The 121896-nt window shown below is 37.8% G+C and overlaps 3 protein-coding genes and 3 long non-coding RNA genes across 9 annotated transcripts; 2 read left to right on the top strand and 4 right to left on the bottom strand.

Annotated features, from left to right (window-relative positions):
• The first annotated feature begins 2285 nt into the window (after positions 1-2285).
• Positions 2286-10523, top strand: LOC309476206 (uncharacterized protein). The gene is made up of 6 exons (XM_082139455.1): positions 2286-2471; positions 2814-3143; positions 3432-3767; positions 5029-5141; positions 5267-5293; positions 9115-10523. The coding sequence occupies exons 1-4, from the start codon at positions 2420-2422 to the stop codon at positions 5100-5102; spliced, it is 792 nt and encodes a 263-aa protein (XP_081995581.1). The 5' UTR covers positions 2286-2419; the 3' UTR covers positions 5103-5141; positions 5267-5293; positions 9115-10523.
• A 3987-nt stretch (positions 10524-14510) lies between these two features.
• Positions 14511-17156, bottom strand: LOC309476362. The gene is made up of 2 exons (XR_014198058.1): positions 17039-17156; positions 14511-15453 (listed from the first exon to the last, which is right to left on the bottom strand). It is a non-coding gene; the product is annotated as an uncharacterized lncRNA (long non-coding RNA).
• A 587-nt stretch (positions 17157-17743) lies between these two features.
• Positions 17744-74115, bottom strand: LOC309476154 (uncharacterized protein). Of its 4 annotated transcripts, XM_082139376.1 has the most exons (6): positions 27381-28657; positions 26617-26952; positions 25645-25938; positions 25423-25536; positions 25263-25324; positions 22880-23193 (listed from the first exon to the last, which is right to left on the bottom strand). In XM_082139376.1, exons 1-6 carry the CDS (start codon positions 27430-27432, stop codon positions 23146-23148), a joined length of 906 nt encoding a protein of 301 aa, XP_081995502.1. In that variant the 5' UTR covers positions 27433-28657; the 3' UTR covers positions 22880-23145. The 4 variants fall into 4 exon arrangements, 2 of the variants coding, with proteins under 2 accessions (XP_081995502.1, XP_081995503.1); XM_082139377.1 differs by lacking the exons at positions 26617-26952; positions 27381-28657 and adding an exon at positions 73818-74115; XR_014197939.1 differs by lacking the exons at positions 25263-25324; positions 25423-25536; positions 25645-25938; positions 26617-26952; positions 27381-28657 and adding exons at positions 17744-18059; positions 18249-18581; positions 23846-25252 and having other exon boundaries at positions 22059-23193.
• LOC309476180 (uncharacterized protein) lies at positions 34740-43475 on the top strand. Its single transcript, XM_082139428.1, has 5 exons — positions 34740-35537; positions 36416-36751; positions 41752-42111; positions 42359-42415; positions 42852-43475. Exons 1-5 carry the CDS (start codon positions 35495-35497, stop codon positions 42890-42892), a joined length of 837 nt encoding a protein of 278 aa, XP_081995554.1. The 5' UTR covers positions 34740-35494; the 3' UTR covers positions 42893-43475.
• On the bottom strand, positions 45077-49279 carry LOC309476359. Its single transcript, XR_014198054.1, has 2 exons — positions 48645-49279; positions 45077-46188 (listed from the first exon to the last, which is right to left on the bottom strand). It is a non-coding gene; the product is annotated as an uncharacterized lncRNA (long non-coding RNA).
• LOC309476463 lies at positions 71707-73210 on the bottom strand. The gene is made up of 3 exons (XR_014198175.1): positions 73088-73210; positions 72441-72508; positions 71707-71913 (listed from the first exon to the last, which is right to left on the bottom strand). It is a non-coding gene; the product is annotated as an uncharacterized lncRNA (long non-coding RNA).
• Positions 74116-121896: the final 47781 nt, after the last annotated feature.

The raw sequence follows: 121896 nt of genomic DNA, 5'->3' as shown, positions 1-121896 counted from the left end.
ATTCCTTGTTCATCATTTTTTTCCTCTGTACATTTTTCTTTCTCAGTCACATTATAGAAGTAAAATCAGTTGTAATCGGGTATCATTCACATTGACTTCATCCAGCATAATTCTTTTAGTTAACTTGTCATGCTTTTTATCGTGCAATAAATATATTTTAAAAAATTGGATAAATGATACTAATAATATTGTAGCTAATAACCTTTTTGTTATATATCTATCACTGTTTTGCTTGTTTGCTTTATAATCCCACAGTATCTATACTGTATGATTAAAAATGTAAAAAATGTATATTTACTTTTTTACTATTTAAAAAAAACCTTTGCTTATCACCAGGGAATTGATTTCAAATCCCAGACCATCCAGTGCTATGACTCCATGGGTCAGAGACATGATGAGATCTGCCACATATTGTTGTGAGTTATGTCCAATTGCAACTTTGGTTTTAACCTCAAACTGCTTTGAAGGCATGTATGCATGTCTCATGTGTGATTTCTTAACAGGAAATACCTCATGGAGGAGAACAAAATCAAAAAAGCCTGCTGCTTTGAGGCTTCCAGGTGGACCATCGGCCGAATGAGAACCAACGTATGCATACCACCATATAGTAAGTTATACAAATATTCTTTAAACTGTGTCCTTTTGTTAACCGTTATACTTACTTGGAATTTTGTTTCTAGGCAATTCCCAAACAGACAAATGGAAATGACTGTGGTGTTTTTATCTGCAAATGTGCAGACTTCCTTTCTCAAGGAAAGCCACTTACTTTCAGACAGGTACATGTCCAAGCTACAATATTTATATTTCTCACAACCCTGATTCTTAACACTTGTTTGACTTTATCAATAACCATATCTATCCACTAACACACTAGTATCTACCTCCCTCCCTCTAAACTTAGGAGTAACACTTAGTATAGTAACAACATGGAACACCTTAGCAACTGTATCACTCTCACTGATAAATCTTCAATAGCTTTTATGTTTTTGTCAAAATCCATCATCAAAGTTTGTCTGTACATGATTGTTCTCTCTTTCTATAGTGTGACATTCCAGTCATATGAAAAGTGATGGTGTGGGAGATAGTACATCAGAAAATCCTGTGAAGATTTTTAATAAAGTTGAGTATGAACAGCGCTGTCTTGTCAGTATGTTGTTTTAAAATAGCAGTGAAAAAAAAGTTTTAAAGGGGCTATATGCATCTTTTCCCCCAAAATAAACGTAACAATAGCCTTTTTATTTTACCATTTATGACTCAAACATCTCCTGATGAGCATACTGACACCTTGTCCGCTCACAGTGGGTGCACCGCCTGTATCCTATTTTTCCTATTTTCTGTCGGGTCGGATTTTTCCCGCGCTGTCTGCGGATGTGACGTCAAGCGCGTTCATGTTAAACGTTTCAGATCACTAATTTCAGATAAATAATTCTTACCTCAGTAAACATAATGTTGACCTCCTTGCAGCAGATGACTTGTGAAGTGTGCACGTACGAGCGCGCGCTGCGAGAGCGAGCAGAAAGGAAGAGCAGTTCTGTTTTTTGACCACAGGTGTCAGTCGCGAGTTTAAATTTCAGAAAAAAAGCATATAGCCCCTTTAAGGTTTAACAGCGTATTTGTAAGTGTATTAGAATATAAAAATAGATTTACACACAAAACACACACACATGAATCTGATGCGCATGTAATTCAGTTAGGACAGGTATCTCTCGTGAAACCCCTGGAAAACACACACAGGTGTCTGATGCACATGTAATTCAGTTAGGACAGGTATCTCTCGTGAAACCCCTGTAAAACACACAGGTGTCTGATGCACATGTAATATACCATTTTAATAAATGACAGCACATTAAACAAATTACCTGTCTTTGTATTATAGGTTTATAAGAATCATGCAATTATCAGTGAAAACAGTGCAGCACTTTTATATTGTATTACATTAATCTGGGGTGACAAATATTTCTGGTCAGTAGAGAAAGGTTAAGTTCATCCACTCTTACCTGTACTATACACAACACAGGTTATTTTATTTTCGTTTCTTATTTTTCATTTGATATTTTTGTTAAAAGTGTGACCGTGGATCCTGGTGTATTCCAATATTTCAGATTGTTTTAATGGTGCGATTGTGTAATATATTAGCGTGTGACTTTGAAATAATTTACTTTGACATGACATAAATAATTAATTTTAACCTTGTTTCTATTAGCGGCAAAAAAGAAAACGCATGACCGATGACCTATGCAAATTCGGAATTAGGAGAACGCCTACTCTACAACGTCATTTTACGCTGTACTGAAACTCCTGAAGGAGAAGGAAAAGGAAAGAATGGTGGTTGGGGGTAACGTAGGGCTTCGCGGTAAACATACAGAATGCAGTATGTAAAGTGTAAAGTGATTTATTTTAATTACATTTTTGTGTGAAAATGGCGGATCGATTAAATGTGTTCTTGGTGTTATTGTTTTTATCCGACCATGGTAAGACATTTATGTTACTCTTTGTCTGCTAATGATTTAAAACGAAAGTGCCTAGTTACATCCCACGTGTTTTCAAACTAGTAGGCTACTAAAAATAAAAACAATGTTTAGTGATTAAAAGCACGATTATCTTAGTTTTTTTTCTGGCTTATATGATAATCAAGTTAAAGTTCATGAGACTCATGTTTGTCTGATGAGTGAATGTGTAAATCAATGATGTTACATTATGAATCCAGACGAATTTCTCTACTCAACCTTTATGATCATTAGATAAACATTTTCTCAGCACTTACCTGTTGTTTATTTTTGTTTGGCGCATAAATAACTTAATTTCTTTTTCAGTTCTTTTCAATGCTGATATTGTCGGATTGTCAGTGATGGAGGGAAATTCAGTCACTCTACACACTTATGTTGAAACAAAGCAACAAGAAGATATTAAATGGTATTTTAATGACATTCGAATAGCTGAAATCAGTGGAGATCTCAGTGATATCTGTACAGATGTTCAGTGTGAAGATGGAGATGAGAGATTCAGAGACAGACTGATGCTGGATCATCAGACTGGATCTCTGACCATCACAAACACCAGAACCACAGACTCTGGAGTTTATGAACTGAAGCTCATCAGCAGCAGCAGCATCAGTGAAAAGATCTTCAATGTAATTGTTTATGGTGAGTCAATTAATGATTGTTAGCAGGCTAAATAGGCTTCAATCACATCGCAAATCAACATTCAGAGGTGTTCTTTTCTCTTGTATTTTAATGCCGTTAATACGGTTTAAAACTTAAAACACTTTCAAAACATTTACTGTTAAAGGATTTCATGTAAAATAATATTTTAAAATGTGTGTGCAGAGCAAATAAATGTTTATTTTCAAAGAACATGAGAAATTGTACTCATATCCACAGTGCTTTACCATTGATGTTTAGTTTTCAATTATCTGTTGGTTTGTGTTTCAGGTGTTCCTGCTACAGAAACGGATCAAACCTCAGTGAAGGAGGGAGAATCTGTTACTTTAGATTCTGGAGTAGTAAGAAACCCAAATGATGTGATGACGTGGTATTTTAATGATATTCTCATCGCTGAAATTTATAGACATCAGACTAAGTTCTGTGAAGATGAACAGTGTAAAGAGAGATTCAGAGACAGAGTTGAGGTGAATTATCAGACTGGATCTCTGACCATCACAAACACCAGAAACACTGACTCTGGAGAATATAAACTGAAGATCAGCAGCGCTGATCTTCGTCGCATCAGCAGCGCTGTCAGTGTGAAGCGCTTCGGTGTTACTGTTAGTGAGTATAATTTAGTTCCCATTAGCAATTTTAAACTATTGTTATTTTTATTTATTTATCTATAGTAAATGCTTTTATTGTGGGCAATTAGAAAAAAAAAGATGACATGAAAAATGCATAGAATTAGTTTTTCTGTGAACATGTTGTTTCCTTTTGAGCACACAGTGTTGTGATGCTGTTTTAGCTGCTGGTATTTATTTATTATCATGCTGTCATTTAATAGTTAAAGGAACACGCCGACTCTTTGGGACTTTAGCTTATTCACGTATCCCCCAGAGTTAGATAAGTCCATACATACCCTTCTCATCTCCGTGCGTGCCTTAACTCTGTCTGACGCACCCACTGCTAGCCTAGCTTAGCACGAAGACTGGAGATAAACAGCTCCAGCTAGCATACATCTCCCAATAAGTGACAAAATAACACCAACATTTTCCTGTTTACATGTTGCAGTTTGTATAGTGACAGTGTGTACAAATAACAAGGTCACATGAGACACAACCATCTTTTAACCGTATACATATACTGGGAACTATATTCTCAGAAGGCGAAACACTGCTACTTGGGCGGAGTGATTTGCTCGCAGCACCTGAGAAGCCTCGTGAGGAGCAGAGAGTTTGCTAAGAGTTGCAGTGCTTCGCCTTCTGAGAATATAGTTCCCAGTATGTATATGGTTAGAAGATGTCTGTGTCTCATGTGACCTTCTTATTTGTACATGCAATGACTATACACATCACAACATGTAAATTGGAAAATGTTGGCGTTATTCTATCACTTATTGGGAGCAGTGTGCTAGCTGGAGCCGTTTACCTCCAGTCTTTGTGCTAAGCTAGGCTAGTGGTGGGTGCGTCAGACAGAGTTACGGCACGCACTGAGATGAGAAGGGTATGTCAAGTCAAGTCAAGTTTATTTGTATAGCGCTTTTCACAATACAGATTGTATCAAAGCAGCTCCACAGTATTAAATTAAAATAATACAACAAAGTTTGTTTCAAGAGGAATTTATTGATTGATAAAATTAAATTAAATATCCCCAAAATATCCCCAACTGAGCAAGCCAAAGGCAAGTATGTATGGACTTATCTAACTCTGGGGGATACGTGAATAAGCTAAAGTCCCAAAAAGTTGGCGTGTTCCTTTAAATAAATGTCATACAAATGATGACCTAAGTACAATGGTGTAAATATCAGACAAAGATTTTGTTAATGTTGGTTATTATCAGTCACTCTCTAGTAATAATGTCTGTCTGTCTTTAACTGTTCCAGATTCAGGTTTATCATCAGGAGCTGTAGCAGAAATAGTTGTTGTTGTCTTCTGCTTGTTGTTGCTGCTGCTGTAACTGCTGATATGATTTACTATCGCAAGTGTGGACAAAATGGTGAGTATTGCATAGCTGATTTACCAAGTTGGAAATTGTGTTTAAATAATAATTGCAAGATGCGAAAATATGTATTTTATTCTGATTAACAAAGTGATCTGTGTTTTGTTATTATTATTAAACAGTTTGCGGATCGACCCCCCAATAATCAGGTAAGATCATACTATTGCCTCTTTCAGATTGTCAGTTCAAATCCGATCAGATTGTGAAGTGTGAACGGCAAAAAAAATCACATGCAATGCGATTTTTACAAATCCGTTTTGAGCTTCATTCAAATGTGGTTTGAAATTCTATTCCAATCGCAGTTCTGGAAATCCGTTTCAGTCTGATCGCTCTGATCAAATTTCACGTGGTTTATCCCACTTTCTCACGCCACATAAAATATGCAGAGAGTTGCTGCAGAAACAAGGTCGTGTTGTTGAAAAGTGCCTGTCGAACAGAATGGAATTGAACTTTGAGACTGGCAATTATGGAATGATATTCCGGACATTATTCAAAAGGAATTGCAAATTGTATTTGCAATTGCGTTTTCTATTTGTGGACGCATAAAATGTGACATAATCCAAACGCAAATGCAAATCGCGCATTACTGTTTGCATTTTCGTTTAAGCGAACGCACAGTGACTGCCAAATTTAAAATGTAAATGCAAAGTCTGTTTGCAACTGTGTTTCCCATATCTTACGAGTCTTGACCCTGTCATATTTAAATAGCAATTTCAATGACCACGTCTGCTTTTTCACTTTCTCAGCGTCGCGTATGTAGCCAGCCAAAACTCAAATGGAATCGCAATTCCCTTAGTATTTCCATTTCCGATGCCTTACACGGAAACCTGTCAATCAGTGTCAAGAGTGGGATTATGCTATGGGGCGTGTTCGTGTTGGGACGTGACGTCACTCACAGTCGACCGTCAAGAGGTGATGCCCTGAACAGACGCCGATTTATTGTAAACAATGGAGGTAGTTAGTTGGTGAAATTGTGGAGGACCTTATGATGCTCGTGCAGCAAGTTGACGACAGTACATCCTCTACAGATGTCCTCTTACTCAGAAGCCATTTTTAATCGGGGGAAAATATCAAATGAGGTCCAAACAGAACCCAAAGACAACATGAGGGTTTAAGAAATATTCATTTTAAACTAAACCAAAACCAAAGGTGTTGCTGGACACAGCTGCATTTAGATCAGCGCTGAATTATTCATAATGACTGCACTTAAAATCCCACTGCATTACAATCATTGTCTTTGGGTTCTGTTTGGACCTCATTTGATATTTTCCCCCCATTAAAAAAACATTGCTCCCTTTATCTCAGTATCATGGAATTTTGTGACTTTTGTTACATTATTTGTCTAAACACACAAAAAAAAACCTGGGTTTGATTTAATTGTTCTGAAAGTAGCCTATGTATAATTTTGTTTTTGTCCATTTCACAGCTCAGATTCATTTTTCAATAAAATGATTAAATCCCACATAAATCTAAACAAATTGACAAATGAAAGCCTGATACTACCACAAATGTAAAGTGGAACAAACATTCTCACACACACATCCACAGGTTTAACTGCAACAGAAAGAATTTTTATTGAATTTCGCAAATTGAGAACACTTATTTGAAGGGGTGAGACCTAGCACCGACACTCATCTCTTGTGGTATGTCCAGTAAAGGACGTCCAGGTCCTTTAGTTGTCCTGTCCTTCACAAAAAGCCTGTTAGCTACTTCACTGAGGTTGGCGAAGACAGCGTTACTGATGTTGCTGTTGGTCAAGGCCACGAACTCATTTAACTTATCTAAAACTAAACGGCTTCTGAGTAAGAGGACATCTGTAGAGGATGTACTGTCATCAACTTGCTGCACAAGCATCATAAGGTCCTCCACAATTTCACCAACTAACTACCTCCATTGTTTACAATAAATCGGCGTCTGTCTGTTCAGGGCATCACCTCTTGACGGTCGACTGTGAGTGACGTCACGTCCCAACACGAACACGCCCCATAGCATAATCCCACCCTTGACACTGATTGACAGGTTTCCGTGTAAGGCATCGGAAATGGAAATACTAAGGGAATTGCGATTCCATTTGAGTTTTGGCTGGCTACATACGCGACGCTGAGAAAGTGAAAAAGCAGACGTGGTCATTGAAATTGCTATTTAAATATGACAGGGTCAAGACTCGTAAGATATGGGAAACACAGTTGCAAACAGACTTTGCATTTCCATTTTAAATTTGGCAGTCACTGTGCGTTCGCTTAAACGAAAATGCAAACGGTAATGCGCGATTTGCATTTGCGTTTGGATTATGTCACATTTTATGTGTCCACAAATAGAAAACGCAATTGCAAATACAATTTGCAATTCCTTTTGAATAATGTCCGGAATATCATTCCATAGGCAATCAATTAAAGACTATATCTGTATTGCAAGCCCCTTTATGTTGCTGTTGTTGTCTTTGGCGTATGCCTAACAATGCAACGTCATTTCCGCAGAAAGCAATGCAGAGATTCTGGAAAACGAAACAGCGCCACGGGACTCACAAATCGGATCTGAATAGTGTTAAAATGTGGACGGTCAATAAGGCCATGTTTACAACTGGTATTAAGATGCGTTTCGGTCGATCGGATGCCAAATACAGGTGTAAACGGGGTCTAAAACGTTTTGAGCTTCCACTTTGACCACTACCAGAGGCAGTAGAAAACACAATCGACCGGATTGCTTTAGTAGTGTAAACGCTCATGTGGTCGAATGTCGAACAGCCACAAAAGACCAACTACTCTCCGCCTACTGACCTAATGCGTAAACATTATGGGAAGAGCTCTAGCCAGACAGGATTTAAACTTTGTCGGCTGGAGACCCAAGTTTGGTAGTAGACCCTCCTCTTAAAGAAATCAGGACAGAAGTGGTTGAAAGTGGACACAAGATGGATTAAAACATCTTGTAAAGTCGACATTACAAGATGAAACACATTCATCTTGTAATGTGGATTCATTACAAGATGAAACACGTTCCTGTTTACGATTGTAAACATGCAGGAACGTGTCTCCCTCGTCTACTTATGATCTGATCGGACAAAGCGCATCTTAATACCAGGTGTAAACAGGGCCTAATTGTAAATCAGATTCCAATCGGATACACAAATACCCTACAAGCAGCTGCATTTACATGGACCCTAAACATCCATTTCAACAGGATTAGCAGCACAGTCGGAATAAAAAAAGTCACATCATGTTGTTTTATTTTATAATGAAGAACAGTGGCATAAATATCATATATTTTTTTTCCATAGGCTGTTATGACCCTGGTCTATGGTCAGGGTGTAACATAAATATAGGCAATAAACAGCAGATCATCACATGTGAGGCAGTGCCAGTATAATAAATCATAAATTAACTCTCAAATAATCTTAATAATATAAAAATGTCTTATTAATGCTCACTAATACACTAGTTCAAGCATATTAGATGTGCAGGGCTGTTTAGGAAAGATAAATGTTGCAATGTTAAATCTCACTGCTTCAGACAATTGCGTGGAAACATTTTATATTATTGTGATTCAGTTTATCAGACTGAAGATTCATTAAGAGAGCTATCTTGTCATTAGAGGTGTTGTTGGATTGTTTCTGACGTGTGAAATCCAAAAGACACACTTCCAGTGCAGTGCTGCGTTTATCAACTTTATTTATCACAATGCTTGTAGATTTCATATTAAACTCACAGTTCCGATGCACAAACACACAGTAAATCCCACAAGTTTGCTTCCACCCTCACATGTCCTGACACGCTCAAAAATGTGCTTCCTATGACTCACCTACACTCCACCCTGTGTCCAACAGTGGAATTATAACAAACATCCAATGGCTCTTACACAATGTGTTTAATATGTGGGAAAATAAAACTATTATATATTCTGCAAACACTGAAAGAAATGCTAAATGAATTCTCTCTCTCTCTCTCTCTCTCTCTCTCTGTGTTCCTTTAATCAGAATGAAGCTGAAGAGGAGACTCCTGCCCATAAGATTAGTACGTACTGTTAAACACTACTGATGGGACGTCCTATAATCAGCATGAGGCTGACAGTGAGACACCAATATAACCATTTATTACACTGGTACTTTCATTGAAAAGGAATGTGAAGAGGCAATGGAAAATGAGAGAAAAGCATCAGCTGAAACTCACGTTTTTTTGAGCAGTGTATTTGCATATATGTAAATCTAAATATGTCACATTACCTGCTCACTGGAAACCCCCACAAAGGTTCACAAATATGATTTATTTATGATTTTTTTCTTCAAGACCGCTGTGAGTCAAACAGCAGGGATTCAGGGATTGAGTTGAGTCTGCACTACTGCTACTGTAGGTGTTACTGGTATCATTGTTGAGTTTACTGGAAAAAAGCTGATATTGTTATGTTGCAAATTCAGGTGTTTTACTATTTTAACCAGCAAGGTGCCTTTGGTAAACCATTAGAAAAAAAAAAAAGAAAAAAAAAACTGGTTTGCAGTCTTGAACTATGAACAGTGTGTTTTTTATAGATCCACAATCTACAGCATCACCACACAAGTATTAACTACTATCTTACTGATTTATTTTATAGTCAGTGAAACACTTTACTGAGATTATTTAATGCTCCATGTCTTTACCTTAATGATACGGCTGTTGTTGAATGAATGAAATACTTCATGTGATAGATGTTACGGCACGTTCGCCACACAAACATTTGGAACATTCGCCAAACATAACATTTCGTCAAACGTGTCTAAACGAAACATTTGTAGTATTTAAGTTTTGATCAGTTTATTTCGCTGATGGGTTCTTTAATTTATGACGTCATGTGAGGAGGAGACTTTATTTTATTATTGTCATGCTGAGTTTATTGATTTTGTCACATATTAGTTGGTCTTAAACGTTTTTCAACACAAAGGGTGAAATTGTATTATTTTCTACTTTGTATTGTTTACATGTCTATTTGGTGCTTTTAATGCATAAAGACAAACCATGTGAGAATTCATCAGTAAACATTGTTGAGGATTTTCTCCTTAAAACTGTAGTAAACCAAAGACAGTCTAAAAAATGTGTTTTAAAACTGCCTTCTTTTCTCCTTCTCTGAGTGTGATGAGTTTTAACGTTTTCAATTTAAAATAAAGTGTAATTCCCTTTTATTAAAACTGTAAACAGCTGGCTGTGTAAGATTATTTTGATGGACGTAGTGCTTGGGGTTCAACAAGGTTTATTACAGTATTGCTATGCTTTAGTACAGTCAAAACTTTACATACGTTTTAGGTATCTATAAGTTCTACTGAATTGGGACATTTTGAGAAAATGGCCTTTAAAGATTTGTATTATAATTTAAATCTACAGACGCAAATGAAGTGCAATAAAATAAACACTTGTATTTTGGATGTTTTCTTTACACTTTACAAAAATACTACTAAAAAATATTACACGGAAATTTCAATTCAAAAGTACTTAATCCTTCATTTTGAGCAAATTTTCATTGTAAGGAAAACAGTATAATGTTATATTGAATGAGTAAACGACTCAAAAAAAGTGTAGGCTAATAATACACAAATTATTACAATAGAATTTTGACATTTCTGAATATCAAGATCAAAGTGAATATCCATGCCTGCAGGTTTTATCTCCCATGCACAGATTAAAACAATTTACATTTAACTTTACATATTAGTGATTTGTAGATGTTTTGTCTTTGTTTTTAAGTTGTACAGTATCATAAATACTCACTGAACTCTAAAGGTCTTTACTCGTTTACACACAGCAGCTGATCATGTATTTTGAAATGACAGTTATAAATGAAGTAGCATACATGTTTTCTCTAAAGGGTTCGTTTCAGGATAGTTGCTTTTTCTGTAGAGGATTTTGTATAATATGATGAATAACTGCCATGAATGTGTACCTGTTCAACTTTCTACCGATTCAACCTTGAGTAAATATGAAAGGTCAGTGGTGTCATTGATTCGATGAGCCAAAACATTATGAGCATCTGCCTAATATGCTGTTGGTCCTCCACATCTGTTGCCAAAACTACACAGACTCACTGAGGCCTACACGAGCCCTGAAGGAGTCCTGTTGATTTCTGGCACCAAGACGTCAGCACCAAGTCCTGTATGTTGCGAGGTGGAACCATCATGGATCAAACTTGTTGGTCTGGCCAATCCCACAGATGCTAATTTGGATTGAGATCTGGGGAATTTAGAGGGCAGGGAAACACCTTGAACTCTTCATCATGACCGAACCATTCCTGAAAAGTGTGTGCAGTGTGGTAATGTCATTATCCAGCCGAGTGGCCACTTCCACCAGGGAACAGTATAGTCATGAAGGGGTGTGCCTTCTCTGTAACAATGTTTAGGTAGGTGGCACGTGTCAAATTTACGTCCACGTGAATGGCTGGACCAATGGTTTCCCCACAGAACATTTCCCAGAGCATCACACTCCCTCCAGAGGCTCGTCATCGTCCCAAAATGCATCCTAGTGCCATCACTTGCCCAGGTAAATGGAGCACACATACACGGCCGTCCACGTGATTTAAAAGAAAACGGGAGTCGTCAGACAAGGCGACTGAGCTATTAAAGGGTAACTAAACCCCTGGTCAGAGCCTGACTCCACCCACTGGCAATATTTGAAAAATGCTGGAAAAGTAGGCAGAGCCCAGTGGAGAGGGGGCGTGCATCTGTGACATATCTCTCTGCAGGCAAGGGCGTGGTTAGCTGGTAACCTCTGACGTCAGAGGGTACCACAACTTCCAATAGGAAAATTCAACTGCAGTAGCCACTGTTCATCCTGAAGAGGGCAGCACTCAGATGTTTTTACACCATATTTTGTCAAATTAAAACACTTTAAACACAAATGTCAAAAAAACTACTTGAATCAATGAACAGCACTAATAAAGCCCCATTCTTACAGATCATTAACTAAAAAAAGTTGGTTTAGGGTTTAGTTACCCTTTAAAAAATGTACACCCCTCTCCTCAATAAGCCTCACAATGGGCTTTATGCACAGCTGCACTACTTCCTGAACTTCAGCCAGCTCTTTGTTTCCTGTCTGTCATTATTGGACAAACTGATTAATCCAGGTGTGCCTGACCTCAGTAACAATAATCAGACACACCTGGATTAATCAGTTTGTCCAATAATGACAGACAGGAAACAAAGAGCTGGCTGAAGTTCAGGAAGTAGTGCAGCTGTGCATAAAGCCTTACATACAAAGTATGTTTGGATGAAGAAGCATGCAAGATGATAATAATGGAGATGCTTTGCTTCACAAGTACAACTAATAAAAAAGTAAATGAATGAATATTAGCTTGGCAGCCAGCATAATTTTGTGGACTAAAGGGTCTCATTTAATTAGATCATGTATATTTAACAGTAAAAATATGAAAATCTGTTAAAAGCAGATGTATCTGGTAGTTTTACATTCATTTACCGGGTTTAATGTGTGAAAGAGTAAAGTTTTGTCTTGTTAAATGGCCAGTTAACCCTTTTTTTGTTAGTTACACCATTATGTGGGCAAAAGGCATCTTTCAATGACAGCCATTAAAGGAGAAGTTCACTTTTAAAAAAACTTTTGCTGATTATTTACTCACCCCCATGTCATCCAAGATGTCCATGTCTTTCTTTCTTCAGTCGAAAAGAAATTAAGGTTTTTGATGAAAACATTCCAGGATTTTTTCACATATTATGGATTCCATTGGGACCCAAACGGTTCAAGGTCCAAATGACAGTTTCATTGCCGCTTCAAAGGGCTTTAAACGATACCAGACGATGAATAAGGGTCTTATCTAGCGAAACGATCGGTCATTTCAAAAATAAAATAAAAAGTTGACGTTTTATAAGCACAAATGTTCGGCTTGCTCTGTTCTGTGATGCGCGTTCGTGACGTCACGTAATACGCAATTACGTTGAAAAGGTCACGCTTGAAAAATTGAAGAAAATGTTCTTTTTGGCTTTTTAATATTAAAACACTCAGGATGCGCACACGAAATGGGCATTTTAAACGATAAACTGACACAAATACATTTGAAAATGTTTATATGGTCCTCCTTCCGCACATTTGTAAACACATCAAACTTGACCTTTTCAACGTAATTGCGTATTACGTGACGTCACGAACGCGCATCACAGAACAGAGCAAGGCGAACATTTGTGCTTATAAAACGTCAACTTTTTATTTTATTTTTGAAATGACCGATCGTTTCGCTAGATAAGACCCTTATTCATCGTCTGGTATCGTTTAAAGCCCTTTGAAGCGGCAATGAAACTGTCATTTGGACCTTGAACCGTTTGGGTCCCAATGGAATCCATAATATGTGGAAAAATCCTGGAATGTTTTCATCAAAAACCTTAATTTCTTTTCGACTGAAGAAAGAAAGACATGGACATCTTGGATGACATGGGGGTGAGTAAATTATCAGCAAAAGTTTTTTCAAAAGTGAACTTCTCCTTTAATGTATTCATTCAAGTATAGAAGATGTTTCTTAAACCAGACTTGCTTTCCCCTATTGCTGAAGGAAGTTTCAATATTGAGTCATCAGTCACATGGCATTTACAGCTCAGTATCAGTTTACACACCCACAAAGACCAAACAATGTTGTGTTGTATATGAATATGATCTTTATAAAACAGGTACAGGATGTGGAGACTAAAGGTGTGAGATCAAGAATAGTTGAGGCTTTCTAGAAATAACTTTTTCTTCTCTAGCTGGATTGAACTATAGAAACTATAGCAGCTACAGGACCACAGCATATACGGTGATTGAGACATATAGAGATGTATACGCCCTTGAACATCAATCTTAATATTTCACATTAGTATGATATTTTCTTATTTCACATTCACACTGTAAGATCTCAAAATAATGTCACGGTCTAATTTGATAGAATCTTTTATCTGTCAGAATCAGTTTCATTGTAAAGCTGTGCTGAGCGGAAGTCAAATGTGAGCTTCATATGTGCAGAAATGGAAACATCTTCAACCGCACGGCGCACGCTATCTCACCTCAAACATAAACATCCTACAGTGGTCGCACGCTCATGAAGCTGTTTGTCCACCCAAAAGATCAAAACATTTCTGTACAGAATGAAGCAGGCTTGACTTGTCTTGATGAATATTTTGCATCTGTTTTCTAGATGTAGCTACACATATGTCTCATTTAGTTGAGTTAGCTAGAAGCTTCAATCTGCATGCTTGATGCACCAGAACCAAGGAGGTTTGTTCTTCTTGCTTGTCAAATCTTTTTTAAGCTTGAAAATAGACTTTCAGTGTGTAACCGGTGGCTAGCGACGCCAAGCGTGATGTGCGGCCAGCGACACCAGTTATAAAACACTTGATTCTGCGATGTGTAGTTAGACACGGGACAGCAGGCGAACGTTTCGCTATAGATCTTTTATTCCCCTGATACAAGACAAAAATAAGCAACCTCTATGAGAGGCAATCGCCCTTGTTTTCTCTCCCATTCAGTTACAATACAAAAAGGGAAGAAGAGGAGCCATACATAATGTAAAGAAAAATCACATTACACAAAAAAAAATGTATAAAACAGAAAACATACCCGATACAAAACACAAACACAGTGAGTGAATTTCACTTAATGTTCTCTATAAATTAATCTAATTTAAGATTTAAATAATCACACAGGTAAGTAAAAAAAACATTATATACATTAAATGGAGTGCAAATATAGACATAAAATTACATAATCATTACATAATGAGTATCAAAAGTCAAAAGAAACCTACCGCGAACTTTCAGTTACAGTAGATATTCCTTTAAAAAGATAGTTCACCCAAAAATGAAAATTATCCCATAATTTACTTACCCTCAAGCCATCCTAAGTGTGTTTGACTTTCTTCTTTCAGTCGAACACAATCCGATTTATATTAAACAATATCCTAGCTCTTCCTGCATTACAATTGTCCAAGTTTTAGAAGCTCCAAAAACTGCATCTATCCATCATGAAAGTAAATCATATGACTCCAGTGGGTAAATAAATGCCTTCTGAAGCGAAGCAATGGGTTTTAGGAGGAAAAATATCCATAATTAAAACTTTATACACTAAAATCACTGGCTTCCGGCAACGGCTGTACACGCATACATGATTGTTCGAATGAAATAAGAAAGGCATAGACATCTAGGATGGCTTTAGAGCAAGTAAATTATGTCATAATTATTATTTTGGGGTGAACTATTCCTTAAGAGTCAAACATAAAATTTTTCCAATGTGTCAAACGAGGCTGATTCTTCTGTGGATTTGGGATTCTTTCTCGTAGCGACTTGTGCATACACCACATGATCCCACTCTTTAACTTTCTGTAAAAAACATCACACAAGATATAATATCAATAAAATTATTATATTTAAAATGTGGCATCTTGAAGATTGATTAAGATTCAATGTGAAATCATGTTTTTTTGTTTTTTTTATAACAGTGATGCAATGTAATTTGATAAAACATTTAACTTTTTCTTACTGCTAAGCTAACATGAAGCAGATTTAGACTGAGTTCTCAGTCGTTTGCTTCAGGACCCAAATTTTAAATTGGGCATTAAGTGGTGACACAAAAGTGTTAATCTTTCAGAAGTAAAATTTTTTAAATCAATTAAGTAATATTACACTGTCGATCCTGCTCGGAACAAATTTTCGTATTAAGAACAATTATTGAGCAAACTGTTGAACTACAGCAGAAACAGACGGTCAATTTCATCGATTTTACAAAAGCATTCGACATCGTGGCACACTTTGTAAAATTGTTCTCTCATCCTGGTTCGTTTCATTGACCTCTTGCAACATATACACATGTACACGTTGACCAACAGCCTCTGGACAAAGTTGATTCATTTACTTATTTAGACAGGGGTGTGTGACAGAGGATGGCGAGACATCGCAAGTCGACTTGGGAAGGCCACGACGGTTAAACGGCGACTATGGCTGATCTGGACGTCTAATTCAATGACCTTAGGAACAAAAATCCGACTTCTAAATTCGATCGTCATCCCTACAGCCATCTACTCGAGTGAGACCTGGAAATCGTCAGCAAGCATCACCAAACATCCAAACATCTTTTCAACAATGATGTCTTCAGCAAATACTCTGCGTCTCATACCGTGACCGTGTCAGCAACGTGGAAATATACTGAAGAACTGTTACCTGCCCCGTGGCCACATCTGTACCTTCTCAACCCCTAAAGGGTGCATAGTAGTACTGGTACCTCAGAGTAGTCATATGTACTCTGAGAGTGTAATATTAAAAAACAAATTTAACATGTAAGGTGAAAAATTGGCGATTTTGTAAATACATAAAATAAACACTGTTCACTGCTCGAAACAAACACATTGTTAACTTAATTCACTTAATCAAATGGAAGGTAACTTAATAATTTTAGGTTGGGACTACTACATTAATAATTCTTCACGCTTTGCATGGGACTGCAAATGTAGAAAGTGAGCATTATTGTATGTGTTTTATGTCAGTAAAGGGATAGACTTGTTAGTGTGTAATGTTCAGTTATAATTTCTGTTATGTTTTTTCTGGTTGTAATTGTGCTAAAGAGTCTCTTCCCGATCATTCAATGAAATTATGTTTAGTATGCTAATATGCGATAGGGCTAGCAGCTGACAACACAAACTTGGTCTTGTTCTAGTCTTGTTAAAATAAGTGTGTGAAAATTTCTTTTGTTTATTTATTTTTTATTTTGTAAGAGATTTTACAGTTATTTAAAGGTATCGATAGTGAAGTTTTGACATTGAATGAACATGTTATGGCTTTTATAATATCTGATATAATGCTGTTGTGTGTAATGTGTGTGAGATCATTATACAGACAAAAACACAAGCACACATCAAAATCTCAGTCTCAGCTAAAATACAGTCTAAATGCAGAGATTAAAATATCTTACCGGTTTAGGTGCATTTCCTCTGTAGCTCACTGTCTCAGCATACGTTATTTCTACATCACAAGCTGTATCTGTTTAAATAATAATAATAATAAAAGATTAATTAGCATTCATGAATTTGACATTATAGCAGAGTATTAAGTAATTATATTTAGAACAATATTCTTAACACGTTATTTTCAATGAGCACATTGTCATTCATAGCGATGTTAATTTGATGACAAGCAGAAAGCTGAATCTTTACACATGCAAGATTATGTTCATGAACTGGATAAAGTTGTGTTATTATAGAAATAATGTACATAAGCATTTCCGTGTTTGCATTTACAGTGTAATTTGATGCAGTTTGTGAGAGAGACGAGTAAAGAATGTGGCCCAGTGACATTATATGCAAACATATACCGAAACCCAGTAACTGCCCACGTAATTTCAGTTTCTTAGAAACTAAAAGGCATTAACAACTAAAATGATAAGATTTAGAGTATATTTTTTATAATACTTGTTTAAAAAGCTGTAGGTAACACTTGCCTTCCGGTTCTTTTTTTCTTTGTTTTTTGCTGATGCAGAAGATCCCGACGGCAACAACAATCATCAGAGATCCAACAGAGCTCAACACTATCAGAGACACTGACACGTCCCGTTCTGAAATGATAAAGAAGTGAACGCATCAGTCTGATCTCCAACAGAAGACAGAGATCAGGTCAGTAAACACACACATATATCATCAGTGCTGTGGTACCTGCACATGTGTGACAGAGTGTGTTGATGTCCAGATGTGTGGTCTGGTTGCTGATGGGATTGTTCAGCACACAGCTGTAGGTGTTTTTATCCTGATATTCCACCTCCAGAGGTAGAGAGAGACTGATGCTGAGATCACACACACTGATGCTGGACAATACACTGATTCCTTTGTACCAGGAGAGAGTCGCATCACACACTTTTAACACTGATGAACACACCAATGAACATGATGATGATGACGATGATGAACAGTTTCTACTGATGACAGGAACAGGCAGAGGAGCTGGAAAACATGAGAATCTGGATAAATCTAATCAACAATCACATTTTTGGATCAGTGTGCCGAGTGAGTGTTTAGTTTGTTGACAGTTAGTGATTGTGTCCGTGATCTCAAAATATAAATGATTAAATATTTCAATATATAAATAGTTCATAAAGAATGTAGAAGGCAGGATTGGTGATCTCGACTCACCATAGACAGAAACATTGAACGTTTTAAATAACAGTTTAGCTGCAAATATCTGTAGTTTATAAACTCCAGTATGTTCAGTTCTGGTGTTTGTGATGATCAGAGATCCAGTTTGATCGTCCAGCTTCAGTCTGTCTCTGAATCTCCCATCAGGACCATCAAATGTGGTGAAGTTTTGTTTCTTTTTTTTTATTTTAGCTATGAGAGAGTTTTCAGCTCCAAACTGCCATGTTATGCCGTCATTACGTATTTCAGTAAGATCACTGTTTAGCGTGACAGAATCTCCCTCCATCACTGACACTGACTGTATTTCATTTGTTTCGGCCCCAAACACCCCTGAAGAACATGAAGAGAGAGACAGATTAAGACTCCTGTTGGTTTACAAAGCCTGAAATCAGATGTGAATTGAATTGTTTAAATATGAACTGAAGAACATCCAGAGCAACAGCAAAGACACAAAAGAAAATTGAAAGGTAAAGATGGTAAAAAAGTAAAGATTTTTTCTTTATTATTTTTTAAACCTATCTACTATAGAGTAAAATAATATATTTAAAAAAATAAATACATGATAATTACAGTTTGAAAGTACAAGTTTAATTCTGCTGGATATATTTAATATACTTTTTGAGAAAATGCTGGGAAGTGTGCATTTGTAATCTTTGAAAATTACGATACTGAAAATCACAAAAAACATTTGAGATTTGAAAGCGGTTCAATTGAGGTTTAGGATTTCTGAGCGAGAGAAATTTATAGTCACAAAAGAAGACCTGGAAATTTCCACTTAAAATTCCAATTAAACACAAAGACCCGGAATTCAAAGTAAGTAAATCTCATGATATCGGTCCAGTATATATTTAAAGTACAAAATGTAATGTAATCTGAACTGTAGCAACATAAAATGTTTTTTTTTTTATTTTTTTTTTATTTACTTACCCATCAGACTGCAGCAGCACAAACAGAACAAAAAAAACATCTGAGAAATATTGTTCAGTTCTTCAGCGAAACTTCTGATCGATAAGGCTGTCTGATAAGACTGTCTTGTTCCTGTTATTTGGTGCATGTGTGAATCTTTTGACCCTCCTACTTTACACACACATACTCTGAATTTGTTTTGAACATAGGTGTATATCTAATGTACGATAATGAACACAGAATCATAACACACTGTGTGTGTGTGTGAGTGTGTGTATATATACATAAACTGTCTGCCATCTCACATTACCAGTTTGACTAAAGTTCAGCTTCTGAGTCATACCTGAAACCTCTGTGGTCGGTTGTCTTACGAAATGTTGTTTGATCTGTTGGTGGACAAACTTGTTTGTATGAGAGAGAATGGGTATTTAGAGCATGTGTGTTTAGTTTGGTGAGGGGCCTTTTCCTGCTTCTATGTATGCACAGCTCAGACTCTTTAATCTACAGATGCATTGAATCAAGATAAGAAACTACCGTTGAAAAAAAGATAAGTAGGCATCCCTTCTGCTCGGAAATCTCTCAGTGGGAGGGGCTTGTGCTCCAAGTGGGAGCAAGTTGGCGAAAACATCTAAATGGTTAACTACGTCGATGCGGTTATATAAAGCCACAACAAAATGATGGCAGAAAGTAGCGATTCTGAAGGGAAAAAAACGATTAAATCTTCAGGTCAAGACTTTTTTTTAATGTAGTTAAGTTGTTTAGATTCCACACGTGTGTCATGTTCTTTACTAGTCCAAATGGAAACAAAGCTGCTGTGATGCCAGACCCCCTTATGGAAGAAGAAAGCCGTCACAATTTTGACAATGAGTGCTTATCCAGATCAAAGAAATTCTGTATTTTCAAAAGTATGTGGAGTTCACGGCATAGAGTCTTTCAAAGACGTCCAAGAGTTTTGAGGCAGTGTGGCGTGGTGGCGCGACTGCTAATGAGCATCACCTGCATGCCACAATGTCGCATTGCTCACCCGCCCTCACAGGCGCTCGGGGGGTGCGAGACGACCACCATTCAACCCGAAAAAAGTCATATAACTATTCCAATGACTCCGAAGCTGTTCGGTTAAGGTGAAAAAGTTACTTAGTTCACCTTTAAACATTCATAGGTTCCCGCCTCCTCCTTCTTCCCTGAACTATTATACCTTGCTACATTGGTGACAAAAACACGGGAGGAAGGAATTATCAACAAATGTGCAGTTATCACATTTACTTAATTTGCCAATAAAGTCGAGTGTGGTCCGCCTTGCTCTGATGTCATGCTGACATATGTCAAAAAACCCTCGTGATGGCGAGGCGGCCGTGTCGGATTCTGCAGTTTCTCTCCACCGACTGCGCTGATCAAAACAAGATGGGAAACGACAGGCTGACAACACAGCTTAATTGGTTTAAACAACTGTGATGTATTGTTCGCTTTAAAAATGTTTGATTTAAAGGGGAAATTGGCAACTATTTCATCTTAATAAAACTGTTTAGAAATCATTTGGATGGTTAAATAACCTGTTCTGGTGAGAATGGTGACTTTCCCCCCTCCCCCCAGCGTTCCCAGGCGTAAAACCAACCTTGCAACATGGGGACTAGCGTCCCGGTAAGTCTTGTGAGAAGCGAGAACGAGCGAGAAACACAAACTGCTTTACGGCAATTTGACATAAACACAATGTTTTATGATACTGTGTATGATGTATTACCCAACTCGGTAGACAAAGCTCCGTCCACACGATAAAATTGGCCGGCTCCGATAATAAAAACATAACATGAGCAGCGGTAGAAAGGGTGAGGGTGAGGGTGCCGCAAGTGATTTTTTTTTACAACAGTGTTGTGTGGGCAGCTCGTTGAGAAAACATGCGACAACAAAAGTGAAAATCAGCAAAGAAATGACTAGAGTTGCCGTGTTCCCCTTTAAAAACTCTAATATCATGTTTTATGTGTGTAAATTAGCCTATGTGTGAATATTCCCAAACTCTCTGACAGTGTGATCTCTCTATGGGTTATGCGATTACCGTTTTTATATATATATATATATATATATATATATATATATATATATATATATATATATATATATATATATATATATTTATAAATATATGTCTGTAATTAAAGTATAAATGCCTGATAAACACGTCTTTCGAATGGAAATAAATAAGTATTTGGGTGCCTTGTTTATTAAAATTACTTTCATATGAAAGCAACAGAACTTATATTACATCAAGTTTATCATCAACACAGTAGGCTACGTGTGAATCCCGCGATATCCGTCTTTGATCTCGCAGGTGTCTGATCCACTCATAGACAGTATAAGAAGGATCCACTACATTACAAGAAGAGAAAAATGTCCGTCTTCTGCACTTTTCCACTCCTCCTCTCACTGCAGCGCCACTATTTCAGACGAGCCTAATGCCATCAATGAAACATTCCAATAAAGTAATTTGTGTCAACGCATATTCGAATAAAAAGTTTTTTGCATACCATAGCTAATTATTGACTTTAATTAAATTAATTAATGGCGTCTGTGCGTCCACAGTTTCATTTGCAGATCTTTTATGTCGGAAACGACTGACTAATATTGAGTAACATCTTGGATAGTATTCCTAAAAGCTTCGCACCTACCGCACGCATTACAGACATTGATGCTCAAACGCGGATATGTTACATGTAAACTAAGCCTATAGAAAGAATGAACCAATCTCAAGAACAGCTTGGTCTCGCTTAACAACTAAAAAAATCTGCACATTATTGTACAATAAACCATACTAAAAATCAGGTTTTCCCCTGTTTTAAATTAAATGTAGGGATTTTTAATTAAAGTCATAAGCATAGGCTATTATACCAATAGGTGTACGTAGCCTACCTCAGGCTTGCATCGTCAACTCCGAGTCCTCGGTAATCCTCGGCAAACTTCGACAGTTAAACCAGCTCATTGGGCTCATTCGGTTCTTTTTACAGTCGGACGTCCAACTTCGTCTTTGCGTCTTACGTCATCAACCCGGAACTAAAGTCTGAATCAGTTCGATCGATTAGTGAGGGATGACGTTTGAAGCCTCGTTTGAGTGCAGTCACAGTGCTTCGAGAAGGGGTTCACCTCTTGCGGAACGACGTGTTTTCCCCTCTCAAGTTACACAAGCACTTCCACTTCTTTGTCAGTCCACCTTAATCACTTTCACCTTCTTTTATCCAGTATAAAGAACCTCCGGAGGTTCAACAAAAGCACTGCCCAGTTACAAAATTCTGAAACATTCTGAAACAACACTGAGCATAAATACTTCACAGACCATTTATTTATTTATTTATTTATTTATGCATACATACATACACATACATTATACATACGTACATGCATGAAGTACATAGCCTACATACATAACACATACGTTTGTGTATATCATGAACCATGTAAAATTGTGGCGCTGTAACCATATTTCCATTGACCAGCAGGTGTCCCTCGTGCATTCGAAGCCTCGAGAAATGAACCACTGCTATTATTATTCTCTGCTTTGAACGCTAGAGAGCGATTAATTGCTTGTTATATTAGCCAAAATATCCAATAGTTTCCAGCAGACCTTATCGTGTGTGATACTTTAACCAATGCAATGCACTTAATATTCGATTATATTTTGTAAAAAAAATTAATAAAACAAGAACAGTACATGACAGACAAATGAGCACAGTGAAGGGTGTGATTAATATTTATTAATGAACTTTAGGTAAATTTCCAAATCACAATCTAAAATAGAATATTTCAGTTGCATTTCTCATGCTATTATACTGGTTAACCACTAAATGAAAACAATTTCAGACATTACAATAACACCAAAAGATAATGATACAAAAAGTGAAGACAAAACAGAAACATCCTGAGAATTAATAAAACCAAAAGTGAGATGTACTGTCCCGTATGAGCTTTGACATCAATTCCAGTAGATAAATACAGTATTTGATCATCGTTTTTTAGGGACATTTTCATACACACCCTCCTCCTTTGATTTCTGTAAGGAAACACAAATTCAATCAGGAACTTGGTGATAAGACAGAACTATAGGTTTCTCTCTGAATAACCTTGTTATTCTCTAAATAACAAGACCTTATGTAAATCTTAATCTAGGGCCTACTGACAAAACAGTATAGAACAGATGCTAACATGGAGCAGCAAGAGGATATGACACCAATCATGACTTTTTCAACCGTTAAATCATCAAACAGTCGAAGTTCTGCAGGTTTGCAGTCTCTGCTCTGAGAATGACTGTCTTTCCCACTAAAGCAACAGCAGAGACACTTGTTGCAGAACGTCTACAAAGAAACCAATGTCTGCTAAAGCTGCATCTCAGCTCAGATAATGATGAACCGCAGAGACGCTGCAGATCGAGGACACACTTCAGCACAACATGAGTAACAACTCTGTGTCCTACTTTCTCTCCGATGAAAATCGAATGGTATAAAACAGACCTTGTTTGGGTTATTTAAAAATAAGAAACCAATGTATTTAGTTACAACTGTTTACATATGATTTCAAACAAAAGTATAGCACATTTAAATTAGTATAGCACAGACCATGGGCTGGCTGTTGTAAGTGTAACAGGCTATAGGTTATAAGTAATACAATCCATAACACCTCATTCATGATACATGTAAATAAATTACCTTTCAGGCAGACAGCAGCACATGAAAAATAGAAATGGGCTGTCCGTAATCTAAAGACGCGCCACGATGCAACAACAGCAACTCACTGATTATAATGATCTAGTTCAGTCAACCCAGACAGCAACATAGTGTCGGCCCAGATCCGGCACACATCTGGTACACACGGATTCCACACGCACCAGATGTGGGCTGGATCTGGGTCGACACTATGTTGCTGTCTGGGAAATGATACACACCACACACACCCAGTGTAGACATGAGATCGACGGAGCAAGACTGTTTTAAGACTAAGCTATAACATTTTTAATATAATTGTATTGTTTAATGATCGCTGCCGTATGTTTATTTTCACTGTAGGTGTCTCTACTTTATCTGTATCTGGCCTGTCGACGGATCACTGTATGCATCCTCATGGGGAGTCGTCACTTCTTGTCGACCTCATTTGTAAAAAATGTATTGCCGGTTGCTGTACCTTCAGTGGGGGAATCCGGCCCTCATTCAAATTAGTGCGAAAGCCCCTTAAAAAGTAGCCTTTGGCTAACAAAATCTAGTTTATTCGCATGTATTGGTTTTCATTGGAGTTTTTTTCTCCATGCATAGTTCTGTGTGTTAAAATAGAGTCTAGATTGTTTACAGATAAATCCACAATTCGCTCAAAAAGTGCCCGGTCATATGCCGTTGTTTCGGCGCCCAAATTCTAAGCATGCTGTATTTACAAGTTCAAGTTGTGAAAGCTGTTTTATGTGGGTTTTGTTTTAATCGTGATTAGAGGAGTGCGATTGACCTCCTTTCATTGCACCAGGGCAAACACGAACGTCTGCCTTTGTTTCTCAATTAGTACAATTTCACTTGGCTAGTGTAGCCTATGTCTAAAGTAAAAAAGAAAAGAAAAGTAAGAATATTAGCGACAGAAAGTCACCATTCACTTTTATCGAATGGGGAAAAATGCAATGAATGGTGACTGAAGCTTTCAGATAACATTCAGCCTAAAAAATGTTTTATGTATACACTTTAATGTACAGCTAATATTCTAATCGCTTAATAACATTGAGTTTGAACCACTGGAGTCACATGGACTACTTTAACAATGTCTTTACTACCTTTCTGGGCCTTGGAAGTGGTAATTAAGTTGCAGTCCATGAAGGGGGTCAGAAACCTCTCAGATTACATCAGAAATATCATAATTTGTGTTCTTACGGGTGTGACAGGAGAGTGTGTAATTAGTGACCGAATTTTCATTTTTGGGTGAACTGTCCCTTTAAACTATTGCTTTTTTTCATCTCCCTACTAAAGGTAATAATAATGACAGTTGAGTCGATAAACCACCCACTGTTCACTGACCGTCTGATGCTGCAAACTTCAATCAGCAAACTTCAATCACTTTAACTGACTGCAACTACTTCTTGCGGCATCTTACCTTTTTTCGTGTTTTTGGTTTACACAATGCTGAATCAGTTCTGTCTTCTTGCCGGGTCTGAACTGCATTAACAATAATACAGATGCGTTCAAATGAGTTTTCAATATTTTTGTCTTAAAAAAGATAAACATTTATACAGATAATTGCTTGCTCTTCTGACCTGTTTTTCTACATTTATTGCAGATGCAGAAGATCACGACTATAGCAACAATCATCAGAGATCCAGCAGCAGCGGCAGAGATCAACACTATCAGAGAGACTGAGACTGAAGGAACTGAAGGAGAGGAAAAGAGAGACATTAATGTAAGTGAATGTGTCATTGTGATCTATAACAAAATCAGAGATCAGGTCAGGAAATAAACATATATTAGTGCTGCTGTACCTTCACATGTGTGACAGAGTTTATTGATCTCCAGATGTTGAGTCCGATTGACGAATGAATAAGCCACCACACAGCTGTAGGTGTTGTTATCCTGATATTCCACCTCCAGAGTTAGAGAGAGACTGATGCTGAGATCAGACGCGCTGATGTTGGACAATACACTGAATCCTTTGTACCAGGAGAGAGTCACATCACACACATTCAACACTGAACACAACAGTGAACAATTTGATGATAAAGATGATGAAGAACATTGTGAAGAGTTACTGATGATGACAGGAACAGGCAGACGAGCTGAAAAACATGAGGGAATAAAGAGAAATCTAAACATCAATCTGATGTAGTGTGTTATCGGTCAGTGTTTCCATCATCTCAAAATATAATGAGGAAACATTTCATTATGTAAATAATTAAAGGAATATTCAGAGTTCAGTACAAATTAAGCTCAGTCAACTGCATTTGTGATGCATGAAGTTGATAACCACAAAAGTAATTATGACTCGCCCTTTGTTTTAATTATTATATTTTTTTTAAGAAGAAATGTAGGTTACAGTGCGAGGCGCTTATAATGGACATCAATGGGGTCAATCTGTAAAATACTGCTTTAGGTCCTGTGTAAAGTTACATTCTTAACTTTGTCTTAACAACGCGAACCCTAAAACGCCTGGAAAAATGATGATTTAAACAGCTTTACAGCTCAAATAATACACTAGTGTTGACAGAAGAATTAATTTATGTGTTTTTATGAAATTATAAGCTTCACATTTCTACTTTTAGATCTTTTTTTTTTTACCTCATTATCTTCCATTGTAAGCGCCTCGACGTAACCTTGATTTTTTTCTTTTCAATTCCTGACGAGTCAAATAATTTGTGTGGTAATCAACATTATACAGATGTGCTGTGGATTCTGCTTGATTTGTACTGAACCAAAAAAATAATATGTGAATGTTTGAGCAAATGATCTCTACTCACCATAGACAGAAACATTGAATGATTTTAATGTCAATTTAGTTCCACTTATCAGTAGTTGATAAACCCCATTATGTTCAGTTGTGGTGTTTGTGATGGTCAGAGATCCAGTTTGATTGTCCAGCTTCAGTCTGTCTCTGAATCTCTCATCAGAACCATCATATGTGTAGATGATTCCATAATTTCTACTGATTTCAGCTATAGCATAGTTTTTAGCTCCATATCTCCACAGCATGTTGTTGTTTTCTTCATGTATTTCAGTAACAGTGTTTAGAGTGACAGAATCTCCCTCCATCACTGACACTGAATGTATTTCATTTGTTTCATCACCAAATACACCTGAAGAACAGATTTTACATGATTAATTAATGCAGTTGTTGGTTTATAAAAGCCTGATTTCAGTTTATAAACTTTAACAGCAGCAAAGACACCAAACAAAATGAAAGGTGTATAAAGAAGACACAATAAGTATGAATCAATAATTTGATCTCTAATATGTTTTATCTGCTTGTAGAGCAAAGTATATGTCAAGTTTCATACAAGTTAATTGCAGCCAAGTTAAACTAAGTTGAATTCTGCTGGAGACTTTCAGTATCTTCATATTTGGCATAACAGACTCACTGAGAAGAGGTCCGAATCCACAGTAGATCTCACAGTAATCTCTGTGAATTTGCAAATAAATCCTCAAAATATTTTGAACAGTTGCAGAATCTTTTTTTTCTGTAATGGAAAATGAATGAAACCATAAAAATTCATTTATAACTTACCAATCAGAGAGCACAAACAGAACAAAACAAGCGTGCGAAACATTTTCTTCATAGTTCAGCGTAAACTCTGATCTAAGACTATCCGCTGAAACACTGAACCTGGCGTGTGAATCCTCCCACCAAAGAGTTTGACCACCCTACTAGTTAACGCGCACACTCTTTACACATGTTATGATTTTATATATATTGTATATATATTATATATGTTCTTCTGGCGCTCAAGGGCCAAAAACAATCCGTAAAACTTTTTTTTTCTTCAATTTTTTAACATTGATGGATGGGTACTGAGAGGTAGTTTTCGACTGTCAAATATGAAAATAGTAGAAGAGTGGATAACTGGATTAGTCGAACTAAATTTAATGATAAACTAAATCTTATGGATTTCAGAATTGTTTTATAATCATTTAATTGTTGCAAATGGCAAAGGATATCCGCCATCTCACATTATTGCCCGTGTTAATTTGACACGAGCTGTTCAGTCAAACTGAAACCCGCTGTGGTAATTTTTCTGGGTTGAACTCTTGACAGAAAATTAGCTCATGAATGTGATTGGCCATTTGTTTGATGTGTGTTAGTTTGCAGGTGAAGAGCATCTTCCTGTCCTGATGTTATGAACCTCATAGTCTGATTTCCATTACACAGAATGCTTTAGTCAAATAAAATGAATCCATAACAAAAATATGTTTGAAAAACTGTCAAATAAGAAATACTTGTTTGGCAAGGTAGCATTCATTGATTTAATAAGAATTTTTCATTTAAATTAATTTATTAATTTAGATTTTTAACAGTCATTTCTTTAGCTTACAATAAAACCACAGTGTTACCTTATCATTTAGTAATCATTCTAAATGCACAGTGTTATAATTTGGTAGAGATGTCTAATATAATGGTTGGTTCCACTATCAATTCTGAAGGCCACAAGGCAGATTTATTTTATCCTGGCAACACATGATGGCTGAAATATGATTGGATAAAAGCTCTAACATCAACATCAACATTCACCACTGGAAGCAGCGTAACCAAGAGAAAGCTATGAAATTAAGAGAATAGACTATTGGGACTCATTTAATGCTCTTTCTTGGAAAAATATATAGGTCTATTAAAGCGCAAGTCAGTGATTCTGATAGTGTTTAGGCAAGCAGAGAAGGCCTTGCTGACCCTGATGGCCCACCACTGCATTCGGATGATCCACGTTGAAAATAATGTTGAGATCTCACTTATGACTTTTAGTGCTACTGAAGAACGCACTTTATATAGGCTCCGCCCACTGTTTACATAGAGACAGAGCGTATTTAGGCCACGCCCACACCCAGGGGGAAAACAATCCAACCGTCTCCATTGACTTTGCATTGCGAGAGGCTGCCTCCTTGTCATTTCTTGCTTCTAACAAAAGACAGACAAATGCCTAAAAGCTGCTGTGTGACAAGGTGTACAGCAAACAAGCTAAAAAAAAACAGAAATACGTTTTTATTAGCTCTCGACCTCAAAAAACGAGTGTTTAGTACAGGGAACGACAACTGGCGGGCCAAAACTGGCCCGCCAGCAATATTTTCTGGCCCGCCGGATTATTTTGGAAGTCCTGAATGCTGCACAAAACTCTTCCACTACTTGAGAAAAGCCGTAGTCGCGCGGCGATTTCACCGCCGCATACTGTGTGAAACACCCATAGGGAATCATGCGGCGCGGGATTACATTTTAAAGTATAACTGTGCGTTCACACCGGACGCGAATAGCGCGTCAAATTCGCGCCTGCCGCGTCTAGTTATACGCTTGACCACTTTGTGTCCATTCGCGCGTCAAAAGACGGTAGCGGTCAGAACTCTGGTGTACTTTGGACGGAGCGGGCGGTCTGACTGACAATAGCCCACTCCCGACATCTTTTGACAGCGTATCCGCACTTAATTCTGACCACCTGTACATCTAGCTCTGAGGAGCTGTTTGGTACTGAAACCATTGTCAGTCAACAACATTCTTTTTTTGCAAGGATGTTTGAAATAGTTCGGCAGAAAATAGCCTACTTCATTTGTCAGTAGGGCAATATGATTTTCGTTTATGTTGCTTAGAAATTTGAGTGATAGGCTTTGTCCTATTTCATTTATGTTAGGCTATTTATATTTCATGATTTTATTCTGTGGCATTTTTTTTCTCTGCTGACAGTAGGCTACAATGTTAAAATAGCCTAATATTTATATTGACACGAACACAATTTTTGTATAGCATTTATTATAGGTTACTTAATCTCATTCTTGCCGTTAGAGACATTTGAATGTGAGATTATGGAAACGAGATCTAAATTTTGCGGAACCGTCAGGTCGGGAAATAAAGCGGGTGAACACCGAGGATATTTTAAGCAGTTGCTGAATAGAACCTTGTGGGAGCGGGACAGAAAAAAAACAGTCCCGCGCAGAACTCCTTAAACCTTAGGTGTGTATGTGTGTGTCCCGAATAAATAATAATAATAAAAAAAAAGGAATAAAGTTCAAAAGTCGGACTGTAAGCGAATGAGTATGATTGCTATTCACACCTTTATTAAAATGGCTGTAATCTGTTACCACAATAGTACTTGATCTGTTTAAAATTATTTCCTTGATATATGCCTAAGGTGTTAAATTAAAAATCTAAATTAAAATTTAATTGTCTAATCCAGTAATTAATTTTTTTCTATTTATGATCTGAGCACAATCAGAAAATCAGAAAAAATCCGTGTATCATTCGTTCAGTCGTTTTTTGAATTAATATTGAAAGTAGAAAAATTTGAAAACGGTTCCTTTTTCGTTTTTTCATTTTTTCCAAAAAACGAAAAACAAGAATCCAGCTGGATTTTTTGTTTTTCGTTCTCAGTTAGAAAAAGGAATAAACAGCTTGAATATTCGATTTCTACACGTGGGCGGGAATTAAACGCCCATTTCCTCTGATTTGTCAGCCGAAGATCAAACTGTTCCGTCATCAGTTCTGCACAGCAGAATAAGAGTCCTCCGTTGTGCGGATTCCTAACGTATTTATTGCAACTACATGTAATCTTTTTCTCATCAAACAACCAGACGTCTCGACACAACCCGTACCGGGGAATAGACTAGATAGGGCTTTCTTCTGTGTAGACCAGGAGTTCTCAAGTGCCAGGGGGTCCGTGAAATAATTAGCTATTTTCCGGATTGTAAAGTCAAGTCAAGTCACGGGGGGGGGGGGGGGGGGGGGGGGGGGTTAACATGAAGCACGCTGTGATTAATCTTAATGTTGACCTTCAAAAATATATAGGCGCGCCAAGAAGGCTATTGGCTGTGCTGTAGGCTATTTTGGTTGATTTTTGGTGTGCGCCAGAAAGAATATAATAATCATTTATAATAATAATTATTCTTATATAATAATTTCAAAGGCATGATATGTTGTAGTCATTTTGAAAGAACACATAGACATATAAATGTTACTGTTTCGAATGAGAGTATTAAACGACAGTAGCTATTAAATCCCCTGTTGAGCAACACATCCAAGTGATGTCGGGTGTCGCAGCCTGTTCGTTATTAAAATAAAACACAGTCATTAACATATAAAACGTTATTCTGCTTAATTGGTCTGTTGACATTCCAAACTAATTTCCCTTGCTGTGGAGATGCTGATTTACGTGAAGGCCTATATAGGGACTCGAATGAAGTACGAAGCCTTCTTTACATTATTAATTAGCATCCAAATGTTACATTGCAAATAGGCTACTGGACGAATGAGAGATGCCCGAAACCAACGTCTGGTCTGTACAGTTTCAGTTTCTCGTTAAAATACGCATATTATGTTAATGTATATTAATATACATTAATATATTAATATACGCATATTAATTAATAGTGTTTATAATGTTAATGTTGTATTTTATTTACCGGTCTTTTACACTATTTATGAATATGATTTTTTTACAACGATGTGATGCGCGCGTTTCCCTCTCAACATGACCCGGCGCACCACGCACAAGCGCGCATCCTAGAGATATAAATTATGATACATTTTAATAAAACACAAGGCCTACATCATAAAACTTCTCCAGTTGTTAGATAGGCTAGTCAGTCTGAATGACAGTTTATACGTTAACGTTAATATAGGCCAATTATATAGTCAATGCATTATTCTTTTCTTTTTGTATTAGTGTTAAAAATATTTAATTTACAACTAATTATATTGATTTATATCTTAATTTATAATAAATTATTTTTTTAATTACTGGGCGAGGGCGACAATGATAGGCTAACAGCCGTAATTTATCCTGCCCATATAGCCAGCTGATGCAAAGCGTAGGTGAATTTATATATACACAGAAGAAAGCCCTATCTAGTCTATTCCCCGGTACGGGTTGTGTTGAGACGTTAGTCTGGTGGTTTGATGAGAAAAAGATTAAATGTAGTTGCAATAAATACGTTAAGAATCCGCACAACGGAGGACTCTTATTCTGCTGTGCAGAACTGATGACGGAACAGTTTGATCTTCGGCTGACAAATCAGAGGAAAGGGGCGTTTAATTTCCGCCCACGTGTAGAAATCGAATATTCAAGCTGTTTATTCATTTTTCTAACTAAGAAAGAAAAACGAGAAATCCAGCTGAATTCTTGTTTTTCGTTTTTTTTGTAAAAAATGAAAAAACGAAAAAGGAACCGTTTTCTCATTTTTCTATATTCAATATTAATTCAAAAAACGACTGAACGAATGATACACGGATTAGAAAACCCATTGTTATTCGTTTTTTCATTTTAGTTCAGGAAATAAATAATGGAAAAACAAGTCGTTTTTCATCTTTTTATTTTTGGTTTTAATTTGAAAAAACGATTGAACGAATGATCCACGGACGGTGACGGACCCATCATATTCCGCGATTATAGGCCTATATAAAAGTATTTAATTTGTATCCATAGGCCTACTCTGTGTAGCTGGCCCGCCATCTACTGGCAAAAAAAAATATTGGCCCGCGGCCAAAGTTACTTGCCGACCCCTGGGCCCGTATCCCTAAAGAATTTTTGTGCAAAAAGTGGCTCCTAGCGGCCAAATTCTAAGAAAATTCTCAGAGTCATGACGTTTTCTTAGAATTTCCCCTAAAAGTGACACGAAAATCCCAGTTAATATAAAAGCTATTCCTCAAGATTCCTAGTGCTTAAAAGGGCTCCTAAGGCGAGATCTGCTAAGAGCAGGGAAGAGGACTTTTAGTGGCTTAGGAGTTCCCCTAAGCAGCTGCACAAAACCTTTTTTTCTCCATTTTCTGTGTTTGTAGGATATTTGTTAACAAGCCTTCATAAATAGACCAGCCAGCAATCACAGACATTGATAAAAGCTGAGCCGTGTTACCCTCGTTAAGACCACACTGAGTTGTAACGTTGCAATTTCTACTTCATTAAGGACAGCCCCTTGAGATAGGCCATCTTGTTTTCAATGGGGTCCATATGGGAGTGAAAGTACAAAATATGCCAGCTAGGATATTAATATGACCAAATAAGACATGAATCATTATTTGAACAGGGTGTAATGAGCTTAAGTTTTCACATATTTTAGATTCTAATGTTAGGCTATAACCCCTACAGCTTACTATTCATTTTCCAGATATTTTCTTGAATGTGAAATATTATTTACAATTACAGTCTGCATAAGATTAGAGTGTATAATTATGTTTATTGATTTGAGGGTACATCCTTTGCTCATTATCACCAAAAGTTCATTTTCATCAAACTTGTAGGATCAACCAATCACGGCTTTTGAAATGATGACTCATACCTAGCAACGGGGTCAACCACACCCAGTGGCGGTTCTAGACCACAGTAACTGGGGGGGCCAGGCAGGGGCCACTTGTGCTTTTAGGGGGCACACCTTTAACATTCATCTTAACCTATTTTCAGTATTATTTCAAGTCATTTTTCACCATGTCATGTATGACTGCAATCTCTAGAAAAAGCTAATAAATTATATTAGCTAAGCTAATAAAACAATTTCAATTCAAATTAATGTTTCATTATGTTTAATTGTAGTGTGATATAATGATCAATAATAACAAATTTTTAGCATCTAAGCACATCTATGCACTTTTTTACACCTGGGGTGGGCGATATGGCAATAATATCATATCACGATTTTTTTTTTTCAGGAAAATCACGATTTTATCACGATTCTTTTTTCATGTTGGTTTTACTATTTTGCAAGTGACTGAGCATTACAGCCAAACTAATGTCCCTATTTTAAAAGCAAAGCCTTATAGGTAACAAAATATAAAATAAAAAAAGAATGGCAGACATTTAGGCCAAAGGCGAAGATAAAAATCTTTGTCATTATTTTCTTTGTTATTAAAAATTAAGAACAGAGATACATATTACACATACACAACTTAATATACAAATGAAATAAACTGCTTTATTTTTTCAGCTATAGGTGTATTTAACAGTATGAGAAAGTAATTAAATGAACAAATATGAAAATAAAACACAACAGACTTAAAGTTCTCAGTCAAGAGCAGTGAATGATTTCCTCTGTGTGTTTTGTTGTTTTATTAACATTAAAGGGACAGTTATCCCCCAACAAAGTCATATTTTCTCTCTTAAGTTGTTTTAAACCTGAATAAGTTTCTTTCTTCTGTTGAAAATAAACGTTATTTGAAAGAATGTGAGTAACCAAACAGTTGATGTACCCCTGTGACTTCCATAGTATATTTTTTTCCTACTATGTATGGAAGTCAATGGGGACCAGCAACTGTTTGGTTTTGGGTGAACTATCTCTTTAAGGACAAGCGGCAGCATGTTTATTATTAGGGCTACTGTCTCTTATGTTTATTATGGCAGCATGCTCTTATGGCAGCATGTTTATTATTAGGGCTAAGGACTGCACGCGACGCGTCTAATATACACGCATATGACAAGCAGATTTTAATTAATTTTCTCTGTTTGCTTTCACTTTAGACATAACCAACTTTGTTTATGTAAACATTGTCTGTATTTGACAGTATTAGCGCAATATAAGACTCAAAAGATAACTTAGTCCAGTAACAGGCTTTTAGTGCATGTGCGCGTCGAGTGTACGCGCTCAGTAAAGCGCATATTTGAACAGCGCATCAGCAGCGAATGACATGTTTAACCGGCAAGGCTTTAAAGCACATGCAAATAATGAACTTTTGTGAACTGCAGTGTCCCGTTCCTCTGCGTTAACATTTGATGTGAATATACGTCGTGCTGCAGTGTAACCTATAGATGAAGGCGCCGCAACTGATAAAATGCGCAGTTGTTTGGTGGGATTTTACGATTCCAAATGTAGGGGGGCCAGAGGGGGGGCCAAGCTTGGTGACACGGGGGCACTGGCCCCCCCGGCCCCCCCGGCCCCCCCCCCTAGAACCGCCACTGACCACACCTCCTCACTAAGATAGGATTTTCCATCCATTCCTTGCTCAGAGTTCACTGAAAATGTTCTGGAATCACTTCTAAGCTAAAACTCCTGGCAAGGAATTTTTAGGTTAAGTTAGGAGCTCTCTGAGAGGATTCTCAGAATCTTTAGGGATACGGGCCCTGGTTTAGTACATAAAAGTGGATACAGGCAGTTGAGACAGAGCGTCACGTGTCTCATTACTCTGAGAACTAACTTACGCCCGCCGGAGGAGACCGTAATCGGCAACACATGATAGTTTATCTTACAGAAATATAATATATAAAACTGACATTTGGATATTTGACTCACCAGTGACCAAATGTTTAAGTTACTGCACACGTAGTGTATTTATAGTGCATACTGAGTGTCAGGATCCCACAATTTACCCATTCGTTCCAGCCTGTATCCACTTTTATGTCCTCAAACGCTCGTTTTTTGGGGTCGACAGCTTATGAAAAATTATTTCTGGGTTTCTTAGCTTGTTTGCTGTACACCTTGTCACATAGCAGCTTTTAGGCATTATTCTGTATTTTGTTAGAAGCAAGAAATGACAAGGAGGCAGCCTCTCGCAATGCAAAGTCAATGGAGACAGTTGGTTTGTTATTGTTTTCCCCCTTGGTGGGCGTGGTATTCAGATTATGACGCATTGCGCTCTGTCTCTATCGATTTTGAAATGGCGTCAACATAAACACAGAACAGTTTCAGTTTCTAAATCTGCATTCCTTTTTCATAGAAACGGTGATGAACTTCTTCATTTTCGTCCCAGTGTGGGGTTTCCAGCTTGGTAAGTTACATGGGCTATTTTTTTCTAAATCGATTTCCATTTTGTTCCCTTTCAGCGATGCTCTTCCGCCCTTAAAAGCACAAACTTGAGATTCAAATCGGGTAACGTTATTTTCAGACGTAAAACAAAGATTAATAGTGTATTGAAACGCAAAGGAGATCACTCGCTGTCATCATGCAGGATGCGCGCACTTTGAGACGGAGAGAAACAGTCGCAAGCGCGAGCTTTTAGGGCGCGCATCACAGTCACACACAATAACATGTCAAAATGTCGGGCGTGGTCTAGCATTCACGGAAACAAAGTCTGAAAAAGTGAGCCTAAGCATTTTAAGTAATGTTTCTGTGTTACAACACTTAATTCTATCTACCCCAGCTTGTTTTGCAGACAAGGCATTCATTTGCTTCATTTGCTCGACAACTGTAAACAAACGTTCTCTTGCTCAACATTCTCACCTGTTGCTTTCAAGATATTTGCCCACTTCCGCTTTGAGAGGAATAGAGAAAAGTCCAATTTTGTTAACTGTTTTATGTTTTTATTTACTCAGTAGGCTAGTTCATTTGATAGATTTCTGACGTCGTTCTGATATGTACGGTATTTCTATTTCCCCCCTGGATCTTCCTCAGCACTGGCAGCGCCCTCTGGACATAATGAAGTAGTAACTAGTGTCTGTTGTATTTTATTCAGCCAATGCTTTGTTTAATTTGAAAGTGTAACATTGTTACACGATTAGTCAAATGTACTGTAGTATGTAATATCTCATAATCGAACATAAATTGATTTAAAAAAATACTGTATAAACTATACTTTTCCCTGTGCTTGTTTTATATTTCCCACTTTCTTGGAAGTGATTTATAATGAATTGTCACTTTCTTCTTCAGGTGCATCGGGTGTTTATACAGACAGAGTGTCAGTGTTTGTGATGGAGGGAGATTCAGTCTCTCTGAACACGGATGTTAAAACAGACCAACAGGAAAAGATTAAATGGTATTTTAATAACATTCGCATCGCTCAAATCAATGGAGATCTCAGTAAGATCTGTACAGATGTTCAGTGTAATGAAGGCACTGAGAGATTCAGAGACAGACTGAAGCTGGATCATCAGACTGGATCTCTGACCATCACAAACACCAGAAACACAGACTCTGGACTGTATAAACTACAGATCATCGGCAGCAACACCATCAGTGAAACGATCTTTAGCATGACTGTGCATGGTGAGTCATAATAAATGTTTAAAGACTACGGTTATATCGCTTAATCACAGTGTTTATTATTACAGTAGTTTGGTTTCAGTTTCTATTTCCGTTCCAAGAACATTTAGCTTGTGTTTCCTTGTTTCAGTGTTTAATTTCTGTTTCCTTTGTTAGTTGCCAGTTTGTTGTCATAGTTGTCTTCACCTGTGTCTTGTTTAGCTCCTCATTTTCTTGTGTATAATTGCCCTTAGTTTGATGTCCAGCATTGTCTTTGTAAGTTGTGCAAAGCTGTTATTCTCTTCCTATGTTCCAGTTATCTTTTTTTTTTTTTTTTTTTGTAAATAAACTATTGCTGCAAATAGATTGATATCTTTTTCTTGTCTGCCTCGCCTTAACATTCAGAGCTGTTTATTCTTTCTTTAGTTACACACCACCCCATCTCCCTTCCTCCCTCCATATGACCTTATCTTATCATCTTTTTGAATGCATTTCATATATAATTGTTTAATTCACCAGTAACCTAAAGTGCAGACGATTTGACGTATTAAAAATATGTGTAAAATTTGTTTTATAAGTAGAAAATGTGGAAATATTTTGCTTTACAGAATAAAAGTCAAGAAACATAATGTGTGTTTTTGGACACCGTAATACATTTACATTTTCAGGGTATGGACCATTGAGGTAATATATGCCTGCCTTGTTGTTGCTGATGTTTTTGTTGGTTTATAAAAACATATAAAGCCAAGGCACTCAAGAATTAAAGTGACTATATATAAAAATTAAAAACAGTTTACAAATAACCGCACACCTATGTGTTGCGGCAGTAATCAGTTAAGCAGTAATTAGTTGGTCATGTGACAATCACCTGGTTATAGAATAGTCACAATAGGTTTGTTGGTTTATTTAATATTTGTAATATATATATAATTTTATAATTTATATTTTTTTAATATATTTACATGAACTAAATTAAATTGAAGGCTAACGTTTTTAGCATCCATTAATTTAAAATAATACAATTAAGCAGAATCATTCAATCTGAACTCTTACTTTATTGTAATGATTTTTTAGAATTAGCTTACACCCTGGACCACAAAACCAGTCATATGGATACATTTTTTTTTGAAACAGAGATTTATACACCATCTGAAAGCAGAATAAATAAGCTTTCCATTGATGTGTGGTTTGTTAGGATAGGACAATATTTGGTCGAGATACAACTATTGAAAATCTGGAATCTGAGGGTGCAAAAAACATCAAACATTGAGAAAATCTCCTTTAAAGTTGTCCATTTATGTTGGCGATTGTGCTGCATTCACTCACAAAAATAAATGTTTTATAAATTTACGGTAGGAAATTTCAAAAATATCTTCATGGAACAGGATCTTTACTTAATATCCTAATGATTTTTGGCATAAAAGAAAAATCGATAATTTTGACCCATACAATGCATTGTTGGCTATTGCCACAAATATACCCGTGCGACTTGTGACTGGTTTTGTGATCCAGGGTCCCATATAGTGTAATCTCTTTGATGGATTCTGTCATTTGATTTTTCTGACATTCAGTTATTATAATAAAAAATACAAACTAAATTATCAATGAATAGGCTTTTCACTGTATTCTCTATTTTGTAGGCCTGCTATAACACCTACACACTTAATGCAAATGGTGCAATGTGACAAAAGACAATAATCCACTATAATCAGTGATACTGTTCACACTGGACGCACACAAACCCATTCCCAACATTAAACTGATGTCACATTCTCCGCCTTTCCACTGCAAACGACAAACGACAGCCGTCGGACCGGAAGTCATTCATTTTCTATGGAGAGTCGTACGGGAGCTGCGGGGAGTTCCGATCATATGCGTATGCGGAAATTTCGGATCCGATTTGAGCTTCGGATGCGTTGAAATATCTGAACTTCTGCGGCTAGACCGTATGCGACCGGTCGACCGGATGTGATGTATTCTAATCAAAACTATGAGCGCGAAGCTAGAATTACCAATATTTTAATACTTTAATGTAAACGCTATTCCTGCAAAATGACGGTTATTAATAATTATGGCTGAAAAAAATATTTGTATCATATTAAATCAATATTTATATTGATTAGCTCTATAAAATCGACAGTTTTTTTATATATAAGATGTATTGAGGGTCATTTGTTTTGTGTGGATATATGCATGCATGCATTACATTCATTAAAATCATTAATTTTACCATTGTGAATAGCCGAGGGTAACGGTTGCATCACGACCAATTTCAAAGTTCCGTGCGACTGACACCAGGGGGCGAAATGCGACAATCGAATGCGAATGTCGTGCGCAGTGGAAAGGCGGCTTAACGTAGAACTCCAAGCGCTCGCACTACTTTAAAGGGTTCGCCCAAAAATGAAAATTGTCATAATTTACTCACCCATGTTGTTCCAGACCTGTATGAGTTTCTTTCTTCTGCTGAACACAAATGAAGATATTTTGAAGAATGTTGGTGACCAGACAGATGATGGACCCCATTGACTTCCATGGTATTTCCCCCGCACTATGGAAGTCAGTGGTATCAAAATTTCATCTTTTGTGTTCAGCAGAAGAAAGAAATTCATACAGGTTTGGAACAACTTGAGGGAAAGGAAATGACGACAGAATATTATTATATATATATAAAAAAAATACTAATTTTCAGTAGCTGAAACTAGTAGGCTAGTAGCCTAAGTAGGGTTGCCAACTTCAGAAAAGGAAAATGCGGGACAATCGGTCTTTATAGGAAAATGAGGGACACTCAAAATATTTCTACTGTATCACACAGTGTACGTCAGTTCAGTGTCTGTAATTAAGTATGTGTTCAAAAGGTTATCAGACATAAACACATTGTATTACTTAACCTATTTATGTAAAATTTTATTCTAAAAATAATTTTAATGTCATACATAAAAAAGTCACATTACAAACAAACCATATTGTTTAAAATAACAGCATTTATCTAAAATAGAAAGCTTTTTTTAACATTATACATAGGCCTACAGTTCAAAAGTTTGGGGTTAAAGAAAGTAATTGCCTAATTATTCAGCAAGGATGCATTACACTAATCAAAAGTGACAGTAAAGACATTTATAATGTTACAAAAGCTTTCTATTTCAGATAAATATCTTTTTAACTTTTTATTCATCAAAGAATCCTGGAAAAAATCCTGGTTTTAAACATTAATAATAATCAGAAATGTTTTTTGAACATATATCATTCCCTCAGGTAGATTACATGTTTTCTTGCGTGGCTGGATGTTGGACTCATGAACAATAATCATTGATTTGCCGAAATCAAAACGTGGACAGTGAAAGGGAATTACCGTTAGCGCGAGCCTACGGAAATTTCGGATTCGATTTAAATTTAGAATGCGTTTAAATATTTGACAATATTTGTGGCTAGACCTAATGCTACCGCTCGACTACGACTAGGTGAGAATTAGCCTCCCAGTATTTTTCCAACTAAAATAGTACTCCTGTAAAATGGTGGTTGTGAATAATTATAGAATAAGTAATTGTATTATTATTTTATCATTATTTATGGTGATTTATGGTGTTAAGCCATAGTTCTGCGCGACTGCCACTAGGGGGCGAAATGTGACAGTCATAGTTATGAATGATGAATATATCTTCTATCTATAAATTACAGAAACGTCTGTCTGTCTGTGTGCGTATGTCTGTTAACCACATATCTCTCGAACCGTTAGTCCGATGGATTTCAAACTTGACAGGTGTCTCGCTACGGTCACGAGTAAGTGCAGCGCCAAGTTTGACGTTGTTTGGATGAGAAATGCTAAAGATATTGTTAAATATATCATTTTTTAAAGGTTGTGGTTTAAAAATAAACATTCTAACATTAGAGGGTTGTATCGGTCAAAGAAGCCCCAAGAAGGTTGTGGTTTAAAAATAAATATGCTGGCATTTTGATTAATTTGAGTAAAAATGTGTTTTCTTTACCAAGAAAGTGGCAAGATGAAAAACACTATTTTCTGTTTAAAACTTTCACATAGTATCTTTAGGTTATAATATCATAAAAAATTCAAATCGAGATTTGGATTTTCAAAGATCTATTATAAAAACGGATTATTTTCCCCCAAAAATGCAATAAATTCATGACACTTTTTTTTTCAAAATGCTATCATATTGAAACTATTGAAATCAGCCATCACTAAGAAATATCTCCTGAACTTTTTTGACGGCGATCAGCTCACAAAAACTGATTTTGCACGGGCACTTTGCACTGCTCCCTGAATCGACGCGCTTATTCATTTGTGGATGTTAACAGAATCTGTAAGTCAGCTATGCTGTTTACTTCTGAATATTATATTTCATTCTGGTGCGCTTAAAGTTATCGCTACTGTGTAACGATAGCCTATGCTATTCACCAACTAAACATATCCTATTCAATGTGGTCACAGTCTCTTTCACGGGCGTCATTTGTAGTAGCCTATTCACAATCTTCCTCAAGCATAGCATTTTCTCGGAGTTCACTGTGTGCTTTCTACCATGCACAAATATGTGTGTAATTGTAACAATGAGCACTCAAACACACCAAACCAACAATTACTAAAAACACACTCAAAAACTGATTTTGCACGGGCATTTTGCACTAGCACTTAGAAGGTTGTGGTATTCATAAACACTCAGTCAGCTACACTGTTTACTTCTGAATATTATAGTTTATTCACAGCCATCATTTGTAGTAACCTAGCCTGCTCCCTGAATTCAATGCGTTCACAGTCTCTTTCACGGGCACCAAACCAACAATTACTAAAAACACACACAAAAACTGATTTTGCACGGGCATTTTGCACTAGTCAGAGTTAATGGAAAGGTGAGTTACAAAAATTTCCATTCAGTTCCCCTGATAATATTATCTTATAGGCTACATGCTAAACAAATGCATGTTTTCAGTTCTCTCTTTTTTCATGTTGTTGCTGTTTTTTATACACTTGACACTTTAACACTTAAAAAAAAGCATGTTAATTTGTGTTTCAGATGTTCCTGGTACAGAGACGGATAAAACAAAGATCAAGTCCGTGAAGGAGGGAGAATCTTTTACTTTTGATCCTGGTGTAATAAAAAACCCAAATGATGGAATGACGTGGTATTTTAATGAAGCTCGCATAGCTGAAATCACTGGAAATCAGAGTAAGATCTGTACAGATCTTCAGTGTAAAGAGAGATTCAAAGACAGACTGAAGCTGGATCATCAGACTGGATCTCTGACCATCACAAACACCAGAACCACAGACTCTGGAGTTTATCATCTTGAGATCTTCAGCAACAGCAGCATCATCCACCGTCAGCACAGCATCAGCATTATCAGTGAAAACAGCTTCAATGTTCCTGTCACTAGTGAGTAAATGTTAGAATATATTTCAGTGTTTTCATTGTGGCCTGTCTGTAAATGAACATAATGTATAAGATCGTTTAGTTTTCCCATGAGCTCTCTAGTTTTTAGGTGATAAAAACACCAGATGGCGCCATTATCAGTTCACTCAGTGTCATAAAGATGATGAAGGGGGAAATATCAGTTGAAAATAGCCTTCCCGAAAAATCAGTTGTCGAGCTCTAGTAATAAGGGCTCTCTTTTTCATTACAGGTTTGATTGTGGCTATAACTGCTGTTGGTGTTCTGCTGGTGTTGGCATGTGTAATTGGTAAGCATTTCTGGTTGTGTGTTTTCTGTGTGTGTATGCGTGATGATGTTTCATTCAGTCATCATTACATAAACACCTATATAACTGACTAGCACTGTCCTTTGAAATGTGCAAGTTGTTTAAGGAAGTGGACTGGATTTTTAACTGCAAAATTCGATGTTTTGTGATTCAAATCACCCACAAAGTCACAAGATAACTTTTTATTATTGTTTTTTAGCCATTTTATAGAAACATCCAAATTCTTCCTAAATTTGATTGTTTTAATCACAAAGCATCAGAAACTGCATTCAAACATGTTGCATCACTGTAGGACAGAAATGACAATGTGACTCAGTTTATCAGATTCATTACTGTAGAGTCTTTGTGTGTCTGTGTGTGTGTAATATCAATCATACTCATTTCTTTTTACTTCTGTGAATCTGTTTTCTTCTTATAGGAAAGAGGTGTAGAAAACAAACAAAGGGTGGCGTTACCTAAACTATCAAACAACTGGCCTTTAATTGCAGAGAGGAACATACAGTATCATTTACAGTAAACTCAAAATAACTGTTGTGACAATAATTGTGACAGTAAATGTAGCCTGTGCATGTGGTTTCATGGTACTAATATGGTACGAACTGTACAAATTTGAATAGCATTATATTATCATGTGTTATGACGTATATTTTTATATGCACTGTATGCACTTTCTTTATATGTGTCATGTTTTTTTTGCTTGCCAAGAAAGACATGACACAACATGGCTTTGCTAATATATATATATAGATGATTTTGTTTCTTTTACAGTTTTTACAGTTACTTTTCCTGTGTTTTAATAAGCTTTTGAAATATTTTAAATGATCTGTGCATATAAAGAGGTTTTATTTTATGATAAATTAATAATAAATAAATAACTCCCGTGCCTTTCCATGAGCAGAATACTTTTAGACATGTATTTTTTCTTTAACTTTGCATCAGCCCATATAAACACTATTTTCTCTCTGAAACAAGCAACAATAACTAGTAAGACATTTATATGTTCATGTGATAAATGACAATAAAAACACCTGATTCAATATAACTGGATTCTTTGAATGTTGAATTCCTAGTTAGAACACTAGATGGCGCTCTAATACAGAATGCATGTTTGTAGTTTAAACACTGTGTATTAATGAAATATCAGGAACATTATAACAAGGGCACACTGTGTGGGATGATGTTCTTAAAAAAAAAAAACAATCACACTAATAAACAGTAAGTTTTAAGTCAAATTAATGCAGTTTCAGTTTAAATGACTTAACAAAACAAATTGACTGTAGGCTACTTAAACATTTTAGGCAACACATTTTTTTTTATTATTATTATTGTAAGGAATAGGCAGGAATAGGATGGGAAGAGATAATAATTTTGAGGCTTACGAAACAAACTGTTCAAAATAGGTAAAGATAACAAAGGACATGTGATTTCTGTGGACAGAAGGAAACAGCTAACATGTTATGATATATAGTCAGAAATATGAAAAAGAAGATTTGATCCAAAACTTAAGGAAAGCTCAAAAGATAGGTGTTATAATTTATTGTTTCAATACCTTAGAGAAAGTAATTTAAGTATTTTTTTTTAAAACAATGTAGGCCTACTGTATATAGTCCACATTCTGGTCCACACTCCACACCAGTTGGTGGCGGAAATGCTCGTTTGTCAACCGCCAATAAACCATAGAAGAAGAAGTGTAAATATGACTCTTGTCTTGTCCTAGTGGTCAAACGTTGTATTAATTTCACTTCCGATAATGTGTGTGTGTGTGTGTGTGTGTGTGTGTGTGTGTGTGTGTGTGTGTGTGTGTGTGTGTGTGTGTGTGTGTGTGTGTGTGTGTGTGTGTGTGTGTGTGTGTGTGTGTGTGTGTGTGTGTGTGTGTGTGTGTGTGTGTGTGTGTGTGTGTGTGTGTGTGTGTGTGTGTGTGTGTGTGTGTGTGTGTGTGTGTGTGTGTGTGTGTGTGTGTCTGCTTTCGTAGGATGTTTTGGGTTTACAATCATATTTACAATACAGAAACATTAGGTGATTTGAAACGGGATGTTATTTTCATTAAAGGAAACAGCATTGCAGACCAACACAAAGAAATAATGTAACGTGAGAACCTCGACTCATGTGATACTTTTTATTTAATTGAAAGAATGTTTTTGTGTGACCGCATATGTTCGCGTGACGTCATAAACTTCAGTCCTGTACTTCAGACATTAATGATTCCTTATTCTGTGTTGCCGAGGAGAGGTAGCATTAGGTACTAAAATCTTCCAGAACACCGCACTAACCACATATCTGCTAATGCTTCTTTCTACTGAAGTTAAAATCATTTAGTCTTTATCATTTGTTAACACTCCTTCACCCCATCACTCGTGTTGTGTTCCTGACCCTCAGGTGGAGGTTACAGTGCTGGAACTGGAGCAGGAGTGGAGAACTTGAGCATCATCCTCATTTCATTGTGCCTGGACTTTATCACTATCAAGGGAACGTAAGGTGAGATTTTATATCTGATTATGATCTTGATTTCACAACCTTTTTTTCACCAATGGACAGGATTCCTGTTGTGCTATTGAAGAAAAATCAAGTTTGTCAGCAGCATTTAGTTTCTCTTCAAAGCTGACGAAAACATATTATTAACAATCATCAAACACAAATCAAAAATTGTAGGCTGAGTCATACAGTGCATTTATTCTTAAAATGAGCCAGACACCGGCAGAAAACAGGACATAACCTTTTATAAAAAATAAAATAAAAAAAACAGGGATCAAGTATAGTTCTGCTTGGAAAAAATTGATGCTCTTGAAACTGCACTCTCAGGAAAAAAAGGTATAAGCTGTTACTTGAGCTGTACCCTTTTGACCATTTAGGTACTAATATGCACCCTAAGGGGAAAATAAGGTACAGAGGTGTGAAAAGCTACAACACATGACAGTTGTTGTACCTTTATTTCTGAGAGTAGCACTGCTTAACTGCGGGATCATCATGCACACAAAGTAAATAATATTTACATTTTTCAAAATTAAATCACAGTTTGATTTTGGACTTTTTTTGTCAGCACGAGTGAGTTTAGTATTCTGTAGTAAAGTGGCTTCCCTGTAGAGAAGTCATTAACTGTTTCATGTGTGTGTAAATGGAACAATCCTTGCAACAACTTGCTGTGAACACAGTCTTGACACCTCAGACACACTCGCACCGACACACTGTTGACACCTCTGACACACTGAAGCTTTATTGACACCTCAGACACACTGAAGCTTTATTGACACCTCAGACAAATGCTGCTAAACTGACATGAAATGCAAACATCCAGCAGCAGAAACATGCTCATGCACAAGCTGTTTGTCTACCCACATTGATAATGAATGAGACCACAGCAGAGCTCACTGTGTCACCTTTACATCACTAGTTTGCATCTATGTTTTGCAAACATAAAAATGCTGCAATGGGCCACATGATTTACATAATTAGTTTAAAGTCCCCGTATTGCAGTTAAGGTAAATAATTTTCAAGTTTTAGGAGAACATTTAATTAAACTGATTTTAATTATCATACTTTAAACCCTTTAGGATGATCCTGTATGTCTGCTGTGATTTCCTGATGAAACATGATGATTCTCTCAATCCTAAAACTGAACATAGACTCAGAGTCTGACGTTCAGGAGATTCACAGTGAAATGATCACAATCTGGGTCTTGTACTCAGAACAACATTAAAGTTAGATCATCTTCTGAATGCGATTGGTGCATATTCCACATGAACCTCCTCTTCAACTTTCTGTAAAAAAGTGCATAACACAAGATATAGTAATTATGTAATGTGATATAGTTTTTAAAGTAACTTTTATAAACATCTGGTGGTGCTGTTGTGTTTGAGATTTACTGTATCTGTGATAGATCGTTATACTTTGAAACGGCATTACCGCCACATAAGAAAAAATAAATAAATAATAAATCAATCAATTATAGTTAAAGTCCAACTGAAATCAAAATTGACCCTATTTACTTTGTCAGCGCATATTACTAGTCTTGTGGTGAAAAATTAATCCGTGCAAGTTAATGCACAGAAATTTTTTTTTTGCCGTCGTAATCTTTAATCAAAGTCTGAAAAGTTACTCCCGGTCTGGAATGGCGTTCCTTCTCTGATGACGTAGGTTTGACGGCTTGGGTTGGGAAACGCTAAACCACTCCCCTCAAACTGTTAGTCTGCTATGAGTGAGAGGAGGAGCGCTAATGTTAAAGTCAAGTCAAGTTTATTTATATAGCGCTTTCCACAATACAGATTGTATCAAAGCAGCTTCACAGTATTAAATTAAAATAATACATCAATGTTTGTTTCTAGTGGAAAACGTTTGGTAATGCTGATCAATAGTATTGTTGGTTGATTGATTCATTAAATTAAATATCCCCAAATATCCCCAACTGAGCAAGCCAAAGGCAACAGTGGCAAGGAACCAAAAAACTCCATCAGGTGACCTAATGGAGAAAAAAAAAACCTTGGGAGAACCCAGGCTCAGTCGGGGGCCAGTTCTCCTCTGGCGTTTATGAACTAGAGGTCGGATTTAACTGTAAGATTAAAAGTATTATATGAATGCCTGGCTGAAGAGATGCGTCTTTAATCTAGTTTTAAACTGGGAGAGCGAGTCTGAGCAACGAACAGTATCAGGAAGACTATTCCAGAGTTTTGGAGCCAAATGTGAAAATGCTCTCCCTCCTTTGGTGGACCTAGATATCCTAGGTATGACCAAAAGCCTTGAATTTAGTGATCTTAAAGAGCGCGATAGAAGATCCGTTAAATAGACTGGAGCTAAGCCGTTTAGGGCTTTATAAATCAGTAGCAATACCTTGTAATTAATACGGAACTTTATAGGTAACCAATGCAGTGATGATAAAATTGGTGTTATATGATCATATTTTCTTGATCTAGTAAGAACTCTAGCGACGGCATTTTCGACTTACTGTAGCTTGTTTATTGAGGATGCAGGACAACCAGCTAATAAAGCATTACAGTAATCCAGTCTCGAGGTCATGAATGCATGAACTAACTTTTCTGCATCAGAAACTGATAGCATGATCTATAGTATCGAACGCAGCACTAAGATCAAGTAAAACTAGTATTGAGATACAGCCTTGGTCAGAAGCTAAAAGTAAATCATTTGTGATTTTAACGAGCGCAGTTTCAGTGCTATGATGCGGTCTGAATCCAGACTGAAACTTTTCATAGATATCATTTTGTTGCAAGAAAGAGCCCAGTTGAGCGGACACCACTTTTTCTAATATTTTAGACATAAATGGAAGATTTGAAATGGGTCTATAATTTGCTAGGTTATTATGATCTAATTGTGGTTTCTTAATGAGTGGTTTTATAACTGCCAATTTAAATGTTCTTGGAACATGACCTAAAGATAAAGACGAGTTAATAATATTGACGAGAGGCTCTTCCACTACAGGTAACACTTCTTTCAATAGTTTAGTTGGTATAGGATCTAATAAACATGTTGTTGTTTTAGATGAAGTGATAAGTTTATTTAACTCTTTTTGTTCTATAGTTGCAAAGCACTGTAATTGTTCTTTCGGGGTGATAATTGAAGCTGAATTATAAGGCGCGATTGAAGATTGAACGTTTACAATTGTGGTTCTGATGCTTTCTATTTTCTCAGTGAAGAAGTTCATGAAATCATTACTACTGAACTGTAACGGGATATTTTGTTCGGGTGACGTCTGTTTATTTGTTAGTCTAGCCACGGTGTTAAATAAAAACCTTGGATTGTTTTGGTTGTTTTCTATTAGTTTGCGGAGATGCTCAGCCCTGGCCGCTTTTAGGGCCTTTTTATAACGTGACATACTGTCTTTCCACGCGATTCTAAAGACCTCTAAATTAGTTTGTTTCCATTTACGCTCTAAATTACGCTCTAAACCCTGCCCTCTGTTCAATATTCCGTTTCACTGGGAAATACGTCACAACACTGGAGAAAAGTCGTTTGCAACTTCCGGTTCACGCGGTCTTTAAATCATAATTATGACAAAAAATTTAAAGTTGTTAAATGCCAAATTATGACATACGCAAGTCAAAATTTGTGTCATAATTTCAACATTTCAAGTCATAATTTGAACTTTTTAATGTGTATATGGTAGAAATGGGCTTCAATATTATACAGACAAAATCAAAAGCACACACTGATCTACATCTGAAATTATACACATACTCAACAAATGAACAATAAATTGTCTCACCGATTTCCGTGTGTTTCTTTTGTGGAATGTCGTCTCAGCGTAAGTGATCTCGACTTCACAAGTCTCTTCTGTTTGAAATTATAGATGCATTAAAACAACAAAACTCAATCTAGATCTGATTCTTCACAATATTTGTTATTATTATGAATTTCAAAGTTAACACCAAAGTAACACTGGAAGTTTCTTTGCCAAAATTTGCCATTAGCTCTATAACTTTTTCCTAAAAGAGTGTTTATCATTACATTTATAGAGACACATAAATCAAACCCAAATGGGATGTTTAACAAAGAAAAGTATTTTACATTCTTTGTGTTCAACAAGCATAACCAAAGTTATCATTCATACACATAGATTTTAGAGCACCAGCCTCATCCTTACAGATTATATTCATAAAAAAATAACTTTTCTGTTTTTGCATTTCCAGTGTTGATTCAGTTTGAGGAACCTTTGTGTGTGTGAGATGAGTAAAGAGCGAACCAGTGTCATTTTATACAATTAGAAATAGACATTTATTATGACAATGAAAATTATGGAAATCATTTTGATTAAATGATAAAATAGTGCTATTAGTTAAACGGAGAAGATAAAACTTGCCATCTTGATCATTTTTTCTGTGTTTCCTGCAGATGCAGAAGATCCCGACAGCAGTTACAATCAACAGAAAACCAGCAGCAGAGATCAACACTATCAGAGACACTGAGACTGGAGGAACTGAAGGAGAGGAAAAGAGAGACAGTCATTAATGTAAGTGAACGCATCAGTCTGATCTAGAACAGAAGACAGAGATCAGGTCAGTAAATACACACATATATCATCAGTGCTGTGGTACCTGCACATGTGTGACAGAGTGTGTTGATGTCCAGATGTGTGGTCTGGTTGCTGATGGGATTGTTCAGCACACAGCTGTAGGTGTTTTTATCCTGATATTCCACCTCCAGAGGTAGAGAGAGACTGATGCTGAGATCACACACACTGATGCTGGACAATACACTGATTCCTGCGTACCAGGAGAGAGTCGCATCACTCACATTCAACACTGATGAACACACCAATGAACAATTCGATGATGACAATGACGAACAGTCTCTGGTAATGCTAGGAGTGGGCAGATGAGCTGGAAAACACGAGAGAATCGAGAGAAATATGAACTATCAGTCTATTTTAGGTGTTGTGAATTGTTGTGAAACGGTGTAATAAATTCCGTGTTGAGTGTGTTTAGTGTGTTGATGGTCACTGAATGCGTCTGTCATCTATAAAATGATGTAACATCTGAATATGTAAATGGAATATGTGAACGTTTGGACAAATGATCTTTACTCACCATAGACAGAAACACTGAATGATTTTAATGACTCTTTCACTCCATGTATCTCTAGTTTATAAACTCCAGTATGTTCAGTTCTGGTGTTTGTGATGGTCAGAGATCCAGTTTGATTGTCCAGCTTCAGTCTGTCTCTGAATCTTTCAGTAATATTATATATAGAGAAAGTTAGCTTGTTTTTTTTTATTCTAGCTCTCAGAGAGTTTTCAGCTCCATATTTCCACTGTATGTCATCATCTTCATGTATTTCAGTAAGATCAGTGTTTAGAGTAACAGAATCTCCCTCCATCACTGACACTGAATCACCAAACACACCTGATGAACAAACAGATTTACACAGATTACGGCCACTGATGGTTTACAAAGCCTGAAATCAGCAAAAGTTTACATGTAAAGTTGAGAATATCCAAAACAAGCAGAAACACAAAACAAAATATATCAACCTTATTGAAGCAGCACATCCATTTAATTTGTTTTAAAGTGTAAAGAACAATCAGTGTTTAAAGTTTCAAAATGTATTGACAATAAATGCATGATAATTATTGCAGATTATAAGTACAGTTTTAATTGTGCTGGATATTTTAATAACATTTTTAAATAAATGAGATATTTAGATCACTGGATAGTCTGCAAATTTGCTGCACATTTTCTCTAGTGAATTTCCGTGAAGTTTGTAGATTAATAGCCGCAGAAATATTTTTAAAAGGACAAACAATGGGCTGATATTTGAAAGCTCAATGGAAAGTTCACACTTTCTGAACATTTACATTCACTGTAGAGATTTCCATTATATCCATTACCATTTCCAGACCTGAAAATGTCACAGTAAACCTAATCCTAATCCCAAAAGAGACTGCATTCAAAGTTAGTAGATCTTGTATTATGTTCATACAATATTCATAATTCCTTTGGTAAATAAAAGCAGATGAAAATAATCAAATTCTAATTTACACTGAAACGAAAAAAAAAAAACAAGCCATAAAAATGTTTTTATAACTTACCAGTCAGACTCCAACAGCAAAAAAAGACCAAAACTAACACGTGAAACATTTTCTTCAGTGGTTCAGTGTGTGATCTAACAGCAGAACTGTTCAAGTGTTGTGTGAATCCTCCTATGCAGCGTTTCGCCCTCCTAGTTCACACATTGCATTTGCATATGATATAAGGTTATAGTTCTTTTGGCCCTTAAGATTTTAACTGTTCTTGATGGATAAAAAAAATCTTTATTTTTATGAAAAGTTTTAGGGTTTATATTAGAAGTAGCACCGCCTCAGTGACAGCTTTTCTTCTGAGACTGTTTCAGATGGCTAAAAGTAGAAGAATATTGGGTGAATTGTGGAATTTACTAGTGAAATGGAGCCTAACTTTGTGATTTTAAAATGTGTATCTATTCTAAATTTTAGTGAATGGAAAAACCAGAGTACAAAGTTAAAAGCGTGTATGATCTCACAGTACTGGCTTTACTGGGGTTTATCTTCTGAGTCAAACTGAAACCTACAGCCGTTATTTTTCTAAATGTGGTTTGATCCGTTGGGTGGACAAACATGTGTCGGTGACACTGGGCATTCAGTGCATGAGTGTTTAGTTTGTAGGTGAAGAGTTTCTTCCTGTGCTTCTACTATAAACAGCTTTTTTGGCACTTTAATCTACTGGGGAAAAAACATGAGAAACTGAAGGAGAAAAAACAATAGCATATTTATTAGTCACACTTTAGTTTAGGGTCCAATCTTCACTAACTGCATACCATCGTCAATAACACATGAAATAGGCCTAAGATCATCGAGATTGGACATTGGATGATTGGAAGAAAGTGGCCTGTTCTGAAAAATCAAGATTCCTGGTGCATCACGTCGACGGCTGAGCGCGTATATGTCTATTACCAACAGAGACAATGGCACCTGGATGCTCTGTTGGACCGATACAGGCCGGCGGTGGCGGTGTAATGCTGTGGGCAATGTTTGCAATGTTTTCTTGGGACACTTTAGGCCCCATTATCCTAACAGCACAATCAAATTATCTGAACATTATCAGATTCTCAATTAAATGATCAGGTATCTGAACATCATTGTGGCCCAAGTGTATCAATTTATGGCAACTGTGTTCCCTGCCGGTGATGGTTATTACCAACAGGATAATGCATCATGCCACACTGCCATCATCATGGAGTGGATCGAGGAACATGATGGTGATTTTCTGTTAAAGCTCCACTGAAGTGCCTTGGAACGCTCAGCTTTGTATGATACGTTGACATTCATTTTTGGAATTTGATTACGTAATCCAGATTACATGAAATCAGTTTCTACCCAGCTCTGTAGAGACGTGACTGTGAGAACAGCAGTAACTATAGCGCACCCTATCGTGTGAAAGTAAGATATTCTTAGAGAGATGTGATTTTCTGCTTTGGACACTAGAGAGCGATGATGTGCTGAATTTGCCATTTTTCTTTTTACACAAGAGTACAGAGACAGTGAAGGGTGGGATCAATATTTAATAAAGTTAGTATATTTCCATGCATGTTAAGCTAAAAATAGAATATACATTTGAGTTTCTGAATGTTCTATATTTTGACTGGCCTACTATTTGTGAACCACTAAATTAAACTAGAGCAAAGCGACAAAAAAACAATGTGGCACAAAGAAAGAGAATAGACGAAAGTAAAAGATCCTGGCAGAGAATAAATATGAATTAAAGGTGCATGTCAGGGCCCATATGAGCTCTCCAGTTAAACGTACAGTATGGAATTTTTTCGCCATTAGGGGTCGCTAACCTATTTACAATAACAAAGGCGTAGTTTGATGACGCAACATTTGCTAAGAATTATGGATCTTGTCGTCAACGTCAAACCGACCGATCTAATCTATGGATCTAATAATGTTTATGGATGACTGAATACATCGATGCTTTTATCATGACTGTGATATGAAGCAGTTCGGGATTGCTAAGAGACAGCTATCAGCTATCATATAAGGAATATGGACATTTCATTCTACCGAACTAACGTTACACGCGAGTGCAGAATTACTACTCACAGTCACAGGTCAGTTTATTAGACAAATTAAACTTGAGGTAATGCAGCGTTGTTTCACTTGGTCTAACATTACACTATCACACTAAACTGCATTTGAATGTGTTGAAATGTTAGTTTGTCTGTATGAGACTAGCAGTAAGCTAGATCAACATTAGAATAACATACAGATCATATTCTAACATTTCATCATGTTGAGCTATATAACATTGATTAGTTGTATGTAAATGTGCTCACCTGTTTAATAAAGTACATGTAGAAGCGGTCGAAGTCTCGGACGTGGAGCTCTCGTTTATATACTGTCTATGGGAGCTCTAGGCATCTCGAAAACACCGCGCTGATATTGATTCTCGTATTAGTTCTCCTTTTGTATCCAAAGTCTGCTTGCCATGGTCCATAATGTTTGAACGAAACAACAACAGCGTGCAAATAGACATTGCGAACTACCGTCAGTCGCTTTGGTTACTATCAGAGGGCTCTGGTTCATAGCTCTGGTTGCCATGGCAGTACGAGCGGAAACCAGGGACAACGCGGATATGACGCCATTGACGGCGACAAAACGGAAATAAAGAAACGGGACGTTTCTCGAATTAAATTACAAATTTCTCCTGGTTTGAAAGTTGTTGTGTAATGTAAGTACACAACTAAAAAAATATATAACATAGATATAGTGATTTTTGCTATTTGTAAAGCAAAAAAGTTACATATTGTGGCTTTAATTCTGTTTTGATCATAATTTTTTGCTTACATTTGCATACACAGGCTCTTCTGATTCCTGCAAAAATCAGCAGGAACCTGCTGATGCAACAGTTTAATAACATAATATATATCAGGGTTTGACATTAACACTTGTCTGGGACAAGTTGATTTTTTGAAGGGGCAAATGAAAGATAATTTTACATGCCAAATCGGACAAGTATCCTGATTAAAATGTCAAAAAAAAAAAGAGCGATAATGACATCTGGTGGTCAGAATTGTTTTTCTCCACCATGTCTAACAGATTTAGCCTGGCAAGCCAGACCTACATAACCATTGGCACTGCTCATTCTGAGGGGAGGGATAAACGGTTGTCTCTCAAAATCCCTCTGCACGCAATAGGATTGCGTTACAACCATGGGCGTCAGTTTGGTTTGAAATGTGCTGGGGACAGAGACGCATTCGGAAGTGAATCTTTCGCGCAGGTTATGTTTTGAAAGACGATGTCCTGTTGTAGCTCAGGCACGGCCCCACTTTTCAACAGGCCCATCCAAAACGTAAAAAAAAAAATATATATATTTTTTTTTACTATATTCTAATTCTATGGTTACAACCAATCAGAGCAACGAAGAAGGCTAGTTGGTATATTCAACTTTTGCCGTATCCAGTCGGATACTGACTTAATGACTTAAATGCCGTTATTTGCTCTTTTCTCAAAGAAAAGCTTAACTCCAAGTCCTCCAGAGTCGCAGCCAAAGCCGATTCGAAAGACTTGTTTTCAAGTAGCAGGGAACCGTCGTAACTCTGTCATCATTATGTTAAGCCCGCCCCGCCAACTCTATACATGATGTGATTGGCCTGACCTGAGTTTTGTGTTTCCAGCTCGAAAGTCAACGGAGAGTTGCTAGACCACACCAGGGGGGCAGGGTTTCATATTATTTTGAAGTTTCCCCGGGCGCCGCCATTGGCTAGCGGACCATCACCTGCTGTTTGCATCCCATTGACTCCCATTCATTTTGGCGTCACTTTGACAGCGAATAACTTTACATCTGAGGCGTTTAAAGACTCCATTTGTCCATTATTTATTTCTAAAGAAACACGAAAATGTATAAAAGGCTCCATTACCTTCTATCTTACGTTATGGCCCCATAGAAGCCGTTTTTGGAAAAATAGGCTAACGATTGCGTCATAACCACGCGACTCTCTGTCGCACAGTAGAGAAATTACCGCATGGACAGGAGGAGAAGCTCGCGCGCAATCGGGGGGACGTGGAGGCAAAATGACAAAGTAATTAATCAGAATACTTAGCAAAAGTTGCTCCTGCTCCTAGCTCATGGACACCTCCTACTCACACTCTCCGTCTCTGAAAGATTTGGAAGGGAATGATTCAGATTTCTCTTGACACAGCTACTAGAAGACAGACGGGTTGCTCACGTCACATCTACGTCGTCAAGCTCAGTTTGAGTCTGCGCAGTACGCTCGACCATCAGGAAGTTAGTGCTTCTATTTGACTTCAATTGTCTCCGTTGAATCCAATGGGGTCGCTGTGTCCAGTTTATATACTGTCTATGGACCACACTGGCTGCAAAACAAATTTTGCTGCCGCTAGGGTGCGTCTAGATTTCTAGGCTATAACAAATTACCACGAAGCAGAAAAAGTATGTGACCAAACAAAGCTTCAGAAGTCTGTGACACAGGAGTGGAATCAATCTGGGATTAATACAGTTCTATCTAATCTCATCTAAACTACTTTGTGCCAATGAGACCACAACTCATGTCATGTGTAGCCTGGTCAACATATTCACATATTGATCAATATAAAATATACAATTATGTTATCATAATTAGTAATTGAGGCGAGTAGTTAAAAAAAAAAAACAGAACACCCAATATATAGTTATGATATAAGGAAGTATAGGGTTAAATCATTTACAGATATTGCCTCCTCAATAATCATTTCCCTTTTTACACATCTAGTTTGGCGACTAAGCGCCAATTTTTTTCAAACCAGATGTTCTGACCTTCGGATACTGCATTACATTCGAAACTTTAAAAGTCATCAATCACGTGGTATTGTCATTTCGATACAAGCATCGTTACAGTGTTTGATACAATAGTCAAGTCATCTTCCTTTAAATAGTGTTTTTGACAATGTAGAATGTAGACACCGTTTTAACAGAAAACTCTTTAAGTTCTTTCTGCGTAAACTTCAAAAACGCGAACCCATGAGAATGCTGATGGCGTGCACATGCGTATTACGAGTTCAGTCTATAGGTATGCGCATTTGAATATGTGCGCAGGTGTGTAGTCCTTCCCTAAAAACCAACCCTCAACAAACTACTTGTCTGGCCTTAAAATTAATAATACAGAATTTTTATCGCTTCCGCGTAGCCACGCAAACTGGAATTATCCCGACAACGCTTTATCTGTAGAGAGGTAAAGGGAGGGGAGAGATGCCTTCACAGGAGAGAGACTAGTTGACATTTCAGGACTGCGCTGTCGCCGTGTCCAGGCACAGGTCCTTCATCAGATCTGGATACGCCCTGGATCCAGCGGACTGCAGTAAATCTCGGGATAAACAAAGAGACTAATATTAGGGTAGACGCCATCCTTCTTATGATGTAACGAGTACATGAGGATTTGTAGGAAGTGTTCCCGGTTCCGGCTGATCTAATCTATGCAGCTTAACACTGAATTATTAAAGTCTATAATGTGTTAGGTGTATGCTAGTTCAAAGAGATGTGTTTTTAGTCTAGCTTTGAACTGACAGAGTGTGTCTGCTTCCCGGACAATGGTAGGAAGACTGTTCCAAAGTTTTGGTGCTAAATAGGAGAAGGATCTACCGCCAGCAGTCGATTTTGATATTCTAGGTATTATTAACTGGCCGTAATTTTGAGATCACAATAGACGTGAAGAACTATAATGCGTTAAGAGCTCGCTCAAGTACTGCGGAGCTAAACCATTTAGTGCTTTGTAAGTAATCAGCAATATTTATACAAAATTTATACAATGTTTAATAGGCAGCCAATGCAGTGTTGACACAACAGGACTAATATGGTCATACTTCCTGGTTCTGGTAAGAACTCGAGCTGCTGCGTTTTGAACTAGCTGTAATTTGTTTATTAAGCGTGCAGGGCAACCACCCAGTAGAGCATTACAATAATCTAGCCTTGATGTCATGAACGCATGAACTAATTGTTCCACATTTGTCAATGAGAGCATGTGACGTAATTTAGATATATTTTTAAGATGGAAAAATGCAGTTTTACAGATACTAGACACGTGGCTTTCAAATGAAAGGTTGGTATCAAAGAGCACACCCAGGTTCCTAACTGACGACGAAGACTTAACAGAGCAGCCATGAAGTGTTAGACAGTATTCTGGGTTATTACGTGAGGACGTTTTTTTTCTCAGTTTTTTCAGAATTAAGTGGTAGGTAATTTTGTGAATTGATAAGTTTCGTATCATCAGCATAACAGTGAAAACTAATTCCATGCTTCCTAATGATATCTTCCAAGGGTAGCATGTACAGAGTGAAAAGCAACGGTCCTAGTTCTGAGCTTTGTGGTACGCAATACTGAACTTGTGACCAATGAGATGAATAGTGCTTTGAAAACTCCTCCTCTACATGCTCCAGAGGGTATATGCACATATTGATAACCCTGGTGCAACTGTAAGAATTATGTTTCTTGATTTCTCAAATGCATTCAATAGCATTCAGCCAGAACTGCTGGTCAGAATATGAGGAGGATGCAGGAGGAGCTGGAGCTTGTTTTCTGGGTGACTGACTATTTAACTGCCAGTCCACAGTATGTGCGGTTCCACAAATGTGTTTCGGAGACTGTTCTGTGAGGCACAGGTATCCCACAGGGAGCCGTTCTATCACCTTTCCTGTTTAGTCTTTACACATCCAACTTCCAATGTAACTCTGACACCTGTTTTCTTCAGAAATACTCAGTCAGCTGTCCTGGGCTGCATCAGTGAAGGTTGTGAGGGGGAATAAAGGAGCACAATCACTTTGTGGGCTGGTGTAACAATAACCAACTTAACATCTTAAAAACTAAAGAAATGGTCATTTACTTTAGAAGGTCGAGGCCCAAACCAGATCCATTCTCAATTCAGGGAACAGATGTGGATCTTGTCTACAACTATAAGTACCTAGGAGTGCAGCTGGATATCACACTGGACTGGTCCAGCCACATGGAGGCAGTATAAAAAAGGTCAAAGCAGGCTGTATTTTTAAGAAGGCTGCGATCTTTCAACATTCGCTAACCTCTGTGGTGCACCTTCTATAAGACTGATGTGGCTAGTGCTTTCTTCTTTGGTGTGGTGTGCTGGGGAGAGGGCGCACACATCTGACAGGAAAAGTTTAATAAACAAACTGATTAAAAATGCAAGCATCATCAATGGCATCTCACAAGATGTACCTGGTGTGTCGGTTAGAACACGACAGAGAGGGAAGTAATCATTTTTTACTGATTTATTATCAGTTATGCAAATCATCATCAGAGGGAGGAGTCAGCCTGTACAATTAACTAGTAGTAGAAGTTGGAGGACTGCAGTGGACTCTGGAGGGCTTAGGTGTTAGAGTCAGTGAGGCTTCCTTTGCAGCATCCAGAGGGAATTAATCGTTCTCCTTAGCTTAGCTTGTAACTGGGATCAGTGCAGATCAGCATGTGAGGATTAATGAGAATGATACGATGCGTGAGCAGGTGAAGCACATTAGCAAAGAAACCTGAGGTACAGTCAATGAGTCTTAATCAGAGAGTGGTTCATAAGGGTTTTGGTTCAAATATTTTGACGCTTGCATAATTTTTTTGATCTCCTCAACCTGGTTTTCTACATTTCCTGCAGGTGCAGAAGATCCTGACAGCAGTTACAATCAACAGAAAACCACCAGCAGCTGCAGAGATCAACTCTATCAGAGACACTGAGACTGAAGGAGAGTAAACAAGAGACAGTCATTAATATGAGTGAATGTGCCAGTCTGATCTACAACAGAAGACAGAGATCAGGTCAGTAAATACACACATATATCATCAGTGCTGTGGTACCTGCACATGTGTGACAGAGTGTGTTGATGTCCAGATGTGTGGTCTGGTTGCTGATGGGATTGTTCAGCACACAGCTGTAGGTGTTTTTATCCTGATATTCCACCTCCAGAGGTAGAGAGAGACTGATGCTGAGATCACACACACTGATAGAAATATACAGAAATTGAATAAAGTTGTCAAATGATCTGCACTGCATAAATTATAAATTAAGTCCATACTGATAAATAATAACTATCAGCATTATGCCACAAATGCTGCTGATTGAGCTTTAGTTGTACTGAATATTCAAGAATATTTGAAGGACAGGAAACATTTTCTCTACTCACCATAGACAGAAACACTGAATGTTTTTGATGGCAGTTTCAGTCCATTTATCTCTAGTTGATAATCTCCAGTATGTTCAGTTCTGGTGTTTGTGATGGTCAGAGATCCAGTTTGATTGTCCAGCTTCAGTCTGTCTCTGAATCTCCCATCAGGACCATCATCATATGAGGAGAAGATTTGCTTCTTTTTCTTTATTTGAGCTATTTGAGACTTTTCAACTCCATATGTCCACAGTATATCATTGCCTTCACATATTTCGATATCATCAGTGTATTAAGTAACTGAATCTCCCTCCATCACTGACACTGAATCGGCAAACACACCTAAAGAACAAACAGATTTACACAGATTAAGGCTTCTGAGAGTTTTATCTTCGATCCAGAGCACAATGTAAGAAGCTACAAAGATGATTAGGCTACATAATGAAAAGTTGTAATCATCGTGATAGTTAACATAATGTGAAGAATGTAACTAAAATTAAGCAAAAAATATATATTTACGACTTACCAGTCAGACACCACCAGCACAAACATAACAAAGCACACACATGAAACATTTCCTGAAAAGTCTGATCTGATGAAACGATCTGCCGAAAGCACTTGAGCTGGCGTGTGAATCCTCCCACGACAGAGTTTTACCCACGTAGACTCTTTACAGGCTCTTTACAAATTATGTATAGTTAAATATAAATTCTTGTCTGGCTCTTATTAAGACTTAATAGTCTAAAAAATGTTTCATTCCATTATTCAACACAGAACGTTTTTCAAAAGTATGGTAAAACTCAACAAAAAGTTAATACTATCACCCATCTCATTGTTGCTCTTGCAGCTCATCTTCTGCAACTGCAACTTCTGGCTGAATCAACCTGTGGTTTTCTTCAGATGTGGTTTGAGCCGAATGTTAGTTTCTTCCTGTCTTTTTATGAACCTCAAAACAGCTTTACAGTCCAATAAAATACTGTATCCATTAAAAAGGGTCTAATCTGAGTCAAAAAGTTAAATTCACCAAACTTCAACATCCTGGCTGAAAGCTGTAAGCAGTTATAGACAGAGAGAGACAATGTTGGTCTTCTGTGTTGTCATGGTGTTTGAACATAAATGTGTGTTGGCAGTGTGTGTACACAACCACCCTATAATGATAAAAATCCGCCCAGTGCTTTTTTTATAATCCCCATAAATCATAAGCACTGTCTCAGAACAAGCTGTTCTCAGATTCGGGGCAATGTGACGTCACTTTGCACAGGCCCCTCCCACGACTGTTGATTGACACTGCAGTTTGAGCATAGACCCGCCCTGAGTGAGCTGGACACAGAGTCCGCCATTGTTTCGATGCTTGAGCAGCTGTAGACAAGAATGTCTCCTAAGCGATTGAGGTGTTTTGTTGTTGGATGTAAGAATGAACATAGCAGTCTTCATTTACTCTCGTTGTTACTCGAGGATGGATCAGTACTGTTTGTGATCAAGCTAACACTCTCCGGAGCAACAGGCCTAACGTTACTGATCACGGCAAAAATGAAAGTGAGAGCGCGCACTTTATCACAGCTCATCGAGTCATTTTACGGATATAAGGTTTACCAGTTTATTAAGCACCCACTGAAAAGGTGTGTTTATAATTGTTTACTGTTAGTTGTAACGAGTGTTTTGTGTACTTCGCTGTGTATGTTGATGATAATGAAAGGGAGAGAGAGAGAGTTTATGGATAAGACTTTAATGCTCACTTTTATACTGTGTTTATTCAGCTCTTACTGTGATTCTCTGGAGTAAAACTAACACTCATCTTTTGTGTGATGTACAATAAACTTCACTGAACTCGTCAGTATATTTTGGTCATCATTCGGACGGGGTTTGCTACAGCAGGCTTGTATTAATAGTGGATAAAAGCAGATGACAAATAAGTTATAACCATAATTAAGCTAAACTATACCTGTTCAATCTCCATACAGAATATATTCTCTGGCTCTGTGGGCATTATTGTCTGACTCCGAGTCGAAATGAACACCGCAACTGAGAGTTTCTGTTCTGATATTATCAGATGAGAATGAGATTGTCCTGGCGAGCTCGTGAGGCTCCGCCCCCTGGGCCAGCAGCAGCAGTTCATTTGCATTTAAAGGGATACACACTAAAACAGCATGTTTTTCTGAGCCCCAAAAAATGACAATTTAAACATGCTGTAAAAAATGATCTGTTGGGTATTTTGAGCTAAAATTTCACATATATACTCTGGGGACATCAGAGACTTATTTTACATCTTGTGATAAGTGTCATAATAGGTGCCCTTTAATGAAACATTGCATTCAAATCCAAAGACATTTTCAAAAAAAGATAATGCTTATAATGACAATGAAAGAATTAATAATAACAAACATGAACGTACACAAATGCTTTTTCCAAACTCTTGCACAACTATCCCTGGCTGTCAATTCTTCTTCTAAATCAGTTGTCACTGTTCACTGAAGTACCTCTCTCTGTTCTAGGTCCAATATTTCTGGTCTTCATCTTTCCTGTGCAGTTGGCATCTCAGATACCAGTGACAGTAAGTTATTTACAAGATGTAACAGCTTTCATTGCAGAGTATCAGTTCTTGATGCATCATCAAGTGCTTCATCTCCATACCGGCGTGATGAATCTGATCTTCAAGCAGAAAGAACGGGATGAAATGTTCTGAATGCTACCAATCCACAATCGGACTTGTAATGTAGTCTGAATCATAATCATGCAGTGTTCGTTTGCTGGCCAGAAGAGAACTGAACACCAGTCCTGACCGAGGTTGTCTTTTCCCACAACCGTTTGAGCTGAACAACACCCAAAATGCAGAACTTTCCCGTTATCATTGTAAAGTTGCTTCGAAACGTTGTATAAAGTGTTCTACTAGACTACTTCTTGGTTGCATACGTTTGAGCATACCTGGTAAAGTGGTCGACTACAACCAGTATGTAGGGCTGGGTACCGAACTTCGATACTTTTATGGTATCGAAAAAAATACTCCAATTCTATGAGTATCGAAAAATTCTTTATCTTTCGGTGCCAAATTTCGGTTCCATCTGAGCGCGTAAGCGCAAGCTTATCTGTCCTCTCTGCATATTGACAAAGAGCGGAGCTCCGACCCACACACACACGGAGAGGTGCGGACGGATTAAACTGTTTGCAGTTTTGCTGAAGTCACAGAGAGTCACGGTTGGTCTCAAGTGTGGTAACAGTTTTTTAAAACTTCACGCAGACAGCGTTTGCTGCGATATGATATTAATTTAATGGCGAGCAGAAAGCGGTCGCGGTGCTGTTGACGTTACACTTCCTCTTACTAAACAAGCAGCCACAATGGTGTTTTCTCTCCCCTGATGACTGACTGACAGGCAGTCATTTTATTAATGTTAGGCTATGTCTACATTAATCCGGATACATTTGAAAACGGCGTTTTCGTTTATAAACGCTCTCCGTCCACACTAGCGTTTTCGGACGTTTCAGTGTGGATGAGAAACTTTTGAGAAACGCCTGAAAACGCTTAATTCACCTTACTGCGCATGTGTTAATCCCCACCAAAGATCACTGATATGATTCAGATGGAAAAATAAATAATGAAGTTATCGCGCAATTCGTCTGACAGGATAATTTTATTTAGTAAAATATCTCACCATTCACTGATGCGGTCCAGGTCGCACGCAGTCACCGTAACGCAACTGCTCTCATGTATTGCCGCGTTTTCAAATGTATCCACTATGGAGTGCGTTTTCAAAAAAGCTTCATTTTCATTAATAAAAACGCCGTCTCCGTGTGGACGGAAGGCCAAAACGGAGAGAAAAATATACGTTTTGTGGACATGCTAAGTGAGTAGTTTTACCAGATTTTTTATTTTATTTTGATAACTGTTTTGATTCACAATTAAGGTGGAAAATAAAAGCTTTGTGTTTAATGTATTTTTGTTGATGTTGAAATTAATTTTAAAACATATGATATCGAAAAAAGTATCGTTAGGAATCGGTATCGAAACTGAGGTATCGAAATTGGCACCGGATCGAAAAATTCTGAACGATGCCCAGCCCTACCAGTATGTACTGAAAGACACCTTTACTCCATTCTAAATAAATATAGTCTATCTATAGAAACGAGTTCAAGGGGTAAAGCAGTTATTCTTATTTGACAGGCAGTATAACTAATTTAGTTGATCTGAAAAGTAACTGCAGTCTGCCTTGCTCTCTGCCATGTTTGTGTCAGCGAAAGCCTATAGTGGACCTTTTTCACATTTCCAGGGTTCTCAGACGTCTTCATTTTAGGTGAACTTCTATAGCAGTGAATGGGAGCCAACAAAAAATATATATAATTTATGTTTGCATTTGCTCCAATAGCAAAAGATTGATTACAGCTGCTAAAAGAGAGAAAGATTCACTGTCAAGTTTGCCGTCGCCCTCTCAGCCGTTGTATGTGAAACACTCTTGCAACAGCCCTCGCTTTTTGAATTTACAGCCAAGTTAATATAGCAAAAAGTATAGTATTATAAATGTGTGCATTTTTTAAAAATGAAAATATTAAAAACTAGATTTGTGATGTTGATCAAAAACGTCAATACAGTCTGTGAAAAAGGTTCCATAATGTTTAAATTCAGTAAAAATAATAATTGTTCTCCTTGGTTGGATATTAAATGTTTTAATTTATCACCTGGTTTCACATACAAGGCTTAAGATAGTCCCAGATTAAACTGCATGTTTGAGCTGTTTTAACTGAAAATAACTATTTTCACATATCTTAATCTTATATCAGTATCTAATATCCATATCTTATATCAGTCCCATTGTTTTGTCTCAAGATGTTTAACTATAAGGCCTAATCCTGGCTTATTCTAAGACCTGTCTGTGAAAATGGGCCTAAATGTGATGTATGAATTTTATTTCCAAAAGACTGTTCTCACATTACTGTCACATGATATGTAGTCTAAAGATCAAGTTTTTGTTTTGTTTTTTTGGCCTTGTATTATTAAAATAATAAATTATTTAAAACTCGACAGCAGTCTTCATATTCTTCAAGGTAATAAACTCCAGACTGGGGTTAGGAATAAGCAATGTAATATAGGCTAGTCTTACCCTGGAAATCCACAAGTTGAATTTGCTCAGCGACCTTTACTCTGGTGTCGAGTAATGATGCTCATTAAATATGCCCTTGTATCTGAGCTGCACCAATCACATCGGGTTTATAGGCGGGCCAGAGGCGAGCTAAACAGATGGCGACAACACTGTGACGTCGAAGTCATTAGTAAACATTGCAAGAATGGCTATGGATGAACACCAGTTGTTTGAAACGGCTTTGGCCGCTACAATGAACGAGTTAGACTTGGCTTTTTATCTAAAACAGGAACCGAAGACGGCGCTCGAATCGTTTCTTTGCCAGAAGGGCGTTTTTGCTGTTTTGCCGACCGGAAGAGTCTAATCTACCAGTTAGCTCCGCTGGTAGGTAGCATATGGGGCTTGTTGTGATTGGTCGTAGTGTTATCCAATTGCGTGCAGTGAGATTTTCAAATGCATGCTTGGTGCCGCCCCTCGAGCTGGCCGATTTTCATTAGTCCATGCCAGACCCTTAATCCTTCAGATTTAGATCTGGATTTCCAGGCTAAGCTAGTCTACTATCGCCATACAATTATATTTATACTAAAGACATATTTTACAAACGGAACACGGTGGAAATCCATATGCATATCCAGGAATGATGTCCACTATGTCATTGTTCCATAAGGATTTCAGTTTACTTCCACTTTCGCTTTCAGCCGTTAAAGCAGAACAACAACACTTATGAATCAGAATCTGCATTCGTTTTCTGGGGAGAAAAGTTGTGAAAATGAAGCTTTTCTTTAACTTGCTCACAGTGATTTTGTTTTTACTCGTAAGTGTTTTTACAGTAAGACCTTTTTTGTTGTTAAAGTCGATGTCTGTGACCTATAGGCCGCATCGTTTGCACTAGTGATAGCTTGATTAGGCTTAGGCCTATTGTAAACTGAGAAAAATAGTTAGAGAAAAGAGAATGTAACTGTCACAGAAATCGATGGTCGGTGAAACACTTTTTTAACGATAAAAAACAACGCTAACGCGGTTGAAACGAGATCAGATCAGCCGCGCGATGTCGTTTTAAACAATAAACATCAGTAAAAGTTGACATTTTGCATGTAGCATGGATGTAATGTCGCTTTGGTTAAAAGCTTTGCCAAATTCATAAAATTAAGGGATAAATGTTGCCTTACACACGTTATTTACGTGGGTTGTTCAGGCCTTAAAAAAAGTAAGAGTTGAGTTGTGTATATTTTGTTATTGAGAGGAAAGAGGGCAGCACATATTTACCTTCCTTTAGTAAGACCATCTTATCATCCCAACACAACCTGTCAAATTAGGCCCTCCTGGAACCCCTGTAGCAACCAAGACCCAGCTCGGCTGGACACTACAGGGTCCTTTAAGAGATCTCTAGCTTTACCTCTACTTGTTCTCACTATATCTCTGTTAAATGCCCACCTGATGACATCCACCATTATGTCCAGAAACTGTGGCAGATTGATGCATTGCCCTTCGTTTACACACAAACGGAGAATTTGCCTCTGAAAACGATTCTTTCTAAAAACTCCGGCCAGATTGGAGATTTTGGAAAACTTCGTTTGCATGTTTGCATGTAAACTGAGAAAAACAGAGTTTTAGGCAGCCAACGTCACAGTATGCTAGCACAATGTTAAAAACATGCTAATCTTGTTAGCATCTTGCTAAAAACATGCTAGCAACATGTTTATCATGCTAGCATCATGTTACCAACATGCTAATCATGCTAGCAATATGCTAATCATGCTACCATCATTCTAACAACATGTTAATCATAGTAAATCATGCTGGAATGTGGTAAATCGTGGTAAATCATCTTAGAAACATGGTAAATTGTGGTAAAAAATGCTAAAACGTGGTATATCATGGTATTCACAACATGTTAATTGTGTTAGCATCTGCCCAGTGGCGAATTTTGCCACTGCAAGCACCACTCACATTTTCTTCAGGAAATGTACATTCTAGTTTGTTGCTGTTGTTGCTATTTTCGGGATTCTGATTGGCTAACGTGGGCTTGAGCTTCTCGTTACACTGCCACCTACAGGTTTGGCATGCTCTTGACGGCATATATACACGGGTTCATGTAAACTAACACTTTTCTGAAAACTGACAGGTGTGCACAATGTTATTTCTTTAAATGGAGTGGGTGAAATGTCCGTTTATGAAAATAGCCGGCCACGTGTAAACGTAGCCTGAGTTGACAGAGAAAGTTGATGAGCCGCATCATGGTACCAATAAAGCCTGATTGCATCGGTTTGGTTTTGTCGACTCAAAACTAATCCTGTAACCCAGAGTTTGTTCAGCTGCCTTCATGGTACATAGCCTGGCTCCGCCCTCCTGCGTACTTCCGCTCAATTTTATTTCCTTTCAGTACTACGTCTGGGATTGTGGTATATTCTTTGGTTTTCTCCGATAATTTTTTTGGCGGTCCAATCAGCGAACAGAGGGAGTGGCTGAGAATGATGACGTTGATGTCGTGCGCTAGTTTGAGTTGTAGGGTTACGTCACGGCCAAAGGTTAGCGATTGGTTATGGCAGATCCAGAGTGACTCTGGGCAGATCCAATAGTTTTAAACTTCAACAGAGTACCCGCCTAAAAGGAAGTTAACGCTTGTCAATGGAGAGAGGCCAGACTCTCTGTACAAATAAAATGTACGAGAGTCTGGTAGAACCAGGCTACATGGTAAAGGCCCCAGGCCCGTAGTTGATGTGATGTAACTTTGTAAAGAAAACACTACTCGCCTAGATTGAACACCTAATGAATTTAATTAAAAAAAATTTTTTGGTTTACACAGAGATGATAAATGTATAATTTTCAAAAACTTGTACTTTAAATCCCTTTTTTTTTTTAATCTTGCATTTTCAGTTCCCCAAAACCCCGCCCAAAATACATAAAAAGTTTTCTATTTTAGTTGAATTTTTTTTTCTTTTCTTAAACTGAACGCCAGTTTCGTCTTGCACGTGAATGTGTCATTCTTTTGATCACAAAAGAAGATATTTTGATGAATGTCAGAAGTTTGGATAACCATATGTTGATGTTTCTTGTTTTATTATGTAAGATTGTCTGCCCTTCAGCTTCGACTTACTTTTATTGGGTAGATTGAGTAGAATATTAGAACAGATTTAGGCATATATACATGTATCGTGATGTCTATTTCAGTTATGAAATGTTTTGTCACGTCAGAGTTAATATTTGCCAAATATAAATCAATAAGAGCTGGGCATAGATGATTTTGTTTCATTACCACTACTTTTCCAGTGTTTCTAGTGTTGACACAAAACAAAACGTTGCGCTTTTCTAAGCGTGTAAAATGGAAAACTATATTGTATGGCGGAATACCATAGCAAGTGCTTGTAAGCACTTCGACTTGGCGCAGTAATATCTTCACTAGAGGGAGCGGGGGCCGGTGAGAGGATTTTTCAGGAGTGAAGATATTACTGCGCCAAGTCGAAGTGCTTACAAGCACTTGCTATGGTATTCCGCCATACAATATAGTTATCCATTTTACACGCTTAGAAAAGCGCAACGTTTTGTTTTGTGTCACAGTCCTAGGTCGAGTTACACTACGCGAGTAACTGTATTTAAATAGGGAAAACGTGGAGGTGTTTGGTAGCTTCTCTGCTTGGCCCATATTAAATGAACTGGGCTAAGCTAAGTGCTAACAAAGTTTCGCCGCAAGACAGAGCGATTGAGTGCACGCACTGAGACGAGAGAGGTATGTATCAACTCATCTTAGTTAAGGGAATAACATAGTTTAATATGAAAAATCAGTGGAGTATCCCTTTAAATGATCTGTGCATATGAAGAGGTTTTATTTTATGAAAAAAAAAGAAAGAAAATGAAAATAACTCCTGTGCCTTTCCATGAGCAGAATACTTTGACATGTATTTTTTCTTTAACTTTGCATCAGCCCATATAAACACTATTTTCTTTCTGAAACAAGCAACAATAACTAGTAAGACGTGTATGTTCATGTGATAAATGACAATAAAAACACCTGATTCAATATAACTGGATTCTTTGAATGTTGAATTCCTAGTTAGAACACTAGATGGCGCTCTAATACAGAATGCATGTTTGTAGTTTAAACACTATGTATTAATGAAATATCAGGGAAATTATAGCAAGGGCACACTGTGTGGGATGATGTTCTTGAAATATAACCAATCACAATAATAAACAGTAATTTTTACCACAGTAAAACAATGGTAATGTGATATCAGGCACTACTGTCTTAAAGAAAGAAATTACATTTATTTCTCCCGCATGCATTGAAACCCCCCCCCCCCCCCCCCCCCCCACAAATTATGATTTTAGAGTGGGGCATTTTTTTGTAGGAAATATTTGTTATGGTTATAGGCATGCTTTATGGTTTAGCAATGCATATGATTTTCTTTTTTCAGTGGTTAACATTATTAATAACCCAATAATATGAGCAATAGTATGATCAATAAGTTAAGACAACATGTTACACATTACTTAAACTTATCAAAATAAGTTAAGCAAATTTCAACTTAAAAAAAAAAGGTAATACAAGACTCAACTCAGTATTTTAAGTCAAATTAAAGCAGTTCCAGTGAAATTACTTAAAAAGCCAAATTGATTGTACTTAAAAAAAAAAATAATAAATTAGGCAACACATTTTTTAAAGGAAGGAATAGGGAGGAACAGAAGGGAAGAGATAATAGTTTTGAGGCTTAGGTTTAGACACAATGGACTAAATCAAACTGTTCAAAATAGGTAAAGATTACAAAGGAAATGTGATTTCTGTGGTCAGAAGGAAACAGCTAACATGTTATGATATATTGTCAGAAATATAAAAAAGAAGATATTTGATCCAAAAGCTGAAAATACGGTGTGATTTAAAATATTTTCCACAAAAGGAGTCAAAAGATAGGTGTTATAATTTATTGTTTCAATACATTAGAGAAAGTAATTTAGGTTTTTTTTAAACTTTTTTTTAAACTTTTTTTTTTAAACAATGTAGGCCTACTGTATAAGTAGACAGTCCTCTGGTCCACACTCCACACCAATTGGTGGCGGAAATCTCGTCTGACAACCGCCAATAAACCATAGAAGAAGAAGTGTAAATATGACTCTTGTCCTCTAGTGGTCAAACGTTTTATTAATTTCACTTCCGATGGTGTGTGTGTGTGTGTGTGTGTGTGTGTGTGTGTGTGTCCGTCCCTGCTTTCGCAGGATGTTTTTGGGTTTACAATCATGTTTACAATACAGAAACATTGGGTGGAGATACATTTGAAACGGGATGTTATTTTCATTAAATGAAACAGCATTGCAGACCAACACAAAGAAATAATGTAACGTGAGAACCTCGACTCATGTGATACTTTTTATTTAATTGAAAGAAGTTTTGTGTGACCGCCATAGACTAAAACTTTTTTTTTTTTTTTTTGCATGACGTCATAAACTTCGCTCGAGTTGTTGAAGTCAATTTATCAGCGTGTAAACTTTACCAAAAAAATTACTTTAAGTCCTGTGCTTCAGACGTGAATGATTCCTCAGTGTTGCCGAGGAGAGGTAGCATTAGGTACTAAAATCTTCCAGAACACGCACTAACCACATATTTGCTAATGCTTCTTTCTACTAAAGTTAAAATCATTTAGTCTTTATCATTTGTTAACACTCCTTCACCCCATCACTCGTGTTGTGTTCCCTGACCCTCAGGTGGAGGTTACAGTGCTGGAACTGGAGCAGGAGTGGAGAACTTGAGCCTCATATATCCTCATATCATTGTGCCTGGACTTTATCACTATCAAGGGAACGTAAGGTGAGATTTTATATCTGATTATGATCTTGATTTCACAACCTTTGTTTCACCAATGGACAAGATTCCTGTTGTGCTATTGAAGAAGAAAAAAAAAATCAAGTTTGTTAGCAGAATTTAGTTTCTCCTCAAAGCTGATGAAATCATATTATTAACTACCATCAAAAACAAATAAAAAATTGTAAGTCATACATGTCATGTATTCCAGACACCAGCAGAAAACAGGATATAACCTCTATAAGAAAAAACAGGGATCTAGTATAGTTCTGCTTGGAAAGAATTGAGACTACTGAAACTGCACTCTCAGAAAAAAAGATATAGGCTAAGCTGTCACTTGAGTTGTACCTTTACAACCATTTAGGTACTAATGCACCCTAAGGAGAAAATAATGTAAAAAAGGTGTACCTTCTGAAAAGCCACTGCACATGACAGCTGTTATACCTTTATTTCTGAGAGTAGCACTGCTACATCACATTTACATTTATGCATTTATCCAAAGCGACTTGCGTTGTATTTCAAAGATGACACATTTACATTATTATCAGTTCTTGCAGGATCTGCATCATCATGCACATAGAAGTATATAACATTTACATTTTTCAAAGTAAAATCATAGTTTGATTTTGGACTTTTTTTGTCAAACATCAGCACGAGTGAGTTTAGTATTTTGTAGTAAAGTGGCTTCCCTGTAGAGAAGTCATTAACTGTTTCATGTGTGCATAAATGGAACAATCCTTGCAACAACTTGCTGTGAACACAGACTGACACCTCAGACACACTCGCACCGACACACTGTTGACACCTCAGACACACAGAAGCTTTATTGACACCTCAGACACACAGAAGCTTTATTGACACCTCAGACAAATGCAGACAAACTGACTGAAATGCAAACATCCAGCAGCAGAAACACTCTCATGCACAAGCTGTTTGTCTACCCAACAGATCAAACCACATTGATATAAATAAATGAGACCACAGTAGAGCTCACTTTGTCACCTTTACATCACTGGTTTGCATCTATGTTTTGCAAACATAAAAATGCTGCAATGGGCCACATGATTTACAGAATTAGCTTAAAGTCCCTGTATTGCTCTTAAGGTAAATTCTTTTGAAGTTTTAGAAGAACATTTAATTAATCTGGTTTTGATAATCATACTTTAAACCCTTTAGGACAGGGGTGGGAAATTAATTTCCCTAAGAGGCCACATGAGAAACTTGTACAAACACTACAAACTTGTACCAATACACTAAACTCAGTTCTGCCCAAGATATTATTTCTATTTATAAAAAATAATAATGAAATGAAAATGTGGAGCACACAATTATATCACTATTTAATGAAAATTCACAACTTTATACAAAAAAGCAAGTATTTTCAAAGACCAGCATCGCATTAACTATATAAAAAAGCAATAAATGCCCCCAGTGTTGACATTTATGTAGAAAAATCAGTTGCCTTTAAAGCAGCAGTCCATAACTTTTGGCACTCTAGCGGTTAATAAACAGATTTGCATTCATCTTGTAGAAGAACATTGCAGCCGCCCGGAGCTACTTCTCTCATGTCTATGACGAGTCACGCAGGCACTGGGCTACTCTGCAGCGGTTAACCCGACCGGCCTAAAATATTCTGAGTTTAAACACTGATTATAGGTGTACCATAGTGATTCAGGATAAGACAAAAACATGGTTTGGAAAATGTATTCAAGATGTACTCGCTCAATATATAATTTTTGTCAATTTTGAACACACACAAAAAAAGTTATGGACCCCAGCTCTAATTCCTAAAGTTTAGGATGATCCTGTATGTCTGCTGTGATTTCCTGATGAAACATGATGATTCTCACAATCCTAAAACTAAACATAGACTCAGAGTCTGACATTCAGGAGATTCACAGTGAAATGATCACAATCTGGGTCTTGTACTCAGAACAACATTAAAGTTTGATCATCTTCTGAATTTTATTGGTGCATATTCCACATTATCCTCCTCTTTAACTTTCTGTAAATAACACAAGATAGAATAATAATGATTAATAATTAAAATAATGTTTTTTAAAGTAACAAGTCTTTTATAAACATCTGATGGTGCTGTTGTGTTTGAGATTTACTGTATGTGATAGATCATTATACTCTGAAATGCCATTACCATTCATGTGGTATAAGAAAAAAAAATAATAAATTATAGTTAAATCATAATTAGGACAAAAGAGACAAAATTGTAAGTGGCAAATTATGAAATGCATAAGTAAAAAATGTGTATGTCATAATATCAACATTTTAAGTAATTTGAACTTTTTACTATTATGTGCAAAAAAGCACATCATATACTATATTGATATTTTTGACTTTTTAATCTCAAATTTTTTATTTAGTATGCAATAGTATCGTCTTTTTGTCATATTATGATTTACCAGAGCACGATGGTAGAAATAGCCTTCAATATTATTCAGACAAAATCAAAAGCACACACTGATCTACATCTGAAATTATACAAATACTCAACAAATTAACAATAAATTGTCTCACCGATTTCTGTGTGTTTCTTTTGTGGAATGTCGTCTCAGCGTAAGTGATCTCTTCTTCACGAGTCTCTTCTGTTTAATTATAGATGCATTAAAACAACAAAACTCAATCAGATCTGGTTCTTCACAATATGTATGCTATTATTAGGGATTACCAAGTTAACACCAAAGTAACACTGAAAGTTTTTAAAAACGGCATTAACAAATTTAATTTGCCATTAGATCTATAACTTTTTCCACAAACAACAATTCCTAGAAGAGTGTTTATCATTACATTTATAGAGACACATCAATCAAACCCAAATGGGATGTTTAACAAAGAAAAGTATTTTACATTCTTTGTGTTTAATCAGCATTTAGGTTCAACAAGCACATCCAAAGTTATCATTCATATACATAGATTTTAGAGCCCCAGCCTCATCCTTAGAGATTATATTCATACAAATTAACTTTTCTGTTTTTGCATTTGTTGATTCAGTTTGAGAAACCTTTGTGTGTGTGAGATGAGTAAAGAGCGACATACAGTGTCATTTTAAACACAATGTGTCACAATGAAAATTATGAGAATAATTTTTAATTAAATGATACACTGAATTATTTCAAAGAATTATTTCTTATTTAACTTGTTTAAAAGGAGAAGAGAATACTTGCCATCTTTATCAGTTTTTCTGTGTTTCCTGCAAATCCAGAAGATCCAAAATCCAGCAACAATCATCAGAGATCCAGCAGAGATCAACACTATCAGAGACACTGAGACTGGAGGAACTGAAGGAGAGAGTGTGTCCGGTGCTGTAATGATAAAGAAAGAAGTGAACGCATCAGTCTGATCTTCAACAGAAGACAGAGATCAGGTCAGTAAACACACACATATATCATCAGTGCTGTGGTACCTGCACATGTGTGACAGAGTGTGTTGATGTCCAGATGTGTGGTCTGGTTGCTGATGGGATTGTTCAGCACACAGCTGTAGGTGTTTTTATCCTGATATTCCACCTCCAGAGGTAGAGAGAGACTGATGCTGAGATCACACACACTGATGCTGGACAATACACTGATTCCTTTGTACCAGGAGAGAGTCGCATCACACACATTCAACACTGAACACAACAATGAACAATTTAATGAAGAACAGTGTGAAGAGTTACTGATGATGACAGGAACAGGCAGACGAGCTGAGAAAACGAGAGAATAAGAGGAATATAAACGAAACAATCAGATTATTTTCAACATTGTGAATTGTAGTGAATCCATGTAATACATTTTGTGTTTAGTGTGTGTTTAGTGTGTTGATGGTCACTTGTGTCTGTCATCTATAAAATGATGTAACATCTCAATATGTAAATAGAATATGTGAACGTTTGGACAAATGATCTCTACTCACCATAGACAGAAACATTGAATGTTTTTGATGATTGTTTCACTCCACTTATATCTAGTTGATAAACTCCAGTATGTTCAGTTCTGGTGTTTGTGATGGTCAGAGATCCAGTTTGATCGTCCAGCTTCAGTCTGTCTCTGAATCTTTCAGTAATATTATATATAGTGAAAGTTAGCTTGTTTTTTTTTATTCTAGCTCTCAGAGAGATTTCAGCTCCATATTTCCACAGTATCTGAGCATCTTTATGTATTTCAGTAACATCAGTGTTTAGAGTAACAGAATCTCCCTCCATCACTGACACTGAATCACCAAACACACCTGATGAACAAACAGATTTACACAGATTACGGCCACTGATGGTTTACAAAGCCTGAAATCAGCAAAAGTTTACTTGTAAAGTTGAGAATATCCAAAACAAGCAAAAGCTCATATCAAAATATATAAACCTTATTGGTGCAGCACATCCATTTAATTTGTTTTAAAGTGTAGAGAACAATCAGTGTTTAAAGTTTCAAAATGTATTGACAATAAATACATGATAATTATTGCAGATTGAAAGTAAAGTTTTAATTGTGCTGGATATTTATATAAAATGTTTAAATAAATGAGAGATTTAGATCACTGGATAGTCTGCAAATTTGCTGCACATTTTCTCTAGTGAATTTCCGTGACGTTTGTAGATTAATAGCTACAGAAATATTTTTAAAAGGACAAAAAATTGCCTGATATTTGAAAGCTCAATGGAAAGTTCACACTTTCTGAACATTTACATTCACTGTAGAGATTTCCATCATATCCATTACCATTTCCAGACCTGAAAATGTCACAGTAAACCTAATCCTAATCCCAAAAGAGACTGCATTCAAAGTTAGTAGATCTTGTATAATGTTCATACAATATTAATAATTACTTTGGTACATAAAATCAGATGAAAATAATTGAATTTGAATTTACACTTGAACGGAAAACAAAAATAAGCCGTAAAAATGTTTTTATAACTTACCAGTCAGACTCCAACAGCAAAAAAAGACCAAAACTAACACGTGAAACATTTTCTTCAGTGGTTCAGTGTGTGATCTAACAGCAGAACTGTTCAAGTGTTGTGTGAATCCTCCTATGCAGCGTTTGATCCTCCTAGTTCACACATTGCATTTGCATATGATATAAGGTTATAGTTCTTCGGGCCCTTAAGATTTTAACTGTTCTTGATGGATAAAAAATATTCTTTATTCTTATGAAAAGGTTTAGGGTTCATATTAGAAGTAGTACCGCCTCAGTGACAGTTTCTCTTCTGAGGGTGTACCTGTTTTAAATGGCTACAAGTAGAAGAATATTGTGTGAATTGTGGATGACATACAATTCATGGTGAAATGGAGCATAACTCTAGTAATTTAAAAATGAATATAGATTTTTTTTTTTTTTTTTTTTTTTTTAGTGACAAGAGTACAAAGAAAAACCAGAGTCAAGTCAAGTTTATTTGTATAGCGCTTTTCACAATACAGATTGTATCAAAGCAGCTTCACAGTATTAAATTAAAATAATACAACAAAGTTTGTTTCAAGAGGAATTTATTGATTGATAAAATTAAATTAAATATCCCCAAAATATCCCCAACTGAGCAAGCCAAAGGCAACAGTGGCAAGGAACCGAAAAACTCCATCAAGTGACCTAATGGTGTCCTAAAACTCCATCAGGTGACCTAATGGAGAAAAAAAACCTTGGGAGAACCCAGGCTCAGTCGGGGGCCAGTTCTCCTCTGGCATTTATGAGCTAGAGGCCGGATTGTAGTTTGAACTGTGGGATTATATGAATGCCTGGCCGAAGAGATGCGACTTTAATCTAGTTTTAAACTGGGAGAGCGAGTCTGAGCAACGAACAGTATCAGGAAGACTATTCCAGAGTTTTGGAGCCAAATGTGAAAACGCTCTCCCTCCTTTGGTGGTTCTGGATATCCTAGGTATGACCAAAAGCCTTGAATTTAGTGATCTTAAAGAGCGTGATGGATTATAGGGTGATAGAAGATCCGTTAAATAGACTGGAGATAAGCCGTTTAGGGCTTTATAAGTCAGTAGCAATACCTTGTAATTAATACGGAGCTTTATAGGTAACCAATGCAGTGATGATAAAATCGGTGTTATATGATCATATTTTCTTGATCTCGTAAGAACTCTAGCGGCGTACTTTGTGGCGTACTTTGTACTTTTAAGAGTACAAAGTTAAAAGCGTGTATGATCTCACAGTACCGGCTTTACTGGGGTTTATCTTCTGAGTTAAACTGAAACCTGCTGCGGTTATTTTTCTAAATGTGGTTTGATCCGTTGGGTGGACAAACATGTGTCGGTGACACTGGGCATTCAGTGCATGAGTGTTTAGTTTGTAGGTGAAGAGTTTCTTCCTGTGCTTCTACTATAAACAGCTTTTTTGGCACTTTAATCTACTGGGGAAAAAACATGAGAAACTGTTTGACACTGAGGGAGAAAAACAATAGAAATGTATTAGTCACACTTTAAGGTCAAATTTTCACTAACTGCATACCATTGTCAATAGGCAATGTTTGCAATGTTTTCTTGGGACACTTTAGGCCCCATTATCCTAACAGCACAATCAAATTATCTGAACATTATCAGATTCTCAATTAAATGATCAGGTATCTGAACATCATTGCGGCCCAAGTGTATCAATTTATGGCAACTGTGTTCCCTGCCGGTGATGGTTATTACCAACAGGATAATGCATCATGCCACACTGCCATCATCATGGAGTGGATCGAGGAACATGATGGTGATTTTCTGTTAAAGCTCCACTGAAGTGCCTTGGAACGCTCAGCTTTGTATGATACGTTGACATACATTTTTGGAATTTGATTACGTAATCCAGATTACATGTAATCAGTTTCTACCCAGCTCTGTATATTATTATAAACATCAGAGACTGTGAGAACAGCAGTAACTATAGCGCACCCTATCGTGTGAAAGTAAGATATTCTTAGAGAGATGTGATTTTCTGCTTTGGACACTAGAGAGCGATGATGTGCTGAATTTGCCATTTTTCTCTTTACATGAGAGTACAGAGACAGTGAAGGGTGGGATCAATATTTAATAAAGTTAGTACATTTCCATGCATGTTAAGCTAAAAATAGAATATACATTTGAGTTTCTGTATGTTCTATATTTTGACTGGCCTACTATTTGTGAACCACTAAATTAAAGTAGAGCAAAGCGACACAATTTCAGACGTATACAATTTATGAGAGTGCATAAAAAATCAAAATAAAAAACCCCGGATGAAATCAAACAATGTGGCACAAAGAAAGAGAATAGACGAAAGTAAAAGATCCTGGCAGAGAATAAATATGGACTAAAGGAGCAAGTCAGGGCCCATATGAGCTCTCCAGTTAATTCTGTTTTGATCATAATTTTTTGCTTACATTTGCATACACAGGCTCCTCCTCTGACTTCTGCAAAGAAAATCAACAGGAACCTGCGGATGCAACAGTTTAATAACATAATATATATCAGGGTTCGACATTAACACTTGTCTGGGACAAGTGGATTTTTTGAAGGGGCAAATGAAAGTATTTTACATGCCTAATCGGACAAGTGTCCTGATTAAAACGTCAATATCTAAATTAAAAAAAATTTTTTTTTAAAAAAGAGTGATAGTGACATCTGGTGGTCAGACTTGTTTTCTCCACCATGTCTAACAAATAACAGCAGAGCAGAAAAAGCATGTGACCAAACAAAGCTTCAGAAGTCTGTGACACAGGAGTGGAATCAATCTGGGATCAATACAGTTCTATCTAATCTCATCTAAACTAATTTGTGCCAATGAGACCACAACTCATGTCATGTGTAGCCTGGTCAATGGAGTCACATATTGATCAATAATATAAAATTATTTGGTCATAATTAGTAATTGACGTGAGTAGTAAAAAAAAAAAAAAAACAGAACACCCCCCCAAAAAGTGTGTATCTATGTGTGTGTGTGTGTATATATATATATATATATATATATATATATATATATTTTTTTTTTTTTTTTATAAGGAATTTTTGTTATAAGGAACTTAAGGAAGTATAGGGTTAAATAATTTGCAAATAATGACTCTTTAATAATCATTTCCCTTTTAATGCATCTGATTTGGTGGCTAAGCGCCAATTTTTTCAAACCAGCTGTTCCGACCTTCGGATACTGCATTACATTCAAAACTTCAAAGTCATCAATCACATGGTATTGTCATTTCGATACAAGTATCGTTACAGTGTTTGATACAATAGTGTTTTGAAAACTGTGTCGGATATGAATGACAAGAGTCTTTAAGGCACAACTTTTTCATCAAGTCTTTCTGACCATGTCACGACAAACATGGAAGTCTACCGTAAAGATCATTTTATACTTCAGCGTCGAGTGTACAGATAGACTACGCATAGTCGAGTACCATACGCCGTACCCTTCGCCGTACCTCCACAAAAATGGACGTACACGTCACAACAATGACGCAGACTGCAAGATCTGTGGTTGTTTTTTTCCTCATCTGTTTAATCTGAGCTTGCGGTTGCAGAGGATTCCCTCTTTGTGGAAAACATCATGCCTGGTTCCTGTTCCCTGTTCCCAAAAAAAGAAGACTACAAAGACTACAAACCCATCGCCCTCACCTCTCACATAATGAAGACCCTTGAGGTCCTATCTTACATCAGACCTAAAGTGTGCACATCCATTGACCCTCTACATTTCTCATACCAGCCCAACATCAGTGTAGATGATTGGCTCCTCTACATGCTCCAGAGGGTCTATGCACATATTGATAACCCTGGTGCAATTAAGAATTATGTTTCTTGATTTCTCAAATGCATTCAGCCAGAACTGCTGGTCAGAAGATGAGGAGGATGCAGGAGGAGCTGGAGCTTGTTTTCTGGGTGACTGACTATTTAACTGCCAGACCACAGTGTGTGCGGTTCCACAAATGTGTTTCGGAGACTGTTCTGTGAGGCACAGGTGTCCCACAGGGAACCGTTCTATCACCTATCCTGTTTAGTCTTTACACATCCGACTTCCAATGTAACTCTGACTCCTGTTTTCTTCAGAAATACTCAGTCAGCTGTCCTGGGCTGCATTAGTGAAGGTTGTGAGGGGAAATATAGGAGCACAATCACTTTGTGGGCTGGTGTAATAATATCGTCAAATCTACCTGCCGACATCCGAAAATATGAATATGACGATATGAAATGCATTTCCTCGTCCATGTCTTTCAGTGGCCGGACAAGTACAGAAAATTCACCCTCTTTCTGCCTCAACTGGTTCACGGGTCATGCGTACCATTTTAGCTTTATTCATTTCAATAAAAGTAAATGTTTTTCAACATCAATCGGCTCCAACTCCAACGTGATCCGCTCAGTTTCAGTCGTCAAAACTCAAAGTAGCCTAAACTCAAAACGAAACTGGGACGAGTGCAGATCAGCATGTGAGGATTAATGAGAATGATACGATGCGTGAGCAGGTGAAGTACATTAGCAAAGAAACCTGAGGTACAGTCAATGAGTCCTGTCTTAATCAGAGAGTGGTTCATAAGGGGTTTGGATCAAAATAAATATGTTGACACTTGCATAATTTTTTTGATCTCCTCAACCTGCTTTTCTACATTTCCTGTAGATGCAGAAGATCCTGACAGCAGTTACAATCAACAGAAAACCACAATCACCACCAGCAGCTGCAGCAGAGATCAACACTATCAGAGAGACTGAGACTGAAGAAGAGTAAACACGAGACAGTCATTAATGTGAGTGAACGCATCAGTCTGATCTCCAACAGAAGACAGAGATCAGGTCAGTAAACACACACATCTATCATCAGTGCTGTGGTACCTGCACATGTGTGACAGAGTGTGTTGATGTCCAGATGTGTGGTCTGGTTGCTGATGGGATTGTTCAGCACACAGCTGTAGGTGTTTTTATCCTGATATTCCACCTCCAGAGGTAGAGAGAGACTGATGCTGAGATCACACACACTGATAGAAATATACAGAAATTGAATAAAGTTGTCAAATGATCTGCACTGCATAAATTATAAATTAAGTCCATACTAATAAATTATAACTATCAGCATTATGCCACAGATGCTGCTGATTGAGCTTTAGTTGTACTGAATATTCAAGAATATTTGAAGGACAGGACAAATAATCTTTACTCACCATAGACAGAAACACTGAATGTTTTTGATGTCAGTTTCACTCCACTTATCTCTAGTTGATAAACTCCAGCATGTTCAGTTCTGGTGTTTGTGATGGTCAGAGATCCAGTTTGATTGTCCAGCTTCAGTCTCTCTCTGAATCTCCCATCAGGAACATCATCATATGTGGAGAATTTTTGCTTATTTTTCTTTATTTTAGCTATTTAAGACTTTTCAGCTTCATATTTCCACAGTAAATCATTGCCTTCAAATATTTCAGTATCATCAGTGTATTAAGTAACTGAATCTCCCTCCATCACTGACACTGAATCAGCAAACGCACCTGATGAACAAACAGATTTACACAGATTAAGGTTTCTGAGAGTTTTATCTTCGATCCAGAGCACAATTGTAAGAAGCTACAAAGATGATTACATTATGAAAAGTTGTAATCACCTTGATTGTTAACATAACTGAAGAATGTAACTGAAATTAAGCCAAAAATTATATTTACGAATTACCAGTCAGACAACACCAGCACAAACATAACAAACCAACCACATGAACCATTTCCTAAAAAGTCTAACCTGATGAAATGATCTGCCGAAAGCGTGTGAATCCTCCCACGACAGAGTTTTACCCACGTAGACTCTTTACAGGCTCTTTACAAATGATTTATAGTTAAATATAAATTCTTGTCTGGCTCTTATTAAGACTTAATAGTCTAAAAAATGTTTCATTCCATTATTTAACACCGAACGTTTTTCAAAAGTATACGTTTACAATAAGTTAATACTATCTTCCATCTCATTCCTCTTGCAGTTCATCTTCTGCAACTGCAACTTCTGTCGGAATCATCCTGCGGTTTTCTTCAGATGTGGTTTGAGCTGAACGAACATCTTGTGTTGTAGGTGAAGAGTTTCTTTTTGTCTTTTTATGAACCTCAAAACAGCTTTACAGTCCAAAAAATATTGTATGCATTAAAAAAAGTCTAATCTGAGTCAAAAAGTTAAATTCACCAGACCTGAACATTTTCCTGGCTGATAGCTGTAAGCAGTTATAGACGAGAGAGACAATGTTGGTCTTCTATGTTGTCTTTTAATGAAACTGCATTCAAATCCAAAGTATTAATAAATATGTTGAAGAAATGCATGCTTATAATGACAATGAAAGAATTAATAACAACAAACATAAACGTACACAAATGCTTGGTCCAAACTCTTGCACAACTTTCGACATGGCTGCCATTTCTTCTTCTAAATCAGCTGTCACTGTTCACTGAAGTACCTCTCTCTGTTCTAGGTCCAATATTTCTGGTCTTCATCTTTCCTGCTGCATCTCAGATACCAGTGACAGTAAGTTATTTACAAGATGTAACAGCTTTCATTGCAGAGTATCAGTTCTTGATGCATCATCAAGTGCTTCATCTCCATACCGGCGTGATGAATCTGATCTTCAAGCAGAAAGAACGGGATGAAATGTTCTGAAAGCTACCAATCCACAATCGGACTTGTGATGCAGTCTGAATCATAATCATGCAGTGTTCGTTTGCTGGCCAGAAGAGAACTGGACACCTGACCAAGGTTGTCTTTTTCCACGACAGTTTGAGCTGAACAACACCCAAAATGCTGAATTTTCCCGTTATCACTGTAAAGTTGCTTCGAAACGTTGTATAAAGTGTTCTTCTAGTTACAAACTTTACCGGTGTTAATAGGATTAGAAAATATTGTAAATTTATTTTTTTGCATTGCCTTTGCCTTCCTGAGCCACAGGGTCAAAGGTCATTAGGCTCAATCAACAGCCTTTGCTTTCTGGATTTACTTTCAAGTTAATATAGCAAAAAGTACAGCATTATAAATGTGTAAAACATTTAAAAAAAAATCAAAAAAAAATTTTTTTCGATTTGTGATGTTGATAACAATAATTGTTGTTCTCCTCGGTTGGATATTAAATGTTTTACTTCATCACCTGGTTTCACAGTCGAGGCTTAAGATAGTCCCAGACTAAACTGCATGTTAGAGCTGTCTTAACTGAAAATAACTTGCACTGAAATATCTTAAAATATATCTGAGCCATTGTTTTGTCTCGAGGTGCACACCAGTATTTTTTAATTACTGAAAGCTGTTTAAATGTCCTAGTTTATAAGGCCTAATCCTGGCTCATTCTAAGACCTGTCTGTGAAACTGGGCCTAAATGTGATGTATGAATAGTATTTCCACAAGAATGTGCTCACATTACAGATACGATATGTAGTCTAAAGATCAAGTGTTTTTGTTTTTGGCCTTGTTGTGTTATTAAAATAATAAACTAATTTAAAACTCGACTGTAATTTAAAATTATTTAAGGTAATAAACTCCAGACGGGTAGGAATAAGCAATGTAATATACGCTATAGTCAATAATATTGCTTTAGGCTAGAATTCGTTTGTTGACGAATGACGTCAGGGGATGACGTTATTCCGTTCGGATCCGGACATTTTCACTTTAGCATTCGGCCATGCATTCGTTTTCTGAGGAGAAAATTGTTGAAAATTAAGTGTTTATTTAACATGCTCGCATTTATTTTGCTTTTACACTACCACAGTAAGACCTTTATTTGTGTTAACGTCGATATCTGTGACCTATAAGCCGCATCTTTGGCACTGTAGTGATTGCTGGATAAGGCTTAAGTTAGGCCTGTTGTTGACCGGAAATAGCTAGGCTAAAAAGAGAAACTAACTCGCAGAAATCAATGGTCGGTGAAACAGTTTTTAAAGATAAAAAACGAGATCAGATCAGCTGCGCGATGTGTCGTTTTAAACAATAAACATCAGTAAAATGTAACATTTTGTGTAAATGTGTACATTTTGTGTAGGCCTACATATGTAATGCGAGTCGCTTTGGTTAAAAGCTTCTGCCAAATTCATAAAATTTAGGCATCATTCATTGTTGCCTTACACACATGTTATTTACGTGGGTTGTTTAGGACTTAACGTTAAGTATTTTATATGTTATGTTAATGTGGTGGAAAATAATCCTGGTAATACTTTACAATAAGTTTCATTAGTTAGCATTAGCTAATGTATTAGCATAACATACGAACTAACCATGAGCAATCCATTTGTTACTGTATTTGTTAACGTTAGTAAATAAAAATACAGCTATTCATTGTTAGTTCATGTTAATACAAAGTGCATTAACTATAACAAGATTTTAATAAAGTATTAGTAAATGTTGAAATTAACATTAACAAAGATTAATAAATGATGTAGGACTATGTGTGCAGTTCATTATTAGTCCATGTTAACTAATGTAGAAGTAATCTTAACTAATAAACCTTACTGTAAATTGTTACCTTAATTATCTTTACTATTTTTGGGGGGTACTAGTCATCTATTTAATATTTATATTGAGTATGAAAATATTAGATTAATTGCATTTTAAATATACTGTAGGCTATGTGTAGGAGGGAAAGGGTGTGAGAATATGGATTAGGATGTGGGTTGTGTGTGAAGATCATTCATGAGACTCGTGTGTGTTTGTCTGATGAGTGAACATTTGAGACAGTGTTTTTCTGATGTTTGTTTTGCATGTTTAAAATTATGAATCCAGACATTCTCTACTCACAATTATGATCTGTTGGAAAAAACAAATCACTGCACTATTGTTTGTTTTGCTCAGGTGTGTCTGGTGTTGGATCAGATGAAGTGTCAGTGATGAAGAGAGATTCAGTCACTCTTCACACTGGTGTTCAAACACACCAACAAGAAGATATAAAATGGTATTTTAATGACACTCGCATCGCTCAAATTAATGAAGATCTCAGTAAGATCTGTACAGATGTTCAGTGTAATGAAGGTACTGAGAGATTCAGAGATAGACTGAAGCTGGATCATCAGACTGGATCTCTGACCATCACAAACACCAGAAACACAGACGCTGGACTTTATAAACTGAAGATCTTCAGCAGCAGCAGCGACAGTGAAAAGATCTTCAGGGTTTCCGTCACTGGTGAGTCATTTAATGAGTGTTTAAATGCAGTTTATATGTCTAAAACACGTTAATACAAGATCCTCCAGCATCTGTTGGTTTGTGTTTCAGATGTTTCTGCTGCTGAACTATATGAAGTGAAGGAGGGAGAATCTGTCACTTTAGATCCTGGTGTAATAAAAAACACAAATGATATGATTACGTGGTATTTTAATAACACTCTCATCGCTGAAATCACTGGAGATCAGAGTAAGACCTGTACAGATGTTCAGTGTAAAGAGAGATTCAGAGACAGACTGAAGCTGGATCATCAGACTGGATCTCTGACCATCACAAACATCAGAAACACAGACTCTGGAGTTTATAAACTACAGATGATCATCAACAACAGCAGCTTCAGCATCACTAGAGTGAAGAGATTCAGTGTTTCTGTCATTGGTGAGTATAATTGAGGTATTCAGTGTATTTTCCTTTGAGGAATCTGAAATTCATCCCCTTATTCATGAAATTCAACCCAATAAGTGTTTTGGTTGTGGACTGAAAAAAGTCAGTTTTGAGTCAGTGACACTTTGGCTAAAGTTATTTATGGAAGCTTGTTTCCGCCACAGAATAAAACATTTTAAAAGATAATTGAGACTTTTTATCTCACAATTGCGAGTTTACATCTCGTAATTCTGACTTTATTTCTCAGAATTGTGAGATATAAAGTCAGAATTGTGTGAAATAAAGTCGCAATTGCATGTTATAAAGTCAGAATTGCAAGATATAAAGTCAGAATTGCGAGATATAAAGTCAGAATTGCGTGAAATAGTTGCAATTGCGTGTTATAAAGTCGCGATTGCGTGTTATAAAGTCAGAATTGCATGTTATAAAGTCAGAATTGCGAGATATAAAGTCAGAATTGCGTGAAATAAAGTCGCAATTGCGTCTTATATAGTCAGAATTGTGCGATATAAACTATTGAGCTAAAAAAAAAAAGTCTGTCTTTTTTTCCCTTTAGAATTGGACTTTATATCTCACAATTCTGACTTTATAACACGCAATTGCGACTTTATTTCACGCAATTCTGAGAAATAAAGTCAAGCTTCCATAGTTATTAACATGCAAAATGCATAAAATCAGCCAGTTTTCCTGTGAATGCTGCTTTTAGTTTAGCTCAAAGTGCTGATGTTTTTGAACTGATTGAACTAAACTGAGTGCTGATAAACAAAAGTCGCATTTATCAGTTAAAACAATGTCATACACCTGATGACAAAAGTAGAAAGGTGTAATTATCAGTCAAAGATATTGGTAAGTACTGGATGGATTATCATTCACAATAATGACTGTTTCTCTGTAGATGTTCCAGGTTCAGGTTTGTCTTCAGGAGCTGTAGCAGGAATAGCTGTTGTTCTGCTAGTGTTTGCAGTTGCTGTAACTGCTGCTGTGGTTTACTATCATCACCGCAAGAGCCATGCACCAGTACCACAGAGAGTAAGTATTACAGATATGAGATTCGGGGTGGCGCGTACATGTGTAGCTCACATGCACTAAAAGCCTGTCTACGAACGCCTGGATACTGGACTAAGTTATCTTTCGAGTCTTATTGTGCTAATACTGTCAAATACACACAAGGTTTACATAAACAAAGTCGGTTATGTCTAAAATGAAAGCAAACTAGAGGAAATTGAGAGAAAATCTGCTTGTCAAATGCGTGTATATTAGACGCGTCGCGCGCAGCTCTTAAAGAGACAATAGCAAACACGCTGCCGCTTGTCCTTAAAGGGATAGTTCACTAATAATTGTAATAATTATTTTTAAATTATTACCAATAATAATATAAAAAATATAGTAAGTAATAATATTATAAAGGTATAAATATATAATTGTGTGAAATGTATTTTGACAAGCAAATACCAAGAAATAGGTTGCAGCAGTTTGTCTTTCGACTACACTTGCAAAATCTGCGATGGGACTGAGCTCGAATAGCTTCAGCATCAGCGACTTTTTATTGTATGAAATCGCTGTCAATCAAAAGGAGACGCAGCCTTTCGACAGACCCACCAATCATCACGCAGAAGCCCGGAGTCCCGGCCAGCCCACTCCTCATTCACCCCCAGAGACGCTGAGCGTCCGTGAGCGGGACATAATCGCAGCATTTATCCAATGACCGTCTAGTTTCGAAGCACTGAAAAAAACTGTTCAAAGCAGCTCCATTGAAGTCAATGGACGCTGGGCTTCAACAGGGAAATGCACTGTGACGCTACGGGAATGTATGAGAAGGAAATCGAGTCAGCCGACCTGCTGTAACTGATTCTGAACAAACTCATCTTTTGAGATGAACGTTTTCTAACGCATTTTTAGCAGTATTTAATATTACATTTTTGACCAATAATTTTTTGACATTATGGGGGAAGCCGAGCTTCCTTTGCAGTCTTAAAGAAATCTTCACAGATATATATAACAGATCTTACATCACAGACACTGTAGTTTATTGCTTTGTTCACATGCCTCCTGCAGCAGATCTATGGCATCTTCACACAGTTTTTATTTTACAAAATTAAATATAAAATACAGTATCCTGAAAAAGGGACATTTCTTTCTTTTTTTGCAATTTTGTGTGTGTGTGTTTGTGTGTGTGTTCGTGTAACTGAAACATCAATCCTCCTCATTACTTTTACCTTTTGTGAATTTGTATTTTCTTACAGGAGAAGGATGACTTGTGATATCTCGCTGAAAGACATTCCTTTGAAGAAGAAGACGTCCTTGAATCAGACCCAGGCCGAGGCTGCCAGTAAAACAATGTAAAATAATTTATAATGTTCATACTATGATTGAAATAGGACACTGAAATAGGGATGGGCAAATGAAGGCTCATGAAGTACGGAGGCTTTCCAGTGAATGTTTCTGGAAAAGATCGAAACTTCAAGAGTGTCGGAAACAGCGCCATCTTGTGGCAATCTTTATAGCAGCCATGTAATGATCAACTGAGTGCGCAGCGCCGTTGTTTTATCCATTAAGCACACATAAAAGCCTGATAACGCTAAAGGTTCAGTTTAGTGATGATATAATTAAAATATTAAAGTGTGCCAGTAAAGTAAATGTAACAATTATATTAATACTAATTATAAAAGTACCAACAGAGTTGCTTGATGCAAGTAAATGTTGGTCTAATTATTTTATGGTTTCTGTGCTGTTTATGTGACAGAATATATGATCATGTAACATAGGCTATAATAGGCTTATTTATAAATTAAAAAAAAAAATTAGACAATGGACTAAAACTTCCAAAAACCTGTAGAGAAGTGGTCTGGGTTCAAACACTCTGACACGCAAAAGCATTCACGTGACTGGAAAGAAAGTGAGGCTTCATTTTTTCGTTGATCACGTGTTTCTCTGAAAACGATACGCGCTCCGGCACGGAGCTTCATGAGAAATTGCGCTGCGTACTCTATACACGCTATGAAGCTTCAGTGTAAAATTTAACATCACTTCACAGAAGAGAATTAGGACATGATGAAGAGAAGCGGATCAGCTGAAACTCTCCTCTCTCTATTGATGCTGTTACTGCAAAAGTCACTATGTTGCTAATGTTTATGGTTTAACCAGTAAACCCTTGAGGCCTGTTTGCATGAAACTATTTGAACAAACTCTGGGTTTTCAAAATATTGAAAATTACTTGATGTATTGTTTGTCTGGGAGAATGTTACAGTGTAATTTCTGGAAGTATATATGTATACTTACTATAATAACTAAAAATGGACTGTTTTAAAGTCCCCCTGTAGTCAATAACTGTATCCCTTAAAACTCATCTTTCATCTCCAAAATTACATATTTAAAAGCCTCCACTCACTCACACAGCTCAGAGATCCACTGGTTGACGATCACAGATTGATCTGATTGGTTACAAGGTAGTTTGTGACGTCAGAAACACCAGCGATTTCAAGCTGTGTTTTTGAGACTGTCTTTGCTTCACTTTATGAATTTGCACATGTTGTTTTTCCTAAAGCACATTAAACCCCACATAGACATACAAACAACATTAAAAGGTGTATTTTCACCACAGGGGAACTTTAAGTCTTCATACATTTGGTAGATATTTATTTATCTTCCTCAAACAAAACATCTGTGAAATTTTATGAGGTGCTGATTTTTTTAGTTGCTGTGATTGTCAAGTATGATTTAAAAAAAAATTTTTATATATATATAATTGTATTTTGCTGATGTACTTGTCTTGCGTTGATGATTGCCTTGTTTCTTTGTTCTATTTTTGTATGTGTCTTTTCATCTGGTGCTCATTTTTTGTTAACTTTACATCAATCATGGGAAAAATTGCCTTAAACACTTTTAAAAGTAAAGCCCACAGCATTATCTTTTCTGAAACTCTAAAGATCTCTGTATGTTTATGTGATACACATGATTAAAAACATGATCAACTCTGTGCAAGATTTTTTTTTTTATTAACTATTAATAACATTTATTTTCAGTACAGGATTAATATTTATATGCTTTTGAAAACTAAATAACCCCAACACTTGGGCCACAGTTAGTGTGTGTTTAATAAGAGGAAACACAACTAGACAGCTGTCTGAAAACATATAATAATATAAACCTCATGACTTGAGCAACAAGCTGAAGTAATCAATACATCCAGATCTTTTTTTACCTAGGAACAGTGGGGAATTTGGGGAGAAAACTAAACTTTTTTTATTATTAAACAGTGGTTTACTGAACAAATTGTGTCTGTCTTTAACAAAAAAAAAACTATTAGCCTAAATTCAGTTTTTAGATAATCAACACTCATAACAAACATGTAAGCTGCACGTTTTTGTATACACTTTTAAATCATATCATAAAATTGTTTTTACTCCAATTCATTGTTAAAATATAATAATTTACACACTGACTGTCATTTTCATTACAGATTTATTTAAACCTACATTAAATAATCAAGATAGTAGAAGATGAAGTTGCACTTCTGATGAAATGGCACACTGACACTATTATTTATATATCACATTTCATACACAATGGCAATACAGCAGTCTATTGTATAAAGTGCTATACATAAATAAACATGACGAGACTTTAGTGGAGTGCCATAAAGCTTGTGCAAACATATGTTGCTATAATCAGATGCTTATGCTTGATTAAAACACTTGCTGTTTTCTCAATTTAAGAGTTGAGTTGTGTATATTTTGTTATTGAGAGGAAAGAGGGCAGCACATATTTACCTTCCTTTAGTAAGACCCCTTCTCCTTCTAGGGGCTGATCATACACATCTTATCATCCCAACACAACCTGTCAAATTAGGCCCTTCTGGAACCCCTGTAGCGAACAAGACCCAGCTCGGCTGGACACTGCAGATCTCTAGCTTTCCACCATATTTTTACTAGCATTATAATGCTAGTGTTACGACCCCTTGGCTCAAGGAGTAGCAATATGAATGGGGAGACCAAACACATAATCAAATTTGAAACAAGAAGTATTTAATCAAGAAAACAGACATAACTACATCAAACAAAAAGTAAAATATAAAGATGGAAAAACACAACAACATCAAGCCTTGGACTGGAGAGGTCTGAGAAAGCCAGCATGAGAACCACAGCGACCAAACCCCAAGCTTTTGACTCCAGAGGGTGGAAAGCCAGCATCTTATAAGCAGCATGGTTAATCACGTCAATTCTCCACACCTGCATCACATCATTTAACCTGAAGACACAAACGTGTTACCCAGAGACACCTGCTGGACAAAATAAAGTACCACAGCCCCTTGGATCATCACAGCTAGTAAATGGATGATGACATCCACCATATTGTCCAGAAACTGTGGCAGATTGATGCATTACCTCAGAGAAGCATGAAATCTGTGGTTCGTTCCAAACAGGATCAAGAGGCAATGTTCCAGCTTGAGACCCAAACCATCAGAACACCTGTTGATGGCACCCTACGATATGCGGCACCTCTCCTCCGTGTAGACCCCTGGTCCCCTCTGAAGGCCCCCAAGAAGGCAGTAATGTCCCATCTCCGCAGCTGTGAAAGGCAACTCCTTCAAAACCAACAACAGGCAGAGACCTATACCAGAGAGATCCAGAAATGAGTTAATGCTGGGCATGTCAAGAAGTTGTCATCCTCTGAAATAGAAGATCCCCCTGAGTCCTGGTTCATACCCCACCACATTGTGCATCACAATGGTAAAGACTGCATTGTGTTTGATTGTTCCTTCTACCGAAATCAGTGTCTGAACTCGGTTACTTCCTGGACCAATCCTCGGGCCTTCCCTCCATGGAGTTCTGCTCCGTTTTAGGCAGCACAAGACTGCAATCAGTGGAGACATTAAATCAGTGTTTCACCAGGTGCACCTGTTACCCCAGGATAAACCTCTTCTGTGATTCCTCTGGCGTGACCGTGACCTGGACTGTGAAGCTCCTCCAACTGTGTATGAATGGCAAGTTCTCCCCTTTGGCACAACCTCAAGCCCTTGCTTTGCCATTTACATCCTCCAGAGGATCATCAAAGATGCTCAGGCAGAAGAGTGCATTCACCATTCCATACACAATAACTTCTATGTGGAGAACGGTTTACAGAGTCTCCTCACCCCAGAGGACCCCATCTCCTCTACAGCCTGTGCACTACCCTCTCCTCTGGTTGCTTCAAAAGCCTTCGACTCGTTCATGACTGTTTCAGGAAGCACGGAAGTAAGGGGGGTGGGGAGACGGGATGAGGAGGAGGGAGGGTCAAGCTAGCCTCCATTTCGTTTGACAATACTTTGAACATTCAACAAGAAGTGACGTCACCCAACATCGCTTAGGGCACCTTTAAGGATCAAAGCCTGAGGCCCCGTTTACAAGTACATGGTTATTATGACAATCTGAGACATTTCCCTTCGTTTGTGCCCTTTGTTTACACGCAAACGGAGAATTTGCATCTGAAAACGATTCTTTCTAAAAACTCCGGCCAGAGTGGAGATTTTGGAAAACTTTGTTTGCCCTTTTGCATGTAACTGAGAAAAACAGAGTTTTAGGCAGCCGACGTCACAGTATGAGACAGAACTTGCACCTGCGTCAAAAGTGCGACCTATTCGGTTGTTAAGTCGTGACGTAACCACTCTCCGATAATACTCTTTCCGGGTCCAAAGTCCAGGTCCTCTCTACCTACCTACCGCTTTCGCTAGTGTTTTGGTTATTATTGAGTGTTTTTACAATGCCGCAGTGCTGTGTCCCGTGTCCCGAGCTAACTCACTTCAACCTCGTAAATCTTCTTTTTCATTGATGCCTGGACTCTACCCTTAATTATGCCACCTGAGTGATGAGCTACACTAACCACTCTGTTGGTGTTAAAGGAATTTAAACCCTTTTTGACCGCCAAGGGTGCCTCACTAAGAAGGACGTGATCGTAAATAAATTTACAGGTTCCACCATTGTTATTTCTGGACGAGAGGAGCGCTTGGACCCGGAAAAGGCTAAACGTCACGTGTGACGTCAGACTTAACAATCAGATAATTTGTTGCTGTTGTTGCTATTTTCGGGATTCTGATTGGCTAACGTGGGCTTGAGCTTCTCGTTACACTGCCACCTACAGGTTTGGCATGCTCTTGACGGCATATATATACCAATAAAGCCTGATTGCATCGGTTCAGTTTTGTCGACTCAAAACTAATCCTGAAACCCCGAGTTTGTTCAGCTACCTTCATGGTACAGGCCCGTAGTTGATGTGATGTGATGTAACTTTGAAAAGAAAACACTACTCGCCTAGACTAAACACGTAATGAATTCGTTTTTTTTTGTTGTTGTTGTTTACACAGAGATAACGGTATCAAAACTTGTACTCTAAATCCCTTTTTTCAAAATCTTGCATTTTCAGTTCCCCAAAACCCCGCCCAAAATTCATTAAAAGTTTTCTATTTTAGTTGAAAATGGTGACGTGTAAATCGCTCCTAAAGCAATAATTACAAAAAAACCCAAACCTTGGGGAGTAAAAGTGTGTTTGAGAAGAGGTACTGTCTTCTTTACTTGTGTACAGAAATGAAGTGTATTCTTGTTGTAAGAAAATACATTTTACGGGTCCACACTGGTTTCTCCAGATCCTGAACAATATAAAAATGTTCAAGTTTGTCTCTCATGCGGAGATGTTTTTATTTTCTTAAACTGAACGCCAGTTTCGTCTTACACGTGAATGTGTCATTCTTTTGATCACAAAAGAAGATATTTTGATGAATGTCAGAAGTTTGGATAACCATATGTTGATGTTTCTTGTTTTATTATGTAAGATTGTCTGCCCTTCAGCTTCGACTTACTTTTATTGGGTAGATTGAGTAGAATATTAGAATAGATTTAGGCATATATACGTGTATCGTGATGTCTATTTCAGTCATGAAATGTTTTGTCACGTCAGAGTTAATATTTGCCAAATATAAATCAATAAGAGCTGGGCATAGATGATTTTGTTTCATTACCACTACTTTTCCAGTGTTTTAATAAGCTGTTGAAAAATATTTAAATGATCTGTGCATATGAAGAGGTTTTATTTTATGATAAAGTAAATAAATAAATAAATAAAAACATCAGCCCATATAAACACTATTTTCTCTCTGAAACAAGCAACAATAACTAGTAAGACATTTATATGTTCATCTGATAAATGACATTAAAAACACCTGATTCAATATAACTGGATTCTTTGAATGTTGAATTCCTAGTTAGAACACTAGATGGCTCTCTAATACAGAATGCATGTTTGTAGTTTAAACACTGTATTAATGAAATATCAGGCAAATGATAGCAAGGGCACACTGTGTGGGATGCTGTTCTTGAAATAAACAATCCCAATATTAAACAGTAATTTAACCGTATTTTTTTACCACAGTAAAACAATGGTAATGTGATATCAGGCACTACTGTCTTAAACAAAGAAATTACATTTATTTCTCCCACATGCATTAAAAGAAAAAAATCACAAATTACGATTTTAGAGTGGGACATTTTTCTGTAGGAAATATTTGTTATGGTTATAGGCATGCTTTATGGTTTAGCATGGTTTTCTTTCAGTGGTGAACATTATTAATAACCCTATAATATGAGCAATAGTATGAAAAATAAGTTAAGACAACATGTTACACATTACTTTAACTTATCAAAATAAGTTAAACAATTTTCAACTTTTTAAAAAAAGATTATACAAGACTCAACTCATTATTTTAAGTCAAATTAAAGCAGTTCAAGTTGAAATTATTTAAAAAGCCAAGTTGATTGTATGTAAAAAAAAAAAAAAAAATAGGCAACACTTTTTTTTACAGTAGGCCTAGCCTAAGGAATAGGGAGGAATAGAAGGGAAGAGATAATAGTTCCGAGGCTTAGTTTTAGACACAATGGACTAAATCAAACTGTTCAAAATAGGTAAAGCTAACAAAGGAAATGTGATTTCTGTGGACAGAAGGAAACAACTAACATGTTATGATCATGATATATTGTCAGAAATATGAAAAAGAAGATATTTGATCCAAAACTTAAGGAAAGCTGAACAAACGATGTGATTTAAAAGATTTTAGAAAGGTTTTGTTATTTCTTGTTTCAATACCTTAGAGAAAATAATTTAAGTATTTTTTTAAACAATGTAGGCCTACTGTATATAGCCCACATTCTGGTCCACACTCCACACCAGTTGGTGGCGGAAATGCACTATTTCGTTTGCCAACCGCCAATAAACCATAGAAGAAGAAGTGTAAATATGTCCTCTAGTAGTCAACGTCAAACGTTGTATTAATTTAACTTCCGATGGTGTGTGTGTGTGTGTGCTTTCGTAGGATGTTTTGGGGTTTACAATCATGTTTACAATACAGAAACATTAAGTTAGGTGGAGATACATTTGAAACGGGATGTTATTTTCATTAAAGGAAACAGCATTGCAGACCAACACAAAGAAATAATGTAACGTGAGAACCTCGACTCATGTGATACTTTTTATTTAATTTAAAGAAGTTTTGTGTGACCGCCATAGACTTAACATTTTTTCTTTGTGTGACGTAATAAACTTCGCTCGAGTTGTTCAAGTCAACTTATTAGCGTGTAACTTTACCAATAAAGTTACTTAAGTCCTGTGTGTTTCAGACATTAATGATTCCTCATTCTGTGTTGCCGAGGAGAGGTAGCATTAGGTACTAAAATCTTCCAGAACACGCACTAACCACATATTTGCTAATGCTTCTCTCTACTAAAGTTAAAATCATTTAGTCTTTATCATTTGTTAACACTCCTTCACCTAGGGGTGTTCGGTTCCGGTTTTTTTGGAGTCGACTCCGACTCCCGACTCCTAATTTTGGAGTCGGTGGAATCGACTCCTCGACTCCCTTTACTTTGAATTAAAATAGGGTCAGGATTCAGAAGGTGCGTCTCATATGCTTCCTCGTTTCTCGCTCGTATGTCCTACGACCCTGAAACCGATCGAGCTCCGCTCTCATGTAGGACATCTAAATTCTTTAATTCCACCGGGAGGAGGGCGAGGAACGAGGAGGCTTCCTGAGGAGTCAAGAGCGAGGATACAAATCTTTCCTATACTAAAATGTTTAATCAACTAAACCTTATAAATCCCCCTCCTTTTTTCACATCGCAGCTTCTTCAAATCATATTTAAGTGTGCAATATGTTAGTATTAATCATTAAACTTGTAAAAGCAGACTTGTTTTAGACAGTGTATTTATCTATTTATTTTGTATATTATTTTATATAATTTTAATGTAGTGAAGCTATGAACTTTAACTTAAGCATGTTTAACTTTATTTGTTTTACTTTTTTTGTTTAACATTGAAAAATATTAGTTATATTATTACCAGTGGTGGAGGAATTACTGAATTTCAGTTCTTAAGTAAAAGTACAAATAACCAGAGACATATTTAGGCTACTTTAGTAAAAGTAGAAGTACCACAATGAAAACCCTACTTAAGTAAAAAGTACCTGATTTTAAATGTACTTTAAGTATTAAAAGTAAAAGTACTTGCATAACAATTTATTCTCTTAATGTCTATATTCTAATAATTAGGGCTGTAACAATATGCAATATGAATCCGAAATCGCTACACTCAGATCTACGAACCTGTGTCGCGGTGTGAGAAGGCAGAATCGCGACACACACCTTTTTTGAAGTTAACATTATACAATACGTAGACCTACACCACAAAACTAGTTGATGGTAAATTATTTAATATTGGGCAATTCCATCGTTGTAAACGGGACATTTGCAGTAAAAACTTGAAATATAAATTCTCAGAAAATGCATTTAATACATATTGAAAAATATCAGTATGCGTTTTATATTTAATGGGAAATAGCCTAGGCTACACATGCGTTACGGGACACAAACAATATTTAACTTTTAGGTAGCAAAATATTTTTTTGTACCTAATTCTGTGAATTACACTGCGCAAACCAAAAGTAATACCCACCGGATGAAGAAGGGTTGGCTCTCCACAGAACATAAAATCTTGATTTTATTTTATTTTTCGTGTTCCCATTTATGAGGAAAAAACAAAAGACGTGACAGTTCTCTGTTACGGACATGACCGCTCTGAAAGCGACTTTAAAACTTTCACTGAGACCTCAAACAGAAAGCACAAAGCCTTTTTTTTAAAGTGAATTTCGTTTTGTATTAATTGTATCTTAATTTTAATCAATGTTTCATCCAGGATTTAATAAATAAAGTAAATATAGTAGAAAATAGATAATCACGACACGTAGGCGCCGGCGAGTGAACTGAAGCGCGTCTCATAAATGAACCAAAACTCAGCGTATAAGGTATCCTACTTGCCTCACACAGACCTGATAAATATATCTTAAGAGAGCTTTAAATGTGTACTTTTAAACAGAACAATTCAAAACGAAAGAAAACAGACTGCTCTCTGCTTATGTAATCCGTAAGAAATGCGCATTTCTCTCTGGCGCGTTCACTACTGCGAAGATCGCGTATCAGTATCGTCGTCAACCTCATCTTTGCAGCCGACACAGAAAACACTTGTTTATTAATAAACAATTAAAATGTCTCCTTGCTATATTTGACATATTCATTGCTTTTGCCGGTTCTTTGTGACAGCTTTTAGGTGCTTTATTGGCAGCGCCACCAACTCGTCAGCACCGAAAACATGGAGATTTTTTTCAATCCCTGTTTTGGCAGGGGGAAAAACTGATCCGAAAATGTAACGAAACGTTGTAGAAATGTAGTAGAGTAGAAAGTATAATAATTGCTGCAAAAAGTAACGAAGTAAAAGTCAAAAGTATGCACTATTGATTCTACTTAAGTAAAGTACAGATACGTGAAAAATGTACTTAAGTAAAGTAACGAAGTATTTGTACTTCGTTACATTCCACCACTGATTATTACCAATAATAACTGTTGTTTAATAATAGTTTTTAATGCACTTGTCATTTAATAATAGAAAATGAACTTCATATAGGCGGATCTTTTGTGACGTCATTGTTTATGTTTGTCGCGTTGCATCATGGGAATCGTGTGGCAGGAAACACCGCTAGATACCTGTAATTTGATTGTTTTGCACGTTTGGAGGAGGATTTAGAGAAGAGGATGGTTCACTCTTGCTGTGTGGTCGAGTACGGCTCGTTGGGGGCCTGATAAAAAGTTTTTTCGAATTCCCCCCGAAAAGGATCGCGAAAAACGAAAGAAATGGTTGCGTGCAATTAGGCGATTGAACCTGGACGCTCCGAAGAAAGCCTGGATTCCTGCAGCTAACGTTACTGATCGAGTTTGTGAGGCTCATTTTGTTCATGGTAGGCCTAAGTCTAGTGACTATGTATTTATAGAAGATTGAATTAAAAAAATAATAAAACTGAGTCAAATCAACCGAGTCATGTTTTCGCGTTCTGATTCAGGTGTCCCAAACCGCGATCCACAGCACCCAGACTATGTTCCTCACATCAAAATGGGCTATTCTGGATCGCAAAACTTAAAAGAAAAAGAAAAGGCTGTTCTAACCTCTGCTTTTAGCACGATCACTGCTTTCTGTTTGGCAGAAAAGATCGGCCCAACTTTTCGAAAAAACAAAATAATCTTTTGAAAGCTTTTAATCTTTCATGAGTGAAGGGTCCAGGGGTTTCTATTAAATAAGAATAAATGTCTCCCCAGCAGATTGGTGGCCAAGACACGGGCGAGTCGGACCAACGTTTTTTGTCATCCCAGATCTCATATGGGCTTTGATTAACTTCGATTTTGTCACCAATACAAATTTTGAGCTTCTCTCCAAACCTCCTCCGGTCTTCAGATGTTAAAGTGCTTATATATTGTGGATTTCGCCCGCTAACTCTCTTGAAAATGCTCGTCGCGTCTTTACTGCCCGCAATACTGTTTGTTTTGTTGCCACACAACCACTCGCGCATGCGTACAAAGATGTCAACAAAGATCCTCCTATAGAGTGAGTACATGCCATTTCACTAATGTTAATGTTCCATCCTCGCATCCTAAGGGGATGGAGGTAAGAGGAAAGGAAACAAGGATGCATATATAAGAATTGACAAGCACACAAAGCATTACATAGTTTTTGTTATACACTTAATTTACTCCCTTCAGTTTTCAGAAGTACAACACTAAACACTATACTCTTATTTGCACAGCACTTGTCTTTTAATGTCTTATTTAGGGATAACCTACATGATTACATACATTACCTGGAAAATGGAAATTATAGATATCAAAGCTCTTCTGTAGAAAACGTCAAATTTTTCTAAAAAACAGTCATCACTCAACAGTATCACTCAATCAACCACCACTCACCAATTATGGGCATGTCCCACTCTCACCCTGAGGACTGGTACATGATTGGTTCGTAAAACCTACTGCAGTGTTTTGTGCCAATCACAACCAATTGACTGTATTGAACCACATCATGATTGATTGAGCCGCAAAACAGACCCAACAGAAAAAAAACTCTATACATTATTGTTCTTTGTTTTCCTGGCATTACTTATTTTTTCCTCTCATTTCTTTATCTTTTTGTTTTAATTTCCGTATCTTTACATTCATTATAATCTTTTCGTTATAATGAACTGTTGCTGTGTTGAACTTGAAAAAAACACTCGACACTGGGAGTCGATTCCTGACCTGGAGTCGATTCCGACACTAGGGCCAGTGAGAGTCGAGGAATCGACTCTTTTGGAGTCGACTCCCCATCTCTACCTTCACCCCATCACTCGTGTTGTGTTCCTGACCCTCAGGTGGAGGTTACAGTGCTGGAACTGGAGCAGGAGTGGAGAACTTGAGCCTCATATATCCTCATATCATTGTGCCTGGACTTTATCACTATCAAGGGAACGTAAGGTGAGATTTAATATCTGATTATGATCTTGATTTCACAACCTTCGTTTCACCAATGGACAGGATCCCTGTTGTGCTATTGAAAAAAAAAATTGCAAGTTTGTTAGCAGCATTTACTTTTTCCTCAATATATAACCTAGATATAACCTTTTATTAAAAAAAATATATATAAAAAAAAAAAAACGGGGATCAAGTATAGTTTTGCTTGAAAAAAAATTGAAACTGCTCTCTCAGAAAAAAAAAAAAAAAACCCGTATAATCTATATCACTTGAGCTGTACCTGTTCGACCATTTAGGTACTGTTGGGAATTTCTTTTCCTTCGTCAAAGCAGAGACCAGGAGACGTTGGGATCGCGTTCAAACAGAAGTTATTCTTTTATTGAGAACTTCGCTGTGCGTTGCTGCAGTTCGTCCAACAGTCTAACTGAGTTCTATACAGTATAGTTTTTTATACATTTACAAGGAGGGGGGACTTTTGGAGGTGGAGACAAATCAAAACAAAGCATGCAAATGTAGGGATGATTTGATTCTATCAAGTGAAAACCGGTTAGGCAGGTTATCTGGCTTGCTCAAGAGAAACAGACCCAATCAGCATAACTATTCAAACGCATAGATCCTAATCCAATCAGCCTAACTATTCAACGTCTGGGGCTGGGGCTCCAAGAGCCATTTGGGCTCTGAAAGCCATTTGCAGAACAAAAGGTGAGAGTCTCAGTGTAGAGGTCTTCACGGGTCCAAAAATTCGTGCCCGAACCCGAAAGAGACCCGTAATGTGCTACACCGAACCGACCCGGACCCGTCTATTATTTCAAAAGCTGGACCCGGACCCGTGCAGATCCGAGAAATGCCTAACCGGACCCGACCTGGACCCGTCTATTATTTGAAAGCTGGACCCGAAACCGCCGGGAAGACACAGACCCGACTGGACCCGATTGTCACATATTCCACCTTAAACTGCTATTACAAGTCAATAAACCTGTTGCGAAAAATACAACTTTTTGTCTTACCTAATTTAAGGAGCCATAGTAGCGTAACAGTTAGTAGTCTCCCTTCCTTGTACCTGACTGGCTGTGATCATGCATTACAATCCTCCGACAAGAAAGTTATTCATGTTATTCCTCTCGTTATTCCAAGTCCAAGCTTAATCCACTCATTATTTCAGCTTCAGAAGTCCACTTGATGTCACGGTGACGGATGACAAATGCAACTTTGCACATGTAACTTACATTCTGACTCAAGTTAACTCGCATTAACTTTAACGTTAACTGTTTGCCCTTTTGAACTATAATAACGATTGCTCGTTCAGTGCCATGACCGCTGACGTTATTTATTTGCTATCATCTCTGTGCTCTCTGCTCTGCGTCGAGTCTGAATCTGACCTCTAAAACTTTAAGATTAAACAAGACGGTTAATTTATATTGTAAAATCTAAAGCGCGGTTTGGCGGTCCCTCACTGAAGCTCTGGTAACTGGTTGCCATAGAAACATGACACGCGCTTGAGACTGCACATGCACGTTAGCTGGATCAACCTAAAATATACTTTTTAACGCAATTTATTTTGAGCGTCAAAGTAAACAATCATGTGACAGTTCACCTCAGATTATGTTGCTGATTTGAAATATATTAAATATGAGTGTGTCAAGACTCAAGTCTGCAAGCATTTTTGAGATTTCAACTTTTATTTACTATGTCACATAATAGGAACAGGATACACACAATGTTAAACAGACCCGGGACCCGAAGTAATAGATTCGGACCCGACCCGGACCCGGCTGATCATATAAAATATAGACCCGAACCCGTACGGGTCCCGGGTCGACGGGTCTCGGGTTCACTGTGAAGACCTCTATCTCAGTGATCTGACTCATTTAACTTATAATGGAGAAAACAGGAATTGCAACTTTGCTGAGCAGAATCATTCGTGTGATATCATCATCTTAACCTTAAAAGCTAAATACAATATTCTTTACCGTGATGTTATGTACGGAAGCATATTTGAAATAGATTCTTAAAATTTGTTATTCCACAGTACTAATATGCACCCTAAGGCAGTGTGATTAACCCATGTGATAATGAGCTGATGAGTTGAATCAGGTGTGTTTTATTAGGGAGACAAAGAAAACGTGCAGTGTTGGGGGTCCTTCAGGGCAGGTTTGAGAACCACTGCCCTAAGGCCACATCCACACGAAGCCAGAGCTTTCCCTATCCGATATTTTTTTTCCCCGTTCCCAGAAATATCTGCGTACACACGAAACCACTGAAACCGACTCAAAACGATGTAGTATACATGCCAGACCAGTATGTGGCGCTGTAATTCTGCCTCAGACATACACTAAAAACGGAGAAGAAGACTTGGAGCTCGCGCATAAACTTTGCGCGCTGTATACAACAATAATATTAGGCACAGTAGCTTTTTTTTTTCTTTTTTCTTTTTTAATCAAGAACTTTGTTGAACAATATGAAAAACCATAAATGTAGTTGCTGTGACTTAACGGTGTCTGACTAGTTGACACTTGCTGTGATGACATCATCGTTTCGCAAAATATACGGATTGGCCGTACACACGAAAACGCAAGGGCGGCGTTTTCAGATTTATCCACCTTGGGACCCGGTTTCAAAAAATAGCGGTTTCAGTCTCCGAAAACGCCGGATCCGTGTGGACGAAACACCAATACGATAAAAAATGTATACGTATACAGCGAAACGCGTCTCCGTGTGGACAGGGCCTAAGTGGGTAAGTAAGGTACAAAGGTGTACCTTCTGAAAAGCTACTACAAATGACAGCTGTTGTACCTTTATTTCTGAGAGTAGCACTGCTTAACTGCAGGATCATCATGCACACAAAGTAAATAATATTAAAAAATTTCAAAATCAAATCACAGTTTGATTTTGGACTTTTTTTTGTCAAACATCAGCACGAGTGAGTTTAGTATTTTGTAGTAAAGTGGCTTCCCTGTAGAGAAGTCATTAAAGGAACACTCCGACTTTTTGGGACTTTAGCTTATTCACAGTATCCCCCAGAGTTAGATAAGTCCATACATACCTTTTTCATTTCTGTGCGTTCTGTAAGTGTTATTTGACGCACCCACCGCTAGCCTAGCTTAGCACAAAGACTGGATGTAAATGGATAAGGTAGCATACTAATCCCAATAAGTGACAAAATAATGGAAACATTTTCCTATTTACATGTTGTGATCTGTATAGTCACAGCGTGTACAAATAACAAGGCTATATGAGACAGAGACCATTTTTAATCGTATAAATACTGGGAACTATATTCTCACTAGGCGTAGGAGCACAGCTACTTGGGCGGAGTGATTAGCGCAGCACACGAGACGCCCTGTGGTGAGGAGCAGAGAGTTCGTTTGTTTTGTTTACAGAACCATCAACAGGGCGTCTTGTGTGCTGCGCTAATCACTCCGCCCAAGTAGCTGTGCTCCTACGCCTAGTGAGAATATAGTTCCCAGTATTTATACGATTAAAAATGGTCTCTGTCTCATATAGCCTTGTTATTTGTACACGCTGTGACTATACAGATCACAACATGTAAATAGGAAAATGTTTGCATTATTTTGTCACTTATTGGGATTAGTATGCTACCTTATCCATTTACATCCAGTCTTTGTGCTAAGCTAGGCTAGCGGTGGATGCATCAAATAACACTTACAGAACGCACAGAAATGAAAAGGGTATGTATGGACTTATCTAACTCTGGGGGATACTGTGAATAAGCTAAAGTCCCAAAAAGTCGGAGTGTTCCTTTAAATGTTTCATGTGTGCATAAATGGAAAAATCCTTGCAACAACTTGATGTGAACACAGACTGACACCTCAGACACACTCGCACCGACACACTCTTGACACCTCAGACACACAGAAGCTTTATTGACACCTCAGACACACAGAAGCTTTATTGACACCTCAGACAAATGCTGCTAAACTGACATGAAATGCAAACATCCAGCAGCAGAAACACTCTCATGCACAAGCTGTTCGTCTACCCAATGAATGAGACCACAGCAGAGCTCACTTTGTCACCTTTACATCACTAGTTTGCATCAATGTTTTACAAATATAAAAATGCTGCAATGGGCCACATGATTTACATAATTAGCTTAAAGTCCCTGTATTGCAGTTAAGGTAAATTCTTTTGAAGTTTTTAGGAGAACATTTAATTAAACTGATTTTAATTATCATACTTTACACCCTTTAGGATGATCCTGTATGTCTGCTGTGATTTCCTGATGAAACATGATGATTCTCACAATCCTAAAACTAAACATAGACTCAGAGTCTGACATTCAGGAGATTCACAGTGAAATGATCACAATCTGGGTCTTGTACTCAGAACAACAATAAAGTTAGATCATCTTCTGAATATGATTTGTGCATATTCCACATGAACCTCCTCTTCAACTTTCTGTAAATATGCATAACACAAGATATAGTAATTATGTAATGTAATGTGATATAGTTTTTTTAAAGTAACAAGTCTTTTATAAACATCTGATGGTGCTGTTGTGTTTGAGATTTATTGTATGTGATAGATCATTATACTCTGAAACACCATTACCACCACATAAGAATAAAATTATAGTTAAATCATAATTATAAAAAATATATAAAAATTGTGAGATTAAAAATGGAAAATTATGACATACGCAAGTCAAAATTTGTGTGTCATAATTTCAACAGTTTGAAGTCATAATTTGAACTTTTTAATGTGTTTTGATATTTTAGACTTTTAAAGTCATGATTATGATTTACCAAAGCATGATTTGCATTTCTTATCTGGTAGAAATGGGCTTCAATATTATACAGACGGAATCAAAAGCGCACACTGATCTACATCTGAAATATATAAATACTCAACAAATTAACAATAAATTGTCTCACCGATTTCTGTGTGTTTCTTTTGTGGAATGTCGTCTCAGCGTAAGTGATCTCAACTTCACAAGTGTCGTCTGTTTGAAATTATAGATGCATTAAAACAACAAAACTCAATCTGAACTAGATCTGGTTCTTCACTATATTTGTTATTATTATGAATTTCAAAGTTAACACCAAAGTAACACTGGAAGTTTCTTTGCCAAAATTTGCCATTAGCTCTATAACTTTTTCCTAAAAGAGTGTTTATCAGTAAATTTAGAGAGACACATAAATCAAACCCAAATGGGATGTTAAACAAAGAAAAGTATTTTACATTCTTTGTGTTCAACAAGCATAACCCAAGTTATCATTCATACACACAGATTTTAGAGCACCAGCCTCATCCTTACAGATTATATTCATAAAAATTAACTTTTCTGTTTTTGCATTTCCAGTGTTGATTCAGTTTGAGAAACCTTTGTGTGTGTGAGATGAGTAAACAGCAATACAGTGTCATTTTATACAATTAGAAATAGACATTTATTATGACAATGAAAATTATGGGAATCATTTTGATTAAATGATAGAATAGTGCTGTTAGTTAAACGGAGAAGATAAAACTTGCCATCTTGATCATTTTTTCTGTGTTTCCTGCAGATCCAGAAGACCCAAAATCCAGCAACAATCATCAGAGATCCAGCAGAGATCAACACTATCAGAGACCCTGAGACTGGAGGAGGAGGAGGATGATGAGGAGGAGGAGACGGTCCGACTGGTGCTGTAATGATAAAGAAGTGAACGCATCAGTCTGATCTTCAACAGAAGACAGAGATCAGGTCAGTAAACACACACATATATCATCAGTGCTGTGGTACCTGCACATGTGTGACAGAGTGTGTTGATGTCCAGATGTGTGGTCTGGTTGCTGATGGGATTGTTCAGCACACAGCTGTAGGTGTTTTTATCCTGATATTCCACCTCCAGAGGTAGAGAGAGACTGATGCTGAGATCACACACACTGATGCTGGACAATACACTGATTCCTTTGTACCAGGAGAGAGTCGCATCACACACATTCAACACTGATGAACACACCAATGAACAATTCGATGATGATAATGACGAACAGTCTCTGGTAATGCTAGGAGTGGGCAGATGAGCTGGAAAACACGAGAGAATTGAGAGAAATATGAACTATCAGTCTATTTTAGGTGTTGTGAAACGGTGTAATAAATTCCATGTTGAGTGTGTTTAGTGTGTTGATGGTCACTGAATGTGTCTGTCATCTATAAAATGATGTAACATCTGAATATGTAAATGGAATATGTGAACGTTTGGACAAATGATCTTTACTCACCACAGACAGAAACATTGAATGATTTTAATGATTCTTTCTCTCCACTTATTTCTAGTTGATAAACTCCAGCATGTTCAGTTGTGGTGTTTGTGATGGTCAGAGATCCAGTTTGATTGTCCAGCTTCAGTCTGTCTCTGAATCTTTCAGTAATATTATATATAGAGAACGTTAGCTTGTTTTTTTTTATTCTAGCTCTCAGAGAGATTTCAGCTCCATATTTCCACAGTATCTGAGCATCTTTATGTATTTCAGTAAGATCAGTGTTTAGAGTGACAGAATCTCCCTCCATCACTGACACTGAATCACCAAACACACCTGATGAACAAACAGATTTACACAGATTACGGCCACTGATGGTTTACAAAGCCTGAAATCAGCAAAAGTTTACATGTAAAGTTGAGAATATCCAAAACAAGCAGAAACACAAAACAAAATATATAAACCTTATTGAAGCAGCACATCCATTTAATTTGTTTTAAAGTGTAAAGAACAATAAGTGTTTAAAGTTTCAAAATGTATTGACAATAAATGCATGATAATTATTGCAGATTATAAGTACAGTTTTAATTGTGCTGGATATTTTAATAAAAATGTTAAATAAATGAGAGATTTAGTTCACTGGATAGTCTGCACTGTAAATTTGCTGCACATTTTCACTAGTGAATTTCCGTGACATTTGTAGGTTAATAGCTACAGAAATATTTTTAAAAGGACAAATAATGGCCTGATATTTGAAAGCTCAATGGAAAGTTCACACTTTCCGAACATTTACATTTACTGTAGAGATTTCCATTATATCCATTACCATTTCCAGACCTGAAAATGTCACAGTAAACCTAATCCTAATCCCAAAAGAGACTGCATTTAAAGTTAGTAGATCTTGTATTATGTTCATACAATATTCATAATTCCTTTGGTAAATAAAAGCAGATGAAAATAATCAAATTCTAATTTACACTGAAACAGAAAAAAAAAACCCGTAAAAATGCTTTTATAACTTACCAGTCAGACTCCAACAGCAAAAAAAGAACAAAACTAACATGTGAAACATTTTCTTCAGTGGTTCAGTGTGTGATCTAACAGCAGAACTGTTCAAGTGTTGTGTGAATCCTCCTATGCAGCGTTTGATCCTCCTAGTTCACACATTGCATTTGCATATGATTTAAGGTTATAGTTCTTTTGGTCCTTAAGATTTTAACTGTTCTTGATGGATAAAAAAAATCTTTATTTTTATGAAAGGTTTTAGGGTTTATATTAGAAGTAGCACCGCCTCAGTGACCGCTTTTCTTCTGAGAGCGTAGTTACCTGACCGTTTCAAATGGCTAAAAGTAGAAGAATATTGGGTGAATTGTGGAATTTCATAGTGAAATGGAGCCTAACTTTGTGATTTTAAAATGTGTATTTATTCTAAATTTTAGTGAATGGAAAAACCAGAGTACAAAAGTTAAAAGCGTGTATGATCTCAGTACCAGCTTTACTGGGGTTTATCTTCTGACTCTGAGTCAAACTGAAACCTGCTAACGTTATTTTTCTAAATGTGGTTTGATCCGTTGGGTGGACAAACATGTGTCGGTGACACTGGGCATTCAGTGCATGAGTGTTTAGTTTGTAGGTGAAGAGTTTCTTCCTGTGCTTCTACTATAAACAGCTTTTTTGGCACTTTAATCTACTGGGGAAAAAAACATGAGAAACTGAGGGAGAAAAACAATAGCAAATTTATTAGTCACACTTTAGTTTAGGGTCCAATTTTCACTAACTGCATACCATCGTCAATAACACATGAAATAGGCCTAAGATCATCGAGATTGGACATTGGATGATTGGAAGAAAGTGGCCTTTTCTGAAAAATCAAGATTCCTGGTGCATCACGTCGACGGCTGAGCGCGTATATGTCTATTACCAACAGAGACAATGGCACCTGGATGCTCTGTTGGACCGATACAGGCCGGCGGTGGCGGTGTAATGCTGTGGGCAATGTTTGCAGTGTTTTCTTGGGACACTTTAGGCCCCAATTATCCTAACAGCACAATCAAATTATCTGAACATTATCAGATTCTCAATTAAATTATCAGGTATCTGAACATCATTGCGGCCCAAGTGTATCAATTTATGGCAACTGTGTTCCCTGCCGGTGATGGTTATTACCAACAGGATAATGCATCATGCCACACTGCCATCATCATGGAGTGGATCGAGGAACATGATGGTGAATTTCTGTTAAAGCTCCACTGAAGTGCCTTGGAACGTGCAGCTTTGTATGATACGTTGACATACATTTTTGGAATTCGATTACGTAATCCAGATTACATGTAATCAGTTTCTACCCAGCTCTGTATATTATTATAAACATCAGAGACTGTGAGAACAGCAGTAACTATAGCGCACCCTATCCTGTGAAAGTAAGATATTCTTAGAGAGATGTGATTTTCTGCTTTGGACACTAGAGAGCGATGATGTGCTGAATTTGCCATTTTTCTTTTTACACAAGAGTACAGAGACAGTGAAGGGTGGGATCAATATTTAATAAAGTTAGTATATTTCCATGCAGGTTAAGCTAAAAATAGAATATACATTTGAGTTTCTGTATGTTCTATATTTTGACTGGCCTACTATTTGTGAACCACTAAATTAAACTAGAGCAAAGCGACAAAAAACAAAACAATGTGGCACAAAGAAAGAGAATAGACGAAAGTAAAAGATCCTGGCAGAGAATAAATATGAATTAAAGGAGCAAGTCAGGGCCCATATGAGCTCTCCAGTTAATTCTGTTTTGATCATCATTTTTTGCTTACATTTGCACACACAGGCTCTTCTGAATTCTGCAAAAATCAGCAGGAACCTGCTGATGCAACAGTTTAATAACATAATATATATCAGGGTTCGACATTAACACTTGTCTGGGACAAGTGGATTTTTTGAAGGGGCAAATGAAAGATAATTTTACATGCCCAATCGGACAAGTATCCTGATTAAAATGTCAATATATATATATATATATATAAAAAAGAGCGATAGTGACATCTGGTGGTCAGAATTGTTTTCTCCACCATGTCTAACAAATTTAGCCTGGCAAGCCAGACCTACATCAAGATGTTAGGTCTGGCAACTCACCATTGGCACTGCTCAATCCGAGGGGCGGGATAAATGGTTGTCTCTCAAAATCCCTCTGCCCGCAATAGGATAGCGCTACAACCAATCAGAGCAACGAAGAAGGCTAGTTGGTATATTAAACTTTTGCCGTATCCAGTCAGATACTGACTTAATGACTTAATGACTGCCGTTCTTTGCTCTTTTCTCAAAGAAAAGCTTAAAGGACAATTCCGGTATTTAACACTTTGAGTCTATTTTGTAGCTTGTTTTGAATGAACAAGAGTGGTGGACAAAGAAATTTTGACAATGGTTCCTGTCTCGACTTTTTGACTATTTTAGAATTGCCCATGACCGCTTTAGAATGGGAGTCTATGGCCATGCACAAACATGTCCTTAAAACAACCCTTAACGTTCGTTTTCAAAACTGTTCAACTCACCGAGTGGTTTGTGGTGTTCGTTAATGATTAAAAACAAATATATCGGCGCAATGTAAGATTTCAATCCGTTTATTTTTCTATAGTGGAACTATTTTTTCAGATACCTCACAACCGCGTATAAACTTCCGCTCTTCGGCAACTTCCGTTGCTCTGCTCACGCTAGCCTTCTGAGAGACAGAGAACCGAGCGAAAAGACCTAAAAGACTACAATCAAATGTAAACAGCCCCCTTTCCGTCTCCGGTAGCGCAGTAATATCAACGAGCAATGAGTCCTCCAACGGAAATCAATGGGATTTTACAAAATGCCAAATAAAACACGACAGAAACTGTATTTCGCTACGCTACTTGTTTTGGAACATCAACGAACACCACTAACCACTCGGTGAATTGCACAGTTTTGAAAACGAACGTTAAGGGTTGGTTTAAGGGCATGTTTGTGCATGGCCATAGACTCCCATTCTAAAGCGGTCATGGGCAATTCTAAAATAGTCAAGAAGTCGAGACAGGAACCATTGTCAAAATTTCTTTGTCCACCACTCTTGTTCATCCAAAACAAACTACAAAATAGACTTAAAGTGTTAAATACCGGAATTGTCCTTTAACTCCAAGTCCTCCAGAGTCGCGGCCAAAGCCGATTCGAAAGACCGCTGTTCGCCAGCAGCAGCAGCCATTCTTTGTTTTCAAGTAAGCAGGGAACCGTAGTAACTCTGCCATCATTATGTTAAGCCCGCCCCGCCTACTCTATACATGATGTGATTGGCCTGACCTAAGTTTTGTTTTTCCAGCTCGAAAGTCAATGGAGAGTTGCTAGACCACACTGGCTGCAAAATAAATTTTGGTGCCGCTAGGGTGCGTCGAGATTTCTAGGCTATAACAAATTACCACGAAGCAGAAAAAGCATGTGATCAAACAAAGCTTCAGAAGTCTGTGACACAGGAGTGGAATCAATCTGGGATCAATACAGTTCTATCTAATCTCATCTAAACTAATTTGTGCCAATGAGACCACAACTCATGTCATGTGTAGCCTGGTCAACATATTCACATATTGATCAATATAAAATATACAATTATGTTATCATAATTAGTAGTTGAGGCGAGTAGTTAAAAAAAAACAGAACACCCAATATATAGTTATGATATAAGGAAGTATAGGGATACATTTTTTTTACAAATATTGCCTCAATAATAGGGCTGGACGATTTTGGCTAAAATCATAATCGCAATTAATCAAACAAGTTACCTCGATTACGATTATTGAACGATTATTTTAAAAAAAAATTCCTATGTCACTGGCAAGGCTTATACTGTAAATACGTTCACGGTTATTTTTTCTAATGAAAGAGTAAGGGATGTCCCGATACCACTTTTTCACTTCCGATACGATACCGATGCCGCAGCTTTGGCTATTTGCCGATACCGATATCAATCCGATATCTTTATTTTATTCTTGAACTAATACTACTAATAATAAAATATATGGAAGCACTTTCCTCAATTAGCCACATAAAAACATCTCACTCAAATGGAGAACAAATACTTCTCCAGTATATAGTCCACAGTTGATAATGAAAGACTGCCACCCTTTATTCAAAAGGCCTTGAGATATGTTTGGTAACCTGAATGAATTTAAAATTAATTTGCAATATTTCAGATCAATATATTTGTTTCCTTAAAATTTAAATTAACTTTAACTTCTCATCTGAATTATAAATAATTTATTTCTGTATAAAATAATACTACCATTAAAAACATTTTATTTTATTTTTTAATCAATGTAGAATGTGTAACTTAAAAATAAACAGATTAGTGCTCTGTTTTAGGACAAGAAATGAAAACCAATGCAATATGATGAATGTCCAAAAGATGAGATCATTTTTGCTTTTTGATAATTTGATTTTAAAAAATGTACACAGTGTGTGATTTTGGTTGGGTGACAGTTGTAGGTTACAGTTTGACAAGAGTTTACAGTTTGACAAAAGCACAATGTTTTACACAAATATAAGTAGGCTGAACACTTTGCAGTTTTAATGATGTCCTGTATGAACAAATTGACGTTGATGTTATAATGACGAATGATGTTTTTATGTTTCCACTGTTCGATCGCGCCCGTGCCTCTCTCTCTGACACACACATTCCAGCATTGCAATCTTGACATCGCAGCCTGTTCATTATGCTGCGTTCACAGCAAACGCGAATAGAGCGTCAAATTCGCGTCTAGTTCTACGCTTAAACATTTTGAATCCATTCGCGCGTCCAAAGCGAATAGGACGCGCGTAAGCGAGCGTTTGAAGCGAAATAGACGCGCGTTCAGGGACGGGGCGGAGTCAAGTGACTACACACGCGGTAATATGTTTTAAGGGGAAAGTACACACACAGTAGCCGGAAATATTAATAGGATTAAAAAACCGAAATAACCGACGTGGTAAAATTACGTCGGTTACAGGCTCTGAATTTCGGTTTCGATTACTTTTCGATTAATCATCCAGCCCTACTCAATAATCATTTCCCTTTTTACACATCTAGTTTGGCGACTAAGCGCCAATTTTTTTTCAAACCAGATGTTCTGACCTTCGGATACTGCATTACATTCGAAACTTTAAAAGTCATCAATCACGTGGTATTGTCATTTCGATACAAGCATCGTTACAGTGTTTGATACAATAGTCAAGTCAAGTCATCTTCCTTTATATAGCGTTTTTGACAATGTAGAATGTAGACACCGTTTTAACAGAAAACTCTTCCTGCGTAAACTTCAAAAACGCAAACCCATGAGAATGCTGATGGCGTGCACATGCGTATTACGAGTTCAGTCTATAGGTATGCAAATTTGAATATTTGTGCGCAGGCGTGTAGTCCTTCCCTAAAAACCAACCCTCAACAAACTACTTGTCTGGCCTTAAAATTAATAATACAGAATTGTTATCGCTTCCGCGTAGCCACGCAAACTGGAATTATCCCGACAACGCTTTATCTGTAGAGAGGTAAAGGGAGGGGAGAGATGCCTTCACAGGAGAGAGACTAGTTGACATTTCAGGACTGCACTGTCGTCGTGTCCAGGCACAGGTCCTTCATCAGATCTGGATACGCCCTGGATCCAGCGGACTGCAGTAAATCTCGGGATAAACAGAGAGACTAATATTAGGGTAGACGCCATCCTTCTTATGATGTAACGAGTACATGAGGATTTGTAGGAAGTGTTCCCGGTTCCGGCTGATCTAATCTATGCAGCTAACACTGAATTATTAAAGTCTATAATGTGTTATGTGTATGCTAGGTCAAAGAGATGTGTTTTTAGTCTAGCTTTGAACTGACAGAGTGTGTCTGCTTCCCGGACAATGGTAGGAAGACTGTTCCAAAGTTTTGGTGCTAAATAGGAGAAGGATCTACCGCCAGCAGTCGATTTTGATATTCTAGGTATTATTAACTGGCCGGAATTTTGAGATCGCAATAGACGTGAAGGACTATAATGCATTAAGAGCTCGCTCAAGTACTGCGGAGCTAAACCATTTAGTGCTTTGTAAGTAATCAGCAATATTTAAAAATGTATACAATGTTTAATAGGGAGCCAATGCAGTGTTGACACAACAGGACTAATATGGTCATACTTCCTGGTTCTGGTAAGAACTCGAGCTGCTGCGTTTTGAAATAGCTGTAATTTGTTTATTAAGCGTGCATGGCAACCACCCAGTAGAGCATTACAATAATCTAGCCTTGATGTCATGAACGCATGAACTAATTGTTCCACATTTGTCAATGAGAGCATATGACGTAATTTAGATATATTTTTAAGATGGAAAAATGCAGTTTTACAGATACTAGACACGTGGCTTTCAAATGAAAGGTTGGTATCAAAGAGCACACCCAGGTTCCTAACTGACGACGAAGACTTAACAGAGCAGCCATCAAGTGTTAGACAGTATTCTGGGTTATTACGTGAGGAAGTTTTTTTTCTCTGTTTTTTCAGAATTAAGTGGTAGGTAATTTTGTGAATTGATAAGTTTCGTATCATCAGCATAACAGTGAAAACTAATTCCATGCTTCCTAATGATATCTTCCAAGGGTAGCGTACAGAGTGAAAAGCAACGGTCCTAGTTCTGAGCTTTGTGGTACGCAATACTGAACTTGTGACCAATGAGATGAATAGTGCTTTGAAAACTGTGTCGGAAAAGAATGACAAGTGACGGAAGTCTACCGTAAGGCTCAATTTATACTTCTGCGTCGAGTCAACGGCATAGCCTACGCATAGTCGAGTACCATACGCCATACCCTTTGTCGTACCTCCCCAAAAATGGAACTACACTTCACAACAACACAGACTGCAAGATCTGTGGTTGGTTTTTTCTCATCTGTTTAATCTGAGCTTGCGGTTGCAGAGGATTCCCTCTTTGTGGAAAACATCATGCCCGGTTCCTGTTCCCAAAAGGAAACATCAGGCAGAGCTCAAAGACGACAAACCCATCGACCTCACCTCTCACACAATGAAGACACTTGAGAAACTGGTACTATATTACATCAGACCTAAAGTGTGCACATTCATTGACCCTCTACAGTTCTCATACCAGCCCAACATCAGTGTAGATGATTGGCTCATCTACATGCTCCAGAGGGTCTATGCACATATTGATAACCCTGGTGCAACTGTAAGAATTATGTTTCTTGATTTCTCAAATGCATTCAGTAGCATTCAGCCAGAACTGCTGGTCAGAAGATGAGGAGGATGCCGGAGGAGCTGGAGCTTGTTTTCTGGGTGACTGACTATTTAACTGCCAGTCCACAGTATGTGCGGTTCCACAAATGTGTTTCGGAGACTGTTCTGTGAGGCACAGGTATCCCACAGGGAACCGTTCTATCACCTTTCCTGTTTAGTCTTTACACATCCAACTTCCAATGTAACTCTGACACCTGTTTTCTTCAGAAATACTCAGTCAGCTGTCGTGGGCTGCATCAGTGAAGGTTGTGAGGGGGAATAAAGGAGCACAATCACTTTGTGGGCTGGTGTAACAATAACCAACTTAACATCTTAAAAACTAAAGAAATGGTCATTTACTTTAGAAGGTCGAGGCCCAAACCAGATCCATTCTCAATTCAGGGAACAGATGTGGATCTTGTCTACAACTATAAGTACCTAGGAGTGCAGCTGGATAACACACTGGACTGGTCCAGCCACATGGAGGCAGTATAAAAAAGGTCAAAGCAGGCTGTATTTTTAAGAAGGCTGCGATCTTTCAACATTCGCTAACCTCTGTGGTGCACCTTCTATAAGACTGATGTGGCTAGTGCTTTCTTCTTTGGTGTGGTGTGCTGGGGAGAGGGCGCACACATCTGACAGGAAAAGTTTAATAAACAAACTGATTAAAAATGCAAGCATCATCAATGGCATCTCACAAGATGTACCAGGTGTGTCGGTTAGAACACGACAGAAAGGGAAGTAATCATTTTTTACTGATTTATTATCAGTTATGCAAATCATCATCAGAGGGAGGAGTCAGCCTGTACAATTAACTAGTAGTAGAAGTTGGAGGACTGCAGTGGACTCTGGAGGGCTTAGGTGTTAGAGTCAGTGAGGCTTCCTTTGCAGCATCCAGAGGGAATTAATCGTTCTCCTTAGCTTAGCTTGTAACTGGGATGAGTGCAGATCAGCATGTGAGGATTAATGAGAATGATACGATGCGTGAGCAGGTGAAGCACATTAGCAAAGAAACCTGAGGTACAGTCAATGAGTCCTGTCTTAATCAGAGAGTGGTTCATAAGGGTTTTGGTTCAAATATTTTGACGCTTGCATAATTTTTTTGATCTCCTCAACCTGGTTTTCTACATTTCCTGCAGGTGCAGAAGATCCTGACAGCAGTTACAATCAACAGAAAACCACCAGCAGCTGCAGAGATCAACTCTATCAGAGACACTGAGACTGAAGGAGAGTAAACAAGAGACAGTCATTAATATGAGTGAATGTGCCAGTCTGATCTACAACAGAAGACAGAGATCAGGTCAGTAAATACACACATATATCATCAGTGCTGTGGTACCTGCACATGTGTGACAGAGTGTGTTGATGTCCAGATGTGTGGTCTGGTTGCTGATGGGATTGTTCAGCACACAGCTGTAGGTATTTTTATCCTTATATTCCACCTCCAGAGGTAGAGAGAGACTGATGCTGAGATCACACACACTGATAGAAATATACAGAAATTGAATAAAGTTGTCAAATGATCTGCACTGCATAAATGATAAATTAAGTCCATACTGATAAATAATAACTATCAGCATTATGCCACAAATGCTGCTGATTGAGCTTTAGTTGTACTGAATATTCAAGAATATTTGAAGGACAGGAAAAATGTTCTCTACTCACCATAGACAGAAACACTGAAAGTTTTTGATGTCAGTTTCAGTCCATTTATCTCTAGTTGATAATCTCCAGTATGTTCAGTTCTGGTGTTTGTGATGGTCAGAGATCCAGTTTGATTGTCCAGCTTCAGTCTGTCTTTGAATCTCCCATCAGGAACATCATCATATGAGGAGAAGATTTGCTTCTTTTTCTTTATTTGAGCTATTTGAGACTTTTCAACTCCATATGTCCACAGTATATCATTGCCTTCACATATTTCGATATCATTAGTGTATTAAGTAACTGAATCTCCCTCCATCACTGACACTGAATCGGCAAACACACCTAAAGAACAAACAGATTTACACAGATTAAGGCTTCTGAGAGTTTTATCTTCGATCCAGAGCACAATGTAAGAAGCTACAAAGATGATTACATAATGAAAAGTTGTAATCATCGTGATAGTTAACATAATGTGAAGAATGTAACTAAAATTAAGCCAAAAAAAAATATTTACGACTTACCAGTCAGACACCACCAGCACAAACATAACAAAGCACACACATGAAACATTTCCTGAAAAGTCTGATCTGATGAAACGATCTGCTGAAAGCACTTGAGCTGGCGTGTGAATCCTCCCACGACAGAGTTTTACCCACGTAGACTCTTTACAGGCTCTTTACAAATTATGTATAGTTAAATATAAATTCTTGTCTGGCTCTCTTATTAAGACTTAGTCTAAAAAAATTTTCATTCCATTATTAAACATAATAATGGTTATTAAACATAATAATGGCCCCTCCTTGAACTGCCACCTTAACGTGGTGGAGGGGTTTGAGTACCCGAATGACCCTAGGAGCTATGTTGTCCGGGGCTATATGCCCCTGGTAGGGTCTCCCAAGGCAAACAGGTCCTAGGCGACGGGTCAGACTAAGAGTGGTTCAAAAAACCCTTATGAGTGACGTTAAATCGAGGACCGTGACGTCGCCCGGTATGGCGCAGCCGGGGCCCCACCCTGGAGCCAGGCCCGGGGTTGGGGCTCGTATGCGAGCGCCTGGTGGCCGGGCCTTTCCCCACGGGGTCCGGCCGGGCTCAGCCCGAAGGAGCGACGTGGGGCCGCCTTCCCGTGGGCTCACCACCTGCAGGAGGGACCGTAAGGGGCCGGTGCTGAGAGGATTGGGCGGCAGTCGAAGGCAGAGGCCTCGACAACCCGATCCCTGGACATGGAAACTAGCTCTAGGGACGTGGAACGTCACCTCGCTGGCGGGGAAGGAGCCTGAGATTGTGCGTGAGGTTGAGAGGTTCAGACTAGAGATAGTCGTGATCACCTCTACGCACGGCTTAGGCTCTGGAACCACACTCCTTGAGAGAGGATGGACTCTTCGCCACTCTGGAGTTGCCCATGGTGAGAGGCGGCGGGCTGGTGTGGGTTTGCTTATAGCCCCCAAGCTCAGCCGCCATGTGTTGGAGTTTACCCCGGTGAACGAGAGGGTCGTTTCCCTGCGCCTACGGGTCGGGGATAGGTCTCTCACTGTCGTGTGTGCCTACGGGCCAAACGGCATTGCAGAGTACCCGGCCTTCTTGGAGTCTCTGGGAGGGGTGCTGGAAAGTGCTCCGACTGGGGACTCCGTCGTTCTACTGGGGGACTTCAATGCCCACGTGGGCAGCAACAGTGACACCTGGAGGGGCGTGATTGGGAGGAACGGCCCCCCTGATCTGAACCCGAGTGGTGTTCAGTTATTGGACTTCTGTGCTAGTTACAGTTTGTCCATAACGAATACCATGTTCAAGCATAAGGGTGTCCATCAGTGCACGTGGCACCAGGACACCCTAGGCCGTAGGTCGATGATTGACTTTGTGGTCGTTTTATCTGACCTGCGGCCGTATGTCTTGGACACTCGGGTAAAGAGAGGGGCGGAGCTGTCAACTGATCACCACCTGGTGGTGAGTTGGATCCGATGGCGGGGGAGGAAGCTGGACAGACTCGGCAGACCCAAACGTACTGTGAGGGTCTGCTGGGAACGTTTGGCAGAGTCTCCTGTCAGAGAGATCTTCAACTCCCACCTCCGGCGGAGCTTCGACCGGATCCCGAGGGAGGTTGGAGATATTGAGTCCGAGTGGACCATGTTCTCCACCTCCATTGTCGAAGCGGCCGCTCGGAGCTGTGGCCGTAAGGTCTCCGGTGCCTGTCGAGGCGGCAATCCCCGAACCCGGTGGTGGACACTGGAAGTAAGGGATGCCGTCAAGCTGAAGAAGGAGTCCTATCGGGCCTGGTTGGCTTGTGGGACTCCTGAGGCAGCTGACAGGTACCGGCAGGCCAAGCGAACTGCAGCCCGGGTGGTTGTGGAGGCAAAAACTCGGGCCTGGGAGGAGTTCGGTGAGGCCATGGAGAAGGACTATCGGCTGGCCTCAAAGAGATTCTGGCAAACCGTCCGGCGCCTCAGGAGAGGGAAGCAGTGCCCTACCAACGCTGTCTACAGTAGAGGTGGGGAGCTGTTGACCTCAACTGGGGATGTCGTTGGACGGTGGAAGGAATACTTCGAGGATCTCCTCAATCCCGCCGTCACGTCTTCCATTGAGGAAGCAGAGGCTGAGGGCTCAGAGGTGGACTCGTCCATCACCCGGGCTGAAGTCACCGAGGTAGTCAAGAAACTCCTCGGTGGCAAGGCACCGGGGGTGGATGAGATCCGCCCTGAGTACCTCAAGTCTCTGGATGCTGTCTTGGCTGACACGCCTCTGCCGCATCGCGTGGCGGTCGGGGACAGTGCCTCTGGGATGGCAGACCGGGGTGGTGGTCCCTCTTTTTAAGAAGGGGGACCGGAGGGTGGGTTCCAACTACAGGGGGATCACACTTCTCAGCCTCCCTGGGAAAGTCTATGCCAGGGTACTGGAGAGGAGAATACGGCCGATAGTACAACCTCGGATTCAGGAGGAACAGTGTGGTTTTCGTCCGGGCCGTGGAACACTGGACCAGCTCTATACCCTCTACAGGTTGCTGGAGGGTTCATGGGAGTTTGCCCAACCAATCCACATGTGCTTTGTGGATTTGGAGAAGGCATTCGACTGTGTCCCTCGCGGCGACCTGTGGAGGGTGCTCCGGGAGTATGGGGTCCGGGGTCCTTTGCTAAGGGCTGTCCGGTCCCTGTACGACCGAAGCAGGAGCTTGGTTCGCATTGCCGGCAGTAAGTCAGACTTGTTCCCGGTGCATGTTGGACTCCGGCAGGGCTGCCCTTTGTCGCCGGTTCTGTTCATAATTTTTATGGACAGAATTTCTAGGCGCAGCCAGGGGCCGAAGGGTGTCAGGTTTGGTGACGACATGATTTCATCTCTGCTCTTTGCGGATGATGTTGTCGTGTTGGCCTCATCAGACCAGGACCTTCAGCATGCACTGGGACGGTTTGCAGCCGAGTGTGAAGCGGCTGGGATGAGAATCAGCACCTCCAAATCCTAGGCCATGGTCCTCAGTCGGAAAAGGGTGGCTTGCCCACTTCAGGTTGGTGGAGAGTTCCTGCCTCAAGTGGAGGAGTTTAAGTATCTTGGGGTTTTGTTCACGAGTGAGGGAAGGATGGAACGGGAGATTGACAGACGGATCGGTGCAGCTTCTGCAGTAATGCGGTCGATGTACCGGTCTGTCTTGGTGAAGAAAGAGCTGAGCCGCAAGGCGAAGCTCTCGATTTACCGGTCAATCTACGTTCCTACTCTCACCTATGGTCATGAGCTTTGGGTCATGACCGAAAGGACAAGATCCTGGATACAGGCGGCCGAAATGAGCTTTCTCCGCAGGGTGGCTGGGCGATCCCTTAGAGATAGGGTGAGAAGCTCGGTCACTCGGGAGGAGCTCAGAGTAGAGCCGCTGCTCCTCCACATCGAGAGGGGTCAGCTGAGGTGGCTCGGGCATCTGTTCCGGATGCCTCCTGGACGCCTTCCCGGGAAGGTGTTCCGGGCACGTCCCACTGGGAGGAGACCCCGGGGAAGACCTAGGACACGCTGGAGAGACTATGTCTCCCGGCTGGCCTGGGAACGCCTCGGTGTCCCCCAGGAAGAGCTGGAGGAAGTGTCTAGGGAGAGGGAAGTCTGGGCATCTCTGCTTAGACTGCTGCCCCCGCGACCCGGCCCCGGATAAGCGGAAGAAGATGGATGGATGGATGGATTATTAAACACAGAACGTTTTTCAAAAGTATGGTAAAACTCAACAAAAGGTTAATACTATCACCCATCTCATTGTTGCTCTTGCAGCTCATCTTCTGCAACTGCAACTTCTGGCTGAATCAACCTGTGGTTTTCTTCAGATGTGGTTTGAGCCGAATGTTAGTTTCTTCCTGTCTTTTTATGAACCTCAAAACAGCTTTGAACATAAATGTGTGTTGGCAGTGTGTGTACACAACCACCCTATAATGATAAAAATCCACCCAGTGCTTTTTTTATAATCCCCATAAATCATAAGCACTGTCTCAGAACAAGCTGTTCTCAGATTCGGGACAATCTGACGTCACTTTGCACAGGCCCCTCCCACGACTGTTGATTGACACTTCAGTTTGAGCATAGACCCGCCCTGAGTGAGCTGGACACAGAGTCCGCCATTGTTTCGACGCTTGAGCAGCTGTAGACAAGAATGTCTCCTAAGCGATTGAGGTGTTTTGTTGTTGGATGTAAGAATGAACATAGCAGTCTTCATTTACTCTCGTTGTTACTCGAGGATGGATCAGTACTGTTTGTGATCAAGCTAACACTCTCCGGAGCGACAGGCCTAACGTTACTGATCACGGTAAAAATGAAAGTGAGAGCGCGCACTTTATGACAGCTCATCGAGTCATTTTACGGATATAAGGTTTACCAGTTTATTAAGCACCCACTGAAAAGGTGTGTTTATAATTGTTTACTGTTAGTTGTAACGAGTGTTTTGTGTACTTCGCTGTGTATGTTGATGATAATGAAAGGGAGAAAGAGAGAGTTTATGGATAAGACTTTAATGCTCACTTTTATACTGTGTTTATTCAGCTCTTACTGTGATTCTCTGGAGTAAAACTAACACTCATCTTTTGTGTGATGTACAATAAACTTCACTGAACTCGTCGTCAGTATATTTTGGTCATCATTCGGACGGGGTTTGCTACAGCAGGATTGTATTAATAGTGGATAAAAGCAGATGACAAATAAGTTATAACCATAATTAAGCTAAACTATACCTGTTCAATCTCCATACAGAATATATTCTCTGGCTCTGTGGGCATTATTGTCCGACTCCGAGTCGAAATGAACACCGCAACTGAGAGTTTCTGTTCTGATATTATCAGATGAGATTGTCCTGGCGAGCTCGTGAGGCTCCGCCCCCTGGGCCAGCAGCAGCAGTTCATTTGCATTTAAAGGGATACACACTAAAACAGCATGTTTTTCTGAGCCCCAAAAAATGACAATTTAAACATGCTGTAAAAAATTATCTGTTGGGTATTTTGAGCTAAAATTTCACATATATACTCTGGGGACATCAGAGACTTATTTTACATCTTGTGATAAGTGTCATAATAGGTGCCCTTTAATGAAACATTGCATTCAAATCCAAAGACATTTTCAAAAAAAGATAATGCTTATAATGACAATGAAAGAATTAATAATAACAAACATGAACGTACACAAATGCTTTGTCCAAACTCTTGCACAACTATCCCTGGCTGTCAATTCTTCTTCTAAATCAGCTGTCACTGTTCACTGAAGTACCTCTCTCTGTTCTAGGTCCAATATTTCTGGTCTTCATCTTTCCTGCTGCAGTTGGCATCTCAGATACCAGTGACAGAAAGTTATTTACAAGATGTAACAGCTTTCATTGCAGAGTATCAGTTCTTGATGCATCATCAAGTGCTTCATCTCCATACCGGCGTGATGAATCTGATCTTCAAGCAGAAAGAACGGGATGAAATGTTCTGAATGCTACCAATCCACAATCAGACTTGTGATGATGTCTGAATCATAATCATGCAGTGTTCGTTTGCTGGCCAGAAGAGAACTGAACACCAGTCCTGACCGAGGTTGTCTTTTTCCACAACCGTTTGAGCTGAACAACACCCAAAATGCAGAACTTTCCCGTTATCATTGTAAAGTTGCTTCGAAACGTTGTATAAAGTGTTCTACTAGACTACTTCTTGGTTGCATACGTTTGAGCATACCTGGTAAAGTGGTCGACTACAACCAGTATGTACTGAAAGACACCTTTACTCCATTCTAAATTTTTACATTTACATTTACATTTATTCATTTAGCTGACGCTTTTTTTATCCAAAGCGACTTACAATTGCTATATATGTCAGAGGTCGCACGCCTCTGGAGCAACTAGGGGTTAAGTGTCTTGCTCAGGGACACATTGGTGTCTCACAGTGGATTCGAACCCGGGTCTCTCACACCAAAGGCATGTGTCTTATCCACTGCGCCACTACCACCCCCTAAATAAATATAGTCTATCTATAGAAACGAGTTCAAGGGGTAAAGCAGTTATTCTTATTTGACAGGCAGTATAACTAATTTAGTTGATCTGAAAAGTAACAGCAGTCTGCCTTGCTCTCTGCCATGTTTGTGTCAGCGAAAGCCTATAGTGGACCTTTTTCACATTTCCAGGGTTCTCAGACGTCTTCATTTTAGGTAAACTTCTATAGCAGTGAATGGGAGCCGACAAATTTTTTTTATAATTTATGTTTGCATTTGCTCCAATAGCAAAAGATTGATTACAGCTGCTAAAAGAGAGAAAGATTCACTGTCAAGTTTGCCATCGCCCTCTCAGCCGTTGTATGTGAAACACTCTTGCAACAGCCCTCGCTTTTTGAATTTACAGCCAAGTTAATATAGAAAAAAGTATAGTATTATAAATGTGCATTTTTTTTAAATGAAACTATTAAAAACTAGATTTGTGATGTTGATCAAAAACGTCAATACAGTCTGTGAAAAAGGTTCCATAATGTTTAAATTCAGTAAAAAATAATAATTGTTCTCCTTGGTTGGATATTAAATGTTTTAATTTATCACCTGGTTTCACATACAAGGCTTAAGATAGTCCCAGATTAAACTGCATGTTTGAGCTGTTTTAACTGAAAATAACTATTTTCACATATCTTAATCTTATATCAGTATCTTATATCCATATCTTATATCAGTCCCATTGTTTTGTCTCAAGATGTTTAAATATCCTAGTTTAACTATAAGGCCTAATCCTGGCTTATTCTAAGACCTGTCTATGAAAATTGGCCTAAATGTGATGTATGAATTTTATTTCCAAAAGACTGTTCTCACATTACTGTTACATGATATGTAGTCTAAAGATCAAGTTTTTGTTTTGTTTTTTTGGCCTTGTATTATTAAAATAATAAATTATTTAAAACTCGACAGCAGTCTTCATATTCTTCAAGGTAATAAACTCCAGACTGGGGTTAGGAATAAGCAATGTAATATAGGCTAGTCTTACCCTGGAAATCCACAAGTTGAATTTGCTCAGCGACCTTTACTCTGGTGTCGAGTAATGATGCTCATTAAATATGCCCTTGTATCCGAGCTGCACCAATCACATCGGGTTTATAGGCGGGCCAGAGGCAAG

This window comes from Leuciscus leuciscus, assembly GCF_965113295.1.
Source record: "Leuciscus leuciscus genome assembly, chromosome: 15".
Taxonomy (NCBI): Eukaryota; Metazoa; Chordata; class Actinopteri; order Cypriniformes; family Leuciscidae; genus Leuciscus; species Leuciscus leuciscus.
This window is presented reverse-complemented; position numbering and strand designations above follow the sequence as displayed.

Excerpts from the sequence above, each read along its gene's own strand:
- LOC309476180 (XM_082139428.1), top strand. The coding sequence starts at position 35,495 with ATGAACTTCTTCATTTTCGTCCCAGTGTGGGGTTTCCAGCTTG. Across the intron at positions 36,752-41,751 it reads CTTTAGCATGACTGTGCATG|ATGTTCCTGGTACAGAGACG; the intron begins GTGAGTCATAAT and ends TTTGTGTTTCAG. Across the intron at positions 42,416-42,851 it reads GGTGTTGGCATGTGTAATTG|GAAAGAGGTGTAGAAAACAA; the intron begins GTAAGCATTTCT and ends TTCTTCTTATAG.
- LOC309476154 (XM_082139376.1), bottom strand. The coding sequence starts at position 27,432 with ATGAAGAAAATGTTTCGCACGCTTGTTTTGTTCTGTTTGTGCTCTCTG. Across the intron at positions 26,953-27,380 it reads CTGTTTGTGCTCTCTGATTG|GTGTATTTGGTGATGAAACA; the intron begins GTAAGTTATAAA and ends TCTGTTCTTCAG. Across the intron at positions 25,939-26,616 it reads ATTCAATGTTTCTGTCTATG|CTCGTCTGCCTGTTCCTGTC; the intron begins GTGAGTAGAGAT and ends CATGTTTTTCAG.
- LOC309476206 (XM_082139455.1), top strand. The coding sequence starts at position 2,420 with ATGGCGGATCGATTAAATGTGTTCTTGGTGTTATTGTTTTTATCCGAC. Across the intron at positions 3,144-3,431 it reads CTTCAATGTAATTGTTTATG|GTGTTCCTGCTACAGAAACG; the intron begins GTGAGTCAATTA and ends TTTGTGTTTCAG. Across the intron at positions 3,768-5,028 it reads GCGCTTCGGTGTTACTGTTA|ATTCAGGTTTATCATCAGGA; the intron begins GTGAGTATAATT and ends TAACTGTTCCAG.